Source organism: Myodes glareolus, chromosome 5 (assembly GCF_982192425.1).
Source record: "Myodes glareolus chromosome 5, mMyoGla1.1, whole genome shotgun sequence".
Classification (NCBI taxonomy): domain Eukaryota; kingdom Metazoa; phylum Chordata; class Mammalia; order Rodentia; family Cricetidae; genus Myodes; species Myodes glareolus.
Genome location: NC_142030.1, coordinates 85,647,084 through 85,766,793, shown reverse-complemented (window position 1 = coordinate 85,766,793; position 119,710 = coordinate 85,647,084). Strand labels below are relative to the sequence as shown.

General features: G+C 41.1%; 1 protein-coding gene and 1 long non-coding RNA gene across 2 annotated transcripts; one reads left to right on the top strand and one right to left on the bottom strand.

Moving 5' to 3' along the window:
* The first annotated feature begins 20,980 nt into the window (after positions 1-20,980).
* Positions 20,981-38,145, top strand: Atp6v1g3 (ATPase H+ transporting V1 subunit G3). Its single transcript, XM_048430958.3, has 3 exons — positions 20,981-21,133; positions 31,482-31,582; positions 37,804-38,145. The coding sequence occupies exons 1-3, from the start codon at positions 21,052-21,054 to the stop codon at positions 37,975-37,977; spliced, it is 357 nt and encodes a 118-aa protein (XP_048286915.3). The 5' UTR covers positions 20,981-21,051; the 3' UTR covers positions 37,978-38,145.
* Positions 38,146-39,158: 1,013 nt separating this feature from the next.
* Positions 39,159-73,953, bottom strand: LOC125398238 (uncharacterized). Its single transcript, XR_007231342.3, has 4 exons — positions 73,249-73,953; positions 71,990-72,086; positions 70,690-70,968; positions 39,159-41,661 (listed from the first exon to the last, which is right to left on the bottom strand). It is a non-coding gene; the product is annotated as an uncharacterized LOC125398238 (long non-coding RNA).
* Between the last annotated feature and the right edge of the window lie 45,757 nt (positions 73,954-119,710).

Here is a 119,710-nt window from a genome sequence, read left to right as displayed (position 1 = left end):
GTCACAATTTTTAAGAGTTCTCATCAATGACTTCCTGTCTAGACAGTTTCTTTTGGGAGTTGGGGGTGGGGAGAGGATGTCACAGAAGCCTTCCATGTCTCCTATTCTCAACTGTGAGTCTACAGTCATCAATACCATTGCAAAAGATACTTCCTTGCCCTTTATTGTCAGCGGCAGCATGAATCATGAACTTCCACATGGTTTCTGAAGACAGCATGACCCAAAAGCATTCACAATACCTCGGACCATAGCCTGGATCACAGACCTCGGTAGTCTCTGAAATACTTGCTGAATGAATGAGAATAGTGCCTGTGCTGAAATCCATGTAATTAGTGGTTTTCTGAAGATTCATTACACTGAATTTTAAAGCTTGTTGTTACCCTATAATGTAGCTACTTCACTCCCCGTTTTATAGAGAAGAAAACTCTCAAAAGTCTTGCAACTTTCCTAAGAAACAGAATGATTTGATTCTAAAACCCCATAGCGCTACACAATTTCCACCTTCTGTTCCTAGTCTTACAACTGGGGAGTAAATTAGAAGGAAGTGTTTGATAATGACCCTGGAGATAGCAGAACCCAACTGTGTTATGTTTATTCATGCATTCATGTACCAATTATTATTAAGCATTTATTTGTACAGGTCAAGGACACCATCAAGCACTTGGATAACACAGGTGAAGAAGGGCAAGAAAACATTCCTTAAAGAATTAATATCCCTAGATAAATTCATGATACAATAACACAGATCAGAGCATCGCTTTAGAGGATTATACATAGAACTGTAGACACACAGGGAAAGATCTACAGATGCTAAAGAAGTCTACAAAAATCTACATGAGGATGGTGTGAGAATAAAAGTGTCCTGGTGGTCTCTCGGGCCCAGGTAAAAATGAGATTATCATGAGATAATGTGTATATGTGATACTCATCACTTCATTCCTAAATGCTATTTACAATTGTCGAGAGTTATCACTCAATCTTCTTCCGCATTAAAAACTGTGTGGTTGTTTTCAGGCTAAAGTTTTGTACTGAAGTCCCCTGTTTTGAGCTATCAAATTCCCCAATCCTGTGATCATCTTCACATTCACTCACTACATCCACCTAACATTGTAAAGCCGGTCCTTAAAAGTCCTTCTCACAAGCAGTAACAACGCCTGCCCCAATAGGATGAACTTTCAAAAGTTCTCTATGTACATCTCTACATTTGTTTGGACATGTGTTGTGTATACATATCTCTCTATTGCTCTTTATCTCTCTGTGGGCCGTAACGGTGGGCAGAAGCTGCAATGCCCGCCTTCTGTGTGAGAGTCAGGGATCTGATTCAGGTCCTCGGGCTTGTTAGGCAAGCAATTGAGGACCGTGCTCTCTCCCTAGCTGACAGAATATTCCTGATGCCTTAAGTCAATAACATAAACACATGAAGTGCATTCTTTAAATCCCCTTTCTCTTTTTTGATGGCTGCCATTCAATTCCACAACAGATTTTTCCTCTTCCCATCTTTATGTGAGTTTACAGGTTACAGGCTTCAGGCTCACTTCTAAGATAATTAAAGGAAGTTTAGCAGAAGAAATTAATAAAAGAAAACACACACAAATAAGCTTCCGAGCCTAATTAATTAAGCTGCTCACATCAGTGTAATTTCTTATTTACAGGAAACAACCAGAGACGTAAGGCATGTCTGTTTATACAGTGCCGGCTTACCTGCTGGGTCCTGAATTGTGCCTTTTCTGTCGCAAATGTTATGAAGTAAAGATGTTTTAAAGGAGCTCAGAGTTCTAAATGACTGTGGTGTTAGCTTGAAACTAATTGAATTATTATTACTCCAAACGATCAGCAAACTACTTCCCAGGCTTTTGGTAGCTACAGGGGTTGGATGGAACTACAGAAAGACCCTAGTTCACTGTATATTTACTAACTACTTGTAATTGTATATCATCAAAATATCTTTACTAAAACAAAAGGAGATAAAAGAAACTCTTATGAAGACGCTGTGTGGTAATCAAGGCTATTCTGTGACACTTTGGTGCTCAAACAGATCTGTCGCAGCTACAAATTATGTGAATCAATAGATAAGCAGAAGACAGACAGACAGACAGACAGACAGACAGACAGATAGAAAGGATAGATGATAACAACTAACATTTTCTATATCCATGATATTTTCTAGGTGCTTTTCATATGTCTAATTTAATCCCCACAATACTGCTAGGTTTCAGTGGAGAAAGCAATAGCAGTCTCATCAGAAAATTAAAGAGCATGTGGAGAGATGGCTCAGCAGCTTAGAGCAGTTGTTGCTCTTGCGGTTGTGTGGGATTCAATTCCCAGCACCCACATGATGTTTCACAACTATTTGTAATTTCAGTTCTCTGTAATGCCCTCTTCTGACCTCTGCAGGTATCAGCTGCACACATGGTACACATACAAACATGCAGGCAAAGCCTTCATACAGAAAACAATAAGATAAATCTAAAATAGGAAGAATAAGAGATGAGTCAAATTTTAATTGACTTCATTTAATCCAATATTGCTAGACACTATTATTTTATCTTATGATCAATTTAAAGGGTTTATTCTGATGTTTGGAATGTTCAGTGTGTATTTATACTGATAGATCATTTCACATTGCACTAGCGAGTCATGTTCCAAGGGTTGTTGGTACTGCTACCAGCTACTGTATTCTGTGCTGTGGCTTCCAAGGTGGGTTGGTTTGCTTGGTCTGCTTTTTGGTGTTTGATAATTAGCAGCCTCAGCCTTTATATGGGCAACCTAGCTGATCAAATTGGTAGATTACAGATTCTATGAGAATGCCTTGGGCTTAAACAATACAATGAGTATTTAATGTAAGAAAGAGAGGAGTGAATTATCTGATTATGGCAAGATTAGGAAGCTAGTCATAAAGATGGGCCCAGGCCTGCATTATCTGCCCATTTCTTGCTGTGAACACTAGTTCTACTCTGTTCCACTGAGTTTCCTGCTTCCTTCTTCCTATACCACCTGTATCCATCAGCTTGGTTGGAAATCCTCTTTTGGTCTTGACTGTCCTTTTACTAATGTTGTCTATTAGTCAACTTTTTTATCACTGTGGCAAAATACGGGAGAAAACAGCATAGGGAAAAATGGGTTATTTTGGTCTATGGTGGTCCTGTTACCTTTGCACCTGTGCTCAAACAGCATAGCACGTTGGAGAGTGGGTGACGGAGCAAAACTGCTCTCCCTGTGGCAGCCAGGAAGAAAAGAAAGAGATGGAAAGGAGACAGAGCTTCTGCACCCATTCGAAACCATGTTTTTAATGACCTTCGTTCAAATAAACCCCACTCTTGAAGGTTCCACCATCTCCCCACAGTGCTATAGGTTAGTGACCAAGCCTTTATATATATGGGATTTTATGGAACAGTTAACATCCAAGCCACAGTCCCAGAGGAGGAGATAGAGAGAGAGAGAAAGAGAGAGAGAGAGAGAGAGAGAGAGAGAGAGAGAGAGAGAAAGAGGGAGAGAGAGAGAAAGAGGGAGAGAGAGAGGGAGAAGGAGAGAGAGAGAGAGAGAGAGAGAGAGAGAGAGAGAGAGAGAGAGAGAGAGAGAGCACAGACAGACATGGACACAGACACAGAGAGACACAGAGAAAGAGACAGAGAACATAGATATAGAGAGACTTATTTTCTTCTGAAAACTTCCAGATCTCATGAAGCTCAGCGGACCTGAAATTATATTTGATTATATCTGTGATGGAAGATGACCTTCAGAAGATCCTTCTGTCTTGTCCTACTTTTACAGCTGTGTGCCACCATGTTAAAGCCATACAGTACCGAGGACCAAACTCAGGACTTCATGTATGCTAAACAAACACTCTACCAACGGGCCTGCTTCCACAGCCCACTCCCTGATGTTTTTCAACATTCTTCTGGCATACTCTTCCACCTACTAAGGTAGGTGGTTTTTAGTCAAAAGGGGATGGAGACTCAGAAAACCGGCAGAGCACATAGAGACAGGCAAAGGTTGCATGGCGTCCTACGGTGAAGGTTCCCTGAGCATCCTTCAGGGTCACCAGTCACTAGACACATTTGCTCTTCTTCTTTCTGTCGCCCACATACTCATAAAAGGAACTCAACAAAGAGAGCATTCGGGAGTACTTTATAAGATGAAGTGGTTCATAAAATAGTGTTCTGGAGGGGGACGTGGAAAGAAAGAGGAACACAGCCTCTGTTTTCCTCCCCACGAGTTTCTACTGAGGGAAGTTATGGGAGGTTATGGGCCAATGGCATGTAAAACAGTCTCAGTTCTCTTTAAAGACGGGCTGGGAAACACCCATCCCTCCCCAAGCTTGTGATGCCTTCAGTCGCACAGGAACAACCGTTACCCCTAGCTGAGAACATGCTGCTTCAAGAGCCTGCCAGAAGGAACCTTTTCAGTGTTCCAGCAGTGAGAAGTCCCAATCCCAGTTAGCATAAAAGCATCCTTCTAGGGTTCTGCCTCTTCAGATTCCCTGACAAACTTGTTGTAGCTTTCTTCACTGAGATGAAAGGAAGAGAAAACTCTAATTGCTAATGATGCCAGATGCACATAGAAGCATGTAGATGCCTCCAAACATAGCCCTGCAGAATAGTAGATTATTCTTTTTATCTTTCGTTTTACTGGAAAGAAATTGCTGTTTTAGACCCAAAGCCAAACATTAGACTGTACTCAGAGAATCCTGGGGAAGATGGGGAGGAAGGATTGTAGGGGCCAGAGGGGTCAATTGACACCACAAGAAAACCCACAGAATCAACTACCATGGGCTCGCTCATAGGGGCTCATATAGACTAAACCGACAATCAGGGAGCCCAGATGGGACAGACCTAGGCACTCTGCATACATGTTAGAGTTGTATAACTTGGTCTTCTTGTGAGATCCCTAACAGTGATAGCAGGGGCTGTCTCTGACTCTTTTGTAAGATAAAATAATAATAAAAAAATCAATTTTAAAAACTAAAGAAACCAAGAATTAAAAATGCTTTTCATACAATATATTCCAATCATGGTTTCCTCTCTCCCAACTCCTCCCAGATCTTCTCAAGTTTGTGACTCATCCACCCAACTCCATCTTCCTTTCAATATTTAGTAAGTAGACAGAGGAAAAAAACAAAAATACCGGAATTTTTTTTTAAAAAAAGAAAACACAAGAAACACACAGGCACACATAAACACACACACACATAACTTTATAAAGACATAAAATTGGAAAGCATAATACACAAACAAAAGACCCATAAAACAAGAAATGCTCAAGGTTATATGAGACAAAAAGTCTACAAAATACCATTGAGTTAATAATGAGTTGGCTACCCTTAAGTGCAGTTAATATACCAAGCGAGACTCCATTTAAAGAACACTAATTTTTCCCTTACAAGTAGATATCAGTTGGCGGCAGCTTCTTAGTTAGGGACAGGAGCTCATGTACACTTTCTCCTCTCCAAACTGAGACCCTGTCTGACTTCAACCTGTATAGGCCCTGTGTGTGCTGCCACAGTCTCCTTTAGTTCATGTGTGCATCAGTCCTATTGTGTCTGGACGACACTATTTCCTTGGTATCTTCCACGCCCTCTGACTCTTACAATCTTTCTGCTTCCTCTTCTGCATTGTTCCCTGAGCCCTGAGGAGAGGGAACTGATGAAGACATCCCATTTAGGATTGGCTGTTACAAAGTTTCTCACACTCTGCACATCACCCATTTGGGAGTCTCTGTGTTAATTGTCATCTATGGTAAGAAGAAGCTTCTCTGATTATGGCTGAGCAAGCCACTGATCTATGAGTATAGAAGAATATCATTACTGTAATTTTATTTCAATGTTCTTTTAAAAGAGCATTAGTATCTAATTTTTCCCCAAGCCCATGGCCTATCTAGTCTGAGGGTTTGGGCCACCAAAGCAGAGTTAGGCAAACATTCTATGTAGAGGAGTAGGTCTTAAATCCAATCAGAGAAGATGATTGAATCACTCCCAAAATGTTTGTGCCTCTAATGATATTGTCATATCATTCAGACAGGTCACCATTGTAGAGTGAAGGGTTTGTAGATAGGTTGGTGGCCATCTTTCTTCTCTGGTAGCATGTAGAGTGCCTTCTAGTACATGAGCACTAGTCAGTAGGGGGAAAGGCTCTAATTAGATACCAACTCAACTTCTCTGTTACTAATGAGACATGTTAGTGCTGTCTTCAGCAACAGGCCCTTATCATCAGTTTGTTGAGAGCAACCAATAAACTTGAATAGTGTGGGGGTTCCCATGGGGCACCTTTGACCAAGAACTCAACTAGATGTAATCCATTCTTGGCACTAGCAGTTGTGGGAAATGTCTAGTTGGTGCATCATCTCTGCTGTTCTTGGTGACTTTATTTATATTTTTTTCACATATGTATATATTTTAAGAAGCTTCTACAGTAGTGAGTTACCATATGACCCCTCAAATGACACTTAGTTTCAGCTTTGCTGCCTTGTTTCCACCTTACCTCTCCTTCCTTCTCTTTCCTATGTTTAATTCTGCCACTCCAATCTCCCCCATTGTGTAAGTGCACCACATCTTCACTGTCAATTCATCTACTGATGAACACCTAGGCTGTTTCCAGTTTCTCACTATCATGAGAACATTGAACACACATGAGCTAGTGTTTCTATGGTAAAATGTAGCATCCCTTGGCTTTAAGCACAAGCACAGGATTGATGGATTTTGAGATGGATGTATTTCTTAATTGGGTATTCTTTATACAAAACCTCAAACATGCTATTCTTAAGTTTCTTATGAGCACAAGAGCATAGAAGAAAGAATAATCAGATTCCTAGTAAACACCAAATCCTGACCCTAAAGACCCATGAAAGCCAAAGGCCTCTGACAAATTGCCTATTTCCTTAGTCTTCATTTTTTCCTGCATATAACTAGTATATAACATGGATATAATATTCCTGTCTATCCCTCAGTGGTTTATGATACTCCAAGTGGATTATACATATAACACTGATTTACAAGGTGTCAAGTGTTATACTGATACATTGCTACCATGCCAAATATTCCTTGCTAGTTTTGAGATTACATGAGAACATATTTTCCTTTTCTGTTTCGACCATGCATTTGCCAATTCATGAATATTCATTTTAACTAATTTGTATCTCAGAAAGGTGATATAGGGAAAATTATTTTCTGGCATGTTTTTATTTAGGTCAAGCTTCAAATTGACCTAAAATGTTTTAAATAAAATAATATATTTCCTGTTAATTTCTTAAAGTGACACAGAAATCTTAAAGATAAAGGGTTAATTCTAAACATAAGTCTACCACATTAGCCCCATCACATTGTTTAATCTTCAAAATAAAGAAGTACATATAATAACTTAAGTCACTGCTTTAGATGACTAGCAAAACCCAGTGAGCTGTGACCAGAAGAAATGGATTTCCCAGGATGTGCCCATAATTTTCCTATTGCTCTTTCCTTTGGTCTATGTAACTGCTTCTAAACTTCAGGGTTCATAAAATTATTGACCAAAGAAGTGGTGGTTGTTTTCTGACAACTTCATATCTCTACATAATGCATTATGAACAGCCTATTCCCAATCCTGTCTCACCTACCCCCAGCCCTATCATCCTCCCCTTCATAACAAACACTTGCCAAGAGTTCATGGTTTGGTGATGTATTTATTTTAGCCTGGCTCATCTGAATCATTACATTTTGAATAAACAAATTCAAGGCTTTATAAGGCTCCAAAGAGTACTCACTCATTCAAATCTCAATTCAGACAAGTTATAGATTTTTAAACCTACAGCAATTCCTTAAGCTGCAGGTCCACCTCAGTCATCTCTGAATGCTACCATTTCTCCTTCATTTCTACAATTCCAGCAATTGACATTAATAATTACTGCTTGTTCAGAATCCTCAACATGCCGGCTATTTTAACAGACACAATTTACCTATTTTCTCTGATAACAGAAAAAAAGATGAAAAACATACAGTCCTGCAGATGAAGGAGAAGTTCAGTCAAAGTAAGTGTCACCAAAATCTAAATCCAGTGTGGGAAGAGTGTGTGTGTCTGTGTGGTGCTTGCGCAATGTGTGTGCACATATGGCGATGTATGAGTATGTGTGCAAGAGAGGTATGTGTGCATGGACACGTGTGCTTAATGTAGCATAACAAAATAATCAGTTATTCAAGAAAAATCTCTTCTATATTAGATGACTTTGATGTACAAGGGCCATGTGGCTTTTCTGGGTATTGTTTGTTTCCTGGTTGAAGAGATTGCTCAGTCCACTGTACGAAAGCCAGAATGTAGAGGACTTACTATAACCATAGACTGCTTATGAAAATGTTTAAAGCTTTCAGTGAGGCTTCCGGACAGGCTCCTAGAAGGACCGATCAGGTGGTTCCATGTTCAGTAGAAACAAAGACTGTTTAATGTACACAGTCTCTCCAGACTCAGTGAAAATTTTCTTCTTCTTTGCAATACATAACATCAAACAAATTACATCAGACTGTGTGATGTTGACTCAGGAGAAAAATTGCAAAGTTCAGATGTGTGAGAGTTGAAATCACTGCAACAACTCAGGCCATATAAAGTTACATAATCTTCTGGTATCATTTCTGCCTCTTCCAGTGACTAATAACAACAGTGAAGATATATTGAGTTTGCTGTATAACAAGCATTTTTGTACACTTGATTGAATTTAATCATCAATATAGTCTTACTAGTCGGACACTGTGCTATCTCATAGTTGAGACCATGTAACATGCTGAAGATCACACAGCTTATTGGTGACAGAAGGATTGGAGCTCAGTCTCATGGTCTTTGGTCGGAGACTCGGCCTTTTTAAAACAATGATGAATGAAACACAAGTGGATAAAAACAACTGTTCTGTCTTAAACAAGGGAGTGATTACTCAGGGATGTATGCTTGTGGTAAGTAAAAAGATATAAAGCGTATCTTTAAATCAGAGCACAGCACTGGAGTCTGCCCTTCCCATTGGCATGTTCTTTGAACATGGAAGACCACCCTCTCAGACCTCTTCTAATTACCATTGAAAGATGCTTCATTAGCCTGAGTTCTCTGCTAGCGACATTCCTCTGTTCATAACAGAACTTAGTGATATATTTTAGCTCATGCAAACATTTTCATAGTTGAAAATTGGTAAGAGTTCTAATATCAAAACTAGGCCAAAGGGAAGACTTTTGTGTTATGATAAATCACAAACTAAAGCATTTTTAGAAAGCACTACTACTCTGGAGGAAATTGCCTTTTTCTTGAAAAGAAAACTGCTACTGAAAACTTTGTATTTTGTTATGAAAATGTAAACTCTCGAATAATAATCTCTTTGAAGAAGCTAGAAAAATAACGAGCATTTGAGTGGTGGGGGGTAGCAGAGCAGGGGGCTAAATGCAAGGTTTTAGATAGACATTCAATGGTAGTGTTGTTACATCTATCTATCTGTCCATCTATCACCTACCTATCTATATCTATTTATCTACCTATCTACCTATGTATCTGTCTATCATCTATCTACCTACCTATTTATCTATTTATATCTATCTCTCTATCTCCCTATCTCTCTATCATCTATCTACCTATCTATCTATCATCTATCTATCTACCTGCCTATTTGTCTGTCTGTCTCTCTATCTATCCACCCGTCCATCTATCTTGTGTGTGGGTGTGTACATGACACGAAGCACATGTTGAAATCAGAAGATTACAGAACTCGGTTCTCTCCTTCTGACATGTAGATCCTGGGGAAGGAGATATAAGATTAGGGGATATGATTAAGACATAAGATAATATTCCTAATTCATCACTTTCCCAAAGATATTGAAATAAACTATGTTATTCTTTAGATGCAGTTGAGAATTAGTTCAAAGATTAAATTAGATAGGGAAGTGTTAAAAATCATTTCCTCTCTAATTAGAGAAACTGTGACTCCAATAATTTATTAAAATGTCTCTTTGTTATTTCTCTTTCTACTTCTGCTCCACTCCCCTTCCTATCTCATCATGCTTCTAGGTGCAAAAAAGGGGAAAGAGTTAGCATGGTGGTGTAAATATTTAAGTAAAAGCCTGCACAGGCCTCTTGTACACAAATGCCCATATTTATTACCAGGCCAATTGGCAATGTGGTCACTTTGTGTCCCTGGGTAGTCTGGGTATTCAGTTGTTTATCCAATAATATTCATTGAGCTCCTTTTATTTTTCTAGGCTGTGTACAAAATGTTGACAATAAATCAATGAATTAAATAGAGCAAAACTTTATGCTTTATGGAATGTAGTAGTCTATGAGCGGGGACAGACAGGAGAAATAAATGCAATAGAATGTGAGATGGTGATAACAGCTACAGAGAAAAATTAACAAAGAATCAAAATAGTTACTGTTTAGGGTTGGGGGCAATGAGAAGAGCTTTGCAGTCTTGTATGGAATTATAGGAAAATCTGTGAGTCAGGATCTGAACGTGGCGAGAAGGCAATCCCTGTGGACGCCCGGAAATGTGTTTGTGTGCCCGGTATGTTGAGGACAGAGCAAGGAGCATGGCTTGAGTAGAACGACCAGTGAGGATCTTTGATGCCTTAGTAAGAAAATGTTTGACCATTACATGGGTCAGACAGTCAGTATTAGGCCTGAGCAGAAGTGTGAGTTCATGTAAACAGTTTTAGCAGGTTTATTCTCACCACTTCACTGGAAACAGGACCTGAATGAGAGTAGCTACTGCTTAGGAGACTGTGGCATTCGTATTAAAGAGGCCATGGGGGTTCTGACCAGGAAGCAGTGGGAAAGGTGAGAAGTCAGATTTGACTCTATTTTCAAAGGAGGCTCAGCAGGTTTGGGTTTGTTGCTGTTGTTGTTTGCTTGTTTATTTGCTTTTTGGTTTTTTCTGAAATTAGATGTAGCAAAAAAAAATGACTCTAAGAAGTCTGGCCTGAAGAAAAGGATGAAATGAAAATCCACCATTGTTTAAAATAAATGGACAGTGAACAGTCACGCTGTTGCTCAGATGTCCCATTGGTCACATAAGTCTGTGGTGCAGTTAATGTCCAAGAGGATGTGAGCTCGACACAGAGGTACAAAGTGCAGATTTAATTTCTAAGCTCACAGACATAGATGGCATTTAAACACACAGGATTGGGTAAGTTAATTCAGGAAGTAAATACAGAAATAAAAACAAAACAACCATAAAAAAAATAACAACAATATAGGACTGCTCCGAAGATAGACTCCAGGGCAACTCCAATTTTTAGGAGAAATAAAAAGGGAAAAGAATCAGAAAAGTGGGCTGCCAAGGAGAACAACAGGTCCAAGAAAGAGTAATGATTTCAGAATGATGAAATCATTCTCATGCCTGAAGACACGAGTGGAGCCTTTCAGATCACTCGGGTGGAAGTGGACACATGGCCAAGAGGGTGTTGCTTGCCTGCCTTGTGAACACCGAGACTCTGAAAGACCATGGCCTCTTTCCTCTTGCCTAAGCACGTACCTCAGTAGAACTTAGGTAACAATATAACAGACTCAGGATTAGGAAAGATTATGAGCTTATGTAAAACTTTCTAAATAATGCTGGCAGAGTACATTGCCAAGATTTCCAATGCACTCCACATCTCCGGGATCAAAATGGAGCTTCGCCATACATATAGGAGCTATTAAACATAAAGAGGAGGGGCCTAACTGGGGCCAGAAATGGTGACTTCCTGACACTTTATGGGAACAGCAAGGAAGTATTCTGCTCAACTGAATCTATTTATCAGTTTGAATAACTCAGCAACTCAACTACATGTGAAATTTCTCTTGGAATCCCAACGTTCTCTTTTCCATCGATGTCATTTCTACAGGAGTTGATGCTGATGTACAGGAGCTTTGCAATCATTGGGTGATAAGCAGAGTGCAAGTATTTAAAACATTAAATAGAAGGTATCGATGAGTGCCATGCTTTCTCGTCCTCAGGGGAAGACAGAAAAGCAATGAGTTATTCTAGAAACCATATGTGTGTGTATATATACACACATATCGATGTGTATATATATATATATATATATATATATATATACACATATATACACATACACACACTCATATATATCCAATTCTGAGAACTGATTGTTCTGGGTCTAGTTAGGAGATTGTATAATTTCAGCATATTTGGAGTACTTTCTTTAAGATCCGAGAATCTAATGACATTAATTAGCCTTTGATACATTTTTCTGTATCAATTGTTAAACTCATGCTGACCGTTTCAGTCTATACAGAGTGTCCCGTTTCCCCAAAATGCAGTTTGGCTCCTGCCCATTTAAGTGTGTGATAAGAAATGTAATTCTATATAGGTTTCACCTGAATGAAAGTATCAATGGAATTCTTTAAATGGTTCTTACAGAGTCCTTCCAGGGGTATTCTCAGTCGCTTCATCACAGAGCTCATAGCTGGTGAGTGGAAGCTCAAATATGCCCTACAACATCGAAAATGCTGTAATATCCAAAGGAAGGACAAGGGACCAATTTGGATGAGGAGAAACTAGAACCATCATTCTTTAAAATAGTCATCAAAACTGGGCTCTGTGGTTTATCTTGAGGCAAATAAGAGCGAGGAAAATATTCAAGGTAGAAGGAAGAATCCGGGTAAGGAGATGTAGGAATGTCCCCAGTTTGGTAGAAAAGTACAATGGAGAGAGTAGAGAAGAAAATCAGAGCAGGAGACAGAAATGGTAACCGTTCCTTCCTCATCTAATTATAGAAATATGAAAATAGTAACTCATCAGTGTCTTATTTGCAAATTTTCATGTATTACTACCAAACGACAGTGAGCATGGGAAGTGAGAGAAGGGTGCTAGGCTCTGCAGGGACAGCACACTGAGTCTTAACGTTGTGTTTAAAGACTGGTGTCCACAGTCATGAGATCCCTTGATGTTTCAGGCCTTCGGAAGACCAGACCTTAACACAGTTTTCACAGTTAATCCAAGTCAAGGGTCAAATTGACATAACAGGAGGAAGGATCATAAGACAAGCTGAAACATATACGGAAGAGCTAATAAGAGGAAGTCTGATTAGAAATGAAACTTTAATGGAGAGAAACTAGATCTATACTGAGCAGTTGCTAAATTTATGATTACAGCTATTCAGAACATTTAGGGATAAGTTTCCAAGGTGAATGCGAACACAAATAAGAGCTATTTCACAACAAATCCTTCAGAATTCAATGCTAGATCTTCCACTAGGGCATGGTCTTTGTTCTAAAAACGTTATCACTTTTATTCTTGTATTTTGTATTAACAGGATAAAGTATGAAAAGATTTAGAAAAGTGGACCAATGAGCAAGGGCCTAAATGCACACTGTACTGATAAATTTCCTTCAAAGTGGCTGTGACTGACACACCTATTTCTGTATCTACTTCTCTGACTTGTTAGAAGGTAGTGCTGACACTCGAGTTTATCACTTCAGATAATGAGAAACACAACTACACCAAAGAAAATCAAATAACAGTACTGAATAATAAGTATTAACTTGTCCTTTTGAAATATTCTAACACAGAGGCCAACATTAACATTAATACAGAATCCAAAAATTACTTACTACTACATTAGTTAAAGAAACTGTTATTATTTCGTTTAATTTCTCTGCATAACAGAAGAAGACACAATATAGTCAGCATCAAGGGAAGAGCCGATCAAATGAACAGACAGGAGGACTTACTGGTGCTTAAAGAACAACCCTGGAGGAGGAACCGTTAAGAATTAGGCAGTTACATGAAGCCAAATATAATTTTGTGTGATATTTTATTACCAGTCACTCAACATTGCTAATGATTCCGTCTGGAATGTTCTGCAAAAGGTCCGGGTGTTAAAAGTTGGCTCTCCATCTTGGCACTACTGAGAGGCAGTAGAATTGAAAGAGGTAGGTCTATGAGGAGACCTGTACGACCTTGAAGGTGACATTTTTATGAAGCTAAAGTTACCCTGATACCAAAACCACACAAAGACACGACCAAGAAAGAGAATTACAGGCCAATCTCACTCATGAACATTGACGCAAAAATACTCAATAAAATACTGGCAAACCGAATCCAAGAATACATTAGAAAAATTATCCATTATGATCAAGTGGGCTTCATCCCAGAGATGCAGGGCTGGTTCAACATACGCAAATCTATCAATGTAATCCATCATATAAATAAACTGAAAGAAAAAAACCGTATGATCATTTCATTGGATGCTGAAAAAGCATTTGACAAAATTCAACACCCATTTATGATAAAGGTGTTGGAGAGACTGGGGATACAAGGATCATACCTAAATATAATAAAAGCAATATACAGCAAGCCGTCAGCTAACATCAAATTGAATGGAGAGAAACTCAAAGCCTTTCCTCTAAAATCAGGAACACGACAAGGCTGTCCACTCTCACCATACCTCTTCAATATAGTGCTTGAAGTTCTAGCAATAGCAATAAGACAACATAAGGGGATCAAGGGGATACGAATTGGAAAGGATGAAGTTAAACTTTCGTTATTTGCAGACGATATGATAGTGTACATAAGCGATCCCAAAAACTCTACCAAAGAACTCCTACAGTTGATAAACACCTTTAGTAATGTGGCAGGATACAAGATCAACTCCAAAATATCGGTAGCCCTCCTATACACAAAGGATAAAGAAGCAGAGAGGGAAATCAGAGAAACATCACCTTTCATGATAGCCACAAATAGCATAAAGTATCTTGGGGTAACTCTAACCAAGGAAGTGAATGACCTATTTGATAAGAACTTTAAGTCCTTGAAGAAAGAAATTGAGGAGGATACCAGAAAATGGAAAGACCTCCCCTGCTCTTGGATTGGGAGAATCAACATAGTAAAAATGGCAATTCTACCAAAAGCAATCTATAGATTCAATGCAATTCCCATCAAAATCCCATCAAACTTCTTCACAGACCTTGAGAGAACAATAATCAAGTTTATATGGAAAAACAAAAAACCCAGGATAGCCAAAACAATCTCATACAATAAAGGAACTTCTGGAGGCATTACCATCCCTGACTTCAAACTCTATTACAGAGCAACAGTATTGAAAACAGCTTGGTATTGGCATAACAACAGAGAAGTCGACCTATGGAATCGAATAGAAGACCCGGGTATTAACCCACAAACGTATGAACACCTGATTTTTGACAAGGGAGCTAAAGCTATACAATGGAAGAAGGATAGCATCTTTAACAAATGGTGCTGGCATAACTGGATGTCAACCTGTAGAAGAATGAAAATAGATCCATATCTATCACCATGCACAAAACTCAGGTCCAAATGGATTAAAGACATCAACATTAATCCGACCACTTTGAACCTGATAGAAGAGAAAGTAGGAAGTAGTCTACAAGACATAGGCACAGGAGACCACTTCCTAAGCAGAACCCCAGGAGCGCAGACAATAAGAGAAACAATAAATAAATGGGACCTACTGAAACTGAGAAGCTTCTGTAAAGCAAAGGACACTGTCAGTAAGACAAAAAGGCTACCTTCTGACTGGGAAAAGATCTTCACAAACCCTTCAACAGATAAAGGTCTGATCTCCAAAATATACAAAGAACTCAAGAAACTAGACACTAAAACTCTAATTAGCCCAATTAAAAAATGGGGTACTGAACTGAACAGAGAATTCACAACAGATGAACTTCGAATGGCTAAAAAGCACTTAAGGTCATGCTCAACCTCCTTAGCGATCAGAGAAATGCAAATCAAAACAACTTTGAGGTATCATCTTACACCTGTCAGAATAGCCAAACTCAAAAACACCAATGATAGCCTATGCTGGAGAGGATGTGGAATGAGGGGAACACTCATCCATTGTTGTTGGGAATGCAAACTTGTGCAGCCACTGTGGAAATCAGTGTGGCGGTTTCTCAGGAAACTGGGAGTCAGCCTCCCTCAGGACCCAGCAATTCCACTCTTGGGAATATACCCAAGAGATGCCCTAACATACTAAAAAAGCATTTGTTCAACTATGTTCATAGCAGCACTATTTGTAATAGCCAGAACCTGGAAACAACCTAGGTGCCCCTCAATAGAAGAATGGTTAAAAAAGGTGTGGAACATATATACATTAGAGTTTTACTCAGCGGTAAAAAACAATGACATCTTGACTTTTGCATGCAAATGGATGGAAATAGAAAACGCTTTACTGAGTGAGGTAAGCCAGACCCAAAAAGAGGAATATGGTATGTATTCACTCATAAGTGGATTCTAACCGTAATTAAAGGTCTTTGAGCCTATTATTCGTGATCCTAGAGAAGCTAAATAAGAAGGTGAACCTGACGAAAATCATGTAGCTATCCTTCTTTCTAATTTAACAGGTAAGTTTCAAAACTTGTTAATACTACTACTACAAGAAATTAAGCATAGAATACTGATTGAGGTTTGACAGCTTTGTCAGACCAATATTTAATTATGTCAGTGCTGAGTTCTCTTAGTGCCTATGTGCTTACGATATAATTAGTTCCAGAGTGAGTATCATGTATATCACTTTGTGGGAGCAGTAGGAAGGGATCTCACTGTGAGGTCGCAGTGAAACAGCTGAACTAGGCCACTTCATGGGTGGAAAGGTTTCTTTGGGAAAGTTCAAGGCTGCCATGGCTACCTCTCAAGGAAGATAGAGTAACCAACGACATTTCAGAGTCCAAGGCTGCTGTGATTGCCTCTTAGATGGCAGGGAGGACAGAAGAAGGAGAAACCTTGCAGTTATAAAAAAACAGTCTGTGAAGGGAGCGAAACCTGTAGACTGGAACAACATGGAAAGGTGTGTGTGTGTGTGTGTGTGTGTGTGTGTGTGTGTGTATGTATGTGTCTGTGTGTGTATGTGTGTGTGTATGTGTCTGTGTGTGTATGTGTGTGTGTGTATGTGTCTGTGTGTGTATGTGTCTGTGTATGTGTGTATGTGTCTGTGTGTGTATGTATGTGTGTATGTGTGTGTGTGTATGTGTCTGTGTGTATGTGTTTGTGTGTCTGTGTGTGTGTGTCTGTGTGTGTCTGTGTGTGTCTGTGTGTGTATGTGTCTGTGTGTGTGTGTCTGTGTGTGTGTGGTGTGTGGAGAGGGAGGTAGGGGATAGCTCTATGGACCAGAAGAGCCCAGGGACTTTGATGTGTTGCGGATTTGTGCTCATAAGGAACTAGATACCCCATTTGCTGGAGGTAGAGGAGGTAAGAAAGCAGTGACCCTTCCGAGCAGAAACAAACTGTTTGCACAGGTCTCTGAGGAAAACCAAGTGTAAGTTTTTATTTACCTGCCGGCAACCCTGCTGTTTACCCTGTCAGAGTCCAGCCTCCTCTCACAGTCATTTAAGATGTCAGGGACACTAACACTTAAGGGTCTTCTGTGTGTTCATCATGAACTTTCTTATATAGGAAACTGGACAACCCCTCCAGCTGATTAAGATACACGCCCAACTAGGTTATGGTTTATGTAGATTTACTTCAAAGAATAGAACAAAGTACCTTGGAAGGGGTTAGGGTTGGGCCAGTGAGGAGTTTATTGAGGATTGGGGAAGCCTTGGGGATGCATAGCATTTTCCAGACAACATGAAGAACCATTTTCCTGAAGACTGTTCTTCTGACCCCTCTGACTTAACATCAATTCTTGTGAGTTACCTTTTCTCTAGAAGGCTAAGCTATTCAATAAAATTGCCAGCATAAGAGCAAGATGGCTTTTTTATAACAATCTTCACTTAACACTTCACAGAATGACTAACGACTTACAGCTCATCTGCTAATGAAAAGCGCCATTGTCTAAGACTGGTAAAAATTAAGTTGGAATGTGTGTTGACCAAGATCCATGATCATTTACAAGGCCATTGTCCTGGTTGTACTAATTATTATATTACATCATAAAATTAAGCAGAGTAGAAGTTGATTCGAGGGGCTAGAGATGTGGTTGGGGTGGCAGAGTGTTTGCCTAGAACACTCAAAGTTCTGGGCTCAATCTCCAAAAGGCAGAAAGTGAGTGGAGTTGTACATGTGTATAATCCAAGCACCCAGAAGCCAGAGAAACTAAAACTTCAAAGTTAACCCAACATAGAGTGTCTCAGGCTACAGTCTTGGCTACATGAGACCTCATTTTGTTTTTGTTTTGTTTTGTTTTGCTTTTAGAAGGGACAAAGAGGAACGGGAGAATAGGAGGAGGAGGCAAAATCAGGTGATACAGTGGTTTGTCTAAAGAAAAAAAATGATCACACAGGACAAAAAGCTCACTACCTTGGAAAGATTTGCTAAGGCTGATACACACACACAAAACCGTGCCACTGTATAGATGAGACAATTGAAAAGATTAGGAAATAAATAATTTTTAAAATCTTAAAAGGGGCCAACCTGGGTCCTCACAGTTCAGGCTGACTGGCTCGGCTCAGGTGGGTGAAAGACATCCGCAGGTCAGCATGGGTCCAGTCCAGGCTGGCTGAAAGCATCCACAGGCATCCACAGCATCCACAGCATCCACAGGCATCCACAGGCATCCACAGCATCCACAGGTATCCACAGGAATCCACAGGTATCCACAGGCATCCACAGGCATCCACAGCATCCATCCACAGCATCCACAGGCATCCACAGTATCCACAGGCATCCACAGCATCATCCATCCACAGCATCCACAGGTATCCACAGGTATCCACAGGCATCCACAGCATCCACAGGCATCCACAGCATCCATTCACAGGCATCCACAGCATCCACAGGCATCCACAGCATCCACAGGTATCCACAGCATCCACAGGTAGGTGCCACTGTGATGAGCAAATATATGGTGCAGAATTCGGAGAGAGAAAGAGAGAGCAGAATGGTTCATGTGCTGTGGAAAGTGGCAGAACTGAAGAAGTGAAGGCGGTGAGTAAAGGCTGATATGAGTGGCCTGCCTGCCACCACCCGGAGCTATGGTGATGACATCCAGGCCCAGGCTGCTGCCAATGGTCCTGTCTGCGTCTGTGGTCCTATAGCAGCCAGGGTCTGAATTGATGTTCATGATTTCAGTAACCACTAAAGGCCATGCTGATGTACAGGGTCTGGTCAGCCACCTGAGACCATGTTTGGTGTCCAAGGGTCATGCTACCTCTGGGGCCATACAGATCTGTGTGCTACCAGGGCCATGGTGATGTCTGGCCTGAGCTACAGCACAGAGCCATGTCTCCTGCTGCTAGGTTCCGGGTTGATGTCCATAGTGTGTGTTAGCACAGGGAGCCACAGGAACCATGCTTGTTAAGTCTGAGGATTGTGATGAGCCGGCCCCACCCTTCGCTGGCCCTGGGATAGCTGAGCCAAGCAGATTCTACCGCTCTCTGAGCGCTACAGCAAGAGAGCTGGCTCCACCCCCTCCTGGGAGAGCTGGACCTCTCACTTGGGAAATATAGTCCCACCCCGTCACCACGGGCATGGAAGAGCTGACCCCAGTGACATGGCCATAGGAAAGCTGACTCTGCCTCACCTGATGTGGGCAGTCCCCGCGGCCTAGATTGACCAACTCTGCTACAACCCAGGACCACATCCTGGACCTTGTGTTGACTGACCCTGGCATCTACCCCATCTATGAGCTGCTGGAGTGTGAAAAGGGACTGTCCTTCAGAAAGACAGCCTTAGCCGCAGGATCTCCACGACTCAGGTTAACCGCAGGCTGTGTGAGGAGGAGTTTCAGTGAGGGTCCAGTGACAATGGAGTGCCTGAGGACAGAGACCTTGAATCAGACCACTGACTCAGTGCAATGAACAGTTGTGGGCTGTGGGCGGGGATGATTAGTCAAAAGGGTGGGTGTACTGCGTGGACACCACAGCTCCCAAAGCCACTAGGACAAATAAAGACGTGTTGAAAGGCAGGAAACACAAGGAGAAAGTAGTTTTCTTGTTTGTTTTGTTGTTTTTTTTTTAAAATTAATTAGGGAAGAGAGGTCTCTTTTGGGAAGGATGTTGCAGAAGGGTGAGGGGTAGATATAGAGTGACTGGGAAGTAAATGGGACTGGGGTACATGTTGTAAAATTCCCAAAGAATCAATAATTAGCATATATATATGCTATATATATGCTATATATATATATAATTAAAATATAACATTAAAAGGTTTACCGCTCAGTTTATTTTAAATTTGTTTTCAAACCCAGAAGCCTATTGAAAGAAATTGACCCTGACAGACCAGGTGACGAAAGTGTTACTTATGAAGCCAAAGGCTATGAAAAGCCAATCTGTAGCTCACAGTATGAGTTAAAAAGAAATTTGTCGCTCCTTTCCAGTAAAAGTAGGGGATACATACAAATATTATATTACATTCTTTTCCATGAGTGGCTTTCTCGTTTGTCCATTACTTTACAGAATCGGATGAAGTATGAGGGCACCATTGTGCATTGTACATAGGCATACAGAGATACCAAATAATGGAAAAGGCAGTGCTTAAGTTAATCTCAAGTGTGTGGTATAATTTCTCTTATTGTTGGTTTAGACACTGTAGTAAGATCACCCTGAACTGCAACAAAACATTTCAAGAGAATGACACAAAATGCCCCATTTGCTCTTTCTTTCCTGTCACCTGAGGCCTAGGACAGGAAGAGAATAGAGCTCCCCCAACAAAGCCAGAAATTTTTTCCTTCCTCAAAGAAGGAAAATCAGTTTTCCTCAAGCAAATAATTCCTCAAGCAGAGACAGATAAAGGCCTTATTACAGACACAAGGAGCTGGGGGAAGGTTGCAGCCTGAAAGGAAATTCAGCAGCAACTCAGTATTTGTGGGTGTATGATGGGCTAGCATACCAAAAAATGCCTCTCCCGTTCCTTTGTAAGTAAACTGAACAACCCATTAGAGTTGCCTTGTTTATACAGAGGTGAAGCCAGAGACCAAATGAATTGTCAACTTCTTGGAATGACTACCTTGTTTTTCTGGATTTCTCCTTGGGCTCACCTTGGCACACAACTCTCTGGTCCAACCGGGCAAGTTTGGAACAAACCGCTAGGTGTTCACTGTTGACAAAACAAGCCGAGTTCTTGAGTAACCCCTTAGAGAATAAAAGGGCTCATGTGTCCCAGTTTCCACAGAAGTCACCTTCCTTGAAGCAAGGCACCATGACCAGCCAGTCTCAGGGGATCCAACAGCTCCTGCAGGCAGAGAAAAGAGCCAAGGACAAGCTAGAGGAAGCAAAGAAAAGTAAGTCCCCTGAGAGGGATTGGTTGGAAACTACAGAGGGATGAAGGAGAGGACTGTGGGCTTCTTTTTCAGGCAGACATGCATTTAAAGTGTGATGTCACCACTACTCTGTGAAAGCATAAGACAGTCTCAGGAACCTCCCAGCCACGTATTCCATAGGGCCCCCGCAGCGATGGGGCTCTGTTAGTGCGAATGTTTTTGAAGGGCCGTGTTATAAGAGTACAGCTCTAGGTTAATAAGGTTAGGGATGTGGACTTAACCCTGCCTCTGTATCTTCTCTTACACCCCCACACCTCAGTTTGCACAATACTGGGAAGTAACTAAGAGACAGGCAACTTTCAGTTCAAGTCCATCACTAGACAGTAACCAGAGCAAATTACCGATGCTTTATTGCCAGTCCATTTATTTATTTACAGTTCCATTAAATTGGGATAACTTTTAATAAGCTTCTTCTCCCTCTCCAGGTAGCTTTTACATCCTGACATTTTAAATATGTTTCTATTTTATTCTCCTTCTTGCCATACATCTTAATCATACATCTGTGTAGTTGCATGTGAGTGTCTTCAATAAACTTCAGTTTTCTTTTTCCTCTCATTGACTTTCACAGTATCAATCAGGCATCAAGATTATTCCTATTTCATGAATGCAAACAAATGAGGATTTATGATTTGCCCAAGATGATATTTTAAAAATTGAGAATATGGTGTCAGCAGCCGAGCTGTCTTTATTTTGTTTACTCTTTCATAACGATTTTTGTGGAAAGAGAGGAGGTGACACTAAGTAGCATCTTACAGCACACTCAGGGTCACACAGAGAAGACATGAAACAGACGAGGTTGGCTCGGGTCCGAGCCTGCAGACAGCTCTAAACGATGCAGTATTGAAAGTCTGCATAATTTTTATACAAGACCTACTTCCTGAACCCTGGTTCCCTCAGTCAAAATTTATGTTTTTCCAGGATTTTAGCTAATATCATTTGCTGTCTAATGTATAACCATTTGAAGAGCCATTCATCTTTATCATGAATTTTCCTGCTGTGTCTGCAAATCGATTCAAAATCCGATGCCGAGGGAGCTACAATGTCTCTAAAATGTTGCTTATGAAACTTTCTGGAAGACAGAAGGGAAGCAGGTAGGCAGTGTTGGCTCAACCCTCCCATATGCACAGTGACAGTAAAGCCATTTCCCGTCCTCAGGGTGAATTGGTTTCTGAACATTCACCCATGTGACCCCCAAGCACTGAAGTGAAGGCTCTAGAGGGGTTGACAGCAAAGGCAGGGAAGGAGGAAGTGCTGTGAAACCATTGCTGACATCTCTACATCCTTTTCCTATGACAAAACCATGCTTGCAATCACACGATGGCATGAATGCAGTAATTCTGCAGAAAGCCAAACGTTCTAGAACCTACCAATTTAAGCAGTCTAGAGAGTTCTCATGTCCTGAATTCAAATTACACTACTCACATTTAAAACATTTGGAAAATCAAAATATTATAAGATACAAAGGTTATGCTTCAAGGATATACTGGGCACATGCCTGACCAATATTTTTCGGTGATTCCAATAAATCTAGCCACCTCACTCTCTATTAAAAGTGTTTAAAGAAGAAATGTTACTAATTGTGCAAGTTGCTTATGGGTGAGCGCCACAAAGGGTATTGTGCCTTTGAGTTCATAATGAAGATAGTTAAAAGCCCAACTTCCTTCTCTTGCCACAGTGAACATGCTGACCTTGGGTAACTGCTTCTCAGAAATCATATTAAAATAGATACTTTATTATTTGTGCTCAAAACAGCCATTTTATTACCTGACAGCTTCCTCTTCATCTCTCTCTCTCTCTCTCTCTCTCTCTCTCTCTCTCTCTCTCTCTCTCTGTGTGTGTGTGTGTGTGTGTGTGTGTGTGTGTACACACAAATTTATTTTATATACTATCTCTTAGCTCATGAATATCAGAGCCAATAGTCAGCTAATAGTTAATAATAATGAACTAATCAGCCTGTAATAGTAAATAGCTCAATTTTTAAAACATTTGAAAAATGTTCTGGCTCTCAGCCCTGGTGAGCTAAGATTTGCAGGGTGTGTCAATGTGTCCTCTTTGTGTCAGGAAGAGGCCTGGGGACAGTTTGCACCCAACATGGTTTTCCCTCTCTCTGTCAGCAGGTGGCAGTTTCTAGACAGCAATACCCACCTTACTCCACTTTTACGTGATCTGTGACAAAGAGAAATGCCACTTTATACACTTGGCACGTTGACCCTCCTCTCAACCCCTCCAGTTGGCTGGGAGTGTTTGTGGTGCTCACTAGTTCTAAGCCCTGCTGCTGTAGGCTCATGAGTAGACTTGCATTCTTCCTTATTGAACGGCTTGGTGAGCTAAATGCTAAATGAATGCTGATTCCAATGAGACAAAGGATTGACAGACACATATTGCCACCTTATTAACAAACACATAGACTTCATTCATTTCCATAAAATTGTTCATCTGAAAATGTGATGTATAGGAAGAACAGAAATTCGGAATAAGGGTGAATCCATCTTTCGAAAGCCAGAATCTCAGGAATTTGCATCAGTGGGCTGGGTGAGTAACCACTTACAAAACTGTAACAGAGACATGGGAAAGAGGGAGGGGGGAGGAAAAGAGGGAGAAAGGGAGGAAGAAAGTGAGAGAAGGAGGGAGAGGGGAAAAGTAGGAAATACAGACCCTCCTACAAAGAAAAATAGTTAGCATAGTTTGCTGTTTTAGGAAAACCCAAGAGCAAAGAGGTGGTGGTGTATATGTTATACTAGAAAAAGTCTTATCTAGTACGTTAAGGAGGGCTGCCTGAGATCCAAGCAGAGCTATTACCTAATAGAATGCATGAACACTTGGAGGGGACAGATAAAGGACTGTGGAAATGATGCGCCAGCAGGGATTCTCCCAATGTTGGTGAGACCTGTAGCAATCAGCTCTCAAGGCCCTCACTGGTGCCCAGAGATGGTCTGAGGAGAGTACGCGGGGCTGCAGACCAGGTGGATAAGCCTGGTTATGTGGCAACAGAGAAGAAAATCCATCCACTCGAGTGAAACATCCGTGTTTCTTCATATAAATTATTTTGCATCTCTGAGGTTCAGTCGTAAAAAATAATAGACATTGTAAGGCCAAATTTGTCTCTATAATCTATAATCTGACTAGTAACCAAAATATTTGAAGAAGAAAATCTGTGTGTGACTGTACACTGAATTATATGGTATTGCTGCTCTTAATACCCAGTGGTAAGGTGTAGCGATAAAATGATGTGATTATGTTCTTTGGACTCTTTTGAGGAGCCCGCCACCCAGCTCCCAAATGAAACACACATGGAGGCTTATTCTTAGTTATAACCATGACGTTAGCTTAGCTTGTTTCTTGCCAGCTTTTCTTAATTGAAATGATCTTGTCTACCTTTTGACTCTGGGCTCTTCCTTTCCTCTTCTGTGAATCTTACTCTTACTCCATGTGCAGCTGGATGGCTGGTGCCTGATGCCCTCCTCCTTCTTGGCTTCTTCTGCGAACCCCCTTCACCCAGTTTTCTCCTCCCAGTATGCTCTCTGCCTGCCAGCCCTGCCTGTCCTTTCTCCTGCCTCGCTATCGGCCATTCAGATCTTGAGTAGATCATCAGGTGGTCGAGCTAGGCACAGTATCACAGCTTCACAGGGCTAATCAAACGCAACATCAACAAAAGTAACACACCCGCTAAGCATCCTGGCGCTTGTCAAGGGACTGACAGGCTTACTGTACTTTGTCATACGTGGAGTCAGCATTCTCTCTATATTATTCTTCATTAATCAAAACAGAAGCAGTATGTTGTTCCAAGACAAGTTATATTTTTACAAGGGGACATCATAGATTTGCCCAGGATGTCCAGATCTGGGCCCTGAGCTGAGGCTTGCTTCGCTCAGAATTAAGTTAGAAATTCAAGGTATCAGCATTAACACGAGTCCAGGAGACTTGTCCTTCTCTGAATTACATGGTGTTTTGTGAGGTTTTCTCTCTTGCAAATGAGAATCTCCAGAGTTCCATGTGAAGGTTGTTCTTTTGAAACCCTCACATGTGTGAAACTCAACATCATACAAAGAGCCTGTATGTTTAAACTATCTTACAGCATGACACACACTTGACTCACCATCTTTTTAAGCAAGAGAATAGGTGATGTGCTTCATTAAAAGGTGTAAACTGCATCATAGGATGTACAGCAAAAGCTATGATAATCATTTAAATATTCACATTGGGATATGAGAAATACAAAACAAGCAAGAAGTTGAAAACTGCCCTGGAGTTACAGACAGTTAGAATGAGTAAAGGACACTCCCCCCGGCTCTCTACCCAGTTCAGTCCTCCCTGCCTAGAGCTGCCCCACCTGTTACAAATACAACTTCTGCTTCTTAATGTCTGCGTAGCTGCAGCAGGTCACCCCCTCACCTGACTGTGCCCACTTCCTCTATCTCAGAATAGTTCCGTGAACAATGCCATCTCATGACATGGTCCTGAGTAACTGTGCCAGCACAAACGACCTGGTATTTCATTCTTCTTCCTCCAAAGAATAAACAGGATTGCCTTTCAAAGAGCATCAAGATGCTGATCTTCATAAGCATGATCTTCTGTCCTACGCATTTACCACTGAATCATTTTGATGAAAACCGTACTCAGGAAATACCCCTGCCTTCTCCTTAGCCAACATCAGCTCACACAGTTCTTCAGTGTTGTTCGTGTGGGTCTGTCACCTGTCGGTGCTTGGAAGGCAACAAATCACTCATTTGTTTCCAAATCTGAAGATAATCAGGTTATTTGAACAAGCTACCTTTTTTTAAATAAAATCTTCACTCCACAGCTAGGTATTTTGGTTCGTGATTACATGACTTTTAATAAAATAAAAGCCTTATATAAAATTTCATGGCCCCTTCTTCTATACTTTGCAGGCCTATAAATACGGCTCCTTGCTTTATAGTCCACCGACTAACAGAGTATTTCTTGAGTGTATTGTGCTTTCACAGCTTTGAGTGGGTCACATAAAACTGCAGAATATTTGTGTCTAGTCACAGCATTTGCTTATATTTAATCCAATATTTATGCGGTTTTCTTAATAATTTTAAAGCAGAAAATATAACCAAAAGAAAAGTACACTGAGACATCAAGGACCATAGATGCTAACGGAAAGGATCAGATGCAGTCTTGGTAGCGATCATGGTCACCAAAGATGGTGTTGTTCTTTTTTATTTTGTTTCTCTTCCTGGTGACTTGTTTATCTTTTCATTGGTTTTTAACAATCGTGAAAAATAATAGCATTCTTTAAATCAAGAAGGGTTTATTATCATATTAACGAGGCCCCGAAACCACAAATGATTTTCTAGGAGGAATAACTCTTCCTTAGCACACCATACTTCCTACCTCAGGACCCATTGTGCTGCTGTCCCTTCTACAAGGATGAGACTTTTCCTTCAGGTAACTGTAGGACCATTTGTCTTATTCCTATGCTCACTTGCCATTTCATCCACAAAACCTCATCTATATTAACCGCGACCTGTCACAATTTCTCTCTACCCTTAGGTTCCTTTATTCTTCATGTGCTCAGTAGCACTTTCACGTTATGTACATATTGCCTACTCTCTGTCCCCTGGGTTGCCTTTAGAATACAGACTGACAACAAAGTTTGTGACCTACCACTGCTTTACCTAAAGATCTAGACTAATGCATGGACACCCTAGATATTCAGCAACACTGATTGAACCAGGTGGCCCCCTTCAATTCCCTACAGTGTGTACACTGTTAGTCCTACCTTTCTCTCTCTTTTCAGTTTCCTTACTATCTACCATATGCCATGTTTTGAAGATTGAATGTTGGTATTTCCCCACCTTAAAACCATAGCCCTAGCCAGGAGGTGGTGGTGCACACCTTTAATCCCAGCACCCAGGAGGCAGAGGCAGGTAGATCTCTGTGAGTCTGAAGTCAGCCTGGTCTACAAAAGCAACAGGACAGACACCAAAACTACACAGAGAAACCCTGCCTCAAAACACGAACCAACCAACCAACCAACCAACCAAAAAAACAAACAAACAAAAACCATAACCCTCGTTTCACCCCACATTCTCTCCTTTGATTTCGGCCCAAACATCATTGCCACAATTAGCACATACGAACACCAGTATGACTGACATGCAAATCTTCTTCCCTTCTAATCTATCCTCCAGAGATGCAGACTTAGCTGTCCAACTGTATTCTGGTTATCAGTCCTTGGGTATCCCCAGGGACACCTTCAGAAGGCTCCCTGTGACATCCTGGGACCTGTCCTCAAGTCAGTGTGTCTTACTAAAAGTGGTCAGAACCATTAAACTGCTGCTTTTTGCTTAGCATTTCCTTAATATTATTTGCTAACATCCAAGATGGCTCTATGTAGTAGATGATTACTTCAGTATGGATGAGAACAGAGACTCAGAAACCCCATTTTCCTCTTACAGAAAATAAGAGTCCAAGCAACAGAGAACTGGCTTAGAGCCTTCAGTTCTTATTTGACTCTTAGGACACACAGTCCCTTGGCCTGCCCTAGGCCTGCCACTAAGGAGTCTGCCTCTGAGCATTGCCTTCCATCTCCTACCCAAAACTACTTTTAGCTTGCCCAGGTTAATTTTTGTTTGTTCTTTTCCCCAAACATTGGAAGATCACACCAAATGCTTCTACCTCCCTTTTCTTCTTCAGAAAAGAACATTACAGATGACCTCTAAGTAATGATTGATTAGAAGCAGACCAGGTTTGTCTGCACAACAGGTCATACATGTAAAATTGACTGACTTTATTCAGGTGATGTTATTTACAATGTTTCTCAAATTATCTTTGAACTGCCCTTTTGTTCTTTTCCAACTCCCATATTTCCAATTCCCAATTGCCTGTCCATCCTTACAGCTGTCCAGGGTCTCTGCACAGTTATTCTGAAGCTCTCCCAACAATCTTCTTGTAGCCCATGATGGAGCTGTCTTTTTAGACCCCTGACTTATCAGGTGAGCTTAAAGATACAGGATGATGGAGTGAGGTTGGGGATAAGTTCCTATATTCCATAGGCTTAAGGTTAGAAGTTTCTCTCTATAAATCTGATTTTTCAATGATTGCAGAGCAGATAAAAATAGTGTTTATGTGTTATTATTTTCCTAGTAGGATTTTGTATATTATTTAAGAATGCTCTTCTTGGAAGCTGGGGCAGGATGTACATATTTTCAAGCTATCTTAAATTAATACCACCTTTTCCAGGCAAGAACTACATGTGATATGCACTTGTTCTTTCTCTGTGTCTGGCTTTCTGCCTATTTATAGAGGAGGTAGTCAGGAATCCCTGAACAAATAATGGGAGACTAAAGGAAACCCATCCCTTCTGGAACTACTCTGCAGCATCCTTTTAAATATTATTTAAAATCATGATGAATACAGAGAATACATTTTCTAAACCCAAAACCAGAACTCTTGGCTTTATAAGTCCACATATCCTTATAAGTATTATGAGGGCATAAAATGAACTGTTATATAAAAATCCAGATTATTCCATGTAGTCACCCCTATGGTTGACACAGAATATATTGGGAATAAAAACCAATAGGAACTTCTTTTGGTTGGTAGTAACTTTGTTTTAATGCTTAAGAAATCGGTATATTTTCAGATTTTGGCATTCTTCCCGTGCACAGAGAGAAGTGAGCCAGAAGTTCATATGAGGGGATTTGATGCGTGCATTTCGCTTCACCTCTAACGAAACCATCGGCTTTGGGCTTCCATTTCTTCCACTGGGTTAAATCAGGTCTAGCGTGTGCAGGCTCTCACACAGTGGCAGCTGCTGAGTCTATCCAGAAAATTGCTGCGCCAGCAGTGATTTCCCGTGACTCTCCTCTGTAATTGAATGAGAACCAGCAGGTGACCGGTGCCATGACAGAGGAATCACAGACAGGCTCCAAGCTTGTCACTGCGTGGTGGAGCCTCTTAGGGCAGTGCTGGATTCTGCTCGGGGGTAGGGCACACAGAGCTTTTCCTTTTGTTACATATTTTTTTAAAAAAAAAAAAAAACATGTACTAGAGTCATAACTTTGAAATCAGTTGCTTTTTTATGAGATTAAGATAGAGAAAAGGGATGTTTGCCCCATTCATTTTGTGAGGTAATTATGTATACAAGTCATTATCACTAAGAAAATACCAAGGTATTTTGTGTTTTTGTCTTGATGCTAATGACAAGATGTGACAAGAGAATCTCTGTGAATAGGGTGTGCTTACTGCCATTAAATACATAGAGCCATAATGTCCTGAAGCATCAGAGTATACAGTTGGCAGCAAGCATTAAGTACACAGGCAGAAGGAAAGCCTTGCTGTTGGTGTTTCATTAAGCCTTAAAGCATCATGACAGTGGTAGATTCCATCAGAACTTTGGCTCTAAAGAAAGCGAATATAAAGCTAATTATCTATTCTGAACAAGTGTTACCTAGTTCCACCCAAGTGAATCTGTCTTTATCCTAAACACATTTTCAGTGACTACTGAAACAACTCGTCCCCAGCCAGGAGAGAAATTTAGAAGCAATCTGCACCTGGCACAAACGCTCCAAAGATACAGGTGTCAGATAAATGTTTATATCAAGACATTTTCTGCTTGTTATTCCAATGAGGCGAATCAAGAGGTAAAGGCTCTTACATGGAGGACTGGATTTGAGTTTGATCCCACAGAAAGATGTAAGGAAAGAGCCCACTCTGCAGAGTGAGTGGTCTTCTGACGCCCACACATGTCTTGGCATGAGCACACACTGTCATACCCACCTACATACACACATGCACACACATATACACACTAGTAATAATAGTAAGAATGATAATTAAAAATGCTTTAAATCTCTTCTTGCTACTTGGTGAGAATTGCTTACCTAGTTCAAACGCTGTACAGTTTAACACTTAACAAAATTTGTAGCCTAAACTTGAGACTTGATCAGAACACAGTTCAAATAAGCCAAGAGTACAGTATCTTAAGACACTGAATGGCAATCGATTGCAGGAGAAAAATAATACAGTTCAGAGTTTATCTTTAAAGTTTCAATGCTATAGAGCATTCATGCCTCTCCCCTAGAAAGTGGAGGCTGCTACCATTATGATCAGACTGTCCTCAAAAGAATGCACCTCTTGTGCTTGACTAATGATTCGGACTGTTGTGTTTGTTTAAGACTTTCATCTTACCTTGTCTTGTGGCTTATGGCTTACACCTTTACTCTTAATAAAAAGAAAAGGGGGTACTTAGCTAAATCTCCCAACCATTAAAAACAATTGGTTTTACAGCCTCTTTCAAGTCCGTCTCAGAGAAAGCCACTATAAGGAAAACTACTTTGATGTGTTGTGGGGCTTAATCAGACATTCTAGAGTAGCAAATGGGAAAGAAAAAATTTCCAATAAAATGCCTTAAAAATTGAAAGTCATTTGATAGAGTCTGAGCTGCAGTCTGCAGCGATCTTGGAGGTCTGCCAACACGAAATAGAATCCAGTTGGTGTGGACTGAAAGATGCCTGGCAACCAGTCAGGACAGAAAAATCGGACTAAATAATGTCTCTTTTGAGTAAGTGGCAGCAGCTGAAAGCCGTTCCCTGGCTGTTACTACTGTGAGTCTATGGGTAGATAATTTACTTTAACGTGTAAGTGACATCTAAGTGTGAAAGAAAGTTGTTACTTGTTATTCTAAAGGACCCGATTGAAGGAAAGAAAAGAAAAAACTGAGTATTATTTTAATGAAGTTTGACATAGTAGAAATATATATGGGGAATTTATAAATATGGAATATGGAATATATATATATATATATATATATATATATATATATATATATATGAATGAGAGGGGATTCACCAATGTGCTTTAAAATAAAAGCCATTTGCTGGAGCCAGATTTGTGTTCTTTAGAAGATAAATGAGCTACCTTTAATGGTTAAGCTATCTCTCCAGTCCAAGTATTTATTTTTATTATCACTTTTACAATGCATTAATGTGTGTTCGCCTGTGCACACGATGTGTGCACTCACAGTTCCAGAGAGTTACAGGCGGTTCTGAGCCACTAGAAATGGGAACTGGGCGATGCCCTACGAGAGCAGTGCTAGCTCTGAGCTGAATGCTTCTGGGGTGGTGGTGCACACCTGTAAACCCAACACTCAGGTGGCAGAGGAAGGCAGACCTTTGTGAGTCTGAGGCCATTCTGGTCTACAAGACAAGTCCTAGGTCAGCTAGGACTACACAGTGAGATCTTGTATCAAAAGAAAAAAAAAAGAAATGTTTTTCAATCATTTGCACTGCTGTAACTGGTAAAAAAGAAATCCGTTGCTTCTGCTGCTGTAAATTCTCAGGGAAAGGGAGGCGACTGAAGCAAGCTAAGGAAGAAGCCGTGGCCGAGACTGACCAGTACAGACTACAGATGGAGAAGGAGTTCCGCCTGAAGCAGTCCAAGGTGAGCAAGCCGCCAGCGCTGACTTCCGGTGCTTGGATAAGGGGTTCCTGCATGGAAGGATTGAGGCAGAAGACTAGAACAATCTGCTGGGATTCAGCAGACACAGTCTAGCTGAGGCTGAACATACAACCAAATATTAAACAAATGAGTTGCTAATTTCACTTTTATGCATTTTTGTCATATAAGAAGGCCACTCGGCTTTTCTGATGTATCGTGGTTGTTGGCGTTTATCAAAGGATCCCTTGAAGTACTCTTACTACAGGAATACATGTTTTGTGGACTGGTTTTTAATAACAGAATCTGTGACTGATGTTCAGGCTAAGATGCAGAATGAATCTGTTAAGTCAGCTCTCCTTCAGCAGATACATGTAGATACCCACCCTAGCTCTCTGGTGCAGCATGCACTTGTAATTCCGGTCTCAGGAGACAGAAAAAAGAGGCTGGAGTTCAAGGTATCCTGACCCTGTTTCAAAAGCTAAGAAAGGCCCTGGAATTTTCTTATGATTCCTTGCAAGCAGATGCATTAATTCAGCAATTTTTCATTTAAATATGCAAAAATCCTGGCTTTTTAAAATACTATCGTTTAAGTGTATGAAGTTTGTAGTAAAAGGTAAGTGCATGATGGGGCTGGAGAGATGACTCAATATTCAAGAATCTTCCTGCCCTACCAGAGGGCCTGGCTTCCATTCCCAGCACCCATATCTTGCAGTTCAAACCACCGGCAACTTCAGCTCCAGGAGATCCAACACATTTTTCTGGCCTTTGCATGTATATGCACATACACATATAAGTAAATAACAAAATAAAATAATAAATAAAAATAAGAGTGTGATATTTTCAGAAAGGCCACCATACCATGTTGTAAGTAGGTCTAAAAGAAAGCGTTAAGTTCTGTTTATAAAAGCTAAGTTCATGTAATATGCTTTGTCCCATTAAAATATGAATATAATACTATTCAGAAGGCTGCCACTGCAAAACGAAGCACAAGAGTTTAGAATTCATTTACAGTTTTTTTAAAAAAAAGAATGGGAAATACATGAAAAACTCACAGAGATTCAACAATTGGAAATAATTGTAAAAAATTTAAAAAAAACCTTTTCTTAGTAAGTTCTCTATTCAAATGATTTTCCTTGTTAGCCTAAGAATACAGCTCAGTGGTGGGGTGTTACCTTAGAAGGCATTAGGCCCTGAGCTCAATTCTCAGTGCACACACACACACACACACACACACACACACACACACACATATCTTTGCATACAGTAAGTCAGTCAGAAAAATAAATTCTTCCTATCAGTGTTTTGAAACCAAAATTCTAAACTCTTTCTTATCCATACATATGAGTATTGCCCTCGTGATTGGTTCTTATGTTCCTGTATATTTTTAAACTTTTCTATTCTAATTGTACTGACTCTTTTTTTCCCAAGGAAACAAACAATCCCAATTCCGCAGGGCCTTCACTCATTCTATTCTTGGGCTTTGTAGCCCTCTTCTACTTAGACATTCTCATCTTTCCTTATCCATGTTCAATGTTAGCCTTTTTTTTTTCTTACACTCTATCTAAAAATTCTTTTAAAAATAAAGGAAAACAATTTTTCTTTGATTTTTTCCACACATTTATCACTATATGATACATTATATATTTGTATTTACTGTGGTTGTCCACCATTCTTTCTCGACCGTAAGTCTAAGAAATTGTGGATTCTTTGTTGTGTTCTTTTGCTTCCCTTGATTTCCTACTACTGCTCCATAGTGGATATTCAATAGACCCTCGCTGACCTAACAAATCAGTAAGCTTTACCCTGTGTCCTTACCCTTGTTAGCTAAGCCTGTCATAAGAATGACATACTAGAATAGAGGATGGCCATCACCAACAGCAGCCAGCTTTGGTTGTCTTCTGTTGGTGGTCCTGAAACGGCCGCTACATCTCATTTTTAAGTAAAAACAAAACTGGCTATAAATTTAGAAAGTGCTTGGTTTAAAGATCGTTGAGCCTCTTTTCCCAGGAAGGAGTCAATTCCATGTAAACCCGACTGGAAGTTTGCCTTCTGCTTTGGACAATAATCAAAACTCCTCGTCAGTCTAGACTAGACTGACTGCCAAGTCAGTTTACAATTCAGTGATCAAAGGTGCACATACGGAAGTAGCTAGAGCCTGTGCTACATCAACACATCGTAGAAACCCATCATTGCAGATCTTCCTTGGCATGGTCCCCTGGGGTCAGCACCTTGTTCTACCTCTTCACCTGGAATATTTAAATTGCAGAGGAAAGCATCAAGTGTTGAAAGCTCTTAACACCAGAATCAAAGCAAGGCTACCAGAAAGGTTTGAAAATGGGCACACATAAGGTCTTAGCCTACATGTATCAAGGCATGCTATGGAATGACCAACTTCTATTTTATAAAATGCCCCAAATGTTCAGACTTTGGGCAATGTGAACTGCAGAACACAGGAACTGAGTTATTTGCAATACCTGGGGAGCCTCTCGCTTGAGTAATATGTATTGAGAATAGGCAATAGTTTGACAAGTATTTGCCTTTCAATTTTTTACCACATAAGACTTTTACGTGAATCTTTGTTTAATTTTGTAGACTCCCACACTGGATTTAGAATTTAAAATATGCCTGTTGTGGAACTGTTCTGTTAAATAGTTCTCAAATATTTTTAAACACAGAATTGACTCTGTGCACATGTATTTTATACATACTCTGTTATCCTTGTCCCTTTTAGCTAAGGTTGTCTTGGTTCTCAAAGGCTGTAGCTTCTCAGAACCACGTGCTTCAATTTTATTTGTTCTCCTGATGTCTAGAATATAAACAGAGAAGTTCTTAAACCCAGAAGCTGGGGTTTGTTTCATGCCAAACATAGGAACCAGAAAGGTTCTAGACTCTAGAGTCAAAGTGACCTAAGAACTCTACAACGGAAGTCACTGATGCATACCAGGGGTTGCATCAAATGCACAGGTTCTAAAACAGAAAGGAGGCAGACACCCTCAATAGCGATCCGTAATGGACCCATGTTTAAAAAGAATCAATCAGGGATGTAGCTTAGCTGGCAGAGTGTTTGCAACACATGCATGCAACCCTGTGTTTGATCCACAGAACCCATAAGTAGAGCATAGTGACACAGGCCTGTAATTCCAGCTCTAAAGAGGAGAAGGTCAGAGGACAAAGAGGTCAAGGTCATTATCAGCAACATGGTGAGTTGAGACAAATGTGGGTCACATGAAAGCCATCCCCCAAAAGAAGAGGAGGGAGATAAGGAAGTAGAGGAGTAACGAGAAGAGGAAGAGAAGGAGAAGAGGCTGAGCTTAGAGAGATGAATTATGAGCGAACTGTTAACTTTTAGGAAAGAGTGATTCTCCCAGTGTTTCACTGCACCCTTCCTTTACATTGACCCCGTTCTTGGTAACATTATATTTTAGACAAATAATGATTTGATGAAGATGCTAACAGGATGGGGGAATGAAAAATGAAAGGAAGCACTGCTAAATAAATAGCAATCAAAAATATTTCAGTGTGTCTAAAATTTAAAGATGACTAAATAAACAAGCATATTCTAACCTGAAATAAACCAGTTCATTGTAACATGAGGGGGGCCGGCTTGTTTGTGTTTTTTGTACTGTCTGGCCCCCCAGCTGTTTAGTACCAAAGTAAAATCACACAAGAGATTTCTATAAGTTATAATGCTGATTGACCCGTTAGGTCCAGCTTCTTACTGGCTAACTCTCACATCTTGATTAACCCATTTTTCTGATCTATGTTAGCCATGTGGCTCAGTACCTTTTTCAGTGGGGGCAGCTCACATCCTGCTGCTTCGGTGCTCAGGGCAGGAGTGGGAGAAATCAACTTCCTCCTCCCCAGAATTCTCCTGCTCTCTTTGCATCATTTCCACTTCCTGTCTGGTTTTCCCACCTACACCTCCTGCCTGGCCAATCAGCATTTATTTAAAACATGATTGACAGAATACAGACAATTCTCCGGCACCACTTCCCCCTCTTTTTTTTTTTTAAAAAAAAAAAAAGGAAAATATCCATAGTCCATTTTTTGGGAATGTGGGCGTAGTATTCCAGGCTACTTCCTGCTCGTTGGGGGCACTGATAATCTTATGAGGACCTAAAGAAAATTTAGAGTTATGATCAAGTCCTGACTGAAGTATCTTGTGAGTCTTGATCATCTCAGGCAGCAGTCTTGAACCTGTTCTGGATGAAGAACTCAGACATCTGGGTCATCTGTTCCTACCGGAGATTTTTCAGATGGCCTTCCTTGATCAAAGGTGATTTTTCTTAACTCAGAATGAATCCACAGTCTCTCATTTTCTATGGAAACAAAAGCAAAATCTCTTCTCCAAAGTAACATACCTTTTGACTTCAATTTTGAAGCCAAGGTATTTTCAAAATACCTATCTTGGATTAATTCTGCAGCATTTATACGCAAATATCTTTTAGCAGCTGTTGCTCCTTCCTCAGCATTCAAACAATTTAAAGAGAGCATAATAGCAAACAGTATCAAGATTCCCTGTGTATTTTCCATCTTTATGTGGCTTTATTTTAACCTCTATTTCTTTTATTTGTACTTTTAACTTTTGGCTTTTTGAGACAGGTTCTCTGCATATCTTTGTCCTGGAACTCCCTCTGTAGACCAGGCTATCCTTGAACTCCCAGAGATCCATCTGTCTCTGCCTCCCCAATGCTGGGATTGGGATTAAAGGTGTCTACCACCACACCTTGAATTTACAGAGGTCTGTCTGCTTCTGCCTCCCAAGCCTTGGGATTAAAGGTGTGTACCACCACACCCAACTACTCTCCTTTTTTATTTTAAGACTTTAAACATTTTTTTAAGCCTGTATATATTTTTAACATATTGTAAACCATTTAGAGGGTTTTTTACTCTTTGAATCTCTCTTTATTGTATATCTCTCTTTTTTGACCATATGGGGTCTTTAATTTGCTAAGGAATATGGAGAAGACAACATTTAAAAGCTCCTATGGCATTTTAAGGTCCTTGCCAGGAAGCAAACTATAACAATGTTTCCATAGTCAGGACCGCCTGCTTGAAAAAGTCAGAGTTTTCCCAAAAGTTGGCATTTTAAAACAGCGCAACTTTTTTTCTGCTTCAGCTGAAAACTGAAATGTTTTATTCTAGTCTTTTCCAAGCTTTCTCAGGCTTTTTGTGGATGCAGTTATCCACGTGGGCGCCATTATGTAACATGAGGGGGCCTGCTTGTTGGGGTTTCTGTCCTGCCCGGCCCCCCAGCTATTTAGTCTCAGAGAAAAATCACACAAAGGACTCTATAAGTTATAATGCTAATTGGCCCGTTAGGTCAGGCTTCTTACTGGCTAACTCTCACATCTTGATTAACCCATTTTTCTGATCTATGTTAGCCATGTGGCTCAGTACCTTTTTCAGTGGGGGCAGCTCACATCCTGCTGCTTCAGTGACCTGGGCAGGAGTGGGAGGAATCAACTTCCTCCTCCCCAGAATTCTCCTGCTCTCTTTGCATCATTTCCACTTCCTGTCTGGTTTTCCCACCTACACCTCCTGCCTGGCCAATCAGCGTTTATTTAAAACATGATTGACAGAATACAGACAATTCTCCCACACCAGTTCATGCTAAAATTTTCAATTTTATACCTGATATTCTACATATTTCATAGCTATCTAGCTACATGTGAATTGCCTTAGGCAACATGTTTTGTCTACATCTTCCTTAAAAATTATAACTTTTTGCTCTGTAAAATCAGGGAAACATGGGTTTAATTCTGCCTTTCTACTCTACTTTCAAGATTTAGAATTCAGAAAATTAAATAACAGGAAATTTTAGAATGGAATGGAAATTATTGCAAATGCTTTCAACTTGATGTAAAAAGTATTGCAAGGCATAAAGATTAGAAACCTGAATATAGTCTGTGGACAGAGCCCACTATATTTTTAGGGACATTCATCCTCCATAACCAGGGTATTCATAATCTTGTCTGTTCCCAGAAGAAAGAATTCTCTCTCTCTCTCTCTCTCTCTCTCTCTCTCTCTCTCTGTCTCTCTCTCTCTTCCTCTCTCTCTCTCTCTTTGTCTCTCTCTCACGCACACATACACACACACATACACACAAACACACACACTCACACCACAGAACAACCATTAAAAAATATGATGACATTTATAAAACAATTCAACTATTTCCATCCAACATATGGTAAAATACTTCTCATCTTCTGCTCTCATAGATAATGGGCTCTCAGAGCCACCTCTCGGATGAAATAGAAGAGCAAACACTAGAGAAGATAAAAGAGTTGAACAGGAGCTACAACGCATGTATGGAGACTGTGACGAATCAGTTGCTGAGCGTGGTGTGCAGCCTGCAAGCAAAAGTTCATGGGAACTGTAGAGCCACCAACTGAACGCTCTTCATGCTTCCAAGCAGACGGCGTGGAGGACGCGCTCTCTCACTATGAAGAGATCGGAATTGTGCACCTGACGCTTACTGAACACCAACAAACTTTCATGTCACATGTCTCATGAATGCACTGAATTAAAGACGAAATATCACCGTGTCATCTCCCCTGGCAGTAGGTGTGCCTGGCATTTAATATGAAGCAAGTTAAGAAAGGGAGGAACTTGATTTTTGACACATGAGCAGAAAACAATCACCAAAGCCTTCTTAAGGTGTATTTTCACACTTCTTTTCGTGGGCTAGGGAGATGATCTAGTAATGATCTTTAAAAGGAGAACATAATTATGATCCTTATAGACATCTAAAATGAATACGCCAAGACTTTAGTTAATCAGTCAATGAGAAAAACCGTAAGATCTCATTGTTAGTTCAAAAAACCATTTTTAAGATCTTTGTGGGAAGAGAGACAGAAAGAAATAATTTGACAGGTCGCCCTAGAAGAAATGGATTCCATCGTTGTTATATTTACCTAACTACAGGCAACATAATGTTATTCTCTTTTAAGCATATTTTTGAAAAAAATAATTTTGAAAAATTGATAATATGATAGTATAAGACACCTGGACAGATATTTTAGTTTGTAAAGAAGTGAGGCTCGAACATAATGAATTAGTATGCCCTTGTCATGATCTCTGTATTCCTGAGCTGAATTTCTGAGAGCTGGGTACTTTGTCAGTTCAATGTATTAAATTACCTTAGTTCTAGGTGTAGAGGAAGTGTAATTCCCTTCTCATAATACCCATGAGAGCCTCGGGATTTTATGAGTTGCCTGGGAAACAATGACACAGGACATCACCCTAGAAGTGTGACACCTGTGTCCAGTCCTTTCCCCTGCTGCCAAGCTCCCTTCCAGGAAGGCTTCTGAATACCACTGAGGACAGCAGATGTTAGAAGTGCTGCGTTTTGCTTTTGATTTTAGACAAGTTCTCTCTATATAGCTCCGTAGACCTGCTTTGCCTTCTGAGTCCTGGAAATAAGATATTCAGCATTACTTTTACTAGCATTGGATCTTCAAACACTATATGTAGACAAATTTTCACTCCAGTGCAATCAGAGGTTAGTAAACATTATTATCATTTCACACATTTTAGATCTCAGAAACATTCAACTTTATATTCAAGTTTGATGAACAGGAGGAAATTGAAATTCCATGTCATTCTTTACTTTTCCAACTTCATGAATAAGAAAAACCAATCCAGTTAGTTTCTGGGCTTTATGTGATAGATTTTTCCATTATACCAAAAAAAATACCTTATTCCTTAATAAACAGAAAAGTCCAAAACATTCCAAAGAAGTTGTCACCCTTTTCTCCCAGTTGGGGAATGTCCTCTTCACTTCAGATTTGGAGGCCCCAATTACGGAGGTGTGGTGGGAAGAGAGAGAGAGTGGGGTAGATATATTAAGTGATGAGAGCTGCCCCTTTGAAAAGCCATGATGTGAACACTACTGAGCACAGATTGTGGTTTGCCATACATGGTAAGATTTAGTTTACTGTCTCATCTCATGAAAACCAAAAAGTCAATTCTCTACATGTGGATGCTATTCTAAACACAAGCTAACAAATTTCTGAGCCTACACAAGCTTGTTTGGGGGACCTAAGCACGTTAGGAGCAGATCCACGTGTGCACACGATTTTCTCACGAGGGAGACAGTGTCCCAGGGAGAAGGGAGAGATGAGAACTGGGTGTTGGGAAGCTGCATCTGTCCTGCGTGTGCCTGTTGCTCCACATGTCCCACAGGCAAACCGCCCACTGTCCCCATACCTCAGGCTTTTTCCAGCCGAGAGAATTATGCAGAACTAGCAATCTCTCCTAAGAACTTTAGTATTTGATTCCAATTATGAAGCTGTACCGGTTTTTTTTTTTTAAGTGGTATTAACTACATACACCTTTCCCCTTTCACTACTTGTAGTGTTTGCTAATTTCTCGACGCCCCTTGTCAATCTGAGATACTCTACTGCCAGAAGTGCTAACCCCAGCATCCTGGACTCTTAAGTAGCTCACATATTTTTATATTCAAAAACAGTTTCATGTCTCTGTTACTGAATGACTCATTTCCCAGAACTCTCACATTCTCACAGATGGTACAGCTGCCAAGTTTTACTTTATTTACATATGAAAGATTTCATATATCTCAGAGATAACCCACTTTGCTGAAAGTCTTTCCAGTCACAGCAAAAAGCCTCCCTTTTGAGCACGTACTTATCTTAAAAAGACTTTTCTGTTCACACAGTTCTTCAGAGAGAAATGAATACCCCTAAGCATATTTTAATTCTTCCCTATTCTTGTCGTGATCTTTTGCGCACACACTACAAAATGGAAGTGGGCCCTCCTGAGCTCTTACCCATCTTTACTCCACCTGAAAACAAAACTCAGCTATTTGCCAAGCTGGAGATAAATAGAAAGATCACAATATTTTCCTCTGTATTAACAAATACACACAAAGCCAAGAATTAGGCAGATGGTGATTCCTGTATGGAATGTCAGAACCGGGGAGGACTGGGGAGTAGGCTTGGACTACATAGTGAGACTGCACCTCCAATAAAGGTAAGAGCTAAAACCTGTCATTGGTTAGCCACCGCTACAGCTCTCTAATGAGAAATAAGTAGCAGACGACTGTTGGTTGAATATGCAAAGCCAAAGCCTTAGTTTATCCTAGGTCATTCTAGAACTAGCCCAGCCTAGTTCAGCAAAGCCGCGTATTAACTGAATTAAGCACCCAGAAGATCCATAAGCTCCTAATTGGTAATCAATAGCTATTTACTGAGTTTTACCAAACAGGGCAGGGTGTGTTGGCTGTCTTGACTGCTGCTGAGTTCTCAAGTAAAACACAGCCTGTGTGTGACTCAGAACCGTATACCCTCAACAAGAGAACATGGAAGGGGGAACAGCAGTCACGGATCACCAGGAAAATACAAAACTATCAGAGAAACAGTGTTGCCATGTGAGGGGAACATGTATCAGGTACACCTGGGTGGACCTGGTTATGACTGTCACAGGAAAGGGAAATCTTAAATCATATTCATAAGCTAGTTGAAATTCAAGATCCTATTTGACATAAAGAGTAGAGAGAGGCAATTTCATAGAAAAAGAATTCTTCAGAGGGGGGAGATTCATAGGATTCAGATCACAAGTGTAGTGGCCTCACACACAGATAGGGACACTTGCACTAACAGGAAATCCACTGTGGGAACAGATGAATGAACCACTGGCTCAGAGGGTTAGCAGGAGGAAGATGAGAAAGTTGGTGCTGGATCTGGAGTTTTCAAATGCATTGTGAGTGAAATGATATCTCAGACAGAATGGAACCTTCAAAAGGGGCATGAGAAGAGGTCATATTTAGAACTCAGGAAGGTGATTATGGTAGCTCCATAACAGGATCGCCAGCAGCGTTGATTATGTACACAAAGGGAAACGTCATTCTTTTTCATCCACTAACTGTCATCATGATTTGATCCTGCATCTGGAGTGGAGCCAAAGTCATGCTTTTGAAGTGAGGTTGGGAGTCTCCAGCGATGGTCACGGAAAGGCAGATATTCTGTCTGCTTCCACTTCTGAGGACCCCAGGTCAGCAAACTTTAGCACTAAGACCAAACTAGAATTCTTCGCAGCAGGACACCAAACTCATTGTCCTTAATGAAAAGAAATTGTATTACTAGAAGTAATGTGATAGAACAAAATACATATAAATGCACAGATCTTGAAAAGTAATGATTGTACCTTCTCAGCTCCCACTGCCTCTGCACAGCTCTCCTACTTCCGGTTCACAGATCCATACTCTCTTGACATTACCTAGATGTCCTTACCAGAGCAAGAAGGTTCTGGTGCAGAAAATGCAGTGCATTTTCTTTCTTCAAGAAGTATTTACTAATGACTTAAATAGTTCAAAGGTCTTGCAACATGAGCATTTTAATTATTCATTGACCGTCAGTAATTTAACTGAATTTGTTGAACCCTGCCCTATCATGTATCTGTTCTATCCTATATCTTGTATTCTTCATCCCACCACCCCAGTGACTTGTGTTTCCAATAGTTTGAAATAAGGTAGACTCTGAATGCACTGAGTTCCTAGTCTCCTCGGATCAACTGAATGCCTGTTTTGCTACTGTAAGCAGAAGAAATATTTATTATGCTTGTTGCTGAAGATGAAAGTGACACAAACTGGACCAGAATGTCTAGATTCATATATATGTGGTTATAGTATCTCTATGATCAGAAATTATTAAAGGAAAAAAAACCCAAACATGTTGGTCTGAATATTTCTGCTGAAGAAGACTGTAAAGTAAAGAGAGTGACAGAACCTTGTGATAATGTATAATGTATGTCTGAAGCACTATGAATCTCTCTGTGCATGCATGTGTGCCTGTTGTGAACACATGTGTGAATCCATGTATGTGTGAATGTGTGTGCATGTGCACATGTGTGTGCCTGTGTGTGTTCAGACATGTGTGTGCAGGTATGCATTGTGGTCACATTCTTATGTATATGTGAGCTTTTGTGAGAGTGAGTGAGTGTGTGTGCATGTATGTGTGTGTGTGTGTGTGTATGTGAGAGAGAGAGAGAGAGAGAGAGAGAGAGAGAGAGAGAGCATGGGTGCATGCACCCACATCTCTATTTGCATTTGAGACAGTGTTGATACATAGTCCAGGCTGGCCTTGAACTGGTCCTTCTGCCTCTGTCTCCCAGATGCTAGAATGGCAGAAAAAGTGTCTCATTTTAAAATGAAACTCTGTTGTTTCTTCGTGTTCAGTTAAGTAGAATCCAAAGAAACAGAAGTTTAGGGGATCCCGTTTTTATCATGCTAGCACTTCTATTGAAAAAGCGTTAAAACTGTTAACTTGTTATTTTTATTAATGTGCAATCAATTAATAAGAACATATGTGTCCTGCAAGACAGGCCCCGCAGATACTTAAATAAAGATTCCAGCGAACATGAGAACCTTGCCAATATTCAGAAACCCTGTTTCCTGGTGGAATTCACAGTTTGCTGTCACAGTTCAGAAAGATGCTTTCCTAAGCACAAATGTAAATATGTCCAAACACCCCAAATAAACCCATCAACACTGAATGCCATGTGAATTTAAGTCACACAGGAGTTCCGGGTGGTAATAGTGCTGGAGTCAGCAAGGCTTTGAAGAGCTCTGATTGCTTCTTAAAGGGTTCGTAGACCACTGCTTTCAAAAGACTTTCAAAGTCTGTGCTCGCACAGAAAGGGAGGAGAAGTGATCGGGTGGTGAATGCCAGTCGACCTGAAAACACCCCCACCCTCACTATGGAATGAGTAATCTGTTTAACATGCATTAACCCACACAGTGCTCATTGACTTAAGTCTTCACTAGAAGTGGGAAACTCAAAACAGCAGTACTGCCTGCTGCAGTAGTAAGTAAAATGCCAAGGCCAGTTGATATAATGAAATGGTAATTCCCTCTCCTGGAATTTGTCTTCATCCCTTCTCTGCCTGACAAGTCCCCTTGGCTTTTTAATATTTCTTTAATCTGTACACTTCCTCTGGCCCCTAGGAAAGCTGGAGGTGTCCACCTGGATGGCTTTGCTGTTCTTACATGGCTCGTTCCGTGATGCATGCTCTCAGTTCCGTTTGTCAACACTTCTCCCATACGTGACTTCCATCTTGGCAGAGGGTGACTTCTGCTCATCTTTTTCTCCTAAGACCTGACTTAATGGCTAAAGCATGATACTGGTAAGTGATTAATGCATGAATTCAATGTTACTCATACCCAATAGTTACTGTTGTGATATGAGGGTATCAGAGATTATGAAATGTAAATAAGATAGTTTAAATTTACTACATTCTTAGAATTTCCAATCATTTTGTTAGAAAATGTAAGGAAAGCCTTGACAGATGGTCCCCTGAGTTGCACTTGCAGCTCTTCCAGAGGACCCAGGTTCAGTTCCCAGCACCCACATCAGACAGCTCATAACCATTTGGAACTCAGCTCCAGGACATTCACTCCTCTGGCCTCTGTAGCTATCTGTACTCACATGTGTTGGGGGAGGGGTTGCTTGGTCATTCCAGGCTGCCTGACTAGCTTAGACCTGAAATAATCACACAGAAACTGTATTAATTAATTCATTGTTTGGCCCAGTAGCTCTAGCTTCCTATTGGCTAACTTTTGTATTAATTTAACCCATTTCTATTAATCTGTGTATTGCCACACGGCAGTGGCTTACCAGGTAATGTTCCCAGCATCGATCTCTGGCGGCTCCATGGTATCTCTCTGACTCTGCCTTCCTCCTCCCATGCTGTAGGCCAAGCCAGTTTTCTTTATTCATTAAACAATAAGAGCAACACATAGACAGAAGGACCTCCCACACCACATTTGGTGTTCATACACTCAGGGACACACATATACACATAAAATAAAAATAAATAAATTTTAAAAAAAAAATAACAACTAAAGGACCTAACAAAACTGAACATGGATAGGGGTCAGCCTGGTGTTTGGGAGGGAACGAGGGGCATCATGCCAGAGAGGAGAAGATTATAAATGACCAAATATAGATAATTCAGTGTGAATGGAACTAAAGACTCCTCTTTAGGGAGAAAGCTCGCATTGTTGAAAAGCTCAGAGGTGTGGTGATGAAGGGGCATTTGTGCCATTGTGAGAAGCGTGTTCTTCATTTGTAATGCACTCCAGTGAAAGGCTTCAAGGAGAACAGTAGCACAGTGTCTGATACCAAGAGCAACCCTCAGCCTGCAAGAAGGGGCAAACCTGGAGACAAGGGCTTCCCAAAGGAGGCTAGTTTAGCAAGCCAAGTGGGTGCTAAGTAGGTCCTGATCTCTAGCTAGAACGCACCTGAGAGCTGGGCTGAGAGATGATAAGAGGTAGACGTGGCCTCAGTAATGGGGCCGGCGAAGCGTGCAGAGTGCTCAGGTCAGTACATTTTGAACAAAATGAAAGGACTGCAGTCAGCAGGAAGAAACTGTCTGCCCTGGAGGACTAAGGGCATAAGCTGAAGTCGGCCACACCTACATCCTGGTGTGCTCACTCCGGGGCATCGATCATGTTGCACCCCTTCTAACGGGTGCAACTAGTACTAGTTTCCTCATTCACAGCCAAGGGTATCACCCTGCACAGAAGTCAAGACTAAACTGAGCTGTTTCTAATGTAACATGAATGCACTCATAAAAACTTCAACTTTGTTTCTATCTCCACTCTTCTTCTGGCTGGAATCTGGATCACAGCCCCCAGTTTTCCATCTACTTTGGTTCATTCCAATTTTTTTCATGCTTTCTAACAGAGGCCATTGTCTTCTTTCCTTTGCCACCCTCCCCCAAGAATAAGGCAAAAACAATATAATCAACTAGGAATCCTGGAAGGTGTGGCAAGTCTACGAAAGGGCCTTGGAACATCTTTCCACAGGATACACAGCTGCCACCTCACACATGCAAGCAGTCTCTGCCCTATCCTAAAGTCAGCTAGTTACAACTTCACAGGCTCCTATGCAAGGAGTACCTCTAAGCATACAATGGGCTTTATCTTTCCCTTGATTTCAAGAGACACATGGTGTTCTGCAGTGTTTGAGATGGGAAATCTTTGGAGATTTGCCTCTCCCTGCTCTTTCAAAACCTCATGCTATGATACCCTCAATAGGATAGCCATCCGACACCCTATTTTCTCCTGGAGACTCCCTTCTCTTGCTGCCTGTCATTACTCAGAATGCACCACACATTCCGTTCCTGTATGTACCCCTAAAAAAGTATAATTTATAATATAGCACCAGTGGTGTGGGAGAATTATCTGTATTCTGTCAATCATATTTGAATAAAACGTTGATTGGGCAGGCAGGCAGTATAGGCAGGAAAGCCAGACAGGAAGTAGAGGTGGAGCAAAGAGATTGGGAGTATTCTGGGAAGCAGGAAGCTCCCTCCGCAGTTCTGCCCAGACCACCGGAGAGGGAACATGTAAGCTGCCCAGCTGGAAAAGGTACTGAGCCGTTATGGCTAACATAGATAATGATAATGGATTAATATAAGTTACAAGAACTAATAAGAAGCCTGACCTAATGGGCCAATCAGTTTATAATCTTATGGAGTCTTGTGTGTGATTTTCTTTGGGGTTTGTTGGCTGTGGGGTACCGGGCAGGACAGAAACCCCAACAAGATGGCCCCTCATGCTACAGATGGCGCCCACGTGGATAACTGAATCCACAGAAAGCCTGAGAAAGCTTAGGAAAGAATAGAGTAAAGCATATTTTCTTGGTAGCAGCAATTTCTCGGGTCTGCTCTACTTGCTAGAGGCAAGCAAACACTTTCATCTAAGAGAGGCTTCCTGACTCAGCTTTAGCTGCAAAACCTTGCAGCTCTTTTAAAAGGTCCTGCCATGAAACACTTAAATGGTGTTTATGAAAAGCTGAATGCACGCTTTTCAGTTTTCAGCCGTAGCAGGAAAAAAGCTGCACTGTTTTAAAATGCCAGCTTTCTGGGCTGTTCTGCCAGGGCAAACTCTGACTCTTTCAGGCAGGCAGTCCAACTGAGTGTGGTCTGTGAGCAGAATGATGCAGCTTGCTTGCTGGCAAGGACCTTGAAACACCATAGAGTTGTGGCAGTGAACACAGCTCTGGCTGGTATCTCAGCCATGAGGCTGGAAATCTAAGGAATGGGCTGGATCTAACTGTCAAAGCTACGGCTTTAGTCCTACCTATTGAAGACTCGTGTGGTCAGAAAGAGAGAGATATACAGTAAAGAGAGATTCAAAGAGGAAGAAAACCTCTAACTGGTTTACAGTATGCTAAAAATATATGCAAGCTAAATGTTAAAGTCATTAAAAAGAAAAAAGAAAAAAAGGGAGACATAGGGTGTGGTGGTACACACCTTTAATCCCAATGCCTGGGAGGCAAAGGTATATTGACCTCTGTGACTTCAAGGTGTGGTAGTGCACACCTTTAATCCCAATGCCTGGGAGGAAGGGACAGACAGATCTCTGTGAGTTCAAGGTGTGGTAGCATATACCTTTAATCCCAGCACTGGGGAGGCAGAGACAAGTGGATCTCTGTGAGTTCAAGGACAGCCTGGTCTACAGAGTTACTCCAGGACAAAGACATACAGAGAACCTGTCTCAAAAAGTAAAAGTAAAAATAAAAGAAATATATGTTGAAATAAAGCCACATAAAGATGGAAAATACACAGAGAATCTTGATACTGCATGCTATTACGCTCTCTTTGAATTGTTTGAATGCTGAGCAAGCAGTAATAGTTGCTAAAAGACTTTTGTTTATAAATGCTGCTGAACTAACCCAAGATAGGTATTTTGAAAATACCTTGGCTTCAAAACTGAAGTCAAAAGGTATGTTACTTTGGAGAAGAGATTTTGCTTTTGTTTCCACAGAAAATGAGAGATTGTAGATTCATTCTGAGTTAAGAAAAATCCAGTATGATCAAGGAAGGCCACCTGAGAAATCTCCGACAGGAACAGATGGCCCAGATGTCTGAATTCTACATCCAGAACAGATTCAAGACTGCTGCCTGAGATGATCGAGACTCACAGGATACTGTAGTCAGGACTTGATTATAACTCTAAATTTTCTTTAGATCCCCATAAGATTATCAGTGCTCCCAATCAGCAGAAAGTAGCCTGAAATACTACGCCCACATTCCCAACAAATGTACTATGGGTATTTGCCTTTGTTTAAAAAAAAAAAAAGAGAGGGAAATGGTGCGGGAGAATTATCTGTATTCTGTCAATCATATTTTAATAAAATACAGATTGGTTAGGCAGGCAGTATAGGCAGGAAAGCCAGACAGGAAGTAGAGGTGGAGCAAAGAGACTGGGAGTATTCTGGGAAGCAGGAAGCTCCCTCTGCCTGTTCTGCCCAGACCACCGGAGAGGAAACATGTAAGCTGCCCAGCTGGAAAAGGTACTGAGCCATTATGGCTAACATAGATAATGATAATGGATTAATATAAGTTACAAGGACTAATAAGAAGCCTGACCTAATGGGCCAATCAGTTTATAATCTTATGGAGTCTTGTGTGTGATTTTCTTTGGGGTTTGTCGGCTGTGGGGTACCGGGCAGGACAGAAACCCCAACAAGCCGGCCCCTCATGCTACACACCAGCTTCTGTCCCCCAAAGTGATATACCCCCATAATCATAATATGCAAACACACTTATCTTGCTATAGCAGTGGTTCTCAACCTCCCTAATGATGTGACCCTCACAACAGTTCCTCATGCTCTGAGGACTCCCAACCATAAAATTACTTCCATTTCTACTTTATAACTGTAATTTGGCTACTGTTACGAATCATGATCAATATGTGTGTGTGTGTGTGTGTGTGTGTGTGTGTGTGTGTGTGTGTTTTCCAAAGGAATTACATGCCCTCCAAAGGGACCATGACCCACAGGTAGATAACCCCTGTTGATATTAACCTCTACCAAGGGGAGTTATTGTAGCATAAATAATAAAAACCCAGAAACAGAAATTGGGGTTCAACCCAAAAACCAGAAAGGCAAAGTAGCCAAGCCACTAGAGAAGTCTTACCACTACCAAAACTGAGTGACCGCAAACTAACCAGACTAAACCTCTCTCTCCTCCAATTTTATATTCCCTCTAGTGCTATGATTAAAGACCTGTGACTCCCTAGGACTCAAATTAATGGTGTGAGCCCACCGCCACCTGAATTTGTTTCTACATTGATCTTGCATAGCCCAGGGTGGCCTTGAACTCACAGAGACCCATCTGATTCTGCCTCCCAAATCCTGGGATTAAAGGTGTTTATCCCTATTGCCTGGGCTCTAGTGGCTTCACCTTCGCCTTTGGTCTTCGTGCAAGATTTATTTATCAAAATACAAATAATATACCACTACAAGTAATAAGACCCAAACATTAAATTACTTATATACACAACTTCTCAGGACAGCCTACAAAACTTCCCCTGTGTTGAAGTTCTTTTAAAATTCTGAAGAATAATGCAAACACTGAGTTCATACCTCCTTAAAGATGCGGATTTGGGACTACCACCATAGAGGTTTTAATTGCATGGTTCTGAGGTAAGGCTTATGGTTGTGATGAAGAATGCCCAGCTGAGGATGCCCGTGAGACTCCAGCATGTAGCTGCCATGCAGGTGTATGTTGTGAGTTCATACATCAGATGTCAGAAACAATTTCAACACACTCAGCATCAGCGGTGTGGCAAGGAGTCTCCTTTTTTTCTGTATCTGTCCAGAGAAGTAGTAGCAGAAGTTTTGTGCATGGGAGACAGAATAGGGAGACATGAGAAGATTAGAGATATTTCTAACTTCACCAGATGCAGGTCGGTGTTAGGAACATGGAATACTAGAAAGGGCAATGAAGAAGAAGCAAACACCTCTCTACTGAAAAGAGGGAAGGCAACTCCCATGTGTGGGGTTCCCAGAGGTCAAAAAGTCAGTTCTTTGAGATCTGGACCATATCAGACTTGGTCAAAATTGAGAAAAGGTAACACATGCCGACTTGATTGTAGCTACTACACTAGCAGAGTGTGAAGACAATTGGTTTAAGACATTTGTGTTTGTTGGCAGTGAACTCCAGGCAAATTGGTTCACACAGGGGATGTTTTGTACAATACAACTGAAACAGTGGTTAAGTTGTGGGAAGCCTCATTCAGCAATGACACGGAGCCTCTATTACCAGTCATGTCACCAAGACAATACCTTACTTTCTTCTGGTTTTCCAACTGTGATACCTACTGCCTTTCTTCAAGACTCTAGAGAATGAATGCTTTGCACCGCATCCTCACAACTTCCAGAACCTTGTGCCAGACTGTCTTAGATTCCAAGTGTATGACAACTAGTAAACAAAACAGGATCTGTTGGTTAGCACAGCTAGCCAGGTGAGTTTCTGTTGTGGAATCTAGTTTAAGATGTGTTGCATTTATTTATGGTTGTGGAACATTTGTTTAATGATGCAAAGCTGTGTTGCATTCTTTTACACAGCATTTGTTTAGCTCTGTGAAGCTGTGTTATTTTACCTGCCTAAATCACCTGATAGTCTAATAAAGAGCAAAACGGCCAATAGCTAGACAGGAGAGAGGATAGGGAGAAGTGACATGCAGAGCAAACAAACAGAAGGAAAAATCTAGGTAAGAGAGGCAGAGCAAGAAAAGGAGGAGAGGAGGATGCCAGGGACAAGCCACCTAGCCACCTAGTCAGCCATGGAGTAAAAAGGAAAACAAGATATATAGAATAAAGAAAGGCAAGAAGCCCTTAAAGAGAAATGGGATAATTCAAGTCAAAAAAGATGGTTAGAATCAAGTCAAGCTAAGGCTTGGCATTCATAAGAAAGAATAAATCTCTGAGTATTGATTTAGGAACTGGGTGGTGGGTGCTCAAAGAGTAAAAATCAAAAAGGAAAAAAAAAACCAGGTGGTTTTTTTGTTTGTTTGTTTGTTTGGTTTTTTTTGATAGACAGCAAAGCAGGAGATATCAAAAAAGCAGCAAGAAAACACCCATAGTGAAAATCAGGGCTCATAGATGGAGATGCTCAGCCATGCCATTTCTATTTTAACATAATTTCTAACTCACCATCTCCTTGTAGTAACGTGAAAAACCTACTGTGAAGAATAAATAACAAATGAAATACATCTAGCAAAGAGCTTCAGAAACACTAATCTGCAGTAAAAATTAGTCTGAGTCAATACACAACTGAGTCACTAGTGCCTCTCAGAGCCATGCTTAGCATAGGTGAAACTCATCAAATATTTGTTACAAGGATGAATGGCCAGATAAGTGAACAAATGTTTGTGCTTATGCAGAATTGGACTTGCTTAACCAGACAGCAGGAGATTCAATGAGGCTAACAAAAAGGTAAAGACTGCTATTTGTATGCTAAGCTTGAGTATTTTAAAAACACAACCTGGAAAGCTTTCTAGGTCCCTATTTCCCAAAAAGGTCTAAGAAGGTCAAAATTAAGCTAGAAATGTCAGAGAACTGAACCTCATGTTCAAATATGGTGCAAAGATTTTAATTTTAGCTATTACAACAAGGAGAGAGAGTACTTAAGCTTCCTGGGCACTTGGGTCTCAATTTTTATGAACAGTGTCTTGGTTAGGGTTTCCTTGGTTGTCATAAAATGCCAAGTAACTTATAGAGGGAAGGGTTTGTTCATTTTACACTTCTATATCACATCCATCATTAAAGGAAGTCAGGGAAGGAACCCAAGCAAGACTGGAGTCTGGAGGCAGAAGCTGATGTGTGGGCCAAGGAGGAACGCCACCACACTGACTTGCTTCTAATGACTTCTCAGCCTGTTTTCTTATAGCACCCAGGATGAGAAGTCCAGTGGCGGCACCACCCACAGTGAGCTAGGTCCTCCCACATCAGTCATCAACCAAGAAAATGCACCACAGGCTTGACCACAGGCTGATCTGGCATTTTCTCAATTTAGAAATGACTCCAGCTTGTGTTGAGTTGACATAAAGCTAGCCAACACACCCTGATTTGAATCCTGGAATGCAGCCTTGTAAAGAAGCTCTAATGATACATCTGGTTCACAGTTGAGGACAAAGTAACACCCCAAAGCCTTAACACCCTGCTTCTGGCATTTACTGGGCGGTAAAGCTGTGAGATCAAGATTTATTTTTAAAGATTTATACTTCTTCTTTCTGGAAGGTTGAGACAAGAAGCATCCCATCTGGAGTTCATCCTGGTCTACATAGGATATTCTAACCAACCTGGAATACATAGTGAGATTCTGTCTTAAAACAAACAAACAAAAACTCCCCCGATATTGGAAGCTTCTAGAAAACTAGTAGTCCAATCAGGAAGACCTGCAGCAGGTCACAGGTAGAAGTGAATGTTCTGTTATCCACATTGGAGGCCAGGAAGGGCAGGATAGCAGAAAGGCCTCTGGTGTCCCACTTGAAGGGTTAGGATCCATCCTGTGGCCCACATCCAGACCCTTGAAGACTGGAGCTTGCTGGTGGGTGGTGCAAGCCAACTACACAGGCTACAGCAATTGCTCTTGGCTGCCCTCCAAAGGCACTTTTAAGAAGTAGAAAATAGAGACACAGGAGATGATGGCTCAGTGGGTGAAGTGTTCACTGCACTCACTCTGGGGACTGATCCCCAGCATCTCTGTAGCAGGTGGTATAATGACCCATGTGCCCTTAGCACTGTGTGGTGGGTGTAAAACAGTGGGTTCTTGAAGCTTGTTGGCCAATTAGCTGAAAGAGTGAGCTAAATGTCTCCTGAGACTTTCCTTTCCTCTCTCCCTTCTTCTCTCTCTCTCTCTCTCTCTCTCTCTCTCTCTCTCTCTCTCTCTCTCCTTCTCTCTCTCCCTTCCTTTCTCTCCCTCCTTCCCCCCACATATAAACATACTAATAATAAAGAAGTAATTGAGAAAGATATCCCAACATCAATCTGGCCTCCACAGTTTCCTTCACTAACAAGCAGGTTCAGCACACACATGCAGACCACATACACCCGTGCACACTCATCCCCAAAGAAAAGATATATAAGAACCAGTTCTGAAATTAATATAAAATCACAAGAACTTGAAAATTTGCCAAAAAGAACTATGAGAAATGAAAATAAACCTAGTGGAATTATCCAAGTCATAGATATTTGCAAACAATAAAATCTCATGCATATATGGTCAGATCGTCTTCAATAAAGATAGTGAAGCTATTTCAAGGAAGGGGGGCAGTCTTTTCCACAAAAGTTGCTGGTAGAAAGTCATGCTAACAAGTATGGATATCCTTAGACTACACACAAAAGTCCAACCGTGCTAGGCATGGTGGCATATACTTCAAGCCCCATTACTTAAGAACTGGACACTATTAGTCACTTGAACCCAGGACTTGGAGGACAGCTTGGGAAGCATGGTGACATCTTATCCTCAACTAATAATCAAAACCTTGACTGTAAGGCTACCACTATGAAGTGATTTTAAGAACATAGGAAGCTTACCTCATAATATGCACCTTCCAAATAATAGCCTAACTCTGACAACCAAAACTCAAACAAAATTATTAGTGATTATTGTCACAAACCAATATGCTTCTGTAGATACGTGGAACCATCAATGGAGTGACTAGCTAGCCCACAGAATGGAAGAACATATTTTTAAAGCATATATCTAATAAAGGATTAATATTCGAAATATATAGAGCATTCCTATAACACAATAATGAATATTTTTGATGGGCAAAGGGTTTAAACAGGCATTTCTTTAAAAGTAAATAAATAAATAAAAGACCTACAAAGAGCTGAGAGGCGAATGCAGTGAAACCTGGCACTGACAATCCTCTGGGAAATACAAATTAAAACCATGATCTATTCAATCAAGTCTGTAAAATTGGCCATTATCTCTCTCCCCAATTCCCACGTCTAAAAAAAAATGTTTTGGTGTGTGCATGGAGAAATGGGCACTCTTGTGCACTGTTATTGTGAACTACTTCATCCATGCACAAAAGCACTGAGTTAACCAGGACTTCCCCTCCCAAAACTCACCGACCACACAGGTGCAAAGATACACCACCATGGAAGCTCCAGGTCCACCCTGGCTACTCTTCAGCTACAAATATTTAAATCCACAGAATGCATTTACCTAGGACTTTTCCTGTTACCATGTATGTTTGTGTACATGTGCGTACATGCCTAAACAGTTACATGTGTGTATGTGTGCATGGATGCGTGTGTGAATGTATGTTTCTGTGTGCAGGTGTGTGTGTTCTTGCATGTATATGTGTATGTGTGCGTGCATGGTCGTGTATATGGCTGTGCGTGTATGGGGGTGTGTCCATATGTGTGTGTGCAAGTGGGTGTGATTTGTACATGGACACCAGCTCTAGGTGAAGTACTTCCCCATGTCATTCAAAAAAAAATCAGCCTCTTACATTTCACTTGAGAGTCTGCTGGACTCTCCTCTTTCCCATCGCTTTCATGAACACGCTTGCAAGAAGGTGTCATACTTAGCTGTGCAGTTTGGTAGAAGGGGCCCTGAAGCAGGAGTCTGGCATCCCAGGGCCTGGCTTGACACCACACTTCACAGCATTCACTAAGTGACAGAGACAGCAGTGTGCTCTGTGCTGGACCCAGAACTAAGGCTTTCATGTGTATTGCAGTTTTCAAAATGTGCCATGATGTGGATCTCATTGAAACGCTAAAACCCAAAGGCTACATAATCTGCTCAAATTGACAGTGCCAGTAACTGCCAAAACCAGGATTGAGACACGGTGTTTAAATCCTGGAGATAGGCAGGTGCATTGCTGCAGTATGGCCTCGCCATCTCTCCTTCCTTCATTGGAAAATCAGCCGCCACCAGCCTACTCCATTCAGTCTAACATAGGTTCGAGATAGGCTATTATATTCGCTTTGTCGGCCTTCAATGCCTGGTGTTTGCACACTTTGAAAGCCTTTATTTTTATGGCAATCCTGCCCAGCAAGCATCTTTTTCTCTGGGACACTCTAAAACTTGTCTTCCTCTTTCTGTCTGGCTGTTTGATTCCTGTTCAATGGAGGCTGTGTTCTTCTGCGCTCTGAGTTTCAGAGTCTCACTCTAGTGGAGATGCTTCTGGGTGTGGGAAAGTGTTTCCTCCTGCTCCAAGCTGCACTGGCTCCATGTTTGTCAACTCTCAGGGTTTCTCTGAAGGGTCCTTTCCTTTGCCTTTCGTGGATGTGATGCCTTCCCCCAGGCTGGGGCTCGATGCCCTCCCCTTCTCTGTCGTAGGGCTGGGTCCCATCTGGTGAAACCTATTATCCTCATTTCCCTTTACTTTCCCCTCTCTTCGGTTCTGTGATGTTTCCCTCCTCCTGGCTCTTCACATGGAACTCACACAAAGCTCTCCCTCTCTTGAAGTGCTCTCTACCTCCGCGGGCCAGCCTCTCCCCACTGCTCCTTTGGCTCATCCTCTTATTTACCCTCTGCCATTGTTTCCGTTCTCCTTTGTTCTTCCACCACAACCAGAATTCTATATTCTTTATCCCATCCACCCACAGCACTTCAAAACGGTACCCTCTTCCTGCATTCTCTTTCCCCCCTCCAGGCCCCAGGGCTTCCCCGCACTCACTCGGGAGAGATGATAGGACTTGCTTCAGGATTTTTTATCGGGCTCTTTCATTCCAGGACCTAAAGAGGGTAGAGCTACTTTTGAGCACCTTTTATGAAAAGCTGTGGGGAAATGTGTCCCTTTTCACCATAAAGGTTACAAATAGTATCCCATTGACAAAGGACTCTACTATACCCTGGCTGTCTAGACCCAAATAATAATAACATTCCTCCCAGCTGGAGGAGCATATTCACTCAGCCCTGTGAAAGCAGAACCCTTCTCTTTTCTCAACTGAAAAGTTACTTGTAATTAGTTTCTCAGTGCCTACAATATCCTTTCTTTTATTACTGTAATTTCCTTCTTTGTTTTAAGCCTTCTCCCCACTCGGTGTTATGGTCTTCAAGGAACCAAGTATCTTCTTTAGTCCAAGAATATTTTTCTTATTCTCAGACTCCTGTCGTCTTGTAGAAATTTCCTCCATAACCCTAAGTCACACTTGAAAATGACACTTGGTTTGTGTTAATTATACAGATTCAATCTTGGAACTTTGGGTTGTCCAAACTGCCTTTGGAATGTGACCTGGAGTACCTGCTTCCCGTGCTTGGGTTGGAGTGTTTCTCCTGGGGTCTCATGTCTCTGTACATACCTGTAAAGAAATGGTCCCGCATGGTCCATGGGCTCTCTTTGTCCTTTTGCCATATGTCCTCTATCGCACAGGTTGTGACAATAAGAAAAACTTGTAAAAAGAATTCTGATACATAAGCATGGGGAAAGTAGTAGTCCAGTTGTAGTGGAAGAAAAAAGAAGGAAGCTAGCGGCACAGCCATCGACCATCTTTTCGGGTTTGGGAAGGCCAATGAGATGGCTCAGAGGTAAAGGCACTTAAGTCTGACAACTTAAGTTTGGTTCCTTGGACCACGTGATAGGAGAGAGCAAACTCCTGTGATTTGTCCTCTGACTCCCATACCTGCTTCAAGGCACAAATGTGTATGCACATGAATCAATTCATTAAATAAGAAAAGGTTGATTATTTCTGAGAGACATTTTCTGATAATCAATCATTCAGGTAAAAACCTCTGGTCTTTGTCTCCTCTTGATACTATACTAGTTTGCAAAGATACAAACATGACCCCAAACGACTTGGACATGAAAGTATTGTAGTATCATCATCTGACAAAGTTTCTTGGAACTTAGCACCGCCTACAAATTAAAAGTTATACAAAAGGTTGGGACCAAATTTTGACAAGATTAGAATTGCATAAAACTTAATCTAGCTCTAAATGTTGACAATAATATCTTTGGGGGATACATTTCAAAGTATAAAGCATTTGATGTTTGAAGTGGGTTTCTACAAGTTGATCATTATGGAACAGTCCTGTTCACAGAATTGCTCAATAAAAGTCAAGATCCAGCCAATGCCTCCGATGCCACGGAAAGAAATGTATGGTGTAGCCCTGGCCAGCATTTAGCTAGTGGTAATTCCATCTCAGTCCCAATCCAAAAGTCTCCTAATCACACACCTTGAAAACACACTCGCTAGCAATTTGATGTAAGAATGATTTCAGTCCTGCAAGCATTCCTGTAGTGATATGAAAGGCATATGTTGTTTGAGGTTTAGGACATGAAAATTCTAACTTTGGGCACTAATCAGTTTTTCAGGCACGATGTAGTGCAAACAGCCTTTATGTTCAGAATTCCTATCTGCCTCTCACTATCCTCCTCGGCTTTCCCAGTACCTGCTGTCTGATGTCTGAGTAAGCCCTTCTACAATTCCAAAAACAGAGAAATCACCCTGAGCCAGGCAAGCAGTGCTTTTGGTCTTCGACACAGACATTGGTGCAAGGTGATAGAGTGGCTATCAGAATGAACTTGGAACTTTCCAATAATTCATCTTGTCGTAAATAGAAAGTCTAAATTCCTTGCAAGCATTTTTGTGTCTACCATACAGCAAGCCTACCTGAGAACAGAATCAGATGGCGTAGGAAAGAAAACCTTAGAAACCTTTAGAGAGGCACAGCAAAGCCAGAAAACTCCCTCTAGCTCTGTCTGCACTGATATTTACGTAGACCAGTGGTTCTCAACCTTCCTAAGGCTGTGACTCTTTAATACAGTTCCTCATGTTGTGGCGACCCACAACCATAAAATCATTTTGCTGCTACTTCATAAGTCTAATTTTGCTACTGTTATGAATCACAATGTAAATATCTAATATGTGATCCCCAAAGGGGTCATGACCCATAGGTTGAGAACCACGATGCAGACCATTTTAATGCCCCTATTTTAAAATGCTGAGGTGAATTTGGTTTGTCTCATGTGCGACCTAAAAGTATCTACGTGGGACAGCTCTGGTGGAGCTCCCCTAGGGTGACACAGAGCTATGTGGTACTAGATCTAGGCAGTTTGCTTTGTTCTCCAGGGACTGTAATTTGTAACATGGTAGCTTGTATTTTTCAGAGATAGATTATTTAATAACAAAGCAGCATAGAAATGTTTAACTGATAAGTTATCAATAATGGATATAGCTGTCTCATTAAAAATGGGTGAAATATGATGGCAGGTGTGGGCCTTGGAAGACGGGTGGAATCTGGGTACAAGGAAGACCATATATCTAAAGCAGGGTGAATGAAGTAAAGCGGAAATGCCATAGGGGATTGTGGGTAGGTAGACTAAGGAATGAGATCTGAGCTTGGAATAGAGTAGGAGAAAGGTCATCTGGGTCAGAGTAAGAATAATTTTTAATGGCTTTCATTTTTGTTAGAAAATAGATTTTTATACAATATATTTTGATTACAGTTTCTCCTCCTCCAACTTCTCCCAGATCTTTCCCATTTCCCTACCCGCCCACCCAAATAGACTCCCTTTCTTGCTGTCTCATTAGAAAACAAAGACATCTGAAACAAAAAAGAAAGAACAATAACAATAACATCAAACAGTAAAAAACAGAAACGAATAGGACAAAGCAAACAAAGAGGAGAAAAGGAAGCCAAGGAAACAGTACAAGAACACATATAAATACAGAAACTTTTGTCCATGCCCCGTCTCAGCTCTAGGACCCCATATAACTTTACCCCTATGGGCCTGTGCATGCTGCTACTGTCTCTGTGAGTTCACATGTGCATCAGTCCTGTTGGTGTCTTCCATCCTTATTGGCTCTTACAATCTTTCTGCCTTATCTTTCCCAGAGTTCCCTGAGCACTGAGGGGAAGGATTTGATGGAGACACCCATTTAGGACTGAGTGTTCCAAGGTCTCTCACTCTCTGCATATTATCTGGCTCTGGGTCTCTATATTTGCTCCCATCTGCTGCAAAAGGAAGCTTCTCTGAGGAGGACTGAGAAAGATGCTGATCTATGAATATAACAGAATGCCGTTTGGAATCATTTTACTGCTGTGCTCCTTTAGCAGAACAGCAGTATTCAGTCTTCCCCCAGGCCCCTGGCCTATCTAGTCCCAGGTTCTTAACTATCCAGATGTATCAGGAGGAGGCTCTGTCCATAGACTGGGCCTTGAGTACGGTCAGATACTGGTTGGTTGCTTCCACAAGCTTTGTGCCACTATTGCTCCAGTCTATCCTGCAGGCAGATCACCACTGGAGACCAAAGAGTTTGAAGCAGGATTGGTGTTTACCTTTCTCCTTTGTTGGCATGCAGAGTACTTTCTAGTACCATGAACACCAGTCAGTAGGGATGTAGTCTCTACGTAGGCAGGAGTTCAACTTCTCCATGTGCAATGAGTTATATAGGTGTCACCTTCAGCAATGGGGCCTTCCTATCAGGTGTAGGAGACAAGGCTACTGACAAAGCAATTCCTGGCACTGGAAGCTTCATTTGATTGAGAGAAATCTCTACTTGTGATTTTGTCTCCTCTGTTATTTGGTGATTCCATTTATATTTCTTGCATATAAGTATATATTTTAAGAAGCTCCTACTGTAGTAGGTTTTAATATGACCCCTCAAATGGTCCTAAGCTTTAGCTGTTCCTTCTAATATTCCCTCCTTTATCCCCTTTCCTCCCTCTCCCTGTTTGATCCTTCCATTCTGCTCCACCCCTTTCCATCCATCTATAACTATCTATTCTATGCCTCTTTCCTAGAGAGATACTTCCCTCCCCTCTAGCCCCTTATGCCGTATCTAGCTTCTGTGGTAATACGGATTGAAGCCTGATTATCAAAAATTTAAAATAGTTAACATCCACATATATACATACCATGGTTGCATTTGTGAGTCTGTGTTACATCACTGAGGATTTTTTTCAAGTTTCATCCATTTACCTACAAATTTCATGATTTCATTTTTAAGTGCTGAGTGATAATAGTCCTTTGTGCAAATGTATAACATTATCTTTAACTATTCATCCATTGATGAACACCTAGGATGTTTCCTATCTGGTAACTATGAGGAGAGCAGAAATGAACACAGATGAACAAGTATCTCTGTAGTAGGCTGTAGAGTACTTTAGTGTATGTCCAAGAATGGCATAGCTAAATCTTAAGGTAGATCTCAGAACTGGGAGAGTCTTAATGAGCCAGCCATTACTATCTAATTTTTACCAAGTAGCATAAAAACCACTAGATATTTGTTTTAAATTTATAGCATTTGTTAATTATAAAATATTTACACAGTAATTATTAAAAATCAGAAAAATAACAATATAAAAAGAAAATAAAATCAGTGGTGGCATATCTTACTTTCTACTTGAACAGATTTCCTATTTTCATGTAAGTATTTATCTAACAAATTTGAGAACATATTGCTGGAAAAACTTTATGCCCCATGCTATTAGTGTGCTCACACATCTTTAGTTACTATGAATATTCTACTGTGTAAATATTAGGTCAATTATTATTTAATTTATTATTCTTAGATAAGTGAAGCTAATTTCAATAGGGAAATAGTGAGAAACATTTAAAACTCTCTTCCGAATCTGAATTTTAAATAAAGCATGGAAAGAATTCTCTTTCAATTAAATATGTATCTTAATAAACTTGATAAGAAAGATTATGAATCAAAACTAAACTGAATTACACAAGGAAAAGAAGACAACATTGATGAATTCTGAAGAGTGTAATTATTAGTCACGACATAAATAGGTTAATGATGATGAATATAGGAGCCCAATTAAATAAGGAAAAAATGCAGTTATCAGGGGAAGAAGGACTTTGAAGACTACAAATAAAATATTTCTTTTAAACATATTAAATATGAAACAAATTCAAAATAACCAATTGAAAATTTTAGTAAGCAATGAATTATTAAGCTAAAAATAGTTGGGGGGTAAAATTAGAAAACAATAAAATAGACCTGTCTCCGAAGCAGATGGTTCCCACCTAGCACAATCTGAGTCAGGATCATAGTGAATAGAAAAGAAATGCTCTGCACGGGAGGGTCCTGACAGTCCATGTCTGATTTGCTGCATCTGCACAAGTGTTTCTACTAGGGCTTTCATATGTTACACAGACCTACACCACAAGGTACAGGTGTATGTACATGTGTGTGTGCGTGTGTGTGTGTGTGTGTGTGTGTGTGTGTGTGTGTGCTTTGCAGTGAAGTCATAAGGTTCCTCCAAAGATGAGTCCTATCCTACGGTGTAGCATAGAGCCTTGCCTGTAAAACAGAGCTGACAGACATAGGGAGCCATTGTCCTCCTGATCTATTGAATTACCAAATTTGGACCAATTTATCATAGGGTGTATAGATTTCAAGAGAAGGTTCTTTGCCTTGAGTTTATAAGGTACATGGTCTTTGATGTTGCTTTCATCATTCTCAAAATCCACAGTCCTGCAAGTACAGTGTTCTCCGAGACAGTACCTACAGACACACTGCTGTAAACCTTCGGGGCTCTGATTGAATTTTAACGATAAATTTTTAGTGTTTTGATTTTATTACTAGAAAACAGGACATTATGAATTCAACTCTAAGACCATCTGGGTCATTTTTATAGTCAAAGCTGATTAATGTCACAAAATTGGCCTATCTTGATGTTTTTCACTTTATATATAAAATTTGCCTTACATTTCCTAAACTATGAGCTTGCTCTAATCTACTTATTCATATTGTTATATGGCCGACTTCAGTTTCTCATGTTTTTCAGGACCAGTTCAAGATTTCCCTTTACAGCATACAACACCTCCACTGTTTGGTCTAGTTATGGCAGCTTTTGCTTTATTCCTTGTGCTTATCATTCATTTAATAATAGTAAAGGCAATTCAGAAGCAGAGAAAATTCATGAATGAATGGTACCATTGGCTATGGATACATGACCTAAACTTTACTATTGCAAAAATTCTAGCAAATACTGTTTTAGAACATTAACAGTTTTTCAGACAGCACGAATTGGGGGCCAGCCATACACAATATTCCAGGAAAACTTTGTAGTGTGCTGTGTTTCGGTCTCACAGTTTTCTGTCAGTGCTGTCTAGGGCTCACTTATAAGAAGTGTGCTGACTTTCGCTCATGCTAGCATGTGTGACTTTCATTGTGACTCAGGTGTTATTTATCTTCGATTTTCCTCATTATATATATATGCCTGCACAATCGTTTAGACTCCATTAGCATGCCCTGGAGATGAGCAGACTGAGTGTGTTCCCTGTCTGTAACTACTTGGCTTTGTTCTGCTCATGTGCATTGCTGATTTAATGCCATCTTTGTTACTCCTCTGCCTGCTCCTGTTGTCTGTGTGAACCTCCAGCATTAAGTTACTGTTACGTTACTGTTACTTTCAAAGTATAGAGCTATGCCAGGTGCATAGCAGGTCTCAATAAATAATTTGTAAATAAGGTACTAGATAGCCACATCTAAACTCCTATAAGCTATTAAAATCAAGCTGAGCGCAGAAAGCTAACACACATAGGAACAATGAAAGGGCCAGGAAAGGCTTATACAGGATCTCAAACTATACAGAGCTCCATTTCTGTTTCTGTGACTTTTCTTCTGCAGCTTCAAAACACAGTGAGAAATTTTGAGCTCTCGGTAGTTTTTAAAAGATAACATTGCAAATGCTAGTACTTCAGAAGAATGGGTTTCCGCTCAAGTCACACAGGTGACACAGGCACACTTCGTAGGAAGCGACATCGCTCTTTCACTTCAGATTCTTGTGAGACTATTCAATGCTTTCTTCAGTAAGAATCAAATAAAAATGTTCCCTCTAACCTGACCCCAGTCTCTGTCATCTGCTTCTAGCTCTTTGGCCAAACCCCTTGTTGATACCTGATCAATACAGGCGAACTGTATTTTCGTCATTGTTGTCGTCACTGGTACAACTGCAGATGAGAATTAGCCTATGCTGGTGTAAATGTTTTCAGCACTTGGTGATGGGGTGGGGTAGGCAGAAGACTATCTTCATCTTCTTTAGTTGTGCTTGCTCAAATATCAACCCCATCCTCCCGTGCACACAAGTTTCTCTTTCTAAAACACTTAGCAGCAATGTTCACGCCCTGGATTTAACTCTCAAGTAGCAGAAGTGAATAAGAAACAGGGCTGTGTGCTTAGGATGAATGCAGCAGAGAAAACAGGACAACACACACAAACACACACATACACACATACACAAAAATAAGAGAAACACTTCCATTGTAGAAGAACATATGAAAACCATTGAACATGGTTTGGTCTTGATATGAATGAAAGAAATATCTAGAATATTCCATGTACTAGAATTTTATCTATTATTTAAAAATATGTATCATAATCCATGCTAATGAACGTTAGATGTCCCTTACACTTCTTAAGTTACAACCAGGATCTATCCAGTTTATATAGCTAGGAATGGTGTTCTGATCCATTTGCTTCTTGGTAACTGAATATTGTTCTCTTATCCTCCAAAATTACTTGGTGACAATTTATGTCTTCGGTTTCCTCTACTAATGGTGTTTTCTTGAATACTAAATGTCAATAATTTCCAAATATCTTGCCAACATGTTATAGCAATAGGCCAGCTTTCAGTTTCCATTGCTCCTTTAAAAAATGTTTTGAACCCCTACTCTGTATAGGTGTGTGAAGAGCTAAGATGGATCCTGCCCTGACACTGCAGGTGCCTGGATTCCTAATTTCCTGCCACCTTTGTTCTCGTGGAGATCATAAAAGGAGCCAGAGAAAGATACAGGAGATTTCAGCAAATATACATGCAAAGCCGGAAGGAATCCTTCTGCTGGGACAGAAAACAACAACAGCAACAAAACAAAAACAAACAAACAAACAAATGCCACCTGAAAAGGTAAATTTAGATCCATAGCCTGAATGGTTAAGTGTTCCCGCAGCTGAGGGCCTGGGGAAGAGCAAGCACAAAGCCCTTGAGTATGAAGGACACAAGGCAAATGGTTGTGACAGAGAGAATAGCAGATGGAGTACAGAACAGAGGCTGTCATAAAAAGATAGCAGAAATGAGGCCCCTTTCTATCCCAAATCCCAAGGCATTCTAGACAGTAGATGGTGCTTCCAGCTCTGTTGCCTAGTGTCTGTTCTGGTAATCAATGTCACAGAGATGGGAGGATGGAGAGGACCTTCACAGGCAATGAGCACAACCCAGAGTGCCAATGTCACCCTTTGTCTGCTTCTTGCTGCTCTGAGATGTGAGGAGGCTCCCCTGCCATGCTCCCCCACCAGACTGAACTGTGAGCCAAAATACAACCTCCCTTCCCTTAGTTGCTTCACCTCAGGGATTTGGTCACCACAAGAGGTAAATAGACTACAAAGAAAGTTAGATAGGGCCAAGTAATGGGGTGCTGCTGTTATATCCGATTCTATGGATTCTAGGTTTCTGGAATTGGTTTGTGGGAGAAATGTGGAAGAGTTTAGAGGTACAGGCTAAAGAAGTACGATGATCTTCTAAATCTAATGGGTTGTTCTTGTGTGGGTTTGGAAGACCATGGTGCCAACACAAACACAGACTATAAAGGCTGTTCCCATGAGGTTTCAGACAGAAACAAGAACTCTAACAGAGTCTTCTACCCCAAGAAGACACCGTATTATATTCTGTATAACATAGAATCTGACTGTGCTTTGTGAGGTACTAAAATTGTTAATGAGAGGTCTGGAGAGATAGCACAGTGGGTGAGTACTTATTGCTCTGGGAAAAGACCCACTCTTAAGTTCTCAGCACCCATAGCACACAACCACCTATAACTGAAGCTCCAGAGGGACGAAACACCTCTGACCTTTGTGAACATCTGCACTCTAATGTATGTATTCACACACAAACACTCATATACAGGACCTTTTAAATAATGAAAATACATCTTTTAAAATGTAAATGAGGCAGGATCCTAAGGTAATAGATATGACAGTGCTGTCACCTTGGCAAGACCTAGTTACTTTTATTATTACTATTACAAGGTATTTGAACTATCAATTCAAAGAAAGAGATGTTTATTTTGACTTATCATTTAGTCTGTCATAGTAGGAAAGTCATCATGGCCTAACTGGCAGTCAGTTACTTTCTCCTTATACAATGTAGGATCCCAGTGTAGACTGGTGTTGCTCGCAGTTAAGATGAGGTTTTCCACCTCAATTAGTTTGATTTGGATGATCTGCCACACGCATGCTCAGAGGCTTGTCACCTGGAGACCCAGAGAGTAAGACTCACCAAAGCCTCCAACTTGTGAAAATGCAAATTTATTTGCAAGGAGAAAGCTTGAACTGAGAATGCTGCTTAAGAAGTTCCTGTCCCTTGCACATCACGAGGGCAGGACAGTGTTTCCCCATGGCCAGCATGCCATGTGGACCAAGCAACTGTGGACCAAGGGGGTCAGACTCCATCACGAATTGGCAACAGAACCCGACAGCATCGTCCACATGGCACTGTTTCTGGAGACGTGAAAGATGAAACTGAGGATGTTCTTTAGCCTTGTTCCACAGTTCTGCGTAACCGCTGAGGCAAGGCAATGTGTGACAGCGTCAGAGACCCTGTAAAGAGGCTCTGAAGAGCCTTTGTGTGAAACTGTGAACATGACATCTGTTTGGGTGGAAACCTCAGGGTGTTGAAGATCCCAGAAGTGTGTGTGAGATCTCTAACAAGCAAAGCTGAAGGAGGGCATTGGAGTCACCTCACGAGAAGCAACTTGTGTCCTGGCAGCAAAGATGCCAGGGTCAGAGCTACTTCACCCAGCCCTTTGGAGCCAAGATCTCTGATGTGGGAGTGTTAGACTTGGTGTATACCCTGATGGGTCCATGCCCTTGTTCTTCCCCTGTGGAGGGCAGCTGTACTCACCATTAGAACACCACGTTTCTTCCCTTTTGAAACGAGGCTCTTTACACTGCTCTGGAATACCGGAACTGTGTAACCAGAGTTTTCCTTTATAGATCACAGTTAAGGGATTGCCTGAGTTTCATATGAAACTTTGATCTTTTAAAGTGTATTGGAATTGTTGAAGACCATGGGACTTTGACGTTGGACTGAACACATTTTATATTATGAGATAGCCATAAGCCTAGACAAGTAAACAGTAGAGTTATGATGGTTAATACTGTCATCTTGGCACGACCGAGAATCCCCTATTAAGCCTCTGGTAATGCTTGTGGAGGATTCTAGAGATTATGTTGATTGAAGTGAAAAGAGCCATCTTAACTGTAGGCGACACCACTCCTAGGCTGGGGTCCTGGACAACACAAACATGAGACACTGAACCGAGCGCTAGCCTTCATCATCCTCTCCGCCCTGACTGTGGATTCATGGTGACCAGCTGCCTCAAGCTCCAATAGCCATCCCTGGAACTGTGAGCCGAAATAAAACCCTTCCTTATCTAAATTATCTTTGATAGACATTCTGTGGCAACAATGAGAAAAGTAACTATTACAATGGGCTAGTCTGATGGAGGAATTTTCCAGAGAGTGTTACTTTCAAACTGTGGCCTAGTTAGTTCACTGTTCTTGAGCCTATTTAGAAAGGGAGCAAGCAGAGAGAGGTGTGTGGGACTGCAGTTTGGTGAGGAAAGAGCCATGGGCCAATTTAACACTACAGACAACACAGCTTCAGACCAAGCAGTGGTAACTATGAAACTGATACCACAAATAAAGAGAAACTTCACACCCGGCTCTGGGGCGACTGATACCACAAATAAAGAGAAACTTCACACCCGGCCCTGTGGCGATGTCGAAAGGGGCTAAGTCTCCACCCTTCAGGAGCTTCCATCATAAATATGAAAACTATTTGAAAGGGGAGAGACTCAACTCAGAACGCTGCTGCTGTAGGTCCCTGTTCGAAAACAACCTCCTGAGAAAGGGTTTTTGCAAATCCAGGCCCTGGGCACACAGAGGTTACCACAGCTACACTAGAAGGGAGTCAAATGACTTAAGAAGCTGGTAGCCAGGCTCGGCCGTGTCATCTGTGTGGTGCTGGTTTGGTAAACATCCAGCACACAAAAAGGAAGAGTGTCATAGAGGTTTATGTCAGGTTTTCAGAAAACCTCTCAGGCCAGGAAGTTTGTGGCCGAGTTGGATTTTCCATAAGTGGATGAAGACTGTGCAAAGCTGTGAAAGGGAGGCCTAAGCCACAGCAGAGACCTCGGGACCCTGGAAGGCTGTGGGTGGGCAGTGGAGCTGGCCCAAGGGCGGGGCCACGTAAAGCTGGGAGCATGGGGCCCATGAAGCATGTTGGAGTCCCCATGTGTCCACCAAGACCTCAGCTGCTGAATGGAGAGCTGTGGGATTTGGTGCTTGCCTTGCTGGGTTTGGAGTTTGGTTTTCTCCAGTCCCTCTGATCTACCCTCCTGGGAATGTTTACGCTTGATATTCTATATGGAAAGATTGTAACTTCTGAAAAAAGCAAATCACTGTGTCTCACCACTCAGCCTTTGTTTTGACTCTCAGGAGAGGATTTGAACTTTGTAACAATGTAGGGACTATTCGAATCTGTGACTATTTCTGAGGTTAGCCTGGATATATTTCACATTACTTATGGCAATGAATGCACAGGGACCAGGGTGGAATACTGTGGTTTTAAAGGGGTGTGTTTGTGTGTCAAGTTGATAAGGGGTAGGCTTGGGATGAGTGATCTTCACTATTAATTTGACTGGCCTGAGAAATGCCTAAAACGTTAATGAGGTACAGCTTTGGATATGTTCCCAGGATTAACTGAGGGAAGATGGTTTACTTTGAACGTGAGAGGTACCATCCCAGGGCTAAGGTCCCAGTTTGAATAAGAAAGGGAAAAGAGAAAAGCCAGCCGAACACTAGAATTTCCCTTTCTCTGCTTCTGGATCTAATGTGATGTGAGCCAGCAACCATCCACTGCCATAATTGCTCAGCTGTATCCCCTGAACTGTGAGCCAAAAAAAAAAATCCACTGGCTTCTTATCACCCCTGAAGGTTTCCTATAGCAAAAGGTCCCCAGCGTGTGTCTATGGCTTCAATTCTCAGGTTGCTAGTTCTCCTACCCAAAAATGTAGAGATTATTATTGGCTTATGCCTAATTAATGGCCTAATGCCATTCAATGCCTTTTTTCTCCATGTTCTTGTTCTATGGTTGATTCTTAGCACCATGGGTATAAGAAACTCTGAGAGGTGATTAACAGCCTGGATTGTAACATGAGGGCGAGTTTGTTGGGGTATCTGTCCTGCCCATTACCCCACAGCCGGCAAGTCCCAAAGAAAATCACACACAGGACTCTATAAGATTATAAACTGATTGGCCCATTAGCTCAGTCTTCTTATTAACTAATTCTTACATCTTCCGGTAACCCATAATTCTTGTCTGTGTTAGCCATGTGGCTCAGTATCTTTTCCAGTGGGGCAGGTTACATCTTGCTTCTCTGTGGTCTGGGCAGGAATGGAGGAATGGGCTTCCTTCTTCTTAGTCTTCTCCTCTTCTCATTGCCCCACCTCTACTTTCTGTCTGGTTGACCCGCCTATACTTCTTGCCTGGCCAATCTGCGTTTTATTAAAATACATGATTGACAGAATACAGATAATTCTCCCACACCACTGGATAACTAGATTGTAGCCATATTCTTAATGGTACACAGTCCCTCCCCAGAACATTTACTAGAGAATTAATTGTGTACCTTTTGTCCATGGGTCCCACCTGCTTTTATCCATGCCTGTTAAAACCCAATAATCCCAAGGAAATTCCAGTGCTAAGCTCTTCCTATTACATTAGGTTTTTCCTTCCCTGAATACATAAATTCCTAGCCAGTGATTCTGCAAAAGACAACAAAGAAAGACTACGGAAGAAAACTACAGCAACATTTCAACATATTGTTATCACACAGATAAATGTACCTGACTATCCCTCCAAAGCATACCACATGGGTGAAATTTCTGCTATGAAAGACAATATTTATGTTTTAATATCTAATCTTGGGGAAACTAATGTTTTTTTTCTTTTAGAGAGAGCTATAGAAAAGGAAAGGATATAGTGGAGTCTCTAAAATACTTTATACAAAGATGATGAAGTCATATTTTTTCAAAATATTTACCCTGAGCTTCTATCAGGCTCAAAAGATATTCCAGGGACTAAAATGGCATCCTCTCTGGCCCACTTAATAAGTCACTATCGGTCTCCAGAGCATGTTTTCTTGGCTCCAGATCTTAGAGAGAAGATAAATCATTCATTGGCTAGGCTTATTATATCTCAAACTCTCTTTCCATAGAGCTGGACTATGGCACAGTGTTTCCTGTTTCCCTGAGAGAAGCTGACCATCACTGCAGCTGACAAATCCAAGCTCGTGTTTCTCTCCCCTTTCATTTTGTAAGTAACTGGGCCCAGAGAGCTGATGCATGCTCTTGAGTGGGATATTTTCACAGAAAAGGAGGCAGCAGAAACCTGGAACTCTCTGGTAACAGTCTAGGGAATCTTCACGCTCCACTTTTCTATCTTTAATTTTGAAACCAGACCAGATGGAATCCATTACTAACCCCATTTTCAGATAAGAAGGTTGTAAAACGGTCTCAAGGGTTGGAAGAGGAAAAGGACTTGGGATTCATTCTTTCTCGGCACCAGAGAGAATGAAGAAGACATAATGAGATGACTCAGAGGTGACACTTGCACAGTGAAGAAGAGAGATACATCCACAAAAGTCCAAACATGGGAGCCCTTCCCCAGGGTCTGGGAGGCTGTGGAAATGCAAGGCATAGCTTTGATGTCAGGCAGCACCAGAGACATCAAATCAACTGCTTCATGTTATAAAAAATAGGAAGTGGAAAGCATGAGAGCCTTGACAGTGCAAGGGTAAGGCAACAGATACATATGGATAGAGAGGCACTGTGTGACAAGGTGCTGTGTGGGGAACAACCCAGTGAAGCTGCTAGCAGGCTTCTACCCCAAATCCTTGAGTCTTCCTGGGACCTGGGCCTTTCTCAACAATGTGCCTTTGTACTGTTTTATTACATTTGTGAGAGTGAAGGGACTTAATTCCTGTGACAATATTTATTAGCAGTATTTTAGTTCTGACTGTTATGACAAGTTACTACAGATACTACAGACTGGTTGGTTTAAATCAGTGGTTCTTGCCCCCTTCCTATTAATGTGACCTTTTGGTAGAGCTCATCATCCTGCGGTGGCTCCAAACCATACAATTATTTTCATTGCTATTCAGAACTGCAATTTTGCTACTGTTATGAGTCAGGATGCAAACATCTGATATATAGGATATCTGTGAAAGGGTCATTTCACACCTCGAGGGTTTGTGACCTACAGGTTTAGAACCACTGGTTTAAATGCTCATTTCTCACAGTACTGGAGACTGCAAAGTTCAAGATCAAGGCATCTGCTCATGGGGTGTAATGGTGAGGGTCTCCCTCCTGGCTCAGAGGCAGAGAGTAGAGAGGGTCTATAGTCCTTGCTGTCTGTCTCTTCTAATTTTATTCCTGTTATTCTTTTCAAAGTTTATAATTGTGCACATTTAGCTTACACTCCCGAGTGTGTGTCCTTGATGAGAACGTTTTAAAGGCTTTCTTTCAGAAGTCTTGAAATACACACTACACTATGACTATCTAGCTGTCACAGATTTCAGTAGATAACTAAGACAGGTTTCCATTCCTCTAGTCCAGCGCCTCTTGACCTGTGAGTTGCAACTCCTTTAGGGGTCACATATCAGACATCCTGCATATCAGATATTTATAGTACAATTCATATCAGTAACAAAATTATAGTTCTGAAGTAACAATGAAATAATTTTATGCTTGGGGGTCATCACAGTATGAGGAATTTTATTAAAGGGTCACTGCATTAGGAAGGTTGAGAAATTTTCTAGAGTTTGCTCAGGCCTTCCCTCCTCACCCCACCCTATGCTCAGCCTTTGGAAACTACCTTTGTAGCTGTTATTTCTGTAAGACGTGTGTGTGTGTGTGTGTGTGTGTGTGTGTGTGTGTGTGTGTATGTGTGTGTTCATATATATATATATATCATATTTACATGAGATCATACAGTCATTGGCTTGTCTCTGACTTATTTCACTTAGCAAAACACCCCTCAGAGACATAACATAATAGTAACATCATGGAACCTCGCATTTATGACTTCATCTAATGCCAACTGTCTCCTTAAGGCTTCATCATCAAATACCCTCACCCTGGGAATTAGAGTTTCATCATAGAAACTTTGGGAAGCCACAACCTTCCAGTCCATGGTATATACCAACTGAGTAGGAGATGTATTTTCATTAACAAGTCATATATATCTACAGTTATAATTACAGACTAATTTTGGGTGCCCCTCTTTCCTCAATGAAGAGAAACTTTTACCTGGATTTTAGAGAAATGTTTGGCTTTCTGCTCTCCATATCCTCTTTGTTGTGTGTGCTGTGTGTAGGGCATGAGTTCTGCTCTGTGCTGGACAAGATTCTCCATTATTCCACTTTGATCTGGCACTTTCCTGGGTAGACTTCATGTGCTAAGTACAGGACTCTGTTGGTTTTTCAATGTTCAATCAGCAGTTTTTCTCAATGACGGCATTTGTAAACCTTTCCCTTTCTTGTTGCTTTTGCATTCCCTTTGCTTTGGAAAACTCAGATCACTGCAAACCTGAAACCAAGAAAACAGCATGTTCCTCCAAACATGAACTGGCATCACCTCTCTGACGGTGCTATTTGAAGCAGGATTCCCTACCCTGATGCATATTTTAGTAATAGTAAGAAGAATTTGTCTACAGATCTGTCAGTAAAGAATAAAGATAGAAAAAGGAAGGGAAGAAAAAGAAACAAGTGATTTTCTCCAGTTTTGCATTGCCATATATTTTTCCTCGTTCCGCTGCTCCAATGAAAGCCTTCTGCAGATCGATCCATTAGAATCTGTGGTCTAATCACTACCATTCTACGTACAACACAAGCACATATGTAATTTGCCTAGTCGTATTACCAAACCATTGTTAATAGCAGTTTTCTTTTAAATTATCATCTACTTTTCAATATTTCTATTATAAAATAAGGAACATTTTTTTACTAAAAAAGGGGGTGGTTGGTTATTCTTGACAGTGGAAAAACACTACTATTTTTCTAAGGAAGAGCATGTGACCTGACACACACAGGCTGAAATGGCTTGGTGCCCACACAGCTACTGGTATCAACTGCTCACTTGCAGTAATTGTGCCACTTCCGAGGGGGCTGGGATACTGTGTGCCATCATCCCTTGCTGTCTCCACCTTATTTGAATTTCCCTGAGTCTTTTTACTCTATTACTGTCGTGGTTTGCAAGTTCACTCATTCCACACAGAGTGATCCAGCACGGAGTGCCATCCCCAGCTGTGGCGAAGCCAGAATGACACAGATACAATCAAGAGTGAGAACAGCCACTGCCGATGTTGGTGGTTATTTTGTTACTGTCCTATGAAAATTCTAAGAAAGCAAAAGCCTGATATATTCCAGAAAGCATAAAAAAAAAACCAGCTTGAAATCGCTCATGCTTTTGTTCCAGAACTTGCACAAATGCTAGATTGCTCAGTGGTGCTCTTAGGGAACTCCGCCTCTCTGTGCAGCGTTCTGTGTGAGCAACTCACTTGGTACCAGTTGTCCTCTGTCAACCCAGCCACCCTGAACCTCATGCTTACCGTAAAGGGAAGTTTTGTCACCAGTGAACCAAGACTTCAGGAAGGAGGGTTGCCAGGGTGTGGACAGGCTTATCTTTGTACCAGCAAAGGCAAGAGACTTTGGGTGACAAAAAAAAAAAAATTAAAACCCAGTCAAACAAGCATTCTTCTTTCTAAGTGTGGTGGCAAATGTTTTCTGCCTTTTGGCTGCCAACCGCTGTCGAAGCTAATTCCCCCAAGGGCTGTTTCCCTTTGTTTAGCCTCTGTGTACAGCAAATTAATTCATGATTTGTTGTTATTAAAAAACTAAAACAAAGAAAAAAATATCTTTACCCAGTACTCCTCAAAACAATGCCCACAGGAACTCACCCAACGTCCTCAAAGGAAAAAACGCTTCCTTCAAAGCCCATAACAATGGCAAAGCTGTAAGCTTTGCCCACAGCAAGGGACAGCAGGGGAAATATGCAAACTGGCAAACTGGGCATACATATGCCTCTCCTGTGCTCTCTGTGGAGCTCTTTGCCAGGGGCAAGGAACACTGCAGCAGCCAGGCAGGGCTGTCAGCATGAGCCTTACCACCTCTGGCAGGACAGCTGCAGCCACGAGGCACTGTGATTGCTTCCCAATAAGGCCCGATGAGCTCAGAGTGTGGAGAGATTAAGTCATACGTAGTTCAGTTTTAAGGGAATTTTCCAATCCGTAGAAATGCAAGATTTCCTCGGAGAGTGATCATCGTCAGAACATTTACAATGTGAGGAAGCTACTTTTTACATAGAACAATAGTCCACGTTGATTAATCAAAAATGCTACTTAATACTTTATTATATTAAAAATACATGCTAATTATTTGTTGCAAGTAATTATAAAATATAGATTTGAATTACTAATGATGTTTTTGAAAGTTACCCAAAATGGAACAGGATGGATAAGAAAATTTAAAGAACAAATGCAAAACACTGGATCATATATGAGTTGTAAGCAATACAAAGTTGCTCATATAATAAATCATCTGCATCCTGAATTTTTGTTCAACTCTATGGCAACTTTTATCTGGAGTTTATTTACTGATATTCTGTTTAGGGTTGCTTCATTAAAATGGAATTGGTGCTAAGAGTGGCAATCAGTTTTGCATTCTGTGGGGAACTGTAACTGTAGGGGTAAAAAGGCTGGGTTAAAAACTTTGCATAAGGTGCCTTTCACAGCCTGTCGCTGGCAGGCACTCTGAGTCCCCCTGGGTGTGGAGCTTCCTTCCTCCCCTTTAGCCCATTTCCCATCCTTACTTCTTGTCTTGCCATCTCTCATCAAAGCCTTGGAAATCTCAGACAGAAGGAATGAGCTCAGCCCTTTGGAAGTTCTGAGACAAACTGGGAGAGCAAGCTCGGCCACTCGCTGTAAGATGGCGCTCTGGATCCACCACAATGCACCCGTGGAGGGAAATGACAGTGCCTTCAACTCTTTCAGTGTGCGAAGAAGAAACAGAAAGATTTTGTCTTCAGTTCTAAAACTTACGACTCTTCCACAGTCTGTGCCCTCAGCGGAAATGATTCTGTGTGCATTTCCCTCCACAACTGTGAATACCAGTCTGAAAATACCAGTCCAGTTTTTATGCAAGCATAGAGGACAACCAAGGTTGAGATAAACAGATCTGGATCTGCAGACTTCAAGTGGAAACAATGTATTTTCCCGTCTGTGAGTTGCGCTTTTTCTCCTCAGTGCACAGTTTTGGTTTTGTGTCTTAAATACGACAGAAATGAGAAGTAAGATGGCACCCCTCCTCCGGTCTTAGTTTTGCTTTGTCCTAACATGCGACTTTGTCATTTGCCTTCCACAGGATGGTTTGACCTGGGAGATCATTTCATCCTTACCCTCTGAGGAAAGGGAAAGGGACTGTTTCTGGTTATGTTTTGAGCATTGTTTTCAAGCTAAACCATTTCTCTCAGTAGTGTGATATTCTATCAAAACATAAATATCAAGTTAACTGAGTAGTAGCCCCAAACCGAAAAACACTAGCCCAAATGAGCCTTCTATACAGCCCAGTAAAAAAACTTGCTTTTTGCCGCCAATGGAGGATTGACATTTTCTCCGCAGTGGCGATGACAATCCTATTTTGAACACTAGATGGCGATATGAACTCACTGAATTAGGAATCCAACCAGCCAGTCTGTAATTTCAAAGAGAAAAAAAGATGAGGATTTTCCTTAACTGATTTGATAATCTGACACATAGTGTTAAGGAAGTGAATTTATAGGATGTAACAGCTATTTCATTAAGTTTCCGTGAAAAAGAAAGCGTCGTCGTCTGGCAGGCAAACGTGCCTGCTTCTAAAACATGAGCCGGGGAAATCAGGAGGCAGGGTACGGTTGGAGAGAGGAGAGAGGCAGACAGGATTGCTGGCCAATTTGACTGCTTCCTGACTGACTTAAATATTTTCTTGACTACCTGACAGTCAAAATGGTGAAGGCGGTTTGTTTGTGTCAACACAGGCTTATTTTGTGCATTGCAAAGTGTATGTCTATATTGCTAGACTTCTTGTCTGCCTCCTTTGTGGCCTAGCTGTTTGGCCACGTTGGTTAGGGCAGTCTACCATTGAGACCCTAGATCCAGGGGGAAGTTCTTCTTGGCTCGGGACCGGGCCCTCAGCTCTGGCCGGTTGCTTTACAAATGCTTCATCTACAGGCACGCCTACACGTGGAAATTCAGGTGATGAGAAAAGCCTCCTCCCTGCAGGAAGAAAATAAACCAGCTCACAGCACACACGTATACCATGAATGGCAGATCCCTAGTGTCACTTCTTTGAAAAGGAGTCAAGAAAATGCTTCTAAAAGTCAGTTCTCTTGAGGCACAGAGCCATGTTTCTCATCCCTGGAATCAGGTAGATTATACACATGACTGCTTCAAATTGAAAGAGGGAAAAGGAGAAGGAGGGAGAACTAGCCGGAATCCCAGACACCCCATAATGGAGTTAGAAAGACCAACAGGCTAACAAATATCAGATAGTGCATAAAATATAGTAAGGGAGAGGTCTGCTCCCAAACTGCCAAGGAAATGAATAAGAGTTGAAGTTCCGGCCAGTCATTAAGTTAAGACGCAAGCAATGACATGAATTCAACTCCGAGATGTGGCCAGTGGCATTCCAGAGGATAAAGTAACAGTGTATGAAAACAACAATGTTCAGAGTGGGTGTTCTCAAACACCTGTCCATCTGCCAGGAATGTGGTCCTGTGGCGGCAAGTGCCACCAGCTGAGTGGAGGAGATGGGCAGGCAAAAGGCAACCAGTGAGTTCCCGTAATCAAAAGCTTCATAAAATCCCAGGTATACAATAAGAATCTCCGGGTCCTTGGTGACAGAAATAACTGGGAGAAATGAGAGAGCATATACTCTCTGGCTCAAGCATCTGGAGTCGTCTCAGGAGGTGCAGACCTCCAAGAGGGTGGGGCATAAACCCCTTCTTTCACTGTGCCTTGTGTATGGTGGACTTCCTTCCAAACCTCAGAGCCAAGCGTGGAGATTTCAGGGTTAGCAGTGATGGTGGCAGATCATGCCGATGGTACTTTTCCATTACCGTCTTTTCCCTCAAGTGAATAACCCAGGGCTAATCATGATGTCACATAAATCCCTCCTGGAGTCCAGTGTAGAAAAAGCTAGGGCTTCCCAGATTTGTAATGGACACTCAAAGCTTTCACAACCAATAGGACCCTCAGGAACCTTGACAGAGAAATGGCATGTCTTGGCAAGGATCCTGGAACAAAAACAAACAAACAAACAAAAAAACACAACAACAAACCAGCCTGAAATTGAATGAGGCTTGAGCTTATCGGGGAATTCTCAGTATCTATTCCTTAGCTGGAACAGGTAATGGCAGATGCCATTAGATGTGGGGTAGAAGTGACCTTTCTGCACCCCCTTTGCAATCGTTTTCTTGTAAATATAAAGGTACTCTTTTGGTTTCATTTGTTGGCTTCATTTAGTTTTTGAGATAGGATTTTGCTCTATATCCCTGGCCAGCCTGGAAGTCATTTTATAGGCTGGTGTGGCCTCCAACTGTGACGGTGACAGAAGTCTGGCTGACAGATACCAGCAGAGGCCTTGGAACAAGTGGAATGAGCAGGACAGTGTTATCCCCAAGAGACCTGTTATATGCAGGGACTTTATGAGATGAGAACTAGAATATTAACAGTGGTGTCATACTAGGGTATGATTATAAATACAGAGACATGAAAATGTTTGAATATCGTGACTTTGGTGGAATTGGGAATATTGGAGTAAACTCATACTCTTCTGTATATGGGGCAAATAAAGAAATCAGTATCCTACAAGTGTTTATATAGGACTGAGTGTGCGCATGCTTACACCTACATAAATTCCCTCACTCTGCCCACAGAGGCAGCAATGCCTTGCAGCAGTGAGCACACCTCCCAGCTGGATCCTAGCGTCTGAGCTCCACCTTGCTCCTCTCCCACCTCCAGAAAGAGCAGATCCCCGGCTTGGCACAGAGAGTGGCATATAAGCCTGGGGTACTTGGCTTGGCCAACAAATAAGAAGTACCTGAGACCTTTGGGAACGGGTGACAGGAACACAGAGAGCAGCCTGAAGAGGCTCGCACTGGTCACACCGAGCTCATGAAAACCTGAAACTATGGATTTACAATGTCCAGCAATCCAACTGGTGAAATAAGAATCCACACACTCACGTTGGCATTGACTGATTCAATGGCACGACTGCTGATGAATGGAATAGATTCTCAAACCGTGGCTCCACAAGACCGCCCTGAGTTCGAGAGAGTTGTGATTTACTTCCTGTTTCCTTTCATGTCACCAGAGTCATCCTCGCTGGTGAATCATAAGACAAATGGATAGTCCTGGTGGGATGCAGTGAGGAGGAACCCGCGTCATCTCTTCACATTCTTGGCAAATAGCTGGAGCTGGAAGCGAACTGTTTTGAGGACCCAATGCATGCCTTCCTCTGCTCACCTCACAATGCAGGCTGCTCCCATCGGAGGTGGCCACTGGAGCGGCCCAGCCTTACCATCAGTGGCTTAGCCTGGGAACATCATCACTTCGGGTTAGTGGCTCCTCCAAGAGAGGGGATGTTCTATTACCCTATATTATTGTTAAGTTAAATCATGTCTTTTTTTAGTTTTATCAGATGGGCACAGGGTTATGGAAGATATTTTACAAAATATAGAAAACACCACTCAAAAGTAATGGTTCCTGTGGAATGCCGAAGTGCATCCAGTAATTTCTGTTTTATTCTGAGAGGCTGGACACATGCTATGAATGGAATCATAATACACACATGCTTCTTTAGAATCTGTTTCTTATCTTGATGCTTTGCCCACTGGAGTTCTGGGTAAGAAGCATTACCTACAATGGACATTTTTCCAGGATGACTGGATTAGAACTTCAGTGGTTGTGGAGAGGTTGGAATGTTGCAGATCCAGAATAGAACTCTCTTTGAGTTATCTTAGCCTTTTAAATTAGCATATATTGCCCAGCTTGGAATGTGCCCTAACATCCTTGTGACTATGAAGTCAATCCCTTGGGACTGAATGAATAGGCTCCTACCTTCCACCAACCCAACAGCTAAGAATGCCACCACACAGCATTGAAGCTTAGAGCAGAGATTTCTCCACTCTGTCAAAACTGCCTACCTGATGTACCCAGAATTATATTTTAAGGGGGTGTTGATTTATGATTTTTTTTTAAATCTGTTAGCATTAAAACAAAAGAAATTGCTACTTCATTGGAACACAGTGTTTGGGGCGAATCAAATCAGTCTTCCTCAGCTATGGTCACTCGTGTCTGGCTCCAGAGTAAATCATTCTTTACTGTGAGAAGTGTGGCTATTCAGTGGGATCTCCTGCACTTTAATTGTCATGAACATGCAGCTACTGCATTATTTTAATGTCTGCATGCTACTTTCTATATTAATTGCTACAACCAATCTTCAATTTTTGAACATTGTGACCTATTTATAAAATTCAGTCTTGTGTTCATTACGGTTTCCTCATAAGATACAACTTCTGTAACAAAAACAATGTATCTATAAGATCATAATTGTTAGCACTGCAGGGCCCTCCTCGTTCCTGGAGGAGTCCGAGCCATTCTTGCCAGGATGCTACAGCAAGGCTTTTCTTCACCCCCATACTGTGTGAGTCCATTGTGACTTTTAAAATGTTTTCAATTATATTTTTATTTCTTCTAATAATCTTTGATGATATGAGTTCAGGCATTTTTATTCAGTCCCTAAGAACATGTGTATAGCAGCATTCTTTAGAAAACCAGCTCTTAAAAAATGATGTTTATTATCTGAGTTCATTACAACTCTTACTCAGTATTTTAGTGTTCTCCGACAATGGCTCAGCACAACAGTCTAAGAAGCACCTCCTGCCCTCAAGCAGCTTGTAGTGCAGTAGGCAATGCTGTTGCATCCGACACAGCAGAGGTCGGATGCAGATGAAAAGTATTTCACAAAATCCTTGCAAAAGTTGACTGTGACTCAAAGTCTGAATTTGAATGGGGATTCCAAAGAAGGCCTGCATTCTCCCAAGACGGTGAGGACTGGGAATGGAAAGAACCGAGCATGTAAGCTCAAATTAAATGAGAAATAGGAGCCTGTCAGGTGGGGAAAACATTGGAGCTAAGAGAAAACTATGTTCATCAAAAAACATGAAGCTATGAGATTGGGTGATATGCTTAGAGAAGTACAGAAGCCTGCGGGGGCTGGAGTATACGATGTGAGCCTTGTTCAACACACACACACACACACACACACACGCACGCACGCACGCACACACACAGACACACATACACACACACGCATACACACACAGACACACGCATACACACACAGACACACACACAGACACACAGACACACACACGCATACACACACACAAACACACACACAGACACACAAACACACACACAGACACACGCATACACACACATACACACACACGCACACACAGACACACAAACACACACACAGACACACGCGCACACACACACGCAGACACACATACACACACACACACACACCAGCACCACCAGCATCAGTGACTTACCTGTCATCCTCATCATCTTTACCTACCATTCATTTATCTAAAAAATTAAAATTTTCTATCTTAACCACAAATAAAGTCTGTCTGAACGATCTCATCCATCAAATTCTACATGAAATAATGTATGTGAGACTGTCTTCCTATCTCCTTCTTCCTGATTTCTTTACATTCTTTAACTGAGATATTTGCACTTATCAGCCCAAGTACGATGGTTGGAGATCCTTTGTTCAAGGAGGCTTTTAACAATAATCCACTCATTCTCTCATATGTACACACACACACACACACACACACACACACACACACATTCTGCTGTGTGTTTATCCACTACTTTAAAATCTTATCACTTTACATGCCTTGTTTTGTTCTGATTGTGTGAGATTCTCAATGATATGCCACCAATCCACTGATGTTAATATATAGTTTTCTGAATGGAACATGAGCATTTCCATACTTGCTATCAAAGGCACTCAGCTTTTGGGGGGCCATTACTTTTTCCATGGTCTCATATTTCAACGTATAGTATATATGATTCCTGTGATCATAGATAATGGATAATAACAGATTATCCATTAATGTATTTAGAATTTTGGTTTTAAATTGAAATGTATTAGTTATCCTGACAGCTAAAGATCTCAACTATCCATATCCAAATAGTTAAACGGTGAAGCCGCTTTGAAGGTGCTATGAACATTTAAAGCAGATCTTCCAAGCCAGAGTCATTTGCTATCCAGAGTCATCACTAAGGATGAAAAGTTTGGTAACAGCCCAAAGTTAAAAAGCCATTTTAAAAGTCACTCAAGACTGCTTGGCAAGCAAAGGGTGATCTCTGTTGATTGCATTGCGTACCTAGCTAAGTTGTCTTCAATTGCAGATGAAAATATGAAGAAGAAACTGGACAGCACCCTCTGCTACGTCCCCAGATTACAAAGTCAGTCAAGCAGCTGCTATTAAATCTTTGGCCTATTCTGCAGAAGAGACTTCATTACTTTATCATTGCTCCTTCTGCCCATCGTTATTTCTGTGCCAACACGCCACAGTGTAACAGCAGTGAGGCCTAACATATGTTCTGACACGTTCCTTAAGCTTTGCTGACCACACAATGGAGTTTATTAATGCTGTGTTAACGGCTAACCATCGTTTTCTCTGCATGCCTGAATTTCTTGACTGTGTCACTATGTAGAATGCAAACATGTCACTCAAAACCTACACACTGGACATTTACCTATTTGGCTCTGCTAGTCAAGGGTTCAGTTCTACCAGGGCTCATGGGGTGGGGAATTGACTGGTTTGAACCAATATCAGCCTTCTTTCTCCCACTTGGCACCCAATCTTAGCATTCATTACCACAATTATAATGAAATACATTTCAACTCTACAGTAATTCTATACCAAAAGACAGATAGCAATAACACTATGACTTCAGAGATAAGGTTTCTTAAAGAATCTCTATGGTAGCAAGAACTATGATAAAACTTTATTAACACTCTATTTTGAAATAAAATTTACCTTTTTTCTGAAAACCACTTATAACATAAAATATTATAAAGATTAATATTTGAAGATCTATTTTCATGTTTCTATGCATCATGTTTGATTTGTAAACAAATGCATGATTATGCATGCATTGTGTGTGTGCTTATATTCCCCATGTAAACGCATAAAGATCGTAATCTGAAACTCACTGTAGCTTTACCAACATTGTGATATGGTGCGGGAGAATTATCTGTATTCTGTCAATCATGTATTTTAATAAAACGCTGATTGGTCAGGCAGGAAGTATAGGTGGGAAAGCTAGACAGGAAGTAGGGGTGGAGCAAAGAGATCGGGAGTATTCTGGAAGCAGAAGCTCCCTCAGCCACTCCTGCGCAGACCACTGAAGAGGCAGCATGTAACTTGCCCAGCTGAGAAAGGTACGGAGCCATGTGCTAACATAGATAATGATAATGGATTAATGTAAGTTACAAGGACTAATAAGTAGCCTGACCTAATGGGCCAATCAGTTTATAACTTATAGAGATCTCTGTGTGATTGATTTTCCTTGGGAGTTGCCGGTTGTGGGGTACCGGGCAGGACAGAAACCCCAACAAGCCGGCCCCTCATGTTACAGTGATAGATGCAGACAGAATACCCACAGCATATCAGTGGCACTATAAGATGAAGTTGGCATCCCAGATGTCTAAAGAGCAGAGACCTGTGGACGTTGTTCAGTTAACTTCAGAGGCCAGGGACATGCTTCCGGGCGGGGATTTTATGAAAGTCCTTACTTTTCACAGAGGAATGAATTTAGCTAGGCTTGGTTTATAGCCCAATGTGAGGAGGATTCCTGCTCCTTCACACTGACATGAAGGCCTTCTTAGGAAGTGCGAAATCAGACCGAGTACAAAGAAAGCTGAGAACCTGGGGATGTGTAGCCATGACTCCAGTATAGACTTTCCTATGAGGCAAATCTACCATGAGGGGAGACTGCTTACAGCCTCAGCTTCTTGATCTGGAAAATGAGTGATTGCTAGGTGAAAGCCAACCATCTTTACTAAGGCTGCCTAGCCCTGCAAGAACCGAATCTGCGGTAGTTGGTTGGGTGGGTATATTGCTTAGTTTTTGTTCTATTGATTCATTGAGGAAAACAATTGGACTTTTAAATAGCCAATTACTCATTGTGACTCAGTGAAAACAGTAGCGGCTGCTCCCTCTACAAGCACCCTAAGTGACACGAGCAGATGCAGATTCATTGGGGGTTTGGTTTGTTTCGAGTATAGGCGTTTTCTTGTGGGAGGTCTGTTCTTCTTCAGTTTTGTTCATATTTGCAAATCCACCACAGAGCATTTTCCAATTTGAGTGACTATTATCCTCCAGGATTCTGTGGCTTCAGAAGAGAGCAAGGGGAGTGTGGGAGAGGGACCAAATCCAATGCAGGGCAACAGGGCATTCTCCCCAGAGCCTCAGCAGGAGAGGGACCAAATCCAGTGCAATGCCTCAGTAGGAGTAATTGCAAGTCCAACCCAGGCCAGTAAAGTCACATGGAAGGTTCAAAGGCTTTGCTTCTGATGGTGCTAAGTATGATGCTTAAAATAAATGCAAATGGAGTAAGAATTTTGCAGCATCTACGGTGAGGGTGAGGTGTAGATCACTCAACTGGCATGTGTAGAGCCCTGGCTTCCATCGCTAGAGCTTAAAATCCAGTTATAGCCTTTCTTAAGAACTAACTACAATCTCCTCTTCATTAGTAAGGTGCTTCCTTCATGAAGCTCAGTTAATATCAGATCGCTTGAGTGTGTATGTGTGTGTATATACACATATATACTCTGAATTTTCCTCATCTATGCAGTTGATCCTAAAACTTTTCAAACTATAAAAATGAAGTATTTAAAGAGACACATCAAATGAAATGGTGATTCTGTCCACCATAAAAAGTTAATACTAATTTGTAAGAAACTAATTTGTGAGAAGCAAAACACAGTGCATTAACACCATTTGGACCACGTGGTCTATTATGGAGTTTCCTCCAACTTAAACTGTCAAAAAATAGTCTTTTCATGTTTTTCTCTGAAAGATTTATCAATACTGGAATATCTCCAGGAAATGAAGGTTCTGCTGGCTTTCCTTATTTCAGTTCTGTTTTGCTTTTGCCTGAATCTTTCAATCTTGCAAATAAATCTCATTGTAAATTTTCTTTGTGAATGTGTATTCATAAGTGTGTGTTCATGTGGAGCCAGAGGCCAATGCTGAGTGTTTTCGCAGTTGTCACCCCATCTTAGCCTTTTTGTTTTTTTGAGATTGTAACTTAAATGACAGCATTTCTCCCATCCCTTTCTTCCTTCAACTCTCCCTGCAATATGGCCCTCTCTCTCTCCCTGCAATACGGCCCTCCCTCTCTCTTGCAAATTCATGGCCCCTCTTTTCATTAGTTATTAATTATGTACATATGTATTTGTATTTACATATATTCCCAAATATGCATACATGTATATATTTGTATATACATGCATGCCCCTAAATATTCTTAGCTATAACCCCGCAAGTCCACATAATGTCATTTGTGTGTGTGTTTTCAGGGCTGACCTTGGGGCATTGTACAAACAATTGGTGTGCTCTTCCCAAGAGGCTCCACTGCAAAGGGGACACCAGAATCAGTTTGTCCCTGAAAGAGCAAAGCTCACCAGAAAACTGAGCACACGATCTCTCCTGCTCCCTACTTTGCCCAATTGCCCACAGTTCTTACCTCAGGGTTGAGTCGTTTGGGGCTTTCCCGTCCGGTTTGCCATGTTCACTGACGCCTTCCTTGTTCTGTTCACGTCTGAGCAGTCAGGTTGGTGAGACTTTACTGGGGTAGCTGTTGATGACACTGGGCAACAAACTCTCAGCGAACTCCCTGATCCTCTGACTCTTGAGACAAAAATCTCGTTTTAACCTGGAGCTCACGAAGTTTGCTGGACTCGCAGTGGACCCAGCCCCCAGAACCATCCTGCCTCCCCTTCCCAGTGCTTGGTTACACATGCATTCCTCCATATTTGGCCTCCTGCGTAGGATGCTGGAGATGGAAACTCCGGTCCTTCCTTGTACTTCGTCTTACTGCCTGGGGGATTTCCTTTGTGAACGCTATTTCCACTTTCAGACTTGTTTTCAATTCCAAGTTCTGTTTCTCAAGTATAGTTTTGACTCCCAATCATTTGGTCCAGGGAAAGTTCCATTTTCCCTGTAGAAGGCCGCAGCCACATTCTCCATTATCAAGATGGCGCTGACATCCGGCTTCACCACCAGGTGAACGCACATGTGCTCGGTAATTTCCCACTGAGTCCCCGCCTACTCCCGAGGCATCACCTGGGACTGGGAACAATGGACCTATCCAAGAGTGACACGTCCAAAGCAGGGTCTGTTTCCTTTATAAGGGATGGGTTCCATCTTATCTGGGTCTCCGCCATGTTGGCTGATGCCCGCTCTCCCAAGGGGCATTAAAGCTTTACTGCAGAAGAATCCTATGTGTACCGCGTGGTTCTTGCTGGCGAGACGGTAGCGCGGGACATTTCCCTTACATGCCTGCAGATCTGTGAGGTCATGTAGTTTCTTAGGCAACTGAGAGATGGGGCACTAAGAATCAGTTTGTTCCGGGAAGAGCAAACTCACCAGAAAACTGAGAAATGTGTATGGAAGACCAGGTGCCTCTTGTTAGAAGCAAACAAAAGTAGAGCCTCTTCAAAAAAAAAAAAAAAGCTTCAAAAGGTTTCACAGGTATGAATCAATTCAATGGCTTATTTAGAAATTATTGCTATAAAAACGTGATCCACTGTTTCTTTATAAAAAAAAAAATCTTTTACATCTGGGTGGTGGTGGCACACCCCTTTAATCCCAACACATAGGCAGGCAGATCTTTGTGAATCCGAGGCCAGCCTGCTCTACAGAGATACCAGGACAGCAGCTAGGGCTACATGGAAAAACCTTGTCTCTAAAAAACAACAACAAAAATTTATTACAATTACTCAGTTTTTCCTCATAAGTTGGTTTATATTTCATACAAAGGGAATGAGCTTGGAGTCATAGCAGTCTGGGTTTGTGGTTTAGTGTTGTCAAATATGAGCTATGTTATTTGGAACAAAGTTCTTCAACTCTCTAAATTTCAGTTTCTGTTTAATCAATAAATGTAACAGCATCAGAGATGGAGGACTCAATCAGGGCAGGGCTTGTAGCTCAGAGGTAGAGCACCTTCTTAGCAGATGAGATGCCCTGATTTGGTCTCCGGCTGAGCAACCATCAGATATAACTCAATGAGTGATATAGGAGAGTCTTATGTATTTCCGTTGCTCTCATTGGTTAATTAATAAAGAAAACTGCTTGGCCTGATAGGTCAGAATATAGGTAGGCGGAGAAGACAGAACAGAATGCTGGGAAAAAGGCAGTGAAGCAGATGCTACAGCTCTCCTCTCCAAGATGGATGCAGGTTAAGATCCTTCCTGGTAAGCCACTACCTCGTGGTGCTACACAGATTATTAGAAATGGGTTAGATCAAGATGTAAGAGTTAGCCAATAAGAGGCTACAGATAATGGGCCAGGCAGTGTTTAAATGAATACAGTTTCCATGTAATTATTTCAGATAAAGCTAGCCGGGAGCCAGGTGGCGGGACACAGCCTGCTGCTCCTTTTACAGAGTGGCACCCAACGTGGTAACTAAATTCACTTAAAAACCTGAGAGAGCTTAAAAATAAGGGAAAGATTTTAACACAGCTTTTTGCTGTTTGCTAGGACGTGCTGTAGAGAGATTTCCTGTTTCAGCATTAGCGGCAGAAAAAAACGCTGCGCCATTTTAAAACGCTGCTTCATGGGTCCTGCCACCGGTGCTAACTCCAGCTATGGAACATTTCTGGGCCTGGACGATTGTGTGCCCATTCGGGGTCAGGAGCAAAGTAGCTGAGACCATGCTCGTGGCTCGGTTCTTCCTGCCTGAGTAGGCAGTGAGATCAGGTCTACTAGAAAGTGGTGGTTTTGAAATACCAGTTTCTGGGCTGTGCCGCCATTGCGATCTCTGTCTGGCTCCTGCAGGAGACAGAGCTTTTGAATGGAGCATTTGGAGTAAAGTGCTACAATTTGTTTGATGGCAATGTGGACTGCTGCGTGCCTGTAACTGTGATCGGCTCAGGGGCACCAAAAGGCTGAGGCTGGAGCGACTCCAGCCATGCTGAACTATACTGATCCCAGGCAGGATCTATCGTAATTACCATAATAACAGCGCAGTTAAAGTTTAGACTGGGCAGGAAACAGGTGATACCGTATTACCCCTATGTGGCGCAAGCTAAAGCTTTTAAGAAGCGCTTAGCATTTTAAGAACTGCTCCTGGACAGTAAAGAATTACAGATTCACAATAGGACAGATTCAGACATAAAAGACCTCTAAATGGGTAACAGTGTTGGATGACTGTACGTAGGCTTGGGAGAGAAAAGAAAAAGAATATAGAGAATAAAGTTAATGCCTTAAAAAAGGGTAAAGTCTTTAAAGAGACAGAGTACAGATAGTTATAGATTAAAAGAAATAAATAAAAATAAGCCACGTAAAAATGGAAAATTCACGGAGAGTCTGGATTATGTACATTGTGTTTTCTTTAAAATTTTTGACTGTGAAGGAGTTAAGTACAGAGAGACATTTCATTATATGGGCTGCCAAGCTAAACCAGAATGGATTTCATAAGGGTAATATGACTTCACAATTTGGATCTAAGGATATGATACTTTGGAAAAGAGATTCTTTTTTTGTTTTCACAGAAGATGAGACCCTGTGGATTGCTTCTATCCCAATATGGTATGATAGACCACGCCCTCCTGAAAGGTTGCTGTGAACACCCTCAAAAAATTACTTCATTCAACTGCCAACTGATATGAACCTAGCACACAGGTTTTACCGTGAAAGATCTGATTAACAACGCCCCTATACAGCAGGAAGAAGTTTGGAGAGAAATAACTACGTCCATATTCCTAAATATTGTTTTTAAATGTTCTTTTACATTTAAAGGGGGATATGATATAGATATGAATAATTTGCATTGGTATGGATTTTAAGATCAATCTTGTTATATGTATATGTATTTCTGCTCTTGATTAAGGTATTGTGATTGTGTAGTTCATTTAAAAATGTAATGTATAATTAGGAAATATAGGTTAATGGTAATCATCGATAATAGTCAAGCTTGTAGTCATGTTAGTTAGATTTTCTAGATATATAGAGATATATTTCAGTAAAATAGGCATTCTTCATATCTTTCAAAGACTACAGAATATGGCATTTAATGTTTTAATAACTAGGGTTTTCATGACAATGAGACACATCTGCTTCTGGCAGCACCAATCTACTTCAAGAGGAAGATGGGTATTGAAGAGGCTCCTTATGGAGCTTGATAGCCATTTGGGCAAGAAACTGCTCTTGCCTGGACTGATGCATAAACTGGATACAAAGAACCTGAAGAGAGAGAACTGCTAAACTTACCTAAAGGTGAGATGATCTTTCGGGGTTCCTGATTTGTGAAAGAGTCTGCGAGACATTCTGCAGGACACAGCAGATAGTGACTGAACTGCCTTTGAAATTTCCTGCTTCATGGAAATGTCTACTGGATACTATGGGCCTGTAGGCTGAAGATGGATGCCCCAACGGTACAAAAGAACTTTGAGTGACTGTCCAGGCAGCGAGATGTCTCTATCATTTCTAGAGATTGGAAGTTGTTTATTTCTTGTTTGCTTAGGTAATATTATATCCTTCTGGAGTCTTTGATGGAGTTGAAGAATGGTTGGTTATAGTTATAGTTTTCCTTAGTGATGATAAAAGATAAAATAGATATAAATATTGTGACTATAATTCTTGCTTTATAACTTTTGCTGTATGTAATTTTACTATGTTAAAATGAAAGCCTTTCTTTTTGTTTAAACAGAAAAGGGGGAAATGATGTAGGTGAGTCTTATGTATTTCCGTTGCTCTCATTGGTTAATTAATAAAGAAAACTGCTTGGCCTGATAGGTCAGAATATAGGTAGGCAGAGAAGACAGAACAGAATACTGGGAAAAAGGCAGTGAGGCAGATGCTATGGCTCTCCTCTCCAAGATGGATGCAGGTTAAGATCCTTCCTGGTAAGCCACCACCTCGTGGTGCTACACAGATTATTAGAAATGGGTTAGATCAATATGTAAGAGTTAGCCAATAAGAGGCTACAGATAATGGGCCGGGCAGTGTTTAAATGAATACAGTTTCCGTGTAATTATTTCAGATAAAGCTAGCCGGGAGCCAGGTGACGGGACACAGCCCACTGCTCCTTTTACAAATGAGACTCCCTGCATTAAGTTTTTGCACAGTTAAGGACCTGACTAAGCACCCACTAACAGACAACCATGTTAAGAAATCTACACGGGTTCCTTCAGAAAGACTTTTGGGTCACAGGACTTACCTTTCTGCAGTTTTTTGTTGTTAAATGAATCCTTATCCACAGTAGTTTTCTGACTAATACGTGATCATCTGCAAGCAGTGTGAGCTGCTATGCTCGTCAAGAACATGTTTATCTGGAGTCAATCAATCTTGAATTATACACTTCCTCACTGACTCTTCCTAAGAGCAACTGCACAAGTTGCTATTGGGTTGGCCCAATGCTAGAAAGAAGCACTTAGCACAATTGCCTTTCATTACATTTACCGAGCTGTCTGTGCCCTTCAGTGGTTCCTGCTAAACACTGACTTCTTTGCTAAGGGGTCATTAGACAACAACTGCCATAGAATGATCCCCTGAGAATCAATCAGAACAAACTCTGCAGTGCCCTGTAACAGACCTTTGACTTCAAGCATCTACAAGGTCTTAATTCTCAAGTAACTTCTAGTCTTTAGCCTGACCCAACCCACTCTACCCTGGCACCTGTTTAGTCCTGCTGTTGCTGTTCAAACACAGTGTTCAGCATAAGCTGCTAATGGAGCAGGTACATCCAAGAGCAGCTTCCATGTCTCCCGGCTTGATTGCTCTTCTACTTTGTTTCTCACTAAGGGAATGACGATATCAAATATTTTTGGTCATTATAGTTCGTTTGCATTCTGTAGAAATTATATGTCTAAATTAGGAAGCTCAGGAAGGTCTAGAGCAGATCCTTTTTCAGTATCAAGTGCCCACTCTATTTCTTCTGACAAAGCTGAATTATAAACCCTTCCAAACATTATATGCTATAGAACATTCCAGACTCTCTTCTGGTTCCTAATACTTAAACAAAAGATACTAATGTAAATACTCCCATTTAAAACGGTTACTTTGTTTTAATGTAGTCATACCAGTATAAATGTGATACATGGCTATTAAAAATGTAATGTAAACTAACCTATAGTTTTAACTAAGATCCTTCTCATTCATCTAACAGAAATGCATTTATAAATGTAGACAGTGTGGCTGTTTACACAGAGCTGAGACTGTATTCAAGATTCTGTAGAGATTTTTAAAAAAGCATTGTTAAGGGGCTAGGGAGATAGCTTAGTTGGTAAACTGTTTATTTGCCATACAAGCACAGGGACCTGAGTTCAGTCTCTAAAATCTGTTAGGTAAAATCTTAAGATAGGCCTCTCCGCTGATGCAAAATAACTTCAATTAGACCAGATTAGACCAAATCAAAAATGCCCGTGTTTAACGAATACAGTGCACTCTGGGTGGGAGCATGGTGGGGGGGGCACAACAGAGAGAGAGAACACACATTCCTTTTTCCAACAAGAGTCTAAATAGCCTGTGGGAGTGGTCCTGACCCTCCCTGGGGAGGGGTCAGCATTTGGCAGGCTTCCCTGGAGGTGGAGTCCGGCCCAAGGCAACACCCAGAGGGAGGAGGCCTAATATAGAGCTTTCTGCTTCATTGGTGCCCCAAAGATGACTGCCAGGGGCTGGGGTGACACTTCCAACTTAATATTACATTGCAGACTCTTTGGATATTGGGGTGTTAGAGGGCTGGGGTCTTACTTTCAATCAAGCCAAATCCATTTTTAAAAAATAAGTAAATAAATTAAAATCAGAAACGTAAAAACACACAAGCAGGTATAGTAGCACACTCTCTAATGCTGGCTCTGCAGTGGTAGAAAAGAGTAAAACTGGCCAAGCAGCTTAGATTATTAGGTGAGTTTTCAGTCAATGTAAGACCTGTCTAAGACAAAGGTGGAAGGCACTTGAGGGTTGGCACCTCATCTTCTCCTCTGACCTCCATATTCATATATCCACTTATTTTTTCAAATTTTAACTTGTCTAAATCTTACCTTGTTTTATGAAATACTTTATGTCAAATATGAGTCAGAGTTAGTTTGTGATTCTACTGAAGTCATGATAATCTCAACATCTATCTCAAGAGTTCTTTGTTATTCCAAGGGAGTTGGCTTCATCCATTTGGTCCAAAAACAGTTTCCCATTTGTTTGAACAACAGGAAGAAGTAAGGGGGAACTGTGTCTCGTCTCCTCAAACTGAGACCAGTCATGAACATCTAAATTCATTAACATCTCATCTGCCAGAACTTTGTCACACTGTTACTTAGACCATTTGGAAGTTTGAAAGTAAAGTTTTGTTTCCAGACAAGGTCTCCCTGTAACCCCAGCTGGCTTTGAATTCCCCATACAGCCAAAGACAACACTGACCTGCAGCATCTACCTACACTGGGCTCCAGTTTAGGCACATGTTTCCATGCCTAGTTTATGAAGTGCTGGGGCTTAAACCCAGGGCTTTGTGCATGCCAACCAAGCACTGTACTAGCTAAGCCACATCCATCTCCAGGTCCCTGGAGAGACAATCTCTACTAGTGCTTTCAAAAATGTCAGGAGATAATCACAATGTCAGGCAATAGAAGTGCTGCAGCTTTAACTACCCAAAGATAAATAGCATAAAATTTTGGATAACTTAATTGTGCTATGTTGTAAAAGGAGTGACGGATTGCGTCCCTACCACCCGACTAGTTTATACCCTAAATAACCACACCAAAATGTATTAATTAAATTGCTGTCTGGCCCATTATCCCCAGCCCCATATTGGCTAACTCTCGCATGCTGATCTAACCCATTTCTAATAATCTGTATTGCCACTTGACTGTGGCTTACCGGCATGAGTCTAACCAGCATCCATCTCAGAGAGGAGAACCATGGTATCTGCCTTATTCTGCTTTCTTTCTCCCAGCATTCTGTTTCATCTACTCTGCCTATCTAAGCTGCTGTACTATCAAAAGGTCAAGGCAGTCTCTTTATTTAACCAATGAAAGTAACACATAGACAAAAGATCCTCCTACACCAGTGATAAGTACTCACATCATGTCATTTTCAAACACAATAAAAATGGAGCACATAGAGCTGATAATGAATTGTATGAAAAATACTCTAACGTCAGAGACTGAAAACATTCACCCCTCTCTTGGCTGTTTCTGGTGCATGGCCTACCTTCTACTGTCACTTGTGCCTCCACATCCATCAGAGTAGCACTTACTTTATTGGCTCCCAATTTTCTTTATAGTAATGAAGATCAAAGAACTAGTCATAGGGGATAATATGGGGGGGGGGAAAGCCAGACATACTCAATGTGTAAATAACTACAGTGATGGAATGCATACATCTTAAAAGTCAGAACCATCTGTGGCTCATTCATGTCCTGGGGCATTTCACACTCAGCCTTCAAAAATGATAAGAAGTCAGCAGAACAGATCTCCCAGCTTGTGGTCTCAACTCACGTGTCATGAAGATGCCTTACAATTGTTAAGGTGATATTTCTCTATCCATCCTTCTGCTAGTGCATGTTCCTCTCTGTCTTGCTGTGCCCCATTTATGTAAATGTTTGACTGACAAAGTATGAAAAAGAAGAAACGACTACCATAGGAAGTAGACCTGTCTGTAGAAATGAGAGAGAGGGAATTCCAGTCATCAGCTAGATAAGGAGAAAAAATGTGTGAGGAATGATTATACGATCTTCTGAGAAAACATCAGAAACAAAACTAGTACTGAGGAAAGTATCCCTTAACAGGTAACCAGCAAAGAGTCTTTTGACAATTTTGGAACAAACGTGTTCTGGTATCAGTTATTAAAATAATGATATTTAATTACAAAGCTAAAATTAGAGTGTCTAGTAAATGAAAAAAAGAAAAAGAAAAAGCTATGCTGAGAAACGAAATGCTTGCACACCAAAAGCAAGGAGCAGCTGGCTTAGTGGGTTCTTTCAGGGCTCTGACACTATGGTCGGTTTGTTTCTTTTCCTTTAGAGCAGTGATTCTCAACCTTCTTCATACTGTGATCCTTTAATATAGTTCCCCATGTTGTGGTGACCCCCAACCTTAAAATTACTCTTTTTACTACTTCATAACTGTAATTTTGCTACTGTTATGACTCGAAATGTAAATATCGTGTTTCCAAAGATTTCAGGCCACCCCTATTAAAGGGTTGATCTACCCCCAAATGGATTGTGATCCACAGGTTGAGAACCACTGCTTTAGAGTAAAGGCTGCTTTAGGGTAAGTAGGTACAGAGGAAGGAGGGGCTGACTGCAGTAATCCAGATGTGATAAGATATGACTTCTTGTTTACCAGTAGGGAAAGGGTGTGGCAGATGAAACACTTAGCATACTTTAAATTATTTCTCCTTTTTTTTTCTTTTGTCTTGTCATGGCCTTTTCAAATAACCTTGAGAGGAAATTACGTGGTCATTCTACCCTTTTCTTTTATGATAGACACATTCCTTAACTCTCAATCCCTGCCTCTGCCTCCCAAGCACTGGGATTAAAAGTGTGCGCCACTCCTGCCCAGTCTAGGTGAGAATTTCTAACCTTAAGCGCCCATGCCCACTAAAACCTCTGCAGTTGTTTCCTACGATAGCTGGTACAAAGCTCTAACTTCTTTGTTTGCCCATCCATCCTGCAAAAACTGATGGCCCCTGTGTTTCTGGTGACATCAGCTCTCACTTCCTCATGTGGGTTTTACTTTTTCCCCTTGACTCTGTAATTAATACCCTGACAAAAGCAGCGTCAGGAAGGGAGGGCTTATTCTGGCTCTCACTTCCATGCCTCAGTCCATCCCGATGCCCGAGACACGGCAGCAGGAGCACAGAGTCATGTTGCGTCCTTACTCAACAAGCAGAGGACAACAAATGGCTGTGGTTTCCTATACAGTCTAGGATCCCAGCCACTGAATGCCTACCCATAGGAGCTGGATCTTCCTATCTCAATGAATGCAATCAAGATAGCCTTCCACAGGCATGTCCAAAGGCCCATCTTCCAGATGTTTCTAGACCTGTCATCCTTACACTTAACACCACTTCAGAGAAGTCTTCTGTTAGCACTGGGAGAGTAAGAAGACCCATACTTAGTAGGCAAAGTTCCTCAAATCTGAAACAAATTGCCAACTCTCTGAGGACGTGCAAAAAAGTCAGTTTTGAGTTGTGTGGACTCACATGTGAACCAAGCAATTGTAGTTAGAACATCTAAAACAGCATTCTATAAAGAGCATAGGTATGAGGAAAAGGTACTTTGTTTAAACGTTAGTCCTTTCACTGATGCCTTTGTGAATCCAAGACAATTTTTTATTATATTCAGCAATAGTTTTCCTCTCTGCAAAACTGTGTAGATAATATCACAAGTATGAGTTTGTTGTAAGCATTTCATAAAATAATGTGTGCCTGGGCTATGGCAGCTCCTCAGGGGCACTAGACCTGTGGTTTTCTCCGTTCTCTTGCTCTCACATTAGGCTCCCCAGGTATGCTGCTCAGGAGTGTGACAACTGCTTCTCTGACAGAGAAAATAACTCGTCTACAATACAATGGCTAAGTGAGTGAAGACAGCAGGAGTTTTCAGCCCAGTCATTCTATTAAAGACGTTTGTCAAAGCCACCACACCCGGTCTAACTTGGGCACTGATACCCTGCTAATGTGAACAAGAGAAGGAAAAGGAAACAAGAAAGAAGGGAAGGAAGGAAAATCATCTGGTGGTTGGCTTAGCCTTTCAAACATCTGAACGTTCTGTGGAAAAGTTGAGTGGTCTAAGAATATGCCTGGTCCTTCCTTCCTTCCTTCCTTCCTTCCTTCCACAAACTTATGAGGAGTACCAAGCTGTACTTCCAGTAGTCCAGACCCTGCAGTGTGACAAAGAAAAGATAAATTGCTCTGATCCCATGGCTCTTGCTCGATTTACTGTCTTACCTACAATCAAATCTCATTGATCGATCACCTGAAATGATCAACTTGCGTCGAGAGTCCTCAGATCCTCTGCATAGACTGGGGCTTTCACCAAGGCTCTCAGTCTCGCTTTCCTGGGCTGTTTGCTGGTTTGTGGTAGCTGGTTTGACACAACACAGCCTGAGAATACTGCCTTACTTTGGGTTTCAATATAGTTAACTGAGGCCTAACAGGCATAAATAGAAAGGCTAAGTTATGGGGATATCTTTTACGACTCTCAGCTAATCATAGCCATCAAGCTTCCTCAAATCACAGGCGACCAGCTAATGAGGACTCATTCAAAACAGCAGTCTCCACCTGGAACCAGTTAAGCTGTTGTGGGACCCACTTCCTGTTTCCTGGGCATCAACATTCCCCGGTTATAAACACCGTTCTCCATCACAGGCTCCTGACATGGAGACTGTCTTTGGCTCGAATGAAGTCTGCAAAAGTTTAATTTGTCTAATGTTTTAATTTTAATATGTTAAGTCCCCAGCAGTGCCAAGCCATAACTCCATGATAATATAAAACATTATGCTGCCCTGTCATGTCTGCTATCCTGTCACCCTACCACTTCCAAGTTCTCCCATTAATATTTAGAGCCAAGACTAAGAAGAGATGAAAACTATTCGGCACCCGAGTGCATTAGCTTTGTTTCTTTAACTTCGCGATAGCCTAAGGTTTTCTATCCCACCAATGTCGTCTGAATGTCAAGCCTGTAGGTTTGAGGGACATTGCAATGTCAAAGATTTATACTCTTCTTCTCTGAGGATAACACAGCATTCCTGTGAGGTCAGTGACTCAAATCCTACCCTGATTTACATGAAATTTATTTTCTCCCAAGCCTTTACCTAATACCATCATTATGGTCATCCACACTGATGTCCCAAACATCTATTTGTTTCAAATGATTCATTTTTATACAGTTCAATGCATTCACCACCATAGGGATCATTGTCAAGCAGGTGCTGTGTGGCTCGTTTTCTGAGGGTTAAAGCAAACTTTTTTTTTTTTTTTTTTGGCATTCATACGGTATCCAGGTTGCATCTTGATAATTACTTTAAAACTAGGAGTAAAAAATGGCAGATGGAATGTTGTTGCTTTTCCTTTCTCCTCTTCTTCTCTCCCTTTATGTCTTCACATTGTCAGGATGGCTCCATCCATTTAGACGGCAAGGCGGCTCTGAATGAAGGCAGCCTGCACCTTCCGCAGCCATCCCTCCAGTTCAATTATGGTGCTTTAGCGGGGCTAATTAGCATTCCTCAGAGCCGGAGCTCTTTGAGTGACAGGTAACCATGGAGAGTCACACTCTGGGTGATCAGCAAGAATCTAGCTTTTCTTTTTAATTAAAAATTAGAAAAGCCGTAAAGAAAAAGCAGAGCATTTACTGATGTGAGCTGCCAGCCCACGGCGGCTGCTGGATAATGGACAGCGATGGCGACAGAGGCAAGTGGGGACCGTTTCAAAAGGAACCCAGGGCAATACCACAATGGCCTGAAACGGGGAAGATGTTTATCGTCGGCTCTGAAAACGGACATCCCAAAGAAAGCACGAAAAGACAAAAGATCTGGCGTTCTTCTCATATTACCATGCTATCCCTTTCAGAGTTTGGAAAATGGCATTGTACTCAATAACAGCATCGTTTTCTGCCCCGATAACGTTTTAGAATTAGCACTTTGGGATAGTGTTTGCCGTTACTAAACGGTTCGTGTTAAGGAAATGCTGAGTGATGGGGATGAAAAATGTCACTACAAAATACAAATATTAAGAATTATTTGGTTCTTCAGTAATATGCAAAAGCCCCATAATGTGCAAGCCTGTGACCGGCTCCTAGTGTGTGAGCATGTGACCTGCTCCTAGGACCGAGAGGAGCAGGGAGAGTGTGTCTTCCCAATGGAGGGAATGTGTGAGCAGGTCAAAGAGGTGAATGAAAAATTGTCGTCTTAGCGCAGTAGCCCACATTCGGGGAAAAAGTAAACAGAAATTTTAGACTCTTTTAGAAGCATGTGATAATTTTCCTACTCAAAAGCACCTAAGTACACAATCTGGATAAGCAAAGTCAGTTTTCATTCTTCCCAAATTGAAAAGGAAAGGCCATATTTTATTCTGCTTATATTCATCTTATTTTTTTTTAAAAAAAATTTAAGGTGCCTCTCCCTTTCCTGTTTTTTACCCAAATATAAAAATTATAAAAACATTCAGTGATGTTATTTCTGGCCAGTGTCAAACATGCAAGCTCTCAGCGTCTTCAGGAAGTGTCTGCTCACCAGAGCTTCCCAGCCCCACTTCTGCTATGAAGGCGGGAGAATGCAAGCCACACCAGGGTGGGTCCTCCGTCCTCCTTCAGGATGCTCTGCACTTTGGGAAGATTCACAGGTGATAGTGAATGTCAAAAGTCAGTTAGGTAAATTCACAGTCACAAGCCTCTTAGTTCGCAATCTGAAAACTAGGTTCTTTTTGCTTCTAAGGTACCAGCTGAATAAAGAAACAGATGTTAATTCCAAAAATCTTTCTCCTACAATATGCATCCATGGACCCTGTTCAGCAAAGTGCTAACTTAATGCTCCTTATAATCATGTTCTTTCTAAACAGTTCTTCGGCATTCAGGATTTACACAAAGTTAAATTTTCCTTCATAAAAGTAGATTCTCCTTTCAAAAATCTAGTCTCAATGAATTTAGCTTATGGTTCGCTGTTGATTTAATGCAAATGGAAGAATAAAAAGAATAAATATATTCTGTGAATCTCAAACTTGATTTATTTTTTTCAAGAATTCTTTTATAGCCTATAGAATTCTACAGGAGGAGTAAAGGGCCATTGTGGCATAGGAATGTAGAGCTCAGTCTAAACTGCTTCTCCTTGCAGGGTACCGTATTTCATCAGTGCATGGCAACAGTTGTTCCCATCTGTCATCTCTCGTATTTACTACTCCTGTGGCTGGTATATATTGTGGATATATAAATGTATAATACATATATTACGTTTTTCTTCCTGATGGTGAAATGAAATCGTTAGACTTGCTTAACTACACATTTTAAAACAGACCCATCAGAATAATCAATGCCCCCAATCCTGAGTGTCTTCCGCATCTCGAACTACATTGCCCATTTCTAAAAACAGACATATTGAGTCATTGGACATTTAAAACCGATTTCATCCATTTTCATTTCTGCATATTTACAGATCAATCGTCTTCAACCCTTCTGCCCATGTTTTTTCAGTGTGTATGGGCGCTGAATTGAAAGAGAAAATTTGCACGAATGAGCCACTTTACGACTATTCATATTTAATTAGCGAAGAAGAGTCGGGAATGGTTCTGACACTGCCAGAGAGTATCTCTAATTGCTTTTCCTTTTCCTCCTTCGTGATTATGCCTCCCCTACTAGGAGAAAGAAGAAATCAGTTAAAAATTACAGGTATACCTTTTTTTTTTTTTTTTTGGAAACCGTGGACACCCTGCAGTTAGCTAGCTGGTACCCCAGCATGGCATATTGTATTTTGTTTTTCTCTTAGATGTAATTATTTAGATTTTCCTCATTGATTCCCCACAGTTACATGAGTTCGAATGCATCGGGCCTCCTGCTGATGCAGGATAATCCTCTCACAGTACAAATGAAAGCCTGGGGCATAGGAAGTCTGGCTCCTGCTCCCTAACTTCATCTTGAGAACTAGAACCCAACTCCTACCATGAGTGAGCATGCCTTTGGGTTCCTGCCATCCTTGGGGCTGCTCAGTAGAGTCCACACAGCCTTGTCATGAGGTGACTCAGACTTGACTCACAAAAGTCTGGCTGGTCACATCCTGACTCACACACTCTTTAACAGTCCCAGGGCCTCACTTTCTTCTAAGTCACTGCCCTGCCAAGATGGTTTCCTACCCGAGTTGATGTGCACTTATTGACTCGTGTGATGGCTGTGACATTCTCACAGTTCTGCAGACACTCTGAATTCACCCTAGAGGATACTTTGAGAAGGAAAAAATACATTCATCTCAGGTAGCTTATACTTTCTGGCTTATCCCTAGTCTGTTTGAAATGTGTTTAGCTATGCCTGCCGGTTGTCTAACTGTCTGACCCTGTGTCCATGTCCCCCGCAAGGGGCTTTCCTTTTGCTTTATTGAATAGCACAGAAAGCCTCACAAGGGAAAGAAATGTGGGATAGTTTAAGGAAATCTTTAACAAAGTTTTACAAGAGATTAAATTACTGAGTCCAGCTGACTCAGGTGACAAACAGTACTGCAAACATACCGTTTATCAAACAATATCTGCAAGCTGTTTGCAGCACTTATAGCTGGTATTTGTTATATAAGGTCACTTTTGACCTATTTGCTGTTTACAGCAAAAGATAATCTCTCTCTTTCTTTCTTTCTTTCTCTCTCTCTCTCTGTCTCTCTCATATACACACATACGCGCGCACGCGCGCGCACACACACACACACACACACACACACACACACACACACATTGTTCTCTGGGTCAGGGACATGGAAGAGTACATCATTTAAGACTATAGCTATACATTAGTATAGGTTGTAAAAGTTGTATTGATTGCATTAGAAATCCAATGCAAATAAAGTTGGGCATTAAATTACTCTCTTAAAGGCAAGTAGACCTCTACACAGTAGGATAGCAGTTGTAGTCTTCAGTGACCTCAAGGTGTATTATCAACTCACCTGTGAGGTCCAGCAAAAGTTCCAGCCTTTAGAAGAGATATTTTCATAAAATAAATAATTACATCCATCTACCCACCATGTCAGAGAGAAAGAGAGAGAGACAGACAGACAGACAGACAGACAAACAGACAGACAGCACATATTTCTAAAAATAAATACAGGAATTCAACCATTTGTGACTACTTTCTAAAACTAGAGAGAGTGCACACATATTTCAAAGAAGCAGTAGATGTTTCAGTTTGATTCTAATCCCCAGCACTTATAGCATTTTTTTTGTTCCATAGAAGATGTTAGATCATGCTTTTCTTCTGATAATTTTCCAGTATTTAGGGAATTATGAAAGTTGTGATTACAGAAAGCTGATGAAATCTAAAGAGTCTACATTATTATACATAGTCAAAAACAGGGCACACTTTTTAACATGCTTTTTTGAGATTGTAGTATAATTACATTATCTTTCCATTCCCTTTTATCCCTCTGACTACTCCCCTGCCCCCACTTTCTTGTCTCTTTCAAGTATGATCTCAATAAGGACAAAACCATAGACTGGTGATATGGCCAGGAGGGAGTTTACTGGACTCAACCCCACACAAGAACTTCAGACAACTAAGTAAAGCTGAGAGTAGAAGAAATGGCCTTAGGGAAGAGAAACAGAAAAAGGAATGAACCAATTTATTATCTATACCAAATAATCAACCTTGATTATATGCATATGAGTAACAGTTTACAGACTAAACAGGTATTCATCTTTCTATATGTATGTGCATGTGTGCATATGAATACATATATATTCATATTTATATATCATACATTAACATGCCACAGTTTACCATATGCAATCATTGTAACCAGTGATTGCATGGTGTCAGCATCTATGCCACTGCTGATTTTAACATCTTAAGCTCGCTGCTGCTGAACACATCATGAAGCCTTCGCATTAAGTTCTCATGTGGCCGCTGTGGTGCTGCATCCTGGCAAATCTGAAGACAAACTTTCCATAACTGTTCAGTGTGTTGTTCAGTCACCAGTAGAGAGACTGAAACAAGTGCCCAAAAGATCAAATAGACTATGGACAGCAATCCAAGGCTATATGGACAATGTGTAATAATAAAATTTGAGATGCACAGGCACCACTTGGGTAGACCAAATTTCACAAGTTCAGCCCAGAAACAACCACAGGAGACTCATTGGACTTGCCAGAGGTGAGGAGTCAACTACTGAACACCTTCAGATCTATTACAGACTTTTATCCCATCTTACTCAACTGAAGAGAGCTTTGCCCAGGTGACTTTTCTTACACAAAGCCTGGAGGGTCCTCGGATGGAAAAGTGACATGTACTACTGTATAGTCCTGCTTGCTTCTGCCCACTGCTCTGGGGTAACTTGAAAGTTGTTTCACTGAATGACCTGCCTCTTACTAGTTCCCAAAGCTTGAGATGTTCTTTCAGTTAGATGAGCTCCTGAAAGCTGTGTCTGCAGAACACATTTGCCCATGTACTCTTCAGTGCTACAGTGGGCCCTGCCTCCCCCAGCTAAGCACCAAGGGTAGGCACTGAACTAGAGGCTCCTGCAGGAGGTACCTGTAAAATGCATGGGTAATTCCTGCATCTGGGACCTTAAAGTTTAGTGATAAGATACACACACACACACACACACACACGCATACACGTATGTGTAATACATACTATCGAGGAGTATGTATATATAATACATGACATGAATATGTACAAATAACTGAAGAGAAAATGAGAGAAATGCCATAAGGAGACTGAGTGCTTTAGAAAGACTGTGGGTTTAGAAGATTATGTTTTCTCTGAATGTGATGGAGAAGTAAGAGGAACAAAAATAGAGAGAGAAGGGAAGTGGTAACTACGTTGATTTACAAAATGAACATAGATCTGATTTGTACAAAGAAGTCGGAGAGCAGTGTAGGCAGAGGACACAGAACAATGAAATCACAGCCTTGCTGCAGATCAGTAACCTCATTATATACCGGTGACGGGCATGATGACAGGTAAATTCAAGAAACAAGCCTCTTCACAAGAGCCTCAAAAAATGCCTTGGAATCAACCTGGCCAAGGATGTATAAGACTTCTACAATGAAAACTTTAAAAGTCTGACAAAAGAAATTAAAATAACACTTCGAATTTGGAGAAAGTTCCTCTGCTAATTGATTAGAAGCATTGGTGCACTAAATATTAGCATATTACTAAAAACAAGCTACAAATTCAGTCAAATCACCAGCCTTCCAAATCCTAAAGCCAGTCTTTATAGAAATAGTTTTAATCATGAAATCTGCTTCATCAGTCCCTGCTCTTCCTTCAGAATGGTGTTAGTGACTCTGCATAAAATGCCAAAAATACACATTGGCACAAAGATAATCTCTTCAAGAAATGAAGAATGGAAAGAATGAATGATCCTTGTATCTTGTCCCTCATTAAAATCAAAAGGATCAGAGACATTAATATGAGGCCTGACACTCTTAACTGCTCAAGGAAAACACAGAACGAACACTGCAAGACCTAGACACCACTCTCTGAATAGGATTCCAGTCACTTGGGGAAAGACAAAAACTGACAAACTGGCCTCATGAAATTAAAAAGCTTTTGCTTGACAAATAAAAAAGTTAATCATGGGAACAGACAGCCTATAGAACGGGATAAAATCTTTGGCGTCTGTACATTCTACATGGAATTATTAGCCAGAAAATACAAACAAAACCTCAGCAACAAAAAGCCCCAAACAAACAAAGAAATCAAACAACCCAACTTATACATGGGCTGAGAATAGAAAATTCTCCAAAGCTGAGACACAGTGGGCAATAAACACATGAGAAAATGTTCAACTCTCTTAGTCATATGGGAAATAGAAACTGAAAGTATATTGAAGTTCTCCATCACCCCAGTCAGAATAACAGTCATCAAGAAAGCAAATAACGGCAGATGCTGTTGAGGATGTGGAAACAAAGGGACACTTACATCCTGGGGATGGCGAGGTAAACTAGTATTGCACCATGAACATCTCTATTGGGGTTCCTCAAAAAATATCTCTATCACATGGCCTAGCTATACCATGCCTGGGTGTCCCCACAGAGGATTCTCTCACAGAGAATCTTTCAGTCAATAACCTTTAAGATACCAGCCCGCTCGGGGCACGGTCTCATGTGCTATAAATGCAGACGAAAAGAGTGTGCAGGCCTCTTGGCTGCTGGATTCAATTCCAGTTCCCAGTGCACCCAGGGGACTGTGGCTAGCTACTATTTCTGTGAGTTTATCCCCTAATAAATAAACCTTTGTTATACTCCATTCTGGGCTATTTTGGAACTCTTTTGTATGTCAACAGGTGCCTCTCACAGAGCCCCCTGCTCATCCATGTCTCTACTGCGGGACTATTCCTGACAGCAGAGATATGCATTCAACCTAAGTGTATGAAAATGAGGAATGGATAAAGAAAACCTGGCTTTATGCACAGTAGAAGAAAAATTATGTTAAAACTCAGCACTTTCCCTGAAATTTTCCTAAGTTTAGTAAAATGAAATTTCTTTTCTGTAGCTATTAGCATTTGGAGGTCTCTGAGGAAGAAAGGTCTGAGAACCAAAGCGGGTTCCTCACTGCCCCACTGTCATCTACTGACTGTCTTTTCCCTCCTCACTAACACCCTTTTGATTCTTTTTCTGTGTTGTACTTAATATGCACAGTAGCGCAGACAAAGATCCAGTTAGCACACACAAACGATGAGAAAATGCCATAACTTGGTGTGCTTTTTTTTTTGCCAACTGGAAGATGGAATACAGTTGCCACCATCAGATAGGCTGGTAGGCAAGGCTGCAAAGAATTTTCTTGATTAATGATTGGTGTGGGAGTGCCCAGACACCTGGGCCAGTGCCATCTCTGGGAAGGTGGTTCTGGGTGGTATAATAAGCAGGCTTAGCAAGCCAGTAAGCATGACTCCTTTATGGGTTCTGCTTCAGTTCCTGCCTTCAGGTTTCTGCCTTGAATTCCTGCCCTATTTCCCCTTCATGATGAACTATAAACTGTAATCCAAAATAAACCCTTTCCTTCCCAGCTTCACAGCAACAGAAATCAAACTAGGGCAGTTGCTTTCTTACACTCAAGGCATGAATGAGATCCAGGCATTTGCATATATGACGTGTGTTTTCCATTATCAGTTGATGTTTTAAGTGTTTTCATGGCCATAAATGACATAAATACATAAATATGAATTTAATAAAATTTTTCACAAACTAAATTAAGACACAAATAAGCTATGAAAATTTTAATATGCTTAGAACATTCTTCCTAATACCCCATTCTACTATGCTCCATATGCATTTGAGAAGATGTAATTGTGTAGAGACAGTCCATCCTGTCCATTGGCATATCATGGTAATTCCGTCTTTGGCTTCTGATTGGTATTCGCTTTCAAAGGGCTCACTGAGTTGTAAACGATAGTAAAAGAGTTCAAATACTTGTTAAAATAAAAGGAAATCTAATTTCTAAAAGTGTCAGTATAGATTTTTATGTGGCTAGATCTATGATCTCAAAGCACACAATAGCTCTTTAAAAAAAAAAATTGGCTCTCTGTATCAAATCACCACCTTCCCCTACTTATTGACTCTCTCTTTGGCTTCATTTGTGGTTTTCTCCATGAAGTTAAGAAACTTTTAATTCAGTTAAGCAGCTAACCCAACAGAGAGGCTGGAACCCCCCCACCCCACCCCGTGACAGCTGCAGAAGGCCATCATCATATAAGAAAACCAAAAAGAAAAAGTGGTAGAGAAGAATGTTTCCAGCTCTTGGAGACCCAGGGGTTTTGAAAAGAGAAGGGAGGGGGGCATGAGTAAAGGAGTAGAGATCAAAGTCCATTCTACCCTTCTCTGAAGGTAGGAAGCCATACCAAGCTTCCCTTCGCAGAGCTATTCAGGGAGAGGGTGCTTAGGAGGTAGGTATCCTGATTTCAGTTCAAGTCAACCGTTTAAAAGGGAGGCTGGTGGCATAGATGTGGTTCCTAAGCAGAAACTTGCCATTCCAGGAGGACTGAAGGAAGTGTTGAGGAGAGGCTTGTTACGGTAGCAGAAGACGCTGGGAGCTTCAGGAAAAAGGGACAGCCTGGTGCCGTGGATTGATTACTTGGGTTGGATTTCTGAGTGTGCACACCTGACCTGCAATGGCTCCTCAGTAACAGAAGGCTCAGAGGAGCATCAGTGGATGATAGGTTAATCGATGAGGATCGGTTGCCAGGTTATGAATTTTAATACCAGTCAACAAGAGGACCAGGCCTTTTCCAGTTGCAAGCTGTCTTTCAATCCCTCTAAGTTTCCTGAATTCACAATATGCTTCGCCTAGTTTATTTAGACTACAGTTTATCAGATTGACTTTGAATCACACCAAGTTCTGTAACATACAATATCAAAGACCTCCTATCGCCTGTCTCGTTAAAGGCACCCCAAGTGCCTATGCGATGTGGATTGCAATATGCAGCATGATGACCTTCCTTAGCACCAGCATGAGAGAAGAAAGAATATGTGTCATACTAAATCCACAGATATAAAGTTTCCACGGAAAGATCGCAGGAATATATCACAAGATGACTAAACACGTCCGGAGGTACTCGCCCAGTGTTGGCCGAGGCCCATGTAATAAGATAGGCAAAACCTTTGTTCAAAGGGCACAGGTGTGACTCAGACACCAAATTAATCATGGCCATAGACTGCACATCAAGTACTTGCCATGATCATAATTTTTGGCTCCCAGTAACCAAGGAGCAACTGACTTGGGAAAATTCTGCCTTCAGGATTCAGGATTCAATTGTACTCATTGTCCACATTTCATTTACAAGAGAAAAAGACACGAACAGCTCATAAGCACAAACACACATTGTGGAAACACATTATTCAACTGTACTCTTTCACAGACTGAAGGGCTAGAAGTGATACCAAGTCCTACTCAATGGCTACCCTATAGTAATCTATAAGGCACATGCAAAATAAACCTATTGCTCTAGGAGAGCTAATTGATCTGCATGGCAACTGGCAAATTATCGTTACAAAAGAAGAACACTAGTTTGAAAACTAATAGACTGGATCACGTGAGTAAAGAAATAAAATCAAGATATACAATAAGAAGCCAGTATGGTAGTTACTTTCTATTGCTCTGATAAAACACTGTCAAGTTTAGGAGGAAAGGGTGTGTTTCATCTTGCAGCTTATAGTTCATCACTGAAGGAAGTCAGACCAAGAACTGAAGGCAGGAATAGAGGCCATGGAAGAGTATTGTTTGCTGGTTTGCACCTCAGGCCTTATTCAGCCTGACTTCTTATAGCACTCACGATCAGCTTGTAATGGCATTTCTCACCATGGGCTGTGTCATTCAATATATTGAAAAGGCTGTTCAGACTTACCTGAAGGCAAATCTTAATTAAAAGTCCTTCTTCCCCAATAATACTAGTTAGTGTCAAGTTGACAACCAGTAAGAAGAGAAACAACCAGTAAGCACAAACAGTAAGAAGAGAAACAGCAACTGTGTCTCCACAATCAAAGAGCATAAGAAAATTGACCGCAGTCTTTCAAAGACCAGGTAAATACAATCTCTGTTAACACATGGAGCAAAACAAGTGTATGGATGCTGGTGGGTTCGAATAGATTATCTTGTCTCTGAATAAAGAAGCAATTAATGATAGAGCTTCCAAACCATCTTTTCATTCTGTTGAAAGAGGCAAGAAAAAGAGACTGGGAGCATGACTCTCCTAGCAAATCTCCCCCCGATAAAGTGGGGAGTACTCCTGAAAACAAGACTCAAAGGAGAAAAAAATTGGGGGTATTGAAGTTTTGCATGGTGCTTGTCCGCACAAACACAGCTGTCATCTCAGAGAGAATAAGAGATTCTAAAGTCAAATATGAGTGGTTATGACCCGGGTACATGAATTCAGGTCACCACAGATACTGTATTCTAATACTTTCATGATGTTTCCACAGTTACAGAACAAAAGAACGTCATAAATCAAGGCACTAGGGAGACACATTTGGGGAAATACAAGTAGATGGGCAACAGCAAAGAGGGAAAATCTCTGCCATAGGATCAGGCATTGGTGACAGTCTTTGCTTTCAACTGGTGAAAGTGGTTTGGTAATCCATTCCATAACAATCACAGGTATAGTAGGGAAGACACAGAGGTGGCCAATGAATGGCTAGTTAGGAGCTAAAGATAATACAACTTGATTTGGTTCTAAATCTGCAGCATTCCAACTCTCCTCAATCGCAATGCTCTAATCAGTTGACCTTGTATAATATTAACACAGGTGTGGTCTCTTTCTGGGAACTTCAGGTCACATGATGAACAGAAGGAAGTAGGTAAGAAACAAGAACAAGTTTGAAAAAAACTCCCTGGCAGAGGATGTGACTGAATCTGTGCGTGATGGAAAATCACCTGGGGTACTGACTTTCTTCAGACCGAGAAAACTACTCATTCTTCCAAATAGACTTTTCCCTATCCAAGGTGACATGGGGACCCAAGGGATAAATTAACCTTGCAGAGTGTGGAGATATAACTCACCAAGAACAAGGGATTGTCTTCCCAGCGAACACAGGCTTACGGAGTGAGTATGCCCACCCCCAGCTTGGAGGCTCTCATTTTGTCCAAGTGACCACTCCCCCATGACTATGAAATCCATAGTCATTTGTAGTCTTCATGGCGTGCTGATTGGGAGGGAACTAGCTTTTCAGTTCACATAATTTCGTGCCCAGTGGAGCTACTTTCTCATTTGACTTCTGGGCATCATGTACACCCCTGGGCTTTGTGCTGGATGAGAGTTTGGGAGAGATCGAGAACGCCTATCTTATGACGTGGTTGAATGTTGGACTGGGAAAGACAGGAGAAAAGTTAACTTGTTTTATCAGAAGACTCGTCTCTGACTGATAGCAACCAGTTCATAGAAACCTTCTCCCTCCAGTCTCACTGCAAAATCCCCTTCGCTTCCAGAAGTTCCGTGCACTTCTGTGAGATGCCCTGTGTCCTGCTTCATGCCTGCTGCTGTCATAAAATACCTTGACTAAAACCGAGTTGGAGAAGAAGAACATTGCGTAGTCTAGAGTTCCAGCTTAAAGTTCATTATTGCAGGAAATTCAAAGCAGGAGCTTGAAGCCACTAACCACATCAAATCCAAGAGCAGAGAGGAAAAAACAATGCACGCATGCCTACTGCTCCTTTTGCTTTCTCTGTTACACAGTCCAGGTCCCCAAATCAGGAGATGGTGCTGAGCACCCTCGGGCTGGATCTTCCCCCATCAGGCAAGGCAATCCAGATGACTCCCCACACAGATGCCCACAGACCACCCAGATCTAGATAATCCATCCTTCATTGGGACTCCTCCCAGGTGATCTAGGTTACACCAAGTTGAGAATTAAAGCTAGCTATGTGTGACAGATGTCTCATCTGAGTAGATACATTTAACTCTAGGCACTTGGCTCCTTAAGTCCTGTGACTCATTATGGCAATTTTGGAAATAAATACAGTAATACTATAAAAGCAGAGGTGCCATGCCTGGCAATCAAGCAAGGGACACTACTGTCCAGAGTGTCACCTTGGAGAGCGGTGTAAGGGAGAAATCACTTCTGTCTTAAGTATCTCCTTTTGGCTATCCACAACAAAAGTAAAATCTACGTAAACATACACCCCTGACTTCGAAGCTTCTGATTATCAAACATATTTTCCAAAGTACTATTCAATTTTAAAAAAAATTTTTCAATCGATCATAATACATAGCCTGATATCCAGTACTTGATATGGCACTTTATTTTATATCCAATTAAATTTTTTCTTCAAAATAACACTTAAGAGCCTTCATATAGTTTCAAAATAACGGATTTCATTCTAAATCCTCTCAGTAAGTAGTCTTGCTCTTAAGAAGAAAATATGCAAGAGTAATATTCTCAGGGATTTTTTTTAATGACTGCTTGGAAATTTAATGTCATTATGGTCTACTTTTCAGTATGAATCCATCTACCTCAAACCCCAGGCATTTTACTTGATCTGGTGAGTGAAAAGTTCTTTAGACCAGGAAAATAACTTAGCTTTCCGATATGTGAGAAATACTTTGACCGTTCTCCCTGTCAACCCCCCTCTAGCTATAAAGATGCATTTCTTCTCCTCCTCAGCTCTGCTGTCACTTTGAAAGTCATCCAACAAATTGGCCATACCTATCACAGTTACCCGTAGGCAAAAGAGTCAGAGAGCCAGAGAGAGGGGAGGGGAGGCGTAGGAGTTCATGAATTGAGATTATGGTACCTTTCTTTAAAGCCATGTTAGCATGCTCCATAACCAAATAAGACCTGCTAAGTTATATCCTTGCTATTATTACTGTCTGAAACAAATCCCTTGCTAATGAGTTGTTGTGTAGATGTCCTGCTGCAGAATAGAGAGGTTCTGTGGAGGCATTTGTCAACAAAGAAATCTCTCCGTCATGATTCACATTACTTCTTGCCCATACCTCATGTGTCACAGTTTAGCTTGAGCCAAGGGATTAGATGAGTGTTTCTTGGTTAGTCCATGGTCATAATGAATTGCACACGGTTCAGCTGTCATGGCATTTTTTTTAAGGCCTTTTACCTTTGGGGACTCCCACTGAATACCTGATGGTAAAGGTTTCCAGGCTCTGCCAGCGGTGAAACATGTGTGCTTCCAGAAGAAGAGAATTTACATCTTTAGGACATGCTTGTCTTGAAGGCTCACATATGGATCATAAATTGCCAGGCGCACATGCGGACGCCGGTCCAGCATGGGCCATACAGAATCACGTCCCATCCTTTGATTATGTACTCTCTTGTCCCTGTCTGGATGACTTTTCAGAAGCTGACAGAGCTTTTACAATTTAATTGGTGTTGACACCTTTTGAAGCCATGCCTTGAGGCGCTCAGGGTCATTGTCTGCTTTTTCTGTTTCTCTCCAATGCCTCTACTTGGCTACCTCACAGCCTGTGGTGCCTGGCTGGCCCCTGCACTTTTTATTCATGTTCAGACTTGTTCTGGGTCCGGTTACAAGAGCCCTTGTTAAATGCCCAGCAGGCAGCAGTGAATGGAGATTTTTGACTATGTGGGATTTGAGGCCTCTGGCAATAATGGAGAATAAAATAAATATAAAAGTATCCCTGTTGTGGACCATGTTGTTATCACCAAAGATTTATTCCAGAGGACCTCAGACCTCAGGTACTTTCTGTGCGCACTCAGCATGTTGGCTGCAGGCCTCACAATTAGCTCTCTCCTCTCCATGCTTGCCACTCTCTATGACTTTGCCTCTGCCATTATTTCCAAACTGGAATCTTCTTTGTTTTAGCAACACACTCCCCGGAAGCAGTTGCTGGAATGTCATTAGAGTTCTGAATTGTCCTCCAACTTTGTTGCTTCAGTTTAAGACTAAGAACGAGAAACAAACACAACCAAAGAACAAAACAATTCTACCTTGTTTTCCTGATTCAATTCCGTATACAGGTCTCTCTCCCCATCTTAGTTACTGGGCATCATGTCTCTTAGGTCCTAACCAGTGGATAGTGGCAGACTGTGGAACTCACATACTCTTAGCCCTCGGGTCCTACAGAATGGCAGGATGTACACTACTTATCTTCTGCAGACTTTTGCTCATCTTGCCCCATTCAAAAAGTATCGAGATCTCCAGAGCTAGAGTTATTGCCTACATACAAGCGTGTAGACTAGCAAGAACATTCTTTGCTCACAAAACTTACTAAAATACTCTGTGAAAATATTAATATCTTCAAAAAGCTTTTGCTTTGATATAAATTCATGAAGCCAGATATCGGACTATTTACAAATAGACTCTAACCAAGCAGTGCTGGAACATAGCTTTAGTCCCAGCTCTTGGGAGACAGTATCAGGCAGATCTCTGTGAGATCTCGAGGCCAAACTGGTCTACAGAGCTAGTGCCAGAACAGCTAGGGCTACACAGAGAAACCTGTCTCAAAAAAGTATATATAAATAAATAAATAGATAGATGATAAATAAATAAATAGATTTTTAAAAGGCTAACACCTTCTTTTGTAATTTGTTCTTCAGAATGAGATGATGTGTCAGAGAGACAAACCAGTCTAAAAATCTCTGTGAGAATGATCATACAAAATAAGCTCAGTTAAACAGGGCACAACACTGAGTGCTCATACTCCTTCTTAATGTAAGTTTGCTAACTTTATAATAACCTAGTCATTAACAAGCAAAATTATGGACATTATCAACAAGACCTTTGCAGTGACCTGCGTAACAAACCTTTCCAATAATGAACACATTATTTGGAAATTCATGACACTATTTGATATATGTCCCCAAAGTATAACGTGGGTCAACATTCTTTGTTCCAACACAAAATATTTAAGCTCCTTCCAAGCTAAAGAAACAACCACAAAGCTGGACCAAATCTCACACATGATGGTAGACAGCTGCAATCCTAGCCCTGTGAGACTAAAGCAGGAGGAGCAAGACTAGGATTATATTCTAAGTTCCAGAGCGTATAGAGAGAATAAGTTCACTGAAGGAGGATAGTTGAAGGAAAGCTTCATCTTTGAAATATTCAAAAGCTGAGGAAAGACAGAAATACTTTTAGGTATACTTCATAAGGAGGACCAAAATTACAAACAATCATGAGTTTGCTAATCATGAGTGTTCCCAACAGTAGTAGAATTTGTGAGGGTGGGGAGGGCGGTGTGACTCCTCCTTGTGCCAAGTGGAGAGAAGACAGCAGAGCTGTCTCAGGTTTTGCCAAAGTCGGCATTCCCATGCCCTACCACACCATTTACAAGTCCTATAACCTTAATAAACATTTACCTTCTCTGTGGTGCAACTTCTTCATCTGAGAAATTTAAATACCCAGCTTCTCCAGGATTGTATGAAGAATAGAGTAGAAAACAGTGTCCCCAAATCCTTCATACATCATTAAATTTGAGAAGATGTGGTCATGTGGTCTTTGTGTTTGTTTGTTGTAGTTGTTGATGATTCTTTGAGATATGGGACAATGTTAAAGCTTTTGCATCACAGAACATTCATGCATCCTAGGATTAAAATCTCTATAGCTGGTTTCTCCTCCCGGGAAGAAAAGATTGGGACACCCCTCAACCTCAAGAAATTCAACTCTGGATTGGGCATTGGCATTTTGTTATTTGGAGAAGCACTTGGGTATTGCTTTAGAGCTATCCCTACCTCCAAATCTTTTGTGATGGTTATTGTCTAGTGCCAACTTAGAATATGTAAGTTTCCTGGGAGACTGGTGTATCTATGAGAAAGTGTTCTCAACGTGTGGCATATGACCACTTTGGCAAATATCCATCTATGAATCCAACTACAATTCATAACAGTAGCAAAGTTACAGTTATAAAGTAGGAACAAAAATAATGGATTTTGTGGTTGAGGGTCAGCACAGCATCAGGAACTGTCTTAAACGGTTACAACATTGGGAGGTTGAGCACTACTGTTGCCAGGGATTATCTTGAACACGCAGACTGAGATGGGAAGACTCTTACACTGTGGATGACACTATGGTCTGACCAAGATCCTGCACTCTTTAGGCGGAAGATGGGAGCTGAACAACGGAGCTCATCAACCTGCTTCCTCACTTCAGATCAATGCGACCAGCTGCCTCAAGCCTCATCTGCCTCAACTTCTCCACCTTCAACCTGAACTAAACAACCTGTTTCTCCCTCGAATTGCCTTTGTCAGAATATTTGACCACAGCAATGGGGAAAGAAACTCCGACACCCTTGTTAGGAGGAAACGTGTATGAAAACGAAAGGCGTCTACATGGAAGAAAAAGGGGTTTCAATGTCAGGTATGCCATTAAGGTCAGCAAAACACTAATGGGCTGTGAGTGAAGAAAAATGACAAATCCTGAATAATGCAGTCATGCAGCAGCATTGAACCGGCAGAAGTCCTAATTATCTCAACAACAGTGGTGTGCTACCATTATGTAGATGCTCCCAGGTTTATTTGAGTGCCTAAGTCCTGTAGCTAAGATTGTTGAGAGGGATATAATAGAGTTCGGGTCCTTAAGCTCCTAATCTACAAGGCCCCTTCACTCTGCTCACCTCTCCGGAATCCCGTGCAGATAGATATCTGTCAAATCCCTACACCACTTTACTGGCCTCATCCGCTCTCCCACTAGGTAACAATTTCCACAGAGACTAGAGGGCACACGTATTCGTTTTTGCGTAGTAGGCAAACTATCCATGCCTAGAATCTAGTATTTATGAACCGTGTGTGAAATGAATTTTAAGGTCTGAGTGAAGCAAACACGTGATCGTAGAAGTGCATGCACACAGTGCCAGGAGCGACCCAGAACATGAGGGCTCCGTTCTTTCCCAGGTCTCAGAGAGCCACTCCCTGGTAGCAGTAAAACAGGGTCCAGTGAGTCATTCTACTATGTAAATGTTTTATAAATGGTCACATCCCTGGTCATGGGGAATGTAACAGAAACCCTGTTTCTCTTGTCAGTTAATGATTGCAGAGGTAAGAAGGGAGGGGTCTAATTTTCTTCAGAGGTATAGACACTACTAAGTTACCGAAACTACAGTAAATGACCCCTTAGCCATGTTTATACAAGCACTTACATTAACCTCAGTGAGTCACAGGCACACATACACACAAAGAACAAAAGTAAGAGGGGGACTAGTTAGGAATATGAAGAGGCTCAGAATGAATGGGAGGGGATGAGAGAAGGTGGGAAAGCAGGCTTTCTGAAGAGGACTCCTCTTTACTATTCGACCCTGGTCTTCTCTAGTTTAGTTATTTTTCAGACATTGTAAGCTGAAGGCAACCATTGAGATGCCAGCTGTGACCTGCACAGAATAGAAGGCTCGCTTTTGTTTTCCCATCTATAGGGAAGCCAGTTTGGTCTCCATTACAGCTTCCTTTCGCCACTGCCTTACTCCCACATGCGTTTGTGTTTCTTGACTTCTGTAATGAATCAGGTTAGCATCATCCCGGGTCCCACAGAATTAAACATATCTGTAATGCGTCCTTATATTCAGATATATATATATCACAATTTTACTTCTTTGTGAACATTATTTTTTACATTTTTTATTTAACACCATTAATATTTCCACAGCACACAGAGAGTCAAGTCTACATAGCCAGGACCATGGACAAGTGGCTTTGTGTCTAAACCCACAGCTCTGTAGCCCTTGCTACATATAGTTAAGCTGCCGACCAGACCTCGTGCATATTGTTATGTGTCCATGCTATGACTTTCCCTAAAATGGTCTTCTTCTTCTGTGTCTATGAAATGTCTACTCCTTCAAGCCCTCCCTTAGAGTTGTGCTGCCTCAGTACTCCTTACAATATAGGCATTGCTGTTTAAAAATCTATCCAATAAAATATTTGTCCTTAGGAGTGTGCAGAGCTCAGAATTTTTCCCAGCCTGCCAGGAATCTCTTAACAGACTCCTGTTAAACTAGCCCTGCGCACACCATGATCATGCTTTGACAATAAACTAGCACCCAAAGAGCTGCTAGATTGGATGAAATCCAGACTCGAATTTCATGTTTGGTATAAGGTTATCAATAATTAGCACTGCTATAAATGTTACACCATTTTATCCTTTAAATGGCCAGCACCACTACTTTAGTCTTCTGGTCTATACTAAGCAGTAATTTTCAATTATTCGCTCTTCCAGAAAGGACATCCTTTTGGACTAAAATAGAATATAGAAATCCTAAGGGAATTTCTTCACAGTCGGGTTTAGAGGCATATTTTTTGTTTGTTTGTTTGGTTTTAACAATTGGGATGGAACTAGCTTGGTTTCTCCAGAGGAAGTATAGTGTGCCCACATGGTTAACCAACTTAACCCACCATTGGATAGAAAGGTGGGTGAGTGGATAAACAGCATATGAGCCACGGTCAATATAGCACTATTCTTTAGCACACTCTAGAATATGTTGTTAGCCCAATTCATGATGTTTTAATTTATATGAGCCACTGCTAATTATTGAGTTTGTGAATTGGCAGTCAAATGAAGCTCTCAGATACTTAGCTAAGCGTTCTCCTTCTTAAGGCCAACAAATTGATTAGTATTAGCTCAGTCCACTTTCATTGCATGGTTGTGTAGCATTTCTAATCTTGAATTTGACTAATTGAGTTTTACCTCATACCTTGTAACATGAGGGCCAGCTTGTTGGGGTTTCCATCCTGCCTGGTACCCCACAACCAGCAAGTCCCAAAGAAAATCACACAAAGTCTATATTAGATTATAAACTGATTGGCCCATTAGCTCAGTCTTCTTATTAACTAATTCTTACATCTTACGGTAACCCATAATTCTTGTCCGTGTTAGCCATGTGGCTCAGTACCTTTTCCAGCGGGGGAGGGGAGCAGGTTACATCTTGCTTCTCTGTGGTCTGGGCAGGAATGGTGGAGGGAGCTTCCCGCTTCCCAGAATTCTCCTGTTCTCATTGCATCACCTCTACTTCCTGTCTGGTTTTCCTGTCTATACTTCCTGCCTGGCCAGTCAGCATTTATTTAAAATATGACTGACAGATTACAGACAATTCTCCCACACCAATAGCTTATACTCAGGCCTATGCATGCTTTGTTTTTATTTCCTTTCGATTCCTTATTCCTTCCTTCATATTTCACTGGAGCTGGAGTTTAGGGATTGAAATCATCTTCACAGATAACTGCCCATGTCAATATTTCTCACTGACCATGTCAACGGAAATTTAACAATCCAGGAATCACTTGCTCAATAAAACAAGCTGCAAATGACTTCCTGATCTGTCCCACAAGCTGGCTTCAGATTACCTCGCAATCGTGATATTAATGACAGTTCGCCTCTTTAGTTTCTCTGAGCCCTTTCATTAAGACACCTGGCCTGCTTTGTTTGAATGATCAAGGCTGTTTATTTGATCTCCACATAATCCTCCACATGGAAAGACCAGGCTTAAACCAGCCTTCAAGAGGTCTCAAAATCAGTTGCTGTGTCACCTTACAGAAACAATAGAACCTCTGTAGCTGGTTGTTTTTTGCTCTTGGGGCTCTTTGGGGGACCTGCCACCCAGCTCCCAAATAAATCACACATGGAGTCCTATTCTTTCTTATAAATGCCCAGCCTTAGCTTGGTTTATTTCTATTCAGCTTTTCCTAACTTAAGTTATCCTGTCTATCTTTTGCCTCTGGGCTTTTATCATTCTCTATTCTGTATACCTTTCTTTACTTCTTATTCTATGGTTTGCTGGGTAGCTGGGTAGCTGGGTAACCTGCCCCTGCTGTCCTCTCCTTCTTTTCTTGCCTCTCCTTCTCTCTTCTCTCTTTTTCTCCTTCTATTTAATCTCTCTGCCTGCCAGCCCTGCCAATCCTTTCTCCTGCTTTGCTATTGACCATTCAGGCAACAGACACCCCAAGCATTCCTATGATTTAGAGAGACGTGCGGAGAAAGACGAGGGGTGTGTTCACAGGTACACACCACCAGATTTGCTGAGTTACCACTTACTGTCAGAGAAGGACATGTGACTGCAGTCACTCCTCACATTCACAAACCAATAACACTGGTTCATGGCTGTTTCTCTGTCTTAAACTGAGAATCAGAATTGAAGGCTATACAAGTAGTGGTTAAAGCAGCTATACATAGCGGGTAAGGATCGTAGCTAATTCCTGGGGGTGAATTAGACTTAATTAAAAAATATCAAGCACTTACAACAATGCTAACACTTAACAGTTCTTAATAGTTTATTAAAAAGTGTTCTATCTTTTTCCCAGTCATTATTATAAACACTGATTAAGACTGAAAATGCACAGAGAAATAATAGATGAAGGAAAGCGCCACCAATTTGATACCAGTCTCCTAATCAACAGCGTCCTAGTAGTGTTCAATGGGTTATACATTTTAAATGAGGACACTTTTCCTGAGTTGATATTTTTATAACTTATGCAAAAAGATATTATTAGAAACGTATCTGAAGTTTTTCTTATTCTTGAAAGCAATAACCCTGTCAAAAATAGAAGTGCGATATGATGTATGAACTGGATTTATTCTAATTGATTTTATTCTTATTAATTATTGCTATTGTTAATTAATAGTAGTGGTATTTACATTACTCCCACATTGCCCAAAAAGTTTCTAGATAATGTGTATTGTAGGTAAAGGGAAAGGTTTGGGTAGAGGGTAAGGGCTTTAGCAGGAAGGCAGGTACACTGAGGCAGGAGGATGGAAAAGCATATTGATTTGGTACTGGGTTGGGAAAATATTCTTACAGAAGTCAAGAATCACAAAGTCAGACTGAAAACTTCAGTGCACACACTGGAGAGAGCAGGTAGTGGTGATATTTTTCCTTTTCAAATCAGGGAGTTAGGAGAAAGACACCATTTCAGCATTCCTTAGGGTTCTCCAGTTTCTAAATTTGTCTGAGGCCCAAAGGCAAGTGATCGCCAAGGGTGACCTATGGATTTCCAGCCTCTCCTCCGCATCTTGTGGCTGGGATTTCAGAACAGGCTCGCTTTACTCCCGGCTCTATCGACTTTCACACAGTCAACCTCTGAAGTTTGCTCCCTTCAGGCTTGGTTTCCAAAAAGGAAAAAAATGGAGGGGAAAAAACGGAGAAAGTCCCAGGAAGTTCATAGCGCCTGCAGGAGACAGGTGAATTCCGTATGCAAACCCACAGTCTTTGTTGTGTTTTGCAACAAAATGCGGTGACATTTCTAGGGAGATGTCACTACAACAATGACCTCCTTATTTCCATTTCATTATTCAGGCCTCAGCTGGGGCACAATGCGGAGTTGACTGTTGTTTCTTAGCTTTTAGAAAAAGTAACTGTTTTTTTTTTTTTCTATGAAGCAGCTCTCTGTAGAGTCGCTGTGTGAATGCGATGTGGTATTTTCATTATGCTTTAAAAAATACTCTAAATATGAGCACAGCATGATCAACCCATGAGACTCATCCAACTTCCAAGTGTGGAAATGTTTATTGTAAACATTATAGGTGTTAAAAGGCATGCTTTTACACAATTTGACTGCCTTTTAGAATTAATGAAATATGTCCTTTAGTGTGAAAATTATCCATAGCTCTGAATTTCAAATACACTGTGAGGTTATGGGATTCATATTTTACTTGCTAAAGGCAGAAAGAAGCTCTCCGGTCTGAAATCTGAAGATATATATTTTTCTCTGTCTTCTGAGGTTGCTTAATGAACAGGACAATTTCCATCGCCGGTGAACCATTTCCTGCTCTCTCTGTGGGAAGTAGAGAAGGAAGAAGGAAGGGCAGAAGAGAGCACAGCAGAGAGAAAGGAGAGAGCTATCCAAACTATAGCTGGAATAAAAATGATTTTGAATATAGCAACAGTGTTGTATTCGAATCATAATGCGAAGCAAATACAGTCACCTGTTTATGGCACCATGGGCTGAAAATGGAGAATTCTCTTAATGGCGCTGCAGCCCAGATGCAACATTTCATACTGCAATATGGGGGAATAAATGCAATATAGTTTGTTTTTTTTTTTTTTTTTGTCTGACTCAAACAAAATCGTAAGAAAACGAGTGAGTCTGGGTCACTAGACCGCCAGGGGTAGGACACTGAACTAGTAAGCGAATGATTTCTCCCACCTGGTATTCATCATTATTATTATTATTGTTATTCATTCTTAAGGAAGCAAAACCTTCCTTAAAAACTTTGAACTGTTTCTAGTTGGACATTACAAGATGCTGAAAAGAAAGAATATTTTTCTATTCTCAAAAAAATCTCATCCCAGGAAATGAATTACTAACCTTTTGCCATATAAAATCCTAAGTGAATAATGAGAGAAGGCTGGGAAATTAGCATTTTATTCTCAAAAGACCTCTGAAAAGGTTATTTATGTGTATATATGTGTGCTTACATGAGTTTATGTACACTTGAGTGAGAGTACCACTGGAGTCTAGGAGGCGGCATCAGGATCCCTGGAGCTGATGCTACATGAGGTTGTGAGCCACCTGGTATGGATGCTGGGAACCAAACCTGAATCCTCTCTAAGAGCATCAATAACTCCTAGCTGATCAGCTATCTTCTCCGCTCTACATTTTAACATGTAAAAATACAGCATGTCATTGTTTGGGCTATTTAGAATTAAATACGGAGGAGATAAATTTATTAGACTTGAGTATGCAGAGAGAAAGTGCACTTGAACCTACGGTGTGTTGGCACACATTGCAGACTTCATTGACATTAATAAAATTCAGTATGTGCCTAATTATTCCACGTGGCTGCGTGAAGGTCACTGAAGTCACGAGCGGTAGAGCCTGGGCTAGGGTGTGGAGGCACAGACAGTCTGAAGACTCAGAAGACATCAAAACCAAGTGTTTTCAGAACCTTTGTTTGTTACTACCTTTAGAATTTTGAGTCTAAGCATAAGAGACAGGGCCATTTGCAGTAGATGCTTCAGTGAGAATTGTTGTTTATTATTGCTAATATATTTAAAGGACCTCAAATATACTATATTATTCATTATTGGCTGGGGACTGTGGACCCCCCAGACCCTGAATTTTCTGGGACCCCTTGCTTGCACGGGATAAACAGCTTGTGTTCTTGCAGCTGCTCTGAGCAAACAACTTGTTTTCCTGTACTTGCAGCTGCTCTGAGCAAACAACTTGTTTTCCTGTACTTGCAGCTGCTCTGAGCAAACAACTTGTTTTCCTGTACTTGCAGCTGCTCTGAGCAAACAACTTGTTTTCCTGTACTTGCAGCTGCTCTGAGCAAACAGCTTGTTTTCCTGTACTTGCAGCTGCTCTGAGCAAACAGCTTGTTTTCCTGTGCTTGCAGCTGCTCTGAGCGCGAGACCCTCAGGAGTTCCTGATGGCAGGGGAGTGGTTTCTGGTGGGCTTGCAGCTGAGAATTAGGGTGTGGCCATTGCTCAAAGAGAGCCTATATAAGCTGCCCTGGAACACATAAGGGGGCATTCTTGATTCAATTTGGCATTCTTGGTGTTCTTATTTCAGGGAAGACCCGTGTCTCTGTCTGTCTGTCTGTCTGTCTGTCTGTCTGTCTCTCTCTCTCTCTCTCTCTGTGTGTGTGTGTGTGTGTGTGTGTGTGTGTGTGTGTGTGTGTGTGTGTTTCAATGTCCAGCCCCTTGCCCAGCTCATAAACCATCCTTTGTGTAGGCAGCGCACTACAGGCGTATTACATGTAGTACAGGCGCTACAGGACAAGACAGCTGTATTGCATTACAAATTGTTTATTTCTTTCTTGGGGGAAATCCAAATTTAAAACATACAGGAAAATAGAAAACATAACCTATTGGACTAAGAGATGCACATACTGAGATTTAACATTTTGCTATGATTTTTATTTGTATCTATTTCTTATCTCTAAAGTGTTCTTTTTTAACCACATCAGTTGCATAACTCCAGCATAACGGAGCATATCATTATTATCTAATATCTATGTTCAGTTTTCCTAAATGTCTCAAAATTGTCTTTTGTTTTTTTTTTTTTTCAAAATTGTCTTTTATAGCGATCTTAATCCAGGGAGGGGTGATGGTGGTGATCACAATTCTATACCTACATAGAGTATCCTCGGTCAGAAACCACACCTGACTTCCTCCATCTACAAGTTACCTCTTTTTCACTCAGTGCTCATGACAATAGAGTGGGCTACCTAGTCTTGTACAACCCCCTTGTGTGGGTTATTATTAAGTGATATTAGTCTTTTTTTCCTATGAACTGTCCATTACAACTGTAAGCTTAATTTGAATTGGAAATTTTGACAGAAAATGATTCAAGGTTTGGCCAAACAGTGATTGCTAAATCATGTAACCCAAGAGGTCACTATTACCGATTTGGAATGTTCTAGTTCAAGTTCTTATTTTATGAAATTGTTTTCTAATTTCAGTATTTTACTTTGTTTATAACCACATGATTCTTATAATTTAATGGTTTTTTATGTTTTATTTGATAATTAGTTTTAAGACTGTTGGCCTGATGATTCAGTTACCCCAGTTTTGATTAGTGGCAGTGCATCTAAAGTAGTTCGGTAGATTTGGCTTTGCTTTGTTTTACCTTGTTCACTTATCGTGACAGTATTTGACAGCGTCCTTGCTACTGAGTGACCTTTTTTGCAGGTATGCTTCCCGTTTCCAGTTAGGAACCAGACACTTTGCAACAATCCTGGTTTCTTCAGTGGGAAATTAAATTAGAGCCTGTGGTGGTTATTGATTTTTTATTTCTATTTAATTTTTGAATTTTATTATCTTACATATGTGTGAGGCTTGCACATGTGTATGTGTGCATATACATATACAAATATATATATATTTTATATACATGTATACACACACACACACATACATCATATGCATACTGTATGTGTCAGTACCTGCAGCGGTCAGAAGATAACATCAGA

Excerpts from the sequence above, each read along its gene's own strand:
- Atp6v1g3 (XM_048430958.3), top strand. The coding sequence starts at position 21,052 with ATGACCAGCCAGTCTCAGGGGATCCAACAGCTCCTGCAGGCAGAGAAA. Across the intron at positions 21,134-31,481 it reads GCTAGAGGAAGCAAAGAAAA|GGAAAGGGAGGCGACTGAAG; the intron begins GTAAGTCCCCTG and ends GTAAATTCTCAG. Across the intron at positions 31,583-37,803 it reads TCCGCCTGAAGCAGTCCAAG|ATAATGGGCTCTCAGAGCCA; the intron begins GTGAGCAAGCCG and ends CTGCTCTCATAG.